Raw genomic sequence first — 144,179 nt, forward strand, 5'->3', positions numbered from 1 at the left:
TAGAATTTGTGATGGTGCTTGGGTTTTATCCTTACTTCTGCTACTGCTTTCCCATGTTGTTCTAGGTGACCCATTTGTATCACCATGTCATTGGCTGCTGACATCTTTGCTTTCTGATTGTCCTGCCCAGAAACTGATTTGAGCAACTATAACTATAAATTAGATCTAAGGTAGTTATAGTTTGAACATAGGAAGTGAAATGAAACGTTCTTTGTTGGGTTTTGTCTGTAAAACTACATACAACTTATGTAGGTGTGTGTCTTGCAAAGGAGTTGAAATCTGGATGCATTGGTCATTCATGCCTGTGTGGGCTATGTTTGAATCAGAAACTAGAAGAATTCCTGTTTCTTCACTTGAAACTCACACTATAATGCTCTGGTGACAAGGAGAGTCTTCCTTGATCTCAGGAAAACATGGAGGACTTAAAGATAACATCTTTGTTACCTAGGTCTCCCAGCATAGCTGTGTTGGGGATGGACAAGTTCTGCCAATATTCCCAGGACATCTCTTCATCAAAGCAAGCTAAACCAGCAAAACACTTTCTGTAGTGGTGGCCCCACCTGCAGTGTGGGATTAGAAGGAGTAGCAAGGTAAACCAGGGGCTATGATTCTACCCAGCTTCCATCCTCCTTAGTGGGCACAGCTTTTTCATCAGAGCTAATGTGATGACCAAGTCTGTGTGGCAGGTGCTGACAGTGCCATCAGTGACCTCCACTGCCTGTTGGAGACAAGGCTGTGCTTCAAAATCAGGTTGTCACTTGGTTTTCTGTACAGCTAAGTAACAGGAAGACTTTGAATCCCATGGGATTCATGTGTTTTAGCTGATTCTGGACTCTCTGCCAGTGACTGGCACAGTGATACTCATTACCCAGCTTTCTGTGAAATGAGTTTTGACATAGAATTTATTTGTTTCATGGAATGAACAGCCTTGTTTGGTGCTGATGCTTTCTTAATGAGCACTTTGCTCTCCTCTTTCTTCTTGCTGCACTGTAATGACAGCATGTTTTAGGGCAAAATCCAATGATGATATCAATATCTGCAACTGTGACCTTTACTGTTCCAGCTGAGTTTGGAGTATTTTCTCTGGTATGTACATTGCATCAGTGTTTCTTGATTCTGAAATGTTGTGTGCTAGCCATGAAAATTTTAAAACCTTCTCTTCATGAAAAAAGCCCTGTGCTACAGAGAAACAGCTCAGAAAGATGTTTGGTAAGTTTTGCTTCTGTGGAAATGGATTGAGATGTATGCATCATTTCTTGGGCTGGTAGGAAAAATAAAAGGCCTCTTGTAATCTTTTTCTGCATTTGTTTTGACTCTTCAATTGTAGAAGCTGGTAAATCTTGCAGTTCATTTGCAGCATACTGAAGTGTCCCATCAGCAGCAAAAAAACCAGTCCTCTGATGAAAGACATTGTACCTATGAGGCATCATCTTTCCCATCAAATACTAAATATGTGTCTGGAAGATTTAAAAGTTTTTGTTAACAATGGAGGTCTCCTTGGTTGTTATTTTGATACCTTGGATGCTTACTGGAATTGCTCTTTACTGCTTATGAACTTACTGTTTACTAATGAAGGCATCAGACTGATAACTCATTTTACACAATAAGGAAAATGTGGACATTGGATTAAATCCTTATCATGACTCAGGCATGATAGAGGAAAATAACATTTGAGTCTATAGTTATGTGTCTCTCTCTGTATAATTGCCACAGGGCTTAATAAAATTTTTACAGGCAAATTTAATTCTGGCATTTACTAGCTATGGAGTTCTTTAACATTTTAAAGTTTCTTCAGTGCAATCTGGTTGGTGTAATTTATAATCAGTATTGTAATGCTTGCTCTGTCCAACTGCCCTTGCCAAAAATTCAAACAATGATGCACTTTTGTAGGCATAAGCTCTGCTTCTTGCAGAAAGTGGGACAAGGATTTATTTCAACACATTTCTAATATTTACTTTCTAATATTTGCTTTTTTTTTGCTTTTTTTTTTTGTTTTTTTGTGGCTGCCTCTGTATGTGTTGGGCTAAGCATTTGACGGAAGCTGCTTTTTTATTTTCCCAGAACTAGTAGGCTGTGTGTATAACTGGAGTCCACATTTGATGAACTGCAATAAAAATATATATTTTTTTAAAGAACAGTATATAAAGAAGTAGGAGTAGCATTTGATTTTACATGAATAATCTAGCACATCCTCATCGTGTGTCTCTCATAGCAAGCATAAAAGCTTTTTTCTGCTTTTTGGAGACTAAACCCTGGAAACCCTCACACACGAACATAGATTTATGTGACTTTACTGCGCTTATAGTTGTCGAGCTAAACACTTTCCTAAATATTTGCAGTGTCATCACTGTAGTTTCTGAAATGGCGCTTGGCTTGTGTGGGTAGGGGTGGGGCAGCAGGAGCCATGGATGGTTTCTGGGTGAAAAGAAATGTTCTGGATCTAGGATCTTCACATGGAATTGAGAGCTCCACAGCCAGGACAGTATTTAGAATGAATGTGCCAAAGAAATCCTCAGAACCCCATCGTGAGCTGAAAGCTGTCTCTGTTTTGTCAGGCAGCCTGGGATTAAGAAGGACTGGATACTATTTTCAGGTTTACTACCAGCCTATGTGGTTGACCTTGACAAATTGTTTCACTCTGCGCCTTGGGCTGCGGTCCCGTGTTCGTTGGTGCCATTTTGTGCAGTGTGGAATCACCTGGTAAGGATATTGTCATCAAATCAGCCAGATCACATGAGAGGCTGTTTATCCTGGCCGTGCGCCGGTCGCGGAAGGACAGACGCTACCTGATGGAGCAGAAGTCTGTGCAAAATTAGAATTGGCAGAGTGGGTTGCATTTAATCAGTGCGTCATGCAGCTGTGGTGGTTTTGATCTTGTACTAGACATACTGAAACTGAATTTACTATCTAGTTCAACCACGATCTCAGTCATGTGGACAGCATCCCACGGCTCTCTCTGTAAAAACATTATTTATCTTTTTTACTTAAAGATTTCAAAGCAATTTGAATTCCTTTTTTTTTTTTTCCAATGACAATATTTTAATCCCAAGGACTGTAATTGGCATTCTGAACTGTTTTGGGGATTTCAGAAGGTCACAACGGAGGGCAATTGAGAATCCCTGTGGTTTGGATCCCTGTTTTTCTAGGCATTTCAGAGTAACATCAGTTCGCTCTGTCTGGCTTAGCTTAGCCTAGAGGGAGAAGATAAAATTATGAAGTGTAGTGAAATTGGTTGGTATTAAGGTAGATAGCCAGTGCAAATTAAAAGGCCATCTTCATCTCAAATCGTGGATTATTTTTTTGTTGTTGCTGAAACGTATTACTGGAAGTGCTGTAGTTGCAATTGATTAGTAGTGAAAATAGTCTTTTAAATTAAAAGCCTCCTCTGGAAGGCTCCTGCTGACAGTTCAAGGATTTAAATGCTGGTGCTGGGGGATGGGGAGCACTAAAGGCTGAATGATTCTCAGCAGCAGGGGTTTTGACTTGAAATTAATTTCTTCTGTTAATTCAACACACCCAAGTTGATCAGGCTCTTTGGGGAGGCAGTTCTGGATTGCCTACCATGAAATGTCTTTCCAAATGTTCTGTGTTGTTTTAATTACTGTAATTGTTTCCAGAAATTATATGTGTATGTTGGACATCTTAATATTCCTCCCCCCAGATTTTAAATGAGAGGTCATTCATTCAGAAACATTTACTCTTTCTCCTCATTTCTTATCAATAAATGTATTCAGTTACACAGATTTTCCCTCTGCAAAATTCTTAGCAGCTTTATAATGAATCACAGGCAAATGTTACTTACATCATTAACTAGGTCACACTTTTCTATGGCTGCTTCTACCATGTATTTGTTTTTGTTAAGGAATTTCATTTAAGAATAGTTAGTAGAAGTTGCTGCTCTCATACCAATCTTGCTCATAAATTACATTGCTTGGGACTTTTTCTTTGTGAGCTACTCAATATTGGGTGTAACCAGAACTATGCATATAGTTTAGAATGTACCAGATTCTTGTGACTCCATAATATAGATTGTTCTGAATATTTTATATTTTATCTTTTACAGAATTGCATACTTAGAGCTTTTGTTAAAGTAGAAAGAACAAGCTTAAATTATATAATGGGTTTCTTGCACTCAACCTGTTCTGCAAAACCAAATTGTCTTTCTTTCTTGCTGTTCAGATTGCTTCTGTTGATAAGAGATAGTGCTTTGACTTAAAAGCAGCATTTCTTTGAGGTTTTCTCTGATATGTAACTATGTGTATTTTAATGCCTGTTAAAAAAAATCTGCTTAATAGTATGTGTGCATCTTATTATCTTTCCACATTGAAGGACAAGTTTCAAAAAAGACCTAGATCCTTCCAGAAATCAATACCAGATGTCACAGTATCTCCCAGTGTGGCCCCATTGTTGATAACCTACTGTCAGTTACAAACACTGTGCTTGATAATAAGTGTTGACAATAATAAGCAGGACTAATTTCTGGGCTCCCATCTTATTTAACTGAGCTAAATGCATTGCCCGAGTAAGCTGATTTAACCAGCTGAAGTATTTTGCTTATTCTTAGATTGTGTGTTAACACGGACAATGAATGAAAAATGCTTTAAAAGACTTAAGAAAATAAGTGTTTACATAAAATACACTCAAAATGTTCTTGTGAAGTTTAAAGTTCCCACATTAACATGTGCTCACACACACTACTCCTGATAAATTGGGAAAAACAGAAATTCAAAGCTCAGTAATATTACTACTGTTAACTCTTCAGGCTTTTTGTCAAGTATTTGTGCCTTACTGCATTGTTGCTGCTTCTATGTGAACAATTCAGTGTTTTTTTTTTTTTCAAATAGATACTCCTCCTCTGCTCAAAGCTGTTCTAATGCTATTTTTTCCCCAGCAGTCTGTTGTGTGGGAAGAGGGTAGGATAGAAAGGACTTGGATGCACGGGTGAGTTTACAAGGGTTGCTGGAAAGATGGCATCTCTAGTAGGGAAAACTTACAGGGTGTGGTTTTGTGGTATGTGATAATTGTTGTAATGATGAAGTGTGGGCTGCAGATGAAATGTCTCTACATGGATATTTTTATGCTTAGTTGGAGGTGATCAAGGGATACAGGTAAAGGTTGGGCTGTACTAGAGGCAGTTTGGTCCAGTTCAGTAAAACTCCCTATTGAAACAGGGCGTTTCTGGACTTAGCCATTAACAAGCCCACTGGATGCTACTAGCTACACACAAGCCTGCCTTCCCTACTGCTGGCTGCTAGATGCCACTACCTGCTGCAGAGTCAAGTTGATTCTGTTCAGTTTGGTGAGCAACTCTTCTTCCTCTCCCCAGCCTGCCATCCTATTTAGACTCCCTTTCTGGTCTTCTTTTGCCCAAACTGGAGGTAGCACTTGTTAGGTGGTGGCTTGCACGTGGAGAAGATGTGGAGAGGCATGGGTTTTTCTCCTGTCCTGTTCACTGTGTCTCTTGGCAGACAAAATCTGACAAGACACTACAGACCCTATTGGACAGTGGCTTAATTGAATCTGGCCCATCAGTCAGATCTGCACAGCGCTGCCCCATCAATTATAATGACTTATGTCTCTGCTAACCCTCTGTGAGCTAATTAGGCCTGAACGTAGGTAGTCAGCCTCCTTAGTCTATCAGTTAAATTTGCATATGCCTGGCCTCCTTCATCAGCCAGGCTTATAAACAAATACACAGGTAAATCCCATCAGCCATATATGGCTATATGCAGCCTATATGCACAGCATAGGTAACTGTAGTTGTCGTGTGTATTACAGCTCCAATAGAGTTTACAGTCAAGCATTTCAAAACCCCACAAAACTCAACCCCAGACTCCTTATATTAGTCCCTTGTTATACTAGTTCTTTTCAGTAGTTATTTGTCTGTTAAGTTTTCAATAAAATGACAGTATTTTATGATAAGGAGAAAATCCAGCTAAAACAAAAAACATTTAGAGAAGACAGGTGTGGCTTTACTTCTGTTCAAGGAGAAACTGCCAGTTAATTCAGATAAGAGATGACTGTAATTGCAATGTGTGCAGTCATGGATGGAACAGAGGGGTTTGTTCACAATTAGCCACATAAAAACAAAGAGCCATTTAATAAAATTATCCAGCAGCAGGTTTTAAACCATCAAAAAGAAGTAACTTTTTGCATAGTGAATAATTAAATTATGGAATTAATTGCCACAGGATTATATGGAGACCAGAAGCACTAATGGGTTCAAAAAGCTGGCAGGCAAATTAATGAAAGAAAAACTCATGGGCAGCTATTAAAAATAAAGATAAAAATACAGTCACTGTCTTAGGGAAATATAAACTGCAAGCTGCTAGAAGTAGGGAAAGTGTATGGTGGAAAACAGGGGAAGATCTTTCTGTTTGAAGCTCTGGTTATACTCAAACTCTAGCTTTTTGCTTCTGCCACTGTAAAAGATAAGAATATAGTGGATGGATCTTTGGTCTGATGCAGCATTCACATCTTTATACAGCTGAAAACAAACTGCATAAAAAATAGAGGCCACAAGTACCACAGCAACCTGAAATTTATGTTGACTGGCTATATAGCTTTAGACAAATAACATCTACACTCTGTTTCAAACCTATTTTGGAGCATAATTCTAGCAAAAAAACCCACCTTTTGCCTCCATAATTTTAATATTTGGAAAGTCTTCAGGGTATCTAATAATATATCTCTGTGTTCTTACTCTTATATTTGATGATTTTAAAATAAGTAAATGAACAGCTCCTGCTCTGGGCATTGTTACATAATTGAAAAATTCTTAATCTCAAAGCTCACTTCAAATCTGTATCATATAAAACCACACAAACCATCTAATAATTAGGTACCAGCAGATAAAATCCTGCTTGAAGTTAGCAGAGCTACACCCACTTGTACTAAAGAAGGGAGGAATCTTCAGCTAGATCCTTGTCTTGCAGCCAGTTTTCTCCCTTAATACCCAAGGAAAATTTAGTAACTTGTTCAAAATAACAAATCTTGCTTGTAATATTGTCAGGAGAAGGTGAACTAGAGCTCTGGGTGAGTATCTGTTGGGACCCCTTCCTATAAAAGCAATGCCTTTATCTCAACCACACTACATGGGCTGAAATGGTTTCCCTAGATGGTTAGGTATGGTGTAGGTTTTTACTTACTTTAACAGATCAGAATCTGGAATTTTTAAGATCAGTCTTTGAGATTCCTGGTGACCATAAAAAAATGCCTTTTCTATCCCCATCAACAGTGTTATAAATTAAAACGGTGGTCTGACTGGGGTAATATATATGGTCAACTAAATAGTGACTATGGGCTGCTTATTACATGAGATACCAAATAAGAGAAAACAAATCATAGCTCATTTTTCTTTAATAGAAAGCACTAAGTTGACAGCACTGTCAAAAAAAACCCTTGGGTGTACATGTGCTTTCATTTACTTGAGGAAGGCTTGGTGCCACAATTTTTGTGACTCTTGTTGAAGTAGTTATTGCCTCTCTTAGTGTTCTGTTTATGAGACTAAAAAAAAACTATCTGCTTCAGCTTCCATCAGTCAGGAGCCCATGCCCCCTCAGCAGACTGCAGTTTCTCTTCGTACAGCCTGAACCTGAGGAGTGTGATGCTTGATGTGCTATTTCTGCTATTGCCTGATCAGTGCTTCACATAGGAGGCAAGTAACTTTTTTCATCCTGCTGGCCATGCTGCTCCTAATGTGGCCATTGTCCAGCTTACCTTATTAGTATTGAGAACTTTTCCTCACATTTTGCTTGGCATCTACAATAACCTCCCTGTCTTTTTCAGCAGAGCTACTACAAATCCAGTCAGTTCCTAACACACACTGATGCCTGGGGTTACTCTGCCCAGAAAAGCTGCAGAACTAAATTTTCTTCTTCTTGAATTTAACATTTCTATTGATCCAGTTCTGAATTTTCTTGGTTAAAGCTTTACTGCTTGCTGTGTCAAACACCACTGGGGTGGTATTGTCTAAAGGATTGCTAAGAGTGGATTATTTTTCATTATCCAGTTCATTGGTTGAGGATACTGAACATTTTCATCCCTGCTGTTCACCAGTAGAATATTCTGCTTGGTACTGGCTGCCAACTGGAGTCAAACTAATGTTTACTATTGAGTGTTACCCTCTGAGCTCAGCTGTCTTGCTAATTTTCAGTCTACCTACCAGAGCATTAGATTGCATCCACCACTCTCCCCACATATCCATTTCAGGTCATTTCATCACATAAAGCAATCAGTTTGATCAAGCATAATAATGTTGATTGTTGCTGATTACCTTTTTATTCTCAGCATGTTTGGAAGTGGATTCCAAAAGGATGTGGTGTGTAATCTTTCCAGGGGCTGAGGTGAGGCTTAACTGCCCTACAGTTGTCTGAGTTCTTTGTCTCATGCCTTTTTTAAGACTGGCATACATAACATTAGCCTTTTTCCAGTTTTCAGGAACCTGCCCCAGTGACCATGACTTTATTGAAGGTGACAGGTAGGACTCCTGGGGTCACATCAGCCAACTCTTTTCGCACTTTCAGATTAATCTTTTCTGTTCTCATGGATATGAATACATCCAGATGCTCTTACTCATTCCTAAATTGTCCCCAACGTGTTCCTTCCCAAACCATCCTGGTACACCTGGAAATCTAGGAGTAAACTTTGCCCATGTAGACTGAGGCAAAAATGTATTGAGTACTTCAGCCTTTGCCATCTGAACAGCCACGAGGTTGTCCCCCCCATTCAGTGACATCCGCACATATCCTCTGAATTCAGATGATTCCCTCTTGCTGCTCTTTATATCCCTCATTATTTCTTTTACTCCAAATGTGCTTTGTTTTGCCCAGTTTTGTTCTGAAGTGCCAAAGTAGTGCTTTTGTACTCTGTTTTTGTTGTCTGTTGTTCTTTTCTGTGTACTGGCTTTTTGCATTACCGTTCACTAAGCAGCTTCTTGATTAGTCAAGTGGCTCTTTTACTGAAAATTTAAGTCTTCCTGGAACAATGGGGTGATTTATTCCTGAACTCTCAGTAAGCTTTCTATAAACATTTATTAGCTATGGTAGGCATGTTTTCTGTCAACTTCTGGGGATATTCTGCTGAACTATTTCCTGAATAACCTAAAGTCCACTGGCATAAAATCCCGAGTCTAATTCTTCTGCTTACCCTCCCAATCTCTTTCTTGGTCCTGAATGCAATCAGCTTGTGGTCACTTCTCCCAAGTAACTAACTATCTGTGACCACATTTGCCACTTGTTCTTCCCTGGTTGTGTACAGAGGTTACATGGAGTATTACATTTGTTTGGTCTCTCTAGCATTTGCATTAAAAAGTTATCACCAATGCATTCTGGAAATATCCTGGATTGCTTGCACGATGCCATGGTGCCCACATGGTTGAAATCCCTAAAAAGAACCAATGCTGGGAATTGGGCTGCTTTTGGTAGATGTAGACAGCCTTATCCACTTCATTCCCTGGGACAGGCAATGTGTAACAGGCACCCACTGCTGTGTGGCCAGTGTTGCATTTGCCTTTGCTTTTGACCAAAAGATTCCTGTGAGATATGTCTCTGGTTTCACTTTGGCCCTTTGGATAGAGAAGGAGGTGCTTTGTAAGAAAGCACAACTTTCTTTTTTCTTCATTGCGTGTTCTTCTTTAACAGCCTCCACGTTGCAGTCATGGATATTATCCCATGTAATTTTTGCAGTCCTGAGCACATCAGAACTCTCTGACTGTGCATAGACTTCCAAATCTCCTTGTTTGTTGTCCATGCTCTGACTGCTAGTATCCAGACACCTAAGGTAACCTTCTGCATAACCTCCCTACACTTCAAAATGTGTAATTTTCCCTTGCAGCCTTTTTCCAAACACACTTTCTCCTCCATATGCACATTTCCCATACCTCTGAGCCTAAGTATTCATTCCCCAGTGAATTTAGTTGAAAGCCATCCTCACTAGTAGCAAGTATCCCCACAGAGGTGTCTTTCTTTTTGTCAGGGGGGTTCCATGTGTTTGTAGCAGCCCTTCTTCATCATATAAGGCATTGCAATCAAGGAAACCAAAGTCTTGCTGGTGACAACACCTGTACAACCAGGCATCAGTCTGCTGTTACATCTGCTAATGTGGTCTCTCCATTCCCTAGCAGGACTGAAGAGAGCACCACTGATATTTCTGCCCTCTGTTTGCTCTGAGCTCCATTTGAGCTGCAGCCCTTGGCTGAGTTACTTCTGTCCCACAAGAGTTGGCAGCAAGAGGTAGAATTTGAAAGGTAATAGCAGTGGTCTAGGTTCTGGGCAAGCAACAGACTCACCTGGATAATAGGGATGGATTCTTCAGTTTCACACTGGGGAGCATCATCAGCCACTAACACTGGTGTGTTCTTCAGTACTGATACTAATTCAGGGACTTGAAATACCCACTCAGAATTTTTGTCCAATACAGCCCCTACTATTTTTTGAAACTGTTAATCTAGACACAGATGGAGAATGAAGCAGAACTTTATTCCCATTACCTGAAGTCACAGGCTACCAGCTCCCACCCTCTGTGAGTTTGCATCCTCTTCCTGGTCCTTCAGTCATACTGTTCTTCTTACCCCAATGGGGCTTAAGCTTGTATCTTTGAGAAATTTCTTCAGAGATCCTACAGGTCTCCTATGCAGCACCCCTGATGCAGCAAAGCCCTGGGGCTCTCAGCAGCCACTCACTGAGCACAGCAGTGACTCAATCCCCTGCAGCCCCCTGGCTGCCTGCCCCAGGGACAAGCAGTGGGCATCTGAACAGTCCAACCTCGGATAGCAGAATGTTCCTTCAGCACTTCCTTAGAGGCTGAGGTTGCCAAAGGACCAGAAAGGCTGCACTAATGGCCTGTCCTGTCTAGTATCTTTAGGGAGCAGCTTTTCTTGGTGGCTTCTCTAGGTTTTCTTTGTGCTCCCTGCAGTCCAGCTGCCGTATTAAAACTGCTTTGCTTCTGGTTTTGTGTCCTGATGGCAGGGCTCCTTGTTCTGGTGTTCCCTAAGGAGCACCATGTCATCTGTACATGAGTGAGAAGCTGGTACAAGTTAACTCAGCCCCTATCGAGACTCCCCCCTGGCAGAGAACTCCTCATCCTGCCCTGTGGTTACTTCGTTCCCTGCCCTGGTTGCTTCTCCTCTGATCACACTTTGCTTCCTCTGGTGCTGCTGCTCAAAGCAAGAGCTGGAACCTGGATGTGAGGTAGCCATGCTGCTTTAGGACTAGGGCTAGCAGTTCTAGTTTTGAGGTAGGCGAATTAGGGTGATTTATGCAGGATTTGGTTTTATGTGTTTTCCACAACAACCATTTAGTAAAGTAAATACATGCTGTTATATTTTCTGTGAAGTATTTTTAGTAAATCCTCAGTGCCTTTTTTATTGAATGACTAATGCATTTTGGTACATCTGAATTACATCTATACTGAGTCATTTTGTTTTGTAATGACATATTTAAATGTTTAAATCTCTACAGAAATTAAATATTGTAAAAGACTTTAACCTTTTGTTCTGGGGGTTGGCTTGTGCCTGTATTATGTCACCACAAGCCTCTGCTGTGGGGATGAACTCCTGTAAGCTGAAGACCAACAGAATGCTGTATTGCAAAAACATTTCTGGAAGCCATAAATGAGCCAGCGTGGCTTTGCAGAGCCAAAATTTGGGGGGTTTGAAAAAGATATTCCCCTGCTTGCTGTGTGATGTTGTTGCATTTAAGATTTCACAATACTGTTGTTGGACTCTATTTTTGCTAAGCCACTGTTTACCCAACATTTCTGAAATTTTCCCTCATCTCTTCTAAGATTGCAGTTACTTCATATTTTGTAGCTAAGGCTTTGTTTATGGGGAAAGTTTTGTCAGTGACAGAACTGAAGTAGTTATATCAATGTTCTTTGCATTCTTGCTTTGGGATGAGTTGGGATTTTTTTTGCTTTTCTTGTGGGGTTCTTTTGGTGGGGTTTTCCTTTGTTTTATTTTATTTTGTTCCACTCTCATATAAGACATTTAAGCAGAAAGGAAATAAAAGCATCTGCTACTTTTATATTGGGATAACTGTAAAATAAATTTAAACATTTATGGCTTGTGTAGGCCAGTTGAACAGCCTTCCTTGAATTACTTTGTCATGTGTACTACCTTCTTGAACTACTTCTTTCCTAGTCTGCTATCTTCCTCTTATCAGCTCACAATGCCCTTATAGTCCTTGAACAAATGCTTGTTATGCTAGGCTGTCCTTATTTTGAAATACCATACAAGCTTTCACTTGTGCTTCATTATCCTGGATTTGTAATCTGTGTTTCTCCTGATGTGTGGTTTATATTGTGTCTTTGCTCTTGTGCCAGGTCTGTCATTTACATTGCAAACTCTTTAGGGCAGAGAGCTGTTCATCATAATATCATGTGCTTTCTGAAGCCCATGCCATATTTTTAGAATCCAAAGAGTTATCATCAATTATTGTGAGAGACCAATATCCCCTTATTCTTCTATATGTGAACACTGTTTGAGGCTTCTTGTTGCCTTCTGCAAGCAAGGAATCAAAACCAAGGAACAGAGAAAAAAGCTGGTCTTGTACTTCAGAAATGAACTGTATTGTGGCAAAGGCTTTGAAAAAAAACACCTCCCCCCCAACAAACAAACAAACCACTTGGCTTTCAGCATTGAGCCAGAGAGCTGGTACTATATTTGAGAAGAATAGGAGACATTTGTAGTAGTAATTCTTGAAATAATTGTGACTGGTTTTGTAAATCTTATGAAGAATGACTGTTTAGTTTGAGGGGGAAGAGGCTGAGACTTCATCACTCTCTATAACTACCTGAAAGGACATTGTGGAGGGGTTGGTGCTGGTCTCTTCTCACAGGTAATTAGAGATAGAACAAGAGGGAATGGATTCAAGCTGCAACAGAGTAGGTTTAGACTGGACATTAGGAAAAAATTTTTCACAGAAAGAGTGGTCAGACACTGGAATGGCTGCCCAGGGAGGTCGCTGAGTTACCATCCCTGGATGTGTTCTAGGGTCATTTAGATGTGGTGTTGGAAGATAGGGTTTAGGGGAGAACTTTGTAGAGTAGGGATGAGGATCCCAAGGGTCTTTTCCAACCTGAAAGATTCTATTATTTTATGATTCTGTGATTTTTGCTCTGTGAATATTTCTACATGAAATACAGGGAACAGGATTTTCAAAAGCACCTACATGATTTAAGAACCTTGCAGAAACAAAATGAGAGACTGAATCCACATCTGAATGGTTAGGCAATAACGTGGGATGTGGGAGAGTCAGGTTCAAGTACTTGCTCCAATTATCTTTTAATTAGTTATACAAAGTGGAACAACTTCAAACAAGAGAGATGGAGATGTCTTACCCCTGAATACCCAATAGCCTATGGGCTAGGACAGCTAATATGGGATGAACAGAGATTTGAAAACGGGTCACTCACCTTGCTGATGACTGTTTTAACCACTGAGATATTAAATCTGATAGTATGTGGATTTCTGTCATCATTGTTTATGAGGAAGGATTTGCCTGGCTTAAGCAACTAACTCAAGGACAGGGCTTGTGGTGGAGACACCCATTGCTATTAGAAGAATAGGGCTCTGTCACTTAGTCTTTGTTTAAATAGCTGGCTTTTGTGAGTCCTGTTTTTTGACACTTAGCTTTCTCTATCCATTTTATAAGAAGTCTAACTGTCTAATTTAGGGAGGCCATTGCATTCGGTAGCGGAATCTCTAAATCTTAAATATTACAGTTTCTATATTTATTAGAACTTAGTCTTTTTGTGCAGCTGGTTGTCTGCCACAAAGAGGGTCTTATAATGATGCTGACAGATCAAACAGAAGGGTTCAAAGGCCTTTTGACAGGGCTAATGCATCAAATAGCATATAGACATTAGATATTGTTCAAATGTATTTACTGCTAAAGGAAGAAACCATGCTAATATACTAATTACATCATCTTGGGAGACTCATAATTATCTTGACAGGATTTCATGAGTCTGCATCCATTTGATTTGTCCTAATTCAGAGCCTTGTCATCTTCAGCTGCAATCTCTTGCCTAGATGGAGCATGGAAATCAACATAAGCATTCCTAATATGCAAATAGAGATCTGCAGTTCTACTTCAAAGTGGTAGCTTCTGAAGTGGGAGTTTTAATTATTCAATTTTGAGTTAGTGACTCTGTGAGAAAAGGTTTTTTCTTCTGCCAATGAGCTGGGTGGTGCCTTTTTTTCCAGTTTTGTTACCCAGCTTTGCAGTGGGCATGTCTCATTCTCTGTCATGTGAACAATGAAATGGTTGACCAGTTAATGATCCGTCTGTTTACTGATTGTAATCCATAACTTCCTCAGGGTGTTGTTTGTCCTGTTCTTGGGTTCTTTTGCATGTAGTATTTTATGTAACAATATGATTCTTAATTGCTCATTGCAGGACTCTTTCATGAACTTGAGAAACAAGGGCAGATACCACCTGACCTATATTTGGTAGAGATACTGTCCAAAACGAAGTCCCTTGGACAAGAGAAAGTGCTGGTGAGATTGGTGGAGAGAAGAAGCTCATTAAGCAAGAAATATTGTCATATGACTGTATATTGCATGGCAGAAGTCAAAACCAAAGGGGAGCAGTCATGATGGAGATTAATAATTGTTAATCTACAGGAACTGACCAAAACAGCAAGTAACTGGCTGAGAAGCAGCTGAAATTTATCTGATCATGAAAAACAACAGAGTAGTGTCAAGTCAAATTTAAATAATTGTTGTGATGTGTTCTTATGGAGAAGATCCCTGTTGAAGCATGAGATGCAGTTATCATAGAATCATAGAATGATTTGAGTTGAAAGGGACAATGAAGATCAACTAGTTCCAACCCCCTGCATGGGCAGGGGCATCTCCCATTGTACCAGGTCACTCGAAGTCCCATCCAACCTGGCCTTGAACGCTTCCAGGGACGGGTCAAGGTTGAGTTACTTACAGTGAATTACATCCACTTTTGATGGTGTTTTTTCACTTTCTAGTGAGGTTACTCCACAGTGTCACTGATGGCTAAGGAAAGAGCTCAGCAGTAGCACTCTCAGGATGAAACATTCTTAGGTACCAGTGGGTGAGCAGATGCTACAATACCCCATGAAGAGGTCAGCAAAACTATTCCTGAGACTGGTGACCCATGCATGGAGGGGAGGCAGGCATTTGCTCCCTAAATCCTTTACCAGTGACTCAGGACCTGGTGTTTAATGAGAATGCAATATAAAAGGAATAATGGAAGCATCCCATAATTAGGGCTAGTAATAAGAGAGGAATCAGTTTAGCATGTGATATACAGTGAATGAGTCAGAGAAATGAAGGAAAAGCAAGTCTGATAGAATTGTAAGGAGGAAAGTGCAGTACTGAAAAATTGTGATGAATGGTGATGAGTTGGGCTTGAAAAGAAGATTAAAAAGAGAAAGCAAAGTAGAAAGAGGAAGGATGAGTTCAAACCCAATAATAAATATAGGAGTTAGGACTGTAAATTCAGGAAGATATAGGGAGAAGTTTGAATGTCAAGGGAGATGTGATCAAGAGAGTTGGCTGACACAGGGTTTGTGCTGGCAGCCTGAAAGAATTTGGGGAGGCAAATTTGACAGCATTGCAGAAATGACAAACAAGAATAAAATGTATCTATAGTTTTAAAATAACAGAAAGACAATACTTGTATGCATAGAAGGAGAAGTTTAAAGGACAATGACTTCTTTTTTTATTTACTTATGAATCTTACTGAAAGTGAAAGTTTTTAGTAATGGACAGCATCACATTTCTGGGATCTTCAACCACCATAATGTGAATGGTTTTGATAGTGAAAGACATACTGAAGTTTTTTTCTGTATTATGGCCAAACTCATATTAATTTGATTTCCTGTGTTAGTGAGTTGCTTTTGAGACAAAATTTCTACTCCATAACCTTTTCTTATCAGCTGAGGCAATACTAAATGAATTTCAATTTAAAGATAAGTTTTTAAATTTATTTTGCTTTTACAAACAATGTTTCCTCAGTATATTGACAAGTACCCCATTTAGGAATTCTTCTGCTGCATGCTTTATTTTCCTAATGCTGTGCAGACAAATTCTCAGGTAGAAGAGTCTCCTCCAGCCTTAGCTGCAGTTACGGACTGTTATTTTTACCAGGTTTCTTCTCACTCTGCAGTCACATTTTGCAGACATGAGTAAGTTACTGCTGCTGTCACACGCCAGTCTCATTTACAGAAACTATTAGTTTTACTATGAACTATTTAAAACCAGCTTTAAGTTAAAGTTGGATTTTAGTTAGTTCCAACAACATGTGAAAATCAAGGCTTATGTATATTTGAGGCATCTGTACTGACTGGAGAGTTAGAATTTGGGGCTTTTTTAGTCATAATTTAAAATCAGGAGCGATAATTTACATTTAGATTTTTTAAAAGGCATATAAATTGCAAGAAAGTTTCAAAAAAAATCTCTAAACTTTTAGAAAACATCATATTTGCTTTCTATTCCACAGTATCCACCTTTTTGTTTAACTATGGCTTATTATATTGTTCAGAATTTTTCATGTTTCCTTTATTGTAGAGAATATAAAGCAAGTTGACTTTGATCTAACATATGGAAGTTCATGTAATGACCTATAATAAATAAAGCTCAGTTTTTGTAAAATTCTCAGGACCCAGTTTTACAAGGCTCTGTTTAAAAAAGGATGCTCTGGAATCAGGAAGCTGAGCTCAGTTGTGCAGGGCACAAAGCTATCATAGCACAGAACGAGTCAGACAGATGTGAAGCAGTTTATGGCAACATAATCATAGAACTGTAGAATGGTTTGGGTTGGAAGGGACTGTGAATACCATTTAGGTCCAACCATCTTCCTAGACCAGGTTGACTCAACAGTCCCATCTCTGACCTGGTCTTGAACACTTCCAGGGATGGGGCATCCACAGCTTCCCTGGGCAACCTGTGCCAGTATCTCACCACCCTCACACTAAAGAATTTCTCCTTAATGCCTAACCTACATCTACCCTCTTCCAGCCATTCCCCCTCATCCTGTCACTACAAATCCTTGTAAAAAGTCCCTCCTCAGTTTTCTTGTAGGCCCCCTTCAGGTACTTGAGAACTACCATAAGGTCTCCGCAGAGTCTTCTCCAGGCTGAACAAACCCAACTCTCTCCGTCTGTCTTCATAGCAGAGGTGCTCCAGTCCTCTGATCATCTTTGTGGCTCTTCTCTGGACCCTCTCCAACAGGTCTGCATCTTTCCTGTGCTGGGGGCTCAAAAGCTCTTCACAGCACTCCAGGTGTGATCCCACAGGAACAGAGTAGAGTAGAGGGGCAGAATCACCTCCCTTGCCCTGCTGGCCACTCATTTTTTGATGCAGCCCAGGATGCAGTTGGCCTTCTGGGCTGCAAACACACACTAGCAGCTCAGGTCGAGCTTCTCAGCTACTACCACCCCTAACTCCTTTTCCTCAAGGCTGTTCTCTAACCATTCTCTGCCCAGCCTGTATTTGTGCCTGGGGTTGTGCCAATACATGTGCAGGAGTTTGCACTTTGCCATGTTGGACTTCATTAGGCTGGCATGGGCCCACCTCTGCAGCCTGTCAAGGTCCCTCTGTATGGTCTGCCTTCCCTCTAAGGTGCCAACCAAACCACACAGCTTGGTACCATCAGCAGAGTTGCTGAGGATATCCTCTATCCCGTTGTCCATGTGTCTGACAAAGATGTGAGCTTGGTTCACATGCTCCTTGTTGCCCCAAGGATCTGAATTTCACCACTTTGTGGTCACTGCAGCCAAGGCTGCCCTTAAGCTTCATACTGTGCACCAGTCCATCTTTGTTGGTGAGGACAAGGTGCAGCATAACATCTTTTCTTCTTGTTTCATATACCACTTGGAGGAAAAAATTGCTGTCAGTGCATTCCAGAAACTTCCTGGGTTGCTGATGCCTTGCTGTGTTGTCCTTCCTAATACAGGAAGATGCTTTTAAACAAAGATTTTGTTTGAAGAGAAGAGAAATTTAAAGCTTTATCCCCAGATTTTATAGGAGACTTTCCATAGCAGGAAATGTGTGGATAGACTCACAGGATTTTGGAAAGTGGATGGGAAGGATGTGTAGGGTGGTAATGTTGACAGCAGGCTGTAATCCAGGCTGTTAAACTGCACGTTGTCTTTGCAAAAATTGGTGACTTATAGAGGAACATATAAGCAGGTTAATTTGGCTTACTAGGAGCAAAGACCTTTTGAATGCTGATTTTCTGCAAGTAAACGGTGATTGCCAAGATGAGGGAAGAGGTGCAAGCTGTCAGCCTGAACTGGTAAATCAAGAAGAATAAGGATGGTACCAAGTCTTGGGGTTTAGTGGCTAATAATGCTACTGAGTGCTGTCCCAATAGGAAGCTGAGTAAGAACATCAGTAATAGTGATGTGAAGGATGTGGTATATGAAGAGTCTCAAAGCAGACACATCTCTAAGACATTTGCAGGAAAGTGCAAAGTAAAAAGCACCTCTGCCACAGAGCACAGATTGGGACTGTCACACAAGTGAGTGTTTTGCACCCACTGCAGTGTAAGGTAGGTCCCCTCTGCTTATAAGGAAGTTTGTGGGCATACTCCAATTGCACTTTTTTTTTTTTTTTTTTTCTTTTTAACTGGTTAGTGCAGCTCTGCACCATCACGGAATTCAGTGTTCATGTGTTAACAGCTGAGCTGACTCTGATGGAAATATTGCTGTCTTGACCCATCTGTTAATACAGATACATTAATTTGGTGAGTCTAGGCTGTAAGTGTCAGCCAGGATATAAGTTTCTCAACTCATGTCAGTTCAAATAAAGCATGATTTTGTACTTAGAAATCTTATTGCTGTTTCCTAAAAGTTTAAAGGTCACATTTAGTCTTAATGAAAAATGACAGCATGACTCACATTGCTGTTTTGGAGAGTATGAAGAAGAAATGCTGTCAGTGCCAGGAAACTTCTCAGAGACAAGAATTTAATCGGGTGAGTGAAAAAAAAATGAGTGTAAAATTGAAAAAGTCTTTTTCACTTTCAGTAGAGGTATACCCAAGGACTATGGAAAACATCCCTCTGTAAAATAAGCTGATTTTAACAATACATGCTGCATGCAGTTCTCCAAAGGATAAGTCACACTTTGTATTTAAACAGGGATCAGCCTCACAACTGGCATAAATCAACAGTGTTTTATAGCTGCTGGTGAAGATGAAACCAAATTGTACTTGTTTTAGGATTTAGCCCTTTATTTCTACACTATAGAAAACATGGGTTTTAGTGATCTCAGTCAACCAACAGAGCAATGCAAGAGTAAACAGGTTGTTAGCCTAAAATCACCTCAGGGTCTTCTTCTGCTCCCACTGAAATCAATGCCTAAATTCCCATCAGTTTGAGTGGGATATTAAAGAAAAAAAAAAAAGCCCTAATATCCATGTTAATATAATTTCTAAATATGTGAATTAATCAGCTTGGTAAACTAGTTCAACAGCCTAATGCATTTGCTGAATCAGCCTCACAAAAACAGATGCACCAGCTGCTTCACAGTGCCTAACACCCATTAAAACAAAGCAACATTTTCATAAGAATTGTTGGTTTTGCTGTTATTTTGCTTAATATTTGCTCAGGAAAAACTGCATACACAAGTTGCTGTGTATCTCTACTGCAATAAAAGTAACTTGCACATAAATTATGTTTGTGGCAGAACTTTAAAGTATGTAGAGAAGGAAGGGTGGGTGTACTTGTTCCTCCACTGTGTCTTGAACCATAATTTAGAAGTGTTTTCATAAATGTCTACTAACTACTGTAGAAGTTTTTGCTTTGTTGTATTAATACCTTATATATTGAACAACTACATAGAAACAAGATGAAGACAGGCTTCTGTCTGGTTGAAATCATTAAGAAAATTCAGTTCAGCCCTCACAGCAAACCACAGGCAAGCTGGGCTTTCAGAAATGCTGAAGGGATTGAGGTCCATTAACTTTCTTCACTTTGGGAAAAGCCTCACCTCTAATGCTCACATTTATTGCTGTAATTATGAGACAGTTTTACACGATTGCTAGCAAGTAGTTTCAATATTAGTATTTAAATAAGATCCCCTCTCACTGCTTCTTTTTTACCTCTTTGCTCTTTGCAAAGCAGTTCACAGGAGGTCTTGAGAAAACCAAAAAGATGTTCACATAATTTTCTCTACCATAGTGAGTAACTGGGATGTTTTTTTCTGTTAAAATGTATAAATAAAGAATATAAACGTAAAGAATAAAGCATAGATGGGGCCCTGAGCAACTTGGTCTAGTGGAAGGTGTCCTTGCCCGTGTAATGGGGTTGGAACTAGATGATCTTTAAGGTCCCTTCCAGCCCAAACCATTCCATGATTCTATGATTTTGCCTGAGATGAAATGTCTAACAGATGGGAACCCTAAAAAATACTGTTCAGGCTGTAAACTTCACATTTGCTTCTAGGCAGGTTTGTTTCTTCACCTGGTGCTCATTTACTTTTAATCCCATTCTGTATGTACAGTTCCTTTCTAAACAGGAGAGAGAAAGCAATTGGGGTGGGCCAAAGTCCATTTCTAGCTGTACTAAAATGACTCTAACATGCCACAACGTGGGAGAAGTTAGTTTTGGATATCCCCTAGTATATGTGGAAGCAGCGTGAGGCCCTCTGTGCTTGCTTTCTTTATAAAGGTTAAACATCTCCAGCTGTGTTCAAAGTAGGGGATAGGAATTGTGGAAGGTACTAACAGTTCTATTTTGGGGGTACCTTAGCTACAACCACCATACTGACATGTTGCTTATGAACCATGGCAACCCTGCAACACTTTCAGACTGTTACTCTGGCAGAGTTTTGGAATATTTAAAAGATTATGACAGTCATTTTCTGTAGTGCTGGCCCAGTTCAATAGGCAATATGTATCCTAAATATGGGTCAGCCCTCACAAATATGCCTCTCTTATAATTCTACAATTGTCTGTGTAGGCATTGCTCAACTGGAGTCCCAGCCCTGCAGCCATGATGTGTAGAGGTGTTGAATCTCCTGAATCAGATGTGGGCCCTTAGGCGATTCTGACTTCAGCAGGGCTGTGTTCAGACTAGTGTAGCTCCTGCTGCTGAATGGTGGTATCCTTTTTGACTGCCCTTGCAGATGTTTTCAAGAGCTGTGTTTTATTTGTGCATCAACAAATGATCTGATACTTGCTTAGGGTTTGAATCCAGCCACTGAAGAATAATATATGACTGTTTAGGTTGAGCTGAAATTTCGCAGCCTGATTCAGTTAGAGTGGTGACTCACTTAGAGTTGGTTCTCACATGATTCACAAAGTATATGGGTGACTCAACCCACAAATTTACTTAGCTCCCATGTTATTTTCCCTCTCAGTGAAAAAAAATTGGTTATAATAAATAATCACAGAAAACTTCGACTTGCCCTGAGGTAAAATAAATGTACGTGCTGAAAGGCTGCGTATTTGTAATAATAAATTATATAGTGAGGTAAGGATGAAATAATAGGACATATGAATTGGTAAACAAGGAGGAAATGTGACGTACATTTTTGGTTGATTTTGTTGCATAGCAGATGCAAACAAAGGGACAATAGTTATTTTTATCTGATGAAGATGCGAAGAGGCTGTACTGACCATGTCCATACCTACTGCTGTAGCCAGTCAATTCTTGTAATTTGTTCACTGAAATAAGTAGTTTTAGATAGGTCCATATGTGAGTCAGACATTTTAAAGTGATGGCAATTCAGGAAGTGTGAGATGCCGAGGTTCTGGAAACTGGGTCTTAGTAGGGTATCTTGGGCTAGTCACCCCAAGTCCTGAAATTGTCTGTCTGAGAAATCCTGACTGAGTTCCTTTACACTGTCAAATTCACAGAGATAAGAAATTATGTCCCTACAGGAGCTATAAGATACTAAGTTTTTCTTTAAAAGCTGTAGCTGCTGTCAGTCTTCCATAAGCATAGACACATGGTTGTAGTGTAAATATAGTAGAATTTACTGTGCTTTTAGAGTTAGATGGACATATCAGCATATCCTTTTTGGGTTGCCCAAAAGGATAGAAATATCCAGGTAACTACATATCTCTGAGCTTCCTAACACTAAGTGACTAATCACCCTCCCTTTCATAAACAAAACAGTAAAGAATCTGAAACACTAAGAAATTCTGCCATGTCAGCTGACTTGGTCATTAAAAAGGTCATTAGCAAGCAGGAATTTTTCATTACCTCGCAAATACTAAATGTCAATAAAATTGCACTTTTAAAAGTCCATATTTTGTCGGGATTAAATTACAGAGAACAAATAATGTGTGGCTTGAAAGACTACGGTGAGAATTCTGAATTCTTTGGAAAGATTGTTCTGCAGATTGCACCACTGGTTTGAGGAAACCTCAGTGTGGTTCAGGTGTGGTAAGAAATTTCTGAGAAATAAAATGAGTGTCACTGGCAAACTTCAAAAACCAAGGAACAAAAATTGTATTCCTGAGAAAGGAACAGCAACACCATTAAAACCATGCAACTAAGGGACTTCTGTGCTAGAGAGAGAAGACAGAAAAGGCTAAAAAATAACCACGTAGTGTCACATGCTGAGCCCCTCCAATGCAAAGTCCAGTGGAGTCCAGTGGCTGAACATGAGCCAGCAGTGTGCCCAGGTGGCCAAGAAAGCCAATGGCATCCTGGCCTGGATCAGGAACAGCGTCGCCAGCAGGTCCAAGGAAGTGATTCTGCCCCTGTACTCAGCACTGGTGAGGCCACACCTCGAGTACTGTGTCCAGTTCTGGGCCCCCCAGTTCAGGAAGGATATCGCGGTCCTGGAGCAGGTCCAAAGGAGGGCAACCAGGCTGGTGAAGGGATTCAAGCACAGCCCCTATGAGGAGAGGCTGAGAGAGCTGGGGCTGTTCAGCCTGGAGAAGAGGAGGCTCAGGGGAGACCTCATCGCTCTCTACAACTACCTGAAAGGAGGTTGTAACCAGGTGGGGGTTGGTCTCTTTTGCCAGACGACTTTCAACAAGACAAGAGGGCATGGTCTTAAGTTGTGCCAGGGGAGGTTTAGGTTAGATATTAGAAAGAATTTCTTTACGGAAAGAGTGATCCGTCATTGGAATGGGCTGCCCAGGGAAGTAGTGGATTCTCCGTCCCTGGAGCTATTTAAAAAGAGACTGGATGTGGCACTCAGTGCCATGGTCTAGCAACTGCAACGGTGGTAAAAGGGTTGGACTCGATGATCTCTGAGGTCCCTTCCAACCCAGCCAATTCTATGATTCAATGGAGCATTTCTGTGGTACACAGAATGCTGCTCTTTTATCACAAAGTTTGCCCAGCAGCCACAGGCTGTTTCAGGCCTCTTTGTAGAGAGTGAACCAAATGCATTTATTATTTTGAACTTTCCCTCAGCCGAAGGAGAAGGTAAAATGGCTTTGTGCTCAAAGCACAGAACCAGGATGTATTTATGTATTTATTTATTTATCTTGATTCTGCCACAATATCCATGTGCAACCATTGTTCAAGTTATTAATCTCTTCATGTCACTAGTCCTCTCATTTGTAAAATACAGTCGATTGCACAAACGTCACAACGGGTGTTTGAGGCTAAATTCTTTAATGTTTTTAAACTGTTTTGGGACATAATGCTGGGAAGGACAAATTACTAAACGCTGCAGTGCTACAATGCTACATGCAAAGTTATGCTAATTAGTGCATTTTTAGACACTGATCTCTTACTATATGCAGACTAAAGCCAAGCTGGTTTGATTTTAGTCAGTGGTATCTTTGAGCTTGCTGGTTCTGGGGTGGTCTGGAACAGATTAATTTATTTCCCTTTTGGTTGTTATGAAAATCAGTTGAAATAAAATTCCCCAGACTGCCCCTTAGGATACCCACAGTTTACAGTTTTCATAGGCTTGGCAAGCTGGCCTTTCAAAAACCTGAGTTTTGGAGGCACAGTGTAACTATTTATGCATGGCATACATACACTACAAGTGAAAGAATCTGCAAAAGGAAGGCTTCTTCATGCAGATAGATATTGGTGCATGTTGAAAACATGCCATGAAGTGGCTCATTTCGTAAGCATTGCCCGTCAAACACAGTAACCTCTTTGAACATGTCACCTGTGACCAGATGGTGTGGTGTGTTGTCATGAGTATATGTGTCCTTTGATAGGTCAGCCACACCTATGTTTTCCTAATTTATTTATTTATTTATTTATTTTTGCTGTTGTTGTTGTTTCTAAATGTGTTTCCTACCAGCAGTGCTGTTAGGTCATGTATAGACTATCATCAATTACCATGTGTAACATATCTCTTCTCCCTTTTATTTCTTGGTTCCCATGTAAACAGTCTTGTGGTTCTTTGCTGCTATGGGACTGTCAGAGCAGATGCTTTTGCTTTTCCTAGTGCTGTAAACAAGCTGTTGTGACTGATACTTCTTTTCACCATATGTCCTGAACACGCCCAGTTCATAGTAATATGTCATTTCCAGGATGCTTTGTAGGGTGTGTGTGCCTCCACCCCATTTCAAAATCAATGTAACTCTCAATGGATTGACTAATGACTGCAAGGTGTTACATAGCTTGCTGGTTTGGGCTGACAGTGCTACTAAAGGAACAGTTGCTTGCTTAATGTGTCTTTCATGGTTCCCATGTGAAGTAATTTTACTGACAAATTGAACGTGTCAATGGCTTCAGGTTTGCTAGTAAGCATTTCTCTGACATACTGGTGGGACCAAAAAAAAGGCACAACTCCAAATTGTTGCACTGAAAAGTCATAAATTTGCCCTGTCCTGTTGCCATATCCTGTGTTTGTGTTGTCCTCATACTTTTTGTTATGCTGATCTCATCATCATTATATCCATCATGAATCTGTAGAGTAGGAGTGCGTGGTGAGAACTAAAAAAAAACTGTGAGGTACCTGTTGTGCTGATGCAGTGTGTAACGTGTTGCAATTCTGCCTCACTGTGAGGAACTAAGACTGATGGCACATTTTCTTTTTTTGTTTGCTTTTTTTTCATTTATATTGTCAGGTTAGGCTGTTCTCTACTCTCTCATGAAATAGAACATTTGGCACTAAAGACAAATGGTTTGTTCACTGCGAAATTATTTGATAGTAATTATGGTGGATGGAAATGCCTTATTATTTATTCACCTGTGACATTGTGACATGTTGACCTGCAGGAAGGTCTACCTCGTATTTCAGTAATAACATACATGACATAGTATTGCATGTGGTCAGGAAAGGTGTCTCTGCGAATCATTTAAATGAAAGCAATAATATGGAGATGAACAGAAACTGAATTTAAATTGTAAATATGAAAGAAGCTAAACTGCAGGAAAAAGCATTCTTTGAGCATCTCTCATCTGACTCTTGAGGGTTTTATATTAGATGGCTGTTTGTTGTATGTGCTGCATTGCAGGGCTATTGTATATGCAGGACATAGCACATTGCTATTGGGAACATAGCTGGTGTGAAAGACTTGATGTTTTTCATGATAACTGATGGAATTATTCATATCGCCTGTAGCAAATAGCATGCTAGCTCTCCGTTATATGGCAGCAAATTGTGTTATTATTGTTAGGTAGCCAAAGGAGAGTTTTGTATTATTGTTCTTTTGAGGTTACTACAGATGTCTACTTGCAAATTTTGGTAGCTCTGGAGTGGCAGAGGCAAAGCTTATTTGTGTACATATAATGCACCTCCTCAAACTCCTGTATTTTTTTGCTAGCATTACAGCGTTAGTGACAGTTCCTACTAGAACTTTTTCTGGACATATATGTAAAGTCCTTTAATTCTAGAAGTTGGATTTGAGAGAACCAGTGTTTGAATAATACTGTCTGTGCTCTTCTCCTCACTGCTTTCTCTGAGGGCATGACTGAAGATGCTACGGGTGTACTCAAATCTTCTGTGAGTCAAGAAAAAGATGAAAAGAGCCTGATGTAACTATATCAATGTGTAACATAATCCCTGTGGAGAGGAAAGGATTATTGACATTGTCTTTGCTACAGGTGGATGTCTGTAATAAATGTCCACATAATTTCTTCTACTCTTTGTATATCAGCAACTTGGAAGCACTTAATTTTATTTGATTTTTTTAGTACATGCAGCTGAATCTTTTATGTGGTATCTGGCCATAGTGCTCTCAGGTCTTGATGACAGACAGGTTATTATTTGGGCTGTGCTTGTGAATGTGGTCATGTGTTTATATGTTATTTTTCTGGCAAAGAGAGAATGTCTGTAAAAACAGCCTGATGAAGTTGTTGCAGAAAGCTTTATTTTTGTCCAAATCAAATAATTATTTTATAATGTGTTGGATTTTAAATGTATTTTGATTTAGTAACTGGCCAAGTTTCTGCTCCAGCGGAGTACTGAGCAGTGTTGATTTTTGTTGTGACAGCCTTCTTCTGCATTTGTTTTCTCTGGTGCTGACACAGGCAAATCATCTGAGTGTGTATGATTGACCCCACTGCCCTGGGCACAGGATGTTCTCTTTTCCTTTGCTCCTTTTGTCAAATTTCATAGGATAAGGGCTGTACACTGCTGCTGTTGTTATGTCTGAACATCTGTGGTGATGAGCTGTTGGTCTTTATCGTACTCATGGTGTCCCTTGGGTACTAAGGTATTCTCAGCTCTTTCCCATTCATAGTTGGTGATGTGGTCTGTGATTTTTTTGTCTTCTGGTGCCTCTGAAAACTGCATGCTCTCAGCTATCAGTGCATGTGGGTTTTTTTCTTATTTTTCATCTTGCCACAGCTCTCATCAACTTAAAGTGAATGTACCAAACTGGCTTTACTCTTGGAAGAAATAATAGCCCTATGGATTCCTTTGCTTTGATAAAAGTAAAAGTAAAGTTTTCTTGGTTATGTAGCGTTTTATGTATCTTCAAAGTCCATTTTTGCATGAACATTTGTTATTTATTTGGCTCTTGAAATAAAATATATTCTGTAGGATTTTCAAGGTCTTTGTAAACTCTGGTAACTGTAGATGTGAATATCTTTTTTCTCAGTAGGCTCTTTTCCTGTCTTTCACAATGAACAGGACTGTGGTCTGGTGAGGGGCATCATCGAATGTGTGCAGTAGGGAAAGAGTAGAACAGCAAAAATGTTGCTTAGCTCCCTTTTTTTTTTTTTTTTTCCAGACTGTCATGTTTTTCTGTATGTTTGGGATAGAAATAGCCTTTATCTGGTTCAGAAAATGTTTAGCATTATGAATTTGACAACTGCCCACCTTCTCTCAGTGTTTGTGCTGTTGCTGATGCCATTGCATAGAATGGTCTCAACCACTGTAGCTCGTCCTTACAGAGGTTTGTCAAAGGTGCATTTCCATAGAATTTAATCTTGCCTTGAGAAACAGAAGAGAAAACTTTAATTATAGCGCTTTTTTTAATGGGCTTCCCAAAGTGCTTTTTTGCATTCTTGGGATCTCTTAATATTGCCTGTGTCATTGCTTCACTTCTACTTATTCTTCAAATCATTCCATGTGCAATTACTGTAAGCAAGTATTTTTTAAAAACCTGTGGTTTTGCCTGCCTGTGTGGCATAATGCTTCTTGTTCATACAGCACAAATAAATTGAGGTTGCTTCCCTTTATGTTGGTTATTTGTACTGCTTTTGCTGGTGTTATCACAGCAACCATGCTTGTAGGTTATAAGCTTCTGCAAAGCTGATAAAGAAATGGTGAGAGAGTGGAGGTTTTTAGAAAACTGTTAGAGAAGGTATTTCTGTTTTTCAGTCATCTTCTCATTTTTTGTACAGTCATATTCTTTGGTTTTGTTCACGTTCAGTGTTATGCTGGTTGTTTTTAACATCTTGACCTTTACCACGTCACAGAAATTTTCCCTGTCGGTGGTGTGATAAATACCTGATATGCAGCAACTGAGTTAAATGATGCTGAGAAGTTAATCACTGCATTTCGTAATGATTTTGCTGAAATAAATAATTACCTAGAGGTTATGGTTTCAGAACATGAAACCTATCTATAATCCAAAGAAACTGAGATTATGTTATTGAATTTTTGCTTGATGTCTTTTGCTTTGTGTTAAAATGTGTCATAATGAATAACATTCTGATTCTTGTTCCTTACAGATAAAAAGAGAAAAACCAGAAAACATACCAAATTTAAAAAATTTAGTAAAAGAAAAATTTACTGCACTGGAGAACAAGAACAGTGACTCAGACTTGCAAAAGAATGAAAAATATATGTATTTTAAGGATCAACTTAAAGAGATGAGAAAACAATGTAAGTGTTATTTAAAACAAAAACCATTCTTTGAATACTAAATGTAGGATGTGACTAACTGCCCTGAAATACAGAACTGACAGTTATGGCTTAAACTAAAGTGAGTGTTCTTATTTGAAAATTTGCTTAAATTGGTATCTGTATAGAAAAAAAAACCCAACTGTAATTACTATAGTAGTTTTATTTAGACTCCCACAGTTCCTGCCCTGTTTGAATACAAATATAAGGAAAGTGTTGCTTCATATCCTTTTCTTGTAAGGTGGACTTTTTCATTTGAAGACTTTGTCTTGTTTTGTTTTTTCTTAATTGATAGAATCTTCTAAAAGGATTAAGTAAGCTGTTTTCATTTTTCACTTAAACAAATTGCTCCTATTTCACAACCTAGGATGTGTTGCAACTCTAAGGAGACCTTTGCTTTAATCGTAGAACTGTATTGTTGGAAAATGCTTACTGTGTGTGTTCTCAGGTTTACAGCTTCTATGCACGCACCACACAACACTGCAGCTTACTGAAAACTGTTTTTCTTAATTGAATATATTTTTCAACTGTTAACATTTTTAATTATTTATGCTTGAATTGCCAGAAAAGTTGGAGAGTCAACAGTTTTGGTGTTTATACAACACAACAAAATTGTATATTTTATTGCCTGCACATATAGCAGCCATTAAAATATCAGTGTGATTACTGTTGCAGGGAAAGTTCATGGGCTCTCTTTGTGCTGTTCTTCCCCAGTCATAATTATGTTTTGAAATAATATTATTCTGCTCGCTGTTCCTTGACCCCTGCACCTATTCCCTCCCACCCTACATTTTGATTTCAACATAAACTGATATCTCAGGAACTTCAGGAGTCGTAGATTAATGATTTATACCATTGGAAAATGATATTCTGAATGCTCTCCTGTAGCTCTTCTTGAGTTTTGTTTTTTTGGAGCCTTATCCAAAACCCACTGGAACTAGCAGGAGTTTTCCTGCTGACTTCACTGGACTTTGGATTACTTCCCTATTGAGATTTATGAAGTGTGAGGATATGCTTGACAAGTTGAATTGTAGATCTGATATCCCAAGGCTCCTTAGGATTACATCTTGAGGGCTTAATGTATTTGTTTCTCATCTTTATGGTTTTTAAGACTGTGGATTAGTACTGATCTCTGAGTTTAATAGAGCTCTTGGCACTACTTTAAGAATTAATATACCAAGTTGCAGACCACAAAACAGTGTAATTTTCACTCCCTACATTACAATAAAATTTCAGCCCTCGTGAGGCCACACCTTGAGTACTGTGTCCAGTTCTGGGCCCCCCAGTTCAGGAAGGATATCGAGGTCCTGGAGCAGGTCCAAAGGAGGGCAACCAGGCTGGTGAAGGGACTCGAGCATAGACCCTACGAGGAGAGGCTGAGGGAGCTGGGGTTGTTCAGCCTAAAGAAGAGGCGGCTCAGGGGAGACCTCATCGCTCTCTACAACTACCTGAAAGGAGGTTGTAGCCAGGTGGGGGTTGGGCTCTTTTACCAAACGACTTTAAACAAGACAAGAGGGCATGGACTTAAGTTGTGCCAGGGGAAGTTTAGGTTAGATATTAGAAAGAATTTCTTTACGGAAAGAGTGATCCGTCATTGGAATGGGCTGCCCACTGAAGTGGTGGATTCTCCGTCCCTGGAGATATTTAAAAAAAGACTGGATGTGGCACTCAGTGCCATGGTCTAGCAACCGCAACGGTGGTTCAAGGGTTGGACTCGATGATCTCTGAGGTCCCTTCCAACCCAGCCAATTCTATGATTCTATGATTCTATGATTCTATTACTGCCCCACCGTTATGTTGTAATTCCTAATTTCCAGGTGTTTGTAACTGAGAAGATAAAATCTTGATAACTGAATTTGGGTTTACTTTCCATTCTGTAATTGCCTGAGGAAGGGTTGAATGCCTGAGTAATACATTCAGCTCTGGCTATGGGACTCAGTTCTAACTGGCAGACCTGTTAAGAAAAACCCAAAATAAAGCAGCACAGAGTAATACCTTGGGAAAAAAAAATTAAAAAGGACATAAGTCTGCTATTACTACAGCCTGAAATGCAGATTTGTCTTATTATCCACTTAGACTTCTGTTTTTGGCTGTGCACAGAGGTCAGATTGTGTGCAAAATGAAATGCGTGATGATGGATGGACTGCTGTATTCAGTATTCAGTACATGGAGTATTGACAGCTTGGGTTTTGTAGACTTCACGATGATTTTGTTCAGGTAAATCCATCACATTTACTCCTGCTGCAGCATCTAGTGCAATTTAAGATTGAATGGAAAGTTGTTAGCTTTCACGAACAGTCTTGGATGCAAAATAATGAACTTGTATTCAAGTAGACATCCTGGAGCAGCCCACCTTCCTTTGAACTGGGTAACTAAATGCTACCTCAGGTCTGCTGATACAAAACAAGTGGAAAATTCAGGGTTAAATTACCAAAACAAGCACAACTCTGCTGCTTGAAACTTGCATCAGTGTTGTGTCTTCTGCCTAAATAATCTGCTGATCCACCATAAAGTCACTTTCTTAGTTTACTTTCTTTTTCAAAGGGCTCTTTTATCAGGAAGGCTCCCAGAACTTCTTGAGTAGTGATGCATGGCTGAAGAGTCTGTTTATATTCATATATGTAGATTTGCTCCTATATGATGTAGTGACCTGGAACCAGTAAAACTGTCCAGTTCCTCTATTTATCATAGTTACGTGATATTGCCATTACCCTTATACTGCCTCTCTCTTTCTGTGTGTTTTTCTGACTCATAGCCAGCCTTTAAGAAGACCCATGGAATTGAATGTCACAAATTTATTCACTTAACAGTGACAGATATCCACATTCTTACAGGATCAGGGCCTCTGGTTTTAAAATCTTTGTGAGAGACTAAACCAACATGTGTGTTCCATCTGGTACAAAAAGCCTCTTCTTGTTGAGCTCTATGTAGTTAATGACTATGCTGAGATGTATAATTGAGCACTGTCAATATTATCTAAAATATCATATAGTGTTACTGTAAAGATAGAGTTGGCTCAGAGGCTGGAATTTCTGGGCTGCAATACTAGCTGAGATGAAGATTAATGAAGTGTTTAAAAGACATCTACTAGTTTTGATAAACTGGTGATTTACCCAATCACACACTGTATTTTTTTGTTTTTTGAAAGAACATTAGGGTCACCCTCTTACAGATCCAGCAGCCACGACTAACTCAAGTCATCTGTTTATTCTTTAGCTTCTTCTGTATGAGTTGTGACTTTGAAAGTATGAGTTATACAAATCAGGTCCCATGCTTTAGAACTGCTTGCAGTGAGTTACTTGTAGTGGTAACTTCATCAACAGCTATCTGGTTAATAATTTGTTTTTAATTACTAATCCTGCTTTGTTTGTCCACAACTTTTACTACATAATTCCTGGCCTGTTCCAAGCTCAAATATATAGGATGGTCTAATTGCTAGTTCTTTTCTGGGCTTATTGCTAAATTAGATAAAATCCAAAAACTCCAGACAGGTTTTCTCATAGGGGCTTTCCTAGGCTCTTCTTTTGTCCCAGCCTTTTCAACCTCAAAGGAGCAGATGGAGTAGATGCTAAAATCATTTGCCTTCCAGGATGAGTTACCATTAATCATTACATATCTTTTATGCAAGGTTTGACATTTTGTATTCTAGAATAACTGAACAAGGAAATGTTATATTCTCATGTTGTCTTGCTACTTAGAAATTAACTAGGATTTGAAAGGAAAAACCTTCTCAACACAGATTTAGAGTATGGTGTTCAGTGTGATGCAATTAAATATAAACATTTTTTAACAGCAAATTAACAAAGCTATGTTTTCTCTCGTGATATTTGCTGCCTCAGTGATGAAAGGAAGCTTCGTGGTTGTTCCCTGCCACCTGAGAAGTACCATGCAGCATGATAGCTGGCTCTAATATCTGGGGAGGAGACTGGTACCGTAGCACCTTCAGATTGTCCTCTAGTCAGCTCTGCAGGAAAGAGACTTCCTTAGCTTTGAGGTTTAGGAGCAGCAAAGGTGCAGAAGTGAAATAGGGAAAGTTCATCTCTCTTCATTAAGGATGATATCAGGCCTCAGAGCAGTTACTGTTCTGCTCATGTTTCAGTTTGCAGGATTTTTCTCTCAATCTGTGAGACTTTATTATGCAGCTACTTTCTCGGGAATTTGTGCAAAATGATGCAAAATCTCCACCTGTGGTGATACGTGTCAAAACAGTCAGACAGGTTTTATGTGAACAGCAAGTGATTCTTCTAAAGTCTGTCTTCAGAACTATCTTACATTCCTAAATTCTCAGTTCTTTTTTTTCATGGAAAACATTTTAATTTTTCCGCTCAAAGCTACTTAAAATGTAAGCAGTAAAAAACAAGTGTTGATTAATGTGTTAGGGGCTTAAAATTTTGTTAAACTCTTTCTTGAACCCCCAAGTTCCTACAATATATATATATTTTCTAAATAACTGTGCTCTTGGAGGGATATTCACTAAATCTGGTAGTATCTGGAAGTTCTAAATAATGTCATGCATGGCTTGTAAGGATAATTTTTTGTGACCTTAATCTTAAATGTCTGATGGTCTCTGTACCCATAACGGTCCTGGAGCTGTGGAATGCTTAGTGATCTCCTTTTGATTAAATGAAATGCTAAAGGAAGTTGATTAAATTAAATTGCATGAGTAGATTGGCATGTTTCTCTTCCTTCTTGAAACGTAATCATAGTACAGAACCTTGCAGGACTGAGCCCATAGGAACTAGTCATGATTACTGCAGGAATTGTAACTTTGCATTTTGTACCTTCTGTAAATTTTAAAACCCACCTTCTGTTTAAAGTTGTATTACCAAGTCTTTTTATTTTGTGCCAGAATATATATATCAAAGGCGTCTTCTGGCACAGAGTATGAGAATTTTGCTGTCATGAAATGAAAGTAAGATCTGGTTTTTATCTCTATCAGTTTAAATTTCTGATGCTCTGTGAAAAGAGCTAATCAGAAGATAGAATCTCAACTCCTGTGACCCTAGCTGCCACTGTGGTATGTGCTGAAGGTTATTTAGTTTCACATTCAGTGCACAAGGGATGACAGGTTTCATAGCCCTTTTATAGCAGCTGATAACATGCACTTTGGAATCCTTGATAACTACAGTCTGTAGGAACACCCAGCAGATGCAGACTTCAGTACTCATTTGTGAAGTGTTAGGATTTGAGTGAATGACAATATTGCTCATTATGTCAAACTATTTAAGGAGAGAATTTGACAAATGTAGGAAAGACTGCATTTTTTTGATAGGGAACAAATAATTTGGAGATGCAGTAGTAGTTTAGGAAACATTTTTGTCATAGGAAACTGGTTATTGTAATGGAGTTTGGAAAGTAGCAACACAACAGTTGTAAAGCTCTTCATTGCTGTCTCCACTGAAAAAATGTCAGTTTTGAAAGGAAAAAGTAGGTATCATGATTTAACATTTCAACAGGACAGATTTATAGCTGGTATCAATAAGAAAATATTTTGAAAGGAGATTTTAAATTTAATATTTAGCCTTCAAGTAGATGCTGTTATGCCCTGTTGATATATTTATTTTAAGCTATGCATTTACAGAGAAATAATGATGTACAAGAGTGTTATTTTAGACACAGTTTGGGATAGAAAAAAATGACACTATGAAAGGAATTATCTTTAAATTTTTAGAAGGTTCTACCTGGAGATTCCAGGAAAGACTAAGATCTTTGATTTGCTTTTAGTAGGATAAGAAAACAAGTTGCAACAAGACTATGTGTAGTATAATGCTTAACGAGTTAAGCCCCAATTACACCTCACAGAGATAAGAAAGTTAATTTTATTCCTAGACATATAAAAGAGGTGAAACTTAAGTAAATACTTGAAGTTACTTCTGTGGAGTCACATAACCTATTTACAGAACTGAGTTTCTTTTCAGTTGTATCTAACATTTCAGTCGTTCTATGTTCATCTTTATAGCTGGCTGTGTTGTCAGAGGATCAGTTGAAAAAAAAACCTTACTGTAATTGTCTTCATATTTTTAATATAAAATAATAATTTAAAAACCATTTAGTGACCAATTATGGAAAAGCAATGTCAGTACAAAAGTTGAAAATTCTAATTGAAAGTGGGATTGGTGTTATGACAGTTCAGTGTTGTGTGTGGGATATGCACTTTTCATTTATGTAAAATTCCTTATAGACAGCTCTTCGACTAGTAAAGGAATGTAAGATGATCTAGCACTTAGAAAGGTCTCTTAAAGTTTAGGAAACTTCAGATTATTTCTTTTCTTTGTTACAGTCTTCTTGTATTAGATGAAAGTATTTAGGTTCAGAACACATCACTGGGAGTTATGTCCCTAAACTCTTAGTGGGTCTGAGCCTTATACCCATGCCTGAAATTCAGCTGTGTATAACATGTTTGTGGACTGTGCAACTAATGAACACGGAGTGGCTCATATCCATGCTGCTCCAGGCTATGGAGCTAAGTAGCCATATCCACTCTGCACTGCAAAGTACTCAGTTGCCTTACTTCTCTTGTGGCACCAAAACATCATTAATGTTCTTTCTGATTTTTTTTTTCAGTTCATAGAGCTGAAAATAATAACATAACTGAGTTCTAGTCTGCCAGAGTAATGTTTTCATAGCATGATGCTGAGGGACCAAGTTGCAGCCCCTGAGGAGAGACATTAATATGTTTAGAAGCATTTGTGTGAATGAGATCTGACTTCTGGGTAGGGTTAAAGGACTACCCTGAGAGAGAAGCTTGGCATGGCTTTGTCCTTTTGGGACTGTTCTGTCTGGATATTTTCTGGAAAGAACTTGTACTTGCTCATGAGTGAGCTAGCCCACTTATAGTTTTGAAGGATTAGCAGATCAGGGTCTGGGAACAGGAATGGTTTAAAATTATGATTATTATTTCTGGCACACAAAACCTCTTTTTCACATAGTTATTGGAAAGAGAAACAAGCTAGAGAAACAAACTACATAAGGGGATGCTCCAGTACTCTAACAATGGAACCTATACAGTACCTAAGATTGTAGAATCATAGAATGGTTTCACTTGGAAGGAACCCTTAAGATGATCAAGTTCCAATGAAGATGAATATCCAAATCACAAAACTAACCTCACAACTAGTGTCTTTGCTAGTTTGCAAAGGACCAACTCTAGAATAAATGAAACTGTCTGAACTTTACTTTTGCAATCTGGGACAATTTTTCAAGGTCAAAAATGAACTATGTTGATTAGTTAACAAGCAGCATCTTGCATTCGTAGTAATTCTATTAGTGGATTAATGGAGCAGTCTATTGCTACTGGATCTGGTGAGGGTTTCTTCGACGAAGCAATTGCCTTCCTAATGTGAATGATCAAAACAAGAAGTTTCTTACTTTGGCATTTAGATGTCTGACATGCAATTAATAGTTAAAATGAAAGAGGAATCAACCCACCCCCTCAAACAGTGTTTCTCCATTGTGACTAATGTGCAGAGTAGGAGACCTGGGTTTCAGTCTCAGTGATTTAAAGTCAGAACTTGACTGACTCTGAGACTGCTAGGTGAAGGTGTTGAATCGGTCTCTGTTTCTTTGTTCTGTGCATTTATAACTATATTTAAAAATGGAAACAACTGCAGAAGAAAATACTGAGAGATACTGACCTTTTAGCCCTGTGGTAAAGCCACTCAGCTGGGTATCTAAATGAGAACGAGCATCAGATGTAGGTCTGTCCTGTTACAGGTATCTGCCCTTCTAATCAGTGAGTACTCGAGGGTAAACTCTTTTTATATCTTTGTGTCACTCATCTGATCTATACCTGCATTTTTAAAAGATCTACATTTTACTTCATTGCAAAAGTCTTTGAAAAATATATTTATTGCTTTTATATCATCCTCACTTTCAGATGTGAGTATATCAGCACAGAGTATATAAAAATAGAAAGGAAATGGAGCGTTGCAAGAAATAATTTTTTCCCATTATTTTACACATAGGGATGATACATGGGATAATTCTTTCCCAAGTGAGCACATTGATGGCCACCAGCATGGCATGTGTACTCTTTGTAAGAACATTTAGGTTTGAAGGGACCTTCTGGATGCTGATTCTGTTCTCTTGATGTTGCAGTCAATCACATTATCCAGAACTGGACACAGTACTCCAGATGGGGTCTCACAAGAGTGGTGTAGAGGGGGAGAATCAGTTCCTAAATCACCAAATCACCTCCCATTGCAGCCTAGCTTATATAGATGTTCCTCCTTAATGGTGTTAAGTTCAATAGTTACTTCCTCTATTTCTTGAGTCCACATTAATGCATTTGTGCAACATGGAAACTTATAAAGTTTCATGTCTTGACTATATTTAAACTCAGCAGAAATGTCTTATAAATTTCAGATGTGTAAGAAGCATAGATTCTAAAGCTTGCCTTTAATGAAATTCTGAACACTTCAATAGTTGGATTAAGCCATATAGAAAATTTGCTTTTTGGTAACAGAACATGACCAGTATCACTAAGACTTAATTTACTACTTTCATGGTGTAATAATAAAGACTATTTTTGTGTAAAAATCTGAGAGTGAAAATGGAAGGACTGCTGCTGCCAGCTGAGTACAGTTTTACTTGCCATTATGTCCTTTGCATTCTATTCAGACAAATTTAAAGACAAAAGATGGAGAAATTATATTAAATTAAGCTTATTGCTTAAATTTCAAATGTGATCACAGGAAAACAGGTAAAGAACAGTCTTGGGAGAAAAAAGCAAAAAAAGAGGGAAGGGAAAGCTTCTTGGTCTTACATCTTTTCAGTTGAGATGTTCTCGTTATGAACTTAGAGTACTGAGGAGAAGGGAGGAAAATAAAGTTCAATGGAACTTTAAACTTCTGAAACTTTGTTTTATAAAATAATTTTTTCTGTTACTGGAGTACTTTTTTTGCTCTTGGAGGTACTGTGGGTGTTTTTTTACACTTCCTATATGTTCATTTTGATCATTTGTATGTGTGGCTTTGTGCCAGCAGTGTTCACAAGGATCAAAGCAAATGCTACTTCAGGTAGGACTCTACTCCAAGTAATGCATTTGGATCGAGTGCCAGCACAAAAAGCGCTAAAAGGAAAGACAGGGAAGTAGATCTGAGGTAATACTGACTAAATTATTATCCATCAGTGTGTATTATACTGCATGATAACTTCAGAGTACTCCAGTTCAGAGAAAGGAAAACATTGGTGTTTTTATGGTCCTGAAAGTATTTGCCTTGTAGCTTCTTGATGTGTCTAGATCAAGCTAGATCCTGGTTTGTGAAACATCAGCATAGCTTCTGAAATCAGTGGAATTTCCCTGATTTATACCTGCAATGTACAGTAACATTCAAACTCATAATGTGCATAAAAAAAAATATCCTCTCATTTCTTTTCAGAAGTTCAAGTGCATTGGCTGCTTACCATGAATGTTTTTACATCCACGTTGTTTCAATTCCCTCTCAAAAGCTGTAGACATCAACAACCTCACAGTAAAGGTGGTTTCTTTCCAACTTGAATTTATGGCATTAAATTTACTGGAGATTTTCACAGTATCCTAAAGCTGATAAATAAGTTGAGCTGAAATGGAGGAAGAATGCTAGAGAAATGCTAGAGGATTACAAACCCCATCTTCTAGGTTTGTGGACCTTACACTGGATGCCACAATCCAGTTAAGTGTCTTGGCTCCTACAAGGAATGTTGAAGCACATAGACTTGAACAGCTTTGTTCAGTGATGCATCTATTGGGTCAGCATGGCACACTGTACAGCTGTACTTCAGCTGTAATGTATATGATGACTAAAAACGTGCCAACTGTAAAGTAACATAAAGGGAATGAATCAGGGCTTTTTCTGTAATACTGAAGACACATGCTCTTATTATGTAGCTGGAGAGGAACCAGACCATGGCTCTACTCTGTGGCTTTGGGAATTTCAGGTGCTCAAACAATTACTGATGTTATTATGGAGATGAAGTAGTAATTGTATGTACTAGCTCTGAGGGGTAACCTGAGATACATTGCTTTCAGTCAGCATTAGCACAAAGTCAAGATAACACCTTCGGTGGCATTTACACTTACTCTAAAAGAAGCTTGAATCATGAAGGTGTTCTGTCACAACTGAGGAGTCATTTAAGTTGTCATCTTTCAGCTGTTGTTAGCTCTCATTTGAGACACAACATCTGACTTTACAAGTGTGGAGAGGTTTATCCTGTCTTACCATCTCAAATATGGATCTAGATTTGTTTTGTTACCAGACTTGCTGTGAATGGTCTTGGGATTAAATTAGAGTTGCTTAACAGGTGTTCCAGCAGGCACCAAAAATACCTGACGGGGGAGAGAAGCAGTTAGAGGGGTGATGGTGAGAATGTTTATGTTTCATATCATAGCATTGTGTCTACACCAGTTGTCCAGGAAGTGTTGAAAATAAACTTACAAATAAGCATGTAAGAAAAATCCGTTACAGGGAAGAAGTTCCCTTTTGGCTCCTTTCTGGATCCTCCAAATGCCCCTGCACATATTACTGGAGGCTTGACAAGCATACCAGGAAAACATTGCTGTAGGCTCTCCTAGGAGCCTTGTGCCCTCTATAGGGATTTGCTACTTTTCCTTATCAGAGCAAGGCTGCTGGGTGGGGTGGACCTCACCTCTGATGTCAGGGAGTTGCTCAGAGGCTTTTAAGCAACCCCTTGGCTGAAGGGTGATCTGCAGAGGGCACCCGTGGGGTGTGCAGCTGGAGATGGAAGGGGCTGGGGAGGAGGCAAAGAGGGTGCATGTCTGTGTACTCCAGTAGTTAGCTTTCTTAGCAAGGAGTAACTGGGTTATATAACTGGGTTCTCTACATCCCCATCACCACTCTCCCTTCCACTTGGATTAAACTGTGCCTGCTTTCAGGATCCAGTGAGGGCAAAGGACAAACAATATATTCCTTGTTACTCAGGCTGGGGCAGTTCTGGGCAAGTAAAGAAGTCAGAATTTCAGATCCTTGGAGAAGCTGGAAGGGACTTACCAGAGTTAGAGGCCACTGAACAGGATTTTTCATCATTTTGGAGCTTGCTTCAGTTCTTTGGACCTGATCCAGACTTAAGTCACTTACTCCCTCTTTGAAAGTTTATGGGTTGATCTTAGACTTAATGAAATCAAAATAAGTCTTTCCAGGAAGGCTGTTCATCAGGATCTATCTATAAACTTCCATCATAAAATGAGTGGCTAGTTTATAATCAGACAGGAAGAGGGGGAAAAAAGCCCTTCTTATCACATCATGGAAGACTTAATGCAGGAAAGCTAGAAAGCTTTCTTTGAGGGGGAAAAATATAAAAGCTCCCTGATCGCTTTTATCAGCCTCTTAAGTAAAAATAGTAATTACTGCAATTCAAGACTAATGAATAAATCACTGTGCTAAAATGTGAACAAAAAAGTGTAACAAGCCATGATATGTAATCATTTGGCAACTGTTGCTGATGTGGGCAAAGTGAGCTATTCACCCAGCCTTTTCTGCAGCATCCATTGCTTTGGGTTTTGTATAGTATAGAAAAGTCAGATTAAATTCTCCTCTCCTGTTCTCCAGCAGAGTTTTGTTATGCCATGTCAGAGGTCTACATAGTTGGGCTCATGTTCCTCAGTTTCATAAATACCTGCTCACCTAAGCAAACACGAGTGTGCAGATAGCTCTGCTGAAATCATGCCTGTGTATAGGTTTTGTCACAGCACAGCTATGTCATGGGCAGATATTTTCCAGCTCTGTTTTACTCACTCCACCACTTTTCTCATTTTACCCAACTGTTCCCCAGCCTGAATCAGCATTGTTCCTTCTTTTTCTGCAGCAGCTTTCCCTTTTCACATCATGCCACAACCTCCTTCTTCCCTCCAGTGCTTCTCTTCAACTTGCCTTCCTGCTAGCTCCTGCTTAGAAGTGTCACAGAAGATGTTACCCATGACTGATGTCACTAGTGGGGCCTTCATGTCACTTTTGTTTTGTCCTGAGAAAAATAACTTCTATTATCTTGATAAACTGTATGGTCCACTTAAACATGCTTCTGACTGCACAGTTACTGCAATGCCAGTGTGCTTCCAGCTCTGTTGTATACACAGCAAAAGCCATAATTTAGAGGAAAGTGCTGGCTATTGACCACTAACAGTACAGTTGGTGGTGTGCTAGCTATAGCTTTACATTCCTGTTAGAGGTGGAAAATCTAGTAGCTGAGTGAGTCATCAAACCCAATGTAGCAAAATTCAGTTGTAAATGAAAGAGGAACATTTCCATATTCTTCATTTGGCTTAATTCTTGTGCCTAATGGCTGTGTATATACCATAAACATTGTGAAGGAGCAACCATGGAAACACTTGTTTTCTTGCATTGCTAAATTTACTCTGGGTTGAATATTAACACAGTGCCTGGCATTACTTTAAAAGCAAAAATAGCTGAAGTGTGACTCACTATGAGTCATTTGCTGCTAGTCCTGCTATACTGCCTAGAGCTTGACATTGAACAAGTTGGCAGCCTGCATTGCTACATTTTTTTCTAGGAACTTTGAACACATTTCATTCTTGTGAATTCTCTTGTGCAATAATATTAAACACAGCAATGTGTTTATTTTGCTTCCAAAGTCGAATGAATCAGAAAATGGTGAAACAAAGAATATTTTTCTTGGAGATTCTGGAAGGGCTGTATTCTGAGAATTATTTTTTAGCTGCAATAACAGAATGATTGCCTGGATATTAAAAGTTAATTACATATTATCTAGATTATGCGAGATATCCTGTAAACATTCTAAAATAACTTTTTTAAAATTTTATTTGCATTTTTGGCAAAGCCACACATGGAATCAAAAAGTTAAGCCTGTAGGTTGAGAACGTTTTCTCTTTGGTTGGCAAAGTTTTTCTGATGGGAAGGCAGTCAGCTCTTAAGGGGCAGACAAAATGAGGCAACAGTATTCCTATTGGCTTCTGTATTTAAAAGGCACACCCTAAATATGGTGCTTGGTATCTGACAGCGAGTAGCTTGCTGGCTCACTGTGGGAATGCCTGTAAAAGATCAGCTGATTTCAGTCAGACTGGAAGGGGTAATGAGAGAGGGCTGAAACCAAAAGCAGCTTGCTGAGGCAACCATGTGATGATATCCTGAAATACACTGGCAGGGCCGAATGTCACTCTTCAGTATGCTAAAATTTTTGTCCCAGCCAAATGTCATTTCTGACTAATAGCCACTTCTTAGAACAATGGGTAACAAAATAGTTTCATCTTTTCATAATTTTTCTCCACTTAAAAAAAATACAATTGTGACAAATGAAGAAAAATCTTATGCTATCAGCATACAACCTTCTGCATGTGTTTAAAGGAAGTACGAAAAATCAAATTAAAATACTGATAATATAAGTTCAAAACATCTACAAAAATCAATCCCACATACCTGGGTACAGTTAAAAAGCTTGCTATGTATCTCTTCCTTTCACTACAGAAGATAGAAATATAGGGTAGGGTAATAGAAATGTAGATAGAAATGTAGGGTGCATTCATCGATACATTTAAAAATACATGCTGTTGCAGGATTTTTATAAGCTAAAGTCTTTTCTCTATCTAATCTGTTAGAACACCAACCTCAAAAATGTCTTATTTGAATTAGTTTTCCTATTAAAAAATCTCATTATGATGACTCAAGAAAAAATAGGAGTGATTAATTAAAGTTGTTCAGCTGACTAAAATAAGGTTAAAATAATTTTTCCTTTAGGTTTCCCTGAGTAACAACCATACTAAGAAATGATAACGTATTATTTTCCTAAACCTAGAAGAAAAAAGATTGTGTGACATCAAACAGTGTAAAGTGGGCCAGGGTTTTGATTTTTTTCTTTGTTACCTCTCTGACAGAGACCCCCTAAATCACTGTTATTAAGATGGTTTCAGTAGTTACTCATGGTTTATGCTCTTTAGCAATCTGTTCATAGCTACTGAATAGGCAGTACCTCAGCCACACCTTCAGACATGTTATGCACAATACAGCCATGAGAATTTGTGTTAGGAGTAAGACTGTGTCTTTTAAAAGACAGCTCTGTGTAGGAGGTTTTTCTGCTCTGAGGATCATCAGAAAGATTGGAGCTGCCTAAGGCATGATATCTCTTGGGCATCTCTATACACATCGTGTAAGTAGTGCCTCGATTAAGCTATAGCAAATTATTTCCCTTACGTGTGCTGTGTTTCTGTGTACCCATTCACACATATTGACACAGAGAGGATGGGCAGGGCAGTGACGTGGAGGCTTTTTCTTAAGGACATAATAAAAGACCATGTGCTGAGCTCTAGGTTAAACACACAGGGGCATGACAGTCCAGCACTGGATGTGAACTTCATTGCAAAGTACTAACTGGTTTCATAAATACATAGGAAACACTCTGTTGAACTGAACCCAACATCCTGTTACATGTGCATCCTAAGATGACAGATGAAAACTCTCGGTTCTCAAATAACTTTCTGTTCCATCTATGAGTCTAAGATGATTTTCTTTATCTTTCATATGATAGAACAAACAGAAGACAATATGCAAAGCTGTAAATCCACTTCACCACAGGCTGTGAGGATGTCCATCTTGTTGCTTCTGGGTCTTTAATGTGCTGGAGGTACAGTATAGGAACCAATATGTCTGTGAGTTATCAATAGAAAGGTGATAGGTATTTTTGACTAACAAATTGTGTTCTGTGATTATATTCAGTTTCAGCACTGCTTTCAACAGCAGAATGGAGGCTTTTTTCCCTTACCCTTCAAATTAATTTTATCAGTTACATACAACGTGAGGAACTCTTTTTGACATATAATGGATGGAATGCTTAGTATGTAATTCTTTTCTCCCCATGAGTTGTGAATAATAGTTATTACTAAGAAAATTTCCCATTAAATACTTGCATAGCATGACCTACTACAGATGTTCAGAAAAAGACTCTTTAATGTGACTGTGCCCTTAAAGAACCAACCTTATGACTAAGGTTGTCCCGTGAGACTTGCATCTTAAAAATAACCCTTTTTGCTGCAGTTTGTCCAAGGTTGATTCACAAATATAGTCACACAAGATCCAGTAGCGTCATTGGACTGACTGTTAATCATTGTCACCTTTTGAGAAGAAGAGGCTGAATGTTAAATTGCTCATTTCTAAACAGCTGCCAAGTTCTTTTCTTTTCAAAAGCCGTTAGTCTAGCAGATTTCACTGCTTCTGTTTTTTTGTTTTCTCCATACTTCAAATCTATGGGAAGCCTTTTATACTTACACTGGCAGGTGTTTTTGTGAATTATTAGTGGACCTATTTGCTCTGAGATTAACTACAGACAAGGACTGCAATCAGGTGCTTGCAATTCAAAAGGTCTTCCAAGTCATGAGAATCCTTAGACCTGGAGGAGTCAAGTCAGCAAAGACTATGGGAGTGAAGACCTGCTTTTCTCTAGGCAAGTTAGAAACTCCTACTTTAAAGCATAGCTGGCTTGTGTATTTCAGATCAGCTGCCAGCTGAGAAAGTGAAAGATACTGAAAGTTGACTTTCTGCATCAACACTGGACATTAAAAAAATATTTTCCTAAATCCACATTTAGGAATCTAAATCTGGAGCTATAGTTTTAGTTTGTATATAAACTTGGAGTATCTTTTTATCTCCCTGATTGAGAAATTTGATTGCCATCTTTATTATGTTGCCTTGTGTATATTGGAGAAAGTTTGTAACTCAGGATGAGTGTCTGCAGGCATGTACAGGCACACTGAGTTCCTCTGCCTTTGCCTTCATTGTCTCCACATCTAGCATGTCAAATGCCATGCAAATGTGGCTGTACAAATTCTGATTCAGCACTAGTTTACATCAGTTCACCTTAGGGAATGGGTGAATGAGCTCTGTTTATACCTACCTGTGTAGATGTTCCCTCAGATTCTCCAGAATTCCAGAGAATGAAGATTGTAATTAGAACAATGTGCTCATAATTCTGCTTATATAGATGTCTCCACTTGTGGGTTAATTTGCTTTTACTGCTTGTTCCTCCTGAGCAGAGGTCAAGCCTCAGCTTGAGACATCAGCATGATTAATATTGCACTGGATAATCTAGCACAGCATCACTGTTGTATTTTTTTAAGCAGGTAAAAATAGGTAGTAGAAACTGAGAATTCTTTAATAGGCTGTGAACCTGTTGACATACTTTCTTTTTAAAGAGGAACACACACACACACAAACTATTCTGTGTCTAGCATGTATGAAGCTTATTCCAAAATTGCTTGAATAGAATTCTTTAAGGAAAAGCTCATGTTTGCAGTTCAAATATTGTCTTTAGACCTTAGTAAAATACTACAGACTGTGAATCAGTTGATGGTTATCTGTGATGAGCAGGTAAACAAAAGATTTATTTCCCAATGGGTTTTTCATATGATGGTGACAAATTCCATTGCACAACAATGGTCACATTCCAAAGCTGCAACCAGGTTCTGGAGGGCTTAATTTCACAACTGCTTACTGTGTCCTATTGCATTACAGTGACCTTTCAATAAAGAAGGGAGATTGCTGGTTTGTTTTTTTGTTTTTTAGCTTAAAAACTGAATGAGGATATAGTGCATTGCCCTACTTCTACATAGCAAATTTTGTCCTTGACATTTTTAAGCTGTGTCCTCTAATGAAATATTCAGAATCTTTTATGTTTTATACTTTTTAATTAATCTTATAAGATGTAGATCTACTTAAGGTCTGCATTTACATTGGCAACACAGCTAACTGTAAAAAACCATAATTTTTTATATTGAGAGACTGACATTACAAGTATGTTTTCCGGGTGTAGAAATTTACAGAATATCCTAACATATCGACACAACAAAATTATTTACAGCTCAGTTTATATGTGGGATTTTTTTTTCAGGGTGAGCTCATGAAATCATGATTTATAATAATTATTTTGTTGAAAAAATAGCTACAAAGTAAATCTAAAATCATGTTAAAATGATGTGATATAAGAAGGATATAAAAAGTCATCTAAATATTATTTAGCTCTTTAGAGTAACAATTTATTTTGTAATCATTACTTTCCCTACATAGTGACTTATTTTGGAGTTTGGATTTTAATCACATGAAACACTCTGCTTTAAGTACACTCTTACTTCATAGTGTGAAACAGTTCAGTAATCTTCAAAATATGTTCAGTTAAAAAATACTCTGAAGCTGACAGTATCCAGCAGCCTGAGAGAACAAGCTGAAAAGGCCAGAGCTGCTATGGAAAATATTTTACTATTGGCCCTGAAAAGGCAAGGTAGAGAGAAGCCCAACAGATACTATCCATAACTAAGAAACTAGTTTCTTACAACACATGGGTCTTAGGACATCTGTGTTTGTGATGTCTGAACATCACAGTAAGGGAATAGCATGCAGATTCTAAAGTTTGAGTAAATGTATATTCAAGGTGACTGAATAGTAACTAATAAGCCCACTCTCTGTCACAGACTTGCCCATCATTGTTTATGTTGGGTGTGTGCTCGGGTGCAGACTTCGGTATGACTCTAGGAGATGCTCTCAATGAGGAAAGCTTGAGGCTTCCAGCCTGACCCCAAGCTGTCAATCATGTGGTCTGATCTGACTGGGTGCAACTAGCACTTAACAACCACAACTCACCAGCAGATCACATAACCTCTGCTGTTTGCAGTAATAATTTAGATGCTCTGAGTATGAGCTATGGCTGTGCTGGCAGCTGGCAGCGTTGTACTGGTCATGACACCTGGAATACTTCACTTTCAATCAGCAAGATCTTGACTTTACAGTATGGACAGAGGCCATGAAATACCCCTGAAATTAAGTGAGAATCAAATTGAATGTATAACATTCAAGTAGCTTGAAAGTGGCCTTAATTGCTGGTACCAGAAGAATCCATAGCTGTAATGAGATTCCAAGCAGAGAGAAAAGGTCACTTCCATAGCAAGTCTCCCCCCACCCTGATTTCCACACCAGAAAGAGGCTTTCCATGGTGCCAGCGAGTCTGAAAGCAGTGTAAGCAATTAGCAAGAAGGAGCTTGAAAATTCCATGCAAGAAGCAGGACTGCTCAGGAGTGGAGTCGCTTGGGATTGTTCAGCCTGATTAGCTCCACTGACAGTGAGGTGATGTATGCTAATTACAGCTCCTTAACCTCCTTAGAAGCAGTTGCATAAAAGCACAGAGCATCTCCATGTTGAAACTTAAGGCACTGCAGTATTCCCTGGCTTCTCCACATTGGTATGCTCAAACCATCCGTACAATCCATTGACCTGCCTGGATGATGCATAGGAAGGTGTGTCTGTGAGCCAAACTGTCAGTGGCTGCAGGTTCAGGAATGGGAAAGTTTCTCATTAGGATGTGTGGCTGAGTAATATAACCCCTGATTCTATCTCTTTGGGTCAGTCAACCTTTGTGAGTGGATCGTGAAACTGTGGTTAAATATTTAGGCAGTGCTCAGTAGACTGTGGGTATGACCCAAGTATAAAGAATAGAAGTGTTTTTAATGTAAAACGTCATTGCAGCTTTACCAGGTTATATTTTCTGTTGTGGTTTTTATGCTATCTGCTTTATAACAAGAAGAAATAATGACATTAGATCTATTATAGGCAATGTAATGAATTCTGGTTTTTCAGTATTGTTTGGAGGGAGAAGGTGAGATCAACATATTTAAATTAACTTTTCATAAATAGAAAGGTCTCATCACAGATAATGACTGTTACATTTTTTCCAGGAATTATGATAAAAGGATGTTTTTCAACACATTTTTCCAGGTGGTTCATGGAACAGATTGTTTAAGACTTAAAATAGAAAAGCAGTCTTTACAAAAAAAAAAGTTTTAAAATACAGTCTTTAAAATAAACAACCAAAGACCAAAAAATCTGAATTGAAGTGATGCATTCTGTTCTGCTCTTTTTCAAAACAGTTCTCTTTAACTTGATGGTAGTGTTGTAACACCAAAATGTAATTCCCTTATAGAAATAATTCATAACTAAGTAAGAAGGGATGTTTCATATATGTAGCACTAGATTTTACTCTGGAAAACCTTGCATGTTGCATGGTCTAAGGCTTATGAGGCACTACAGGAAATATGTGCCAAAGCAATCACTTCAGACCATAACAAAATATACCTAGATTTATGCTGGTTACCATTATTGAGACAAATGTCCCCCTTTCTGTCTCGTGAGCTGTCAGGGTTTGGGCCCAGATGGTACCAGCCAGGGCCCATCACTCCATCTCTCCCTCACTGTGGGACGGGGAGGAGAAAATCCACCCAAATGCTCAATAATCAAGACAAGGACAGAGAGATTTTAATTCCTCAGTTATAGTAGTAGTCAAAACCAGACATACACAATTTAGGAAAGAAAAAATTAATCTGTCAGGATAAACAAGACACAGAACCCCACCTCAATACCTTCCCCCCCACCCCTCCTCTCTTCCCAGGCCCAAGGACTCCTCACATTCTTCCCCTGCTCCAACACGGGGTCCCTCTCACAGGAAAGAGACCTTCAGGAACCCCTGGGACATGAGTCCCTTCCAGGAGGTGCAGTCCCTCAGGAACTGCTCCAGCCTGGGCTGCCCACAGAGTCACAGCTGCCGCGGGAACAGTCACCTCCTCTGGCACAGGGTCCTCCATGGCTGCAGAGCCACATCTGCCCCTCTCTGTCATCCTGCACAGGCTGCAGCTCCTCATCTGCCCATCTGTGATGCTTCAGGGGCTGCAAATCCATATTTGCCCCATTGTGGTTCTTCAACGATCATTCCACCATGCTTCCTTCCTCAGGGGCTGCTCCACCGTGATCCTCCATGGGCTGCAGGGGCACAGCTGCCATCTCACCATGGGCTGCGAGGAAATCTCTACTCAGGCACCTTTCCCCCTCCTTCTTCCCTGACCTTGGTGTCTTTTCTCTGGCATTTCTCTCTCACTTCATCCTCTACTCTGCTCTGTGGGTTCTTTTCTTGTATTTTTGCAGTTTCATTTTCCCTTTCTTGAAAAACGTTACTCACAGATGAGCTCCCAGCTTCCCATACCTGCTCAGCCTTCGGCAGAGTGGGGCAGGGATTGGAACCAAAGACCCTTGACATCTTCTCACAGGAGCCACCCCTGTGGACCCCCCTGCTTCCAAAACACCACTGCACTAACTCAAAACTTTAACTTTTTCCAAAAGTTCCATACACATTTGGCTTAATGATTTTCAACATTATTTAAAGTGAAAATGAATATTTAAATGAAGCCTGATGACTGTAAATATAGGAAAGAGATATTTGTTCAGTTTGGTTTTTGTTTTGTTTTTTTTTTTTTTTGAGAAATCACAACTGGTTAGGCATTGCATGCAGGAATCCTTTTGTAACCTATGACAATGCCATTTCCCCAGATCCTGTTGTAACCATTAACATTGACAGTCTCTTCTCCCAAGTAAAAAATGATGGGACTATAGGAAATAGCCTGAAATTGCAACAGGGGAGATTTAGACTAGATATTAGGAAGAATTTCTTTACTGAAAGAGTAGTCGGGCACTGGAATGGGCTTCCCAGGGAGCTGGTTGAATCACTGTGAGAGCGGAATCACCATCCCTGAAGGTATTAAAAAAACATGTAGGTGAGGCACTTCAGGACATCATGTAGTGGGATGGTGATTTTTTTCTTTTTTTTTCTTTCTGGCTTAACCATTTTACTTGATAATCTCAGACGTCTTTTCCAGCCATGACAGTTCTGTGATTCTTTTTAACTATTTAGTTAACTTTTCCTCAATAGCTAAACTGGAAGCTATTTGGCTGTTCTTCCTCCAAAATACAGCAAAATATGGTATTCTGTGAGGATTGAGAGTGAATATACAAATGGCTTGCTGTTCGTGGATGAGATGTATGAGTTTTACATTCAGAAACATGGCTTTTAAGCACACATTGAAGGGAATACCTTGTACTTGAAGTGCTGGTAGAAGCACATATTGAGTCAGAACATACTATCAGCTAATTCAAAGTTTTTCAATAAACAGTGAAGACTGCAAAACATATGAGCTCAGTCTGCACTCATGGTCACTGCAGGGCTTCACCCAGCACCAGTATTCTTGTAGTCTTGTAGTTATTGCTGTGGTAAATTTAAGCAGGAATTTCCCCCTTCTACTGAATTTTTAAAGATGCCCTGTATATGTTACATCCTATGTATGTATTTACTTCTCTAACTGCCAGTACCTACTCGTCAGCATGCCAGCCATGGGGATTTCACACTCCTTCCTTGCAGTGCCTGTGTCTAACTTTCACTTACAACCCTGCCCTCTTTCCTTTTCTGTCCAGTGGCTGATGGATGTGTTCTGAAGTTTTGCTCTCACAGTGGCAGTGCCATGTACCCAGGTCCCTTGCTTATGCAGCTCTCCCTAGAAATTGCGTTGCTTGAGGAGCAGCCTGGGACAAGAGCCTTTTCCAGGTATCCAGTCTGGCTTGTCCTCATTGAGGATTTAGATATCCACTGGCCTTTTGGTGTGTCACCAGGTACATGGAGGGCCATGCATCAGGATTGAGTTACATTGAGAGATCTATACTGACTAGTCCTGTGACCTTGCTCTTAAATCCTGCCTGCTGTTAAAGGAAGAGCAGCAGGAGGAGTGCTCCAGGTGATTTCTACTAAATCAGTTGGTAATCCAGTAAGGCTTTTAAGCTATTCAGTATCAAAAGTACAGTAAAAACTGGTTATTGTGCAGTCTAGCCAGTGTAATAATGAATAAATCAGTCTGCTTTGATAGTATATTGTAACTGCATTGGTTTAGGAAAAGAAAACCATAGTGGATTCAAAAATACCTGCTTTAAAATTCAGGAAAATAAAGCACAAAAAAAAAAGCCTTTGCTGATGTTTTTATTAATCTTACATTCTTTGTGATTTAGTTCTGTGAACAAATTTTCTGGAAGTAGATTTTGTGTGAAATCCTTTTGCTCACCTCCACTTACAATTTTTTATAAATTGCTTTGGCTAAGCCGTAAGCTGATGAGTATTAGCTGTTCAGACACTGCATGGTGAGGCTGCCCAGTGCAAGACTCCTGTACCAGCATAGTTCCTTTTATTTCTCAAGTTCTTAGACGTCCTTGCCAGTGCTGTAACGAAGTTTTCTTCAATTTCCTTCGTTTTTGTTACTTTCAAGACTAGTCTTATTTTCTCTGCTTTCAGTTTACTCAATTTTTTTTCATCCCTGATGAGTATTTTTATTTTGGGATGCCACAAATGCAGATACACAGCTGTGACAGCTGGGAATTTCCACCGGATTTTGTGTTAAATACAGCATATCTGCTGCTGTCAGTACCTATTGTAAAGCTGTGGTTATCTCTTGCCTGCTACAGGGTAATGGTTGTGGTCACATTTTGCAGCCACCCAGGGTATCCACCCATAATGTGAGCAAGTAGCCTGACTTTCTTTTTAAGAGTGGGCCTGTCCCTACAGAATTTTGCAATACTAAGACCTCAAGTTCAGTGAGCTGTTTTTCCTGTCCTAGTAGAAACTGAAAATTACTTACATTTCCAGAAAGAAGGGACCATGTAATTGTGTAAAAGACTGTATTTACAGAAAATGTCATGGAATGTAGAAAGTACTATTTTTTGCATCTTTATTCAGTAGTTATGTTGCAAGGCTATAGTAAATGTTTTTTTCTAAATCTGAATTTCAGTACAATTTAATCGTTCTCACATATGCTTTCTCACATAATGGAGTGATTTATCAGATTGAACTGAAAATGAAACCTGAAGTTCTTCACTTCAGGAATGAAAGGCACTAATTTAAATACATTGAATTAGTTCTGAATCTACAGATTTAGAAGGTTTGAAGATGAATTATGTATAACCATTCTATTTCAATATTTAAAACAGCAATTCTGAGAGTAGTTGAAACCAGCAGTACTTGTATTCTAGTTTCCTGTCCTGAGAGAGAGAGATACTGTTTTGGAAGAAAGGATAGAAACCCAAGCAGGGTTTATGTCTGAAACATTATGTCTGAAACAAATGAAAACTCATTCTTGACTTCCTCATTTGCAAAGTTTCATGTGTAACCTTGAAGAAATAGGTTTCCAATTCTTTTAAATCACTCTCTGGGTGATTTATAGGTTCACACTTCCTATAAAGGCATCTTCATTTCTCTGCACATGATCTTAGTGAGTTCTAAGAAGTACAAAGCAACTGTTCAATACCGACAAGCCGAGGTTATACCTTTTCAAGTAAGGTGGTGTAACTGGAAGTAGGAGTTCCCCACTCGTTATAAATGAGAATTAAAACCAATTAGCTTAGACCAGCACGAAGGTGACTTTTAAAAAATGTTCTGACTCTGTGAGCAGAACCTAAACAAGCAGAACAAACCTTTCTGATGATTTAGCCATGTCTGTGACCTGTTCATCTCACTACACTCTTGACAGCTGCTTTTGTTACTGATCTCAATCTTCCACTTCTTGGGCATCCACTTCTTCATCCTTTCTCTCATGACACCGTACTAAGCATAGGAAAAGCTCCAAGACAAAGTCCTGTCCTCTTCCATGTGTTTCTTTAAAGCTGCAGTGCCATATTGTGCAGAGAGAAGTCTGAACTCATTCTGGGTGGGCAGATGTCATGTTGTGATTGCTCTTCCTCATTGCAATTGCTGTGCATCCTATTACTTGTTACCCCACCTTTGCAGCCACCCCCAGACCAACCCACTTGTCTTCTTCACCTTGTTTGTCTTGACTTTTAGGTTGCATGCTTTGGAGCATGATTTTTATTTTACCAAATAATAATTGCTGTTCTGACCAGGCTGGCATTCAGGTGCTACTGCAATATAGATACTACAGTTGCATATAGTTGTAATACTTCTGAAGAAATGGAACAAGTGTTTTATATAAAAAGAGCCACATTCTCTTCCAAGATGCACCACATGCAAATGTTTTTTGGATTTAACTGTGAGCAGAAGCTTATATCATATACATTTAAATAGAGCTACTTTGGCAAACACCCTGTGATAAGAGCCAGCATTCTATGAATGTAATTTAATCAATGAACTGTATTTAAACCACTGAAATTTATTCCGTCTAAACAAATCCAGACTCTTTCATGGCAAATGTTTAATCCTTCAAGATTGCGTAACTGGGGGATTTAGGGATTAGTTAGCTTTGAAAATAGGTCATGGAAAACATCTACATTTGGTCAAAAGCTAATCAGGCAAGGAAATAAGTAAAATAGTATAAAGCTTTCAAAAAAGCCTTTTGCAAAATGAGTTTTATGTAATGGTACAAAGAATGTTTATTGTTTATGTAAGAGATGTAGAGCTTTATCTCCCCCTTTGTTTACACTTCTAGAATTCAAGGGAGACTCCACTAAACAAATGATGCACATGTGTGCAGAGTTAGGAGTTGTGTATTTTGTTTCTCATGTGTCCAATGCTTTAAAATAACTTTGTATAGTTTTGTAAAACTTTCAAAATTACCATAAAGAGCAATGATTTGGAAATATGGACACTATCAAAAGATGGCATGAAAATAGGGTTGTAATCCTACAACTGGGGTTATGAAAGAAAATCTTAGGAATCACTGCAGTGGGGATGTTGACCTAAATCTAACAATCTCTGCAACTACTGAGGTCTGAATTCCGTCTTTCAACTACTGTTCAGCTTTTCTTCCTCACTTCACCTCTTTTGCTCTCTGAAGCTGCCTGTCTGCTTTTTAGGGCTGTCTGGCATCATGCAATGGCTTGTATAGTCAGAGGTTATACAGTTTTATCATCTGCATTAATAAGGGGTTTGTTCAGTAATTTATTGGAGAAATAAGTTCCAAAATGCCCTACAAACTGGTGCACAGAGTTTAATGAAGGTCTTTTCGTGCATAATGAAAGAGACGCTGTCTCTCTGTGTAACTCTGCATAACTTCATGCTTTTGGGTGTTGTAAGAAGCAAAAAGCACAGAAATATCTTCAAAACTGCAGCATGGCTCACAATGCAAGATGTGCTCTTGTGAGCAGGGATTGCAGTCTAAATTTTTTCACCTTATGAAATTTCTGTGTAATACACTGAATAGTTAGCAGCTTAACATAGGCAAAGCTAAAATCCATCACAGCACTAGATCTGCACAGTGTTGTACTCAAATGAACAACTTGAGAATATTTAAAATAATAATAAAAAAAATTTGCTACATTAAGTATCTCCATCTCCAACGTACCCAGCATTAAAAAAAATGAACATTCTCAGCCACTACAGAATTGCTGTAAAATTAGCTGGCATTGTAATTCCTATGACTACAATTCTTTCAACCTTATCCTTTCACTGACAAAACACTTTTGCCTTGAATAAGGACTGTTGTTATTTAGGGTACTGACAGGGTGTATTATTGTTTATTTGTTCAAGGACTTTTAGCTTTCTAAAATCTCCTGTTTCAAGATGACATGAATATAGCTAACCAATTTGCCTGCAAAACAGTTTATATTGCAGGCATGTTATATCAAGAAGCAGCTTTGTTACAGAAATACTGAAAAGCATGCTAAAGGTTGGCTTAAATTGAGCATTCAAACTTAGGTAAATTAATAATGAAACTTTTTACTAGTCTGGGAAAATGAGAAAGGAGGAAAAAATATCCAGCAATGCATTAATCATCGGCTTATGATCCAAAATTCTGCATCAGAGTCCCTTGTAGCACTATGAAAATCTTCCATTTTTTGCTGTTTTCACATATTAATTTAGAAGTTAGTATTTTCTATGCTATTCCTTCTCAGTGACCTGATGACTCTGTTAGGCATCTGACCAGATGGGTTTTTATCCATCTATTTTCTCATCTTGTTTAACACAATAAATTAGATTCTGATTCAGCTGAGCTGCAGGAAAAAAAATGGTACAGGGTTTTGATTCCCAGTTTTTGGCTCAGTTTTGAACTGCTCAGATGCAGTAAGGCTGTTGAGAGGCCATAGGTGCAGAAAAAAATCAGTGGACTGGAAAGATGGCCCATGCTACTCATCTGCTCTGTGAGTCATACAAGTGCCTCAGAGAGGAATGGTGATGTTTTGATCTTATTTAGTTGAGCTGCAAAATTTAAAAAACAATGTGGAGTCTGCATAGATCTGAGCTTGATTAGAACCCCATGCAACTTCTTTGTTAAGAGCTTAATTTAGAACTGGAATTTATTTGCGTTGTAAATTCCAGTCATTTCTTTTGTCTTTGTGCTTGACAGGCATGGAAAAAGTAGCCAAAAATAGGATTTTTGTTTGCTGAATTGATTAAAATAGAAATTTTCCTCTGTATTGAAATTTGTGAAAATACTTGTTGGGAAAGAGTGGACAAGTTGTTGCTCTGAAATGATACACAATGTCCCAGTGTTTGACTTGAACGGTGGTGGTGTTATTTGTGCAACTGCTATCCAAGTGGCAGGAATGGCACTTGCAGCTTCAAGAGCCCTGAGACTGATCTAATGCTACTTCTTGCAAGAGCTGCTTCTGCTTCTCTAGTCTGCCATATCCCAACTCTTGAACACCGACAGTCCCTTGTTAGGGCAGTCAGAGAAACTGTGATGGCAACAGGACCTCTCCCATGCAACCGGGCTTGTATTTAGACCTTGGCTTCCTTGCCTCTTAGTGCCATGACGTCTGGCACAAACAGGATCTTGTGTGCCTTTCAATGACCAGATTTCCTGCATCTGCAGCAGGAAATTTGGGACATCTGGTACAATGAGACTGTGTTGCATTTGGAGAATTTCCTTTTCACCCAGGAACTCATGAGAAAATCAGAACCGTGCTGGTGATTAGAAAAAAGGTGTATAAATCCACAACATTTTCTTGAAGCATATTAAATTGGTTAATTACATATTTTTCATTGTAGAATTTGGGGCTGGCTTTAGTTGATAATCAGTTGCTCATGAACTTAAGAGAGCCACATCTCGTTTGAGGGACTTTCTGCAACATCCAGTGTAAACTGGTATGAGTTACATGGAACTGCAGAATATTGGAGAAGTAGAGAACTGTCATTTAACATGGATGTCTAGAAGACATTTAATTTCTGCTGTTGGAGATTTCGTTTCAACTTTTATACTCAAATGTTGAACTTAAAAAATTCTACTGAAAGGCTGAGATGGCCTATTCTCCAGTATGCATCTTTGTCTGAAGTTCACCAGTGCATTTCTTTTGCTGAAGTTCATTAGACAAACCCAGTATTTGCTCAAGTCCTTTCAAATTTAGATTAATTCCAAGCATTAGATTTAGTCATTAATCTCATGGTGTAACTGTACATAAAAATGTAGATAATGTTCAGGATAATTTTTGCAGAAGCCAGCTGTTGAGTCGCTGACATGATACAGTCTAAACTCCCTTACAGGGACACACAATCAGAGCAGCAAGGTTTCTTTCTTTATGCTGTAGTATGTGCTTTTTGGTGTTGACTTTCATACTCATTTGTTAGTGACCCAAATTCTGTTTTTAGCTTTTTTTTAGCTTTTTTTCCCCAGCATTCACTGCATCATCTAATATGAACTAACACAAAAGAGAACAATACAGTAGTAGGGGAAAAAGAGACAACAAGCTGGCTTTCTTGATACTTTACAGTCTAAAGACAAAACAAATCAACACAAATGTGTTTGATACACAAAAGAAAATGGCTCATGCTGAAGTCAACAACCTGAACTGTAGTCCTCAAGCCAAGCTATAGCTGTAACTGTTTTCTGTTAACTTGAGCAGATACTTGTCTTTTATTATCCTCTGACAAACAAAGGAACACAAGCACAATGACAGGTCGGTCATAAGTGAATGGTATTCAAAACATAATAGTCATTTTACAGTCAACTTTTTCTATTTGTTGCATCACAAAGATTTATTGAAGAGATAAAAGTGATTATGGAAAACACTGTCCAGTAACTATGGCAACAGTTATTTGATCTCACAATAATTAGCTTAGCATTTGGTTGCACAATACTTTCACAATCCCTCCTTGGTTAGTTAGTTCATTAAACAAAATTAGCTTTTGTTTGAACTTTCATCATTTGTTGTTTTAAGATTAGTCTAAGTTCAAAAGAATTGAAATACATATTTTCAAACTGTTACTGTACATGAATAATTTATAAGTGAACTTCTTAATGCCATTATGCAGTAACACTGGGTATATTAGTCTTAGGTGTATTTTGTTGGTTTAGCTGAAAATTACTCAATATAGAGATATAAGTGTACACACAGTGCCAACGTGGAAGATTTGTGAGTGCCTACATGAACATCAATACGTGCACACACATAATGTGGCATTACAAGGAAATTGTGAAGGCTGCAAAGGCAACCTAACAAACTGAATGAATTAAAATTACTATTTTATTCCCTCCTCCTCTCCCCTGGAAGCCATCAGTTGCACAGTCACAGTTTCCATTTCCCTCTTAATTCTTATTCATTATTATTTATTCTCTACCTTGTTGGCTAGATGGTCAGTGCCTTTTTCTCACTTCTGTTACAGGTATTGTTTACAGTTTAAAAGTTATTAAATACCAGGACTTCATTCTGTTAAGATGTAAACATAGAGAACAAAAGGCCCATTCACTGTTTACTGCAGATTAATCCAACCCTGTTCTTAATGTAGAATTAATACTTCTGTTGTGCTTTTTAATGATACTCATTACTACAGTATCTGCAAGCATTAATGAATTTGTTTTTACATTACCCATATGAGAGGATTATTAGTGTTCCCACTTGACAGATGGGAAACTGAAATTCAGAGAGATTAGCATAATTTTTTGGGTAGGTTTTGAAAAGCCTAACAGTTTATCAGAGGTGTTTTATGGCATGTAGTTTCCAGTTACTTCAGCATTTGTGCAAAGCAGACTGCAATCTTACACCAGGTTTCATAGGTCATCTATAATCACTCCTTTTCTAAATTTGAAATAAGGAAACTCCCTTACTAACTTTTCTTTTCCCTACTGGTTCTCTAAACCCCCTCAGGTTGCTTTTCCTGATCTTCCTCTGTCTTCCCCAAGGTTTGCATCTTACCCAGTTTTGATCAGAAAGCCTCTTACTCCACATCATCTTCTTTCTTCTTTCTGGACTCATGCCCAGTCTAGATGAAATCTCAGGATTACTAAGCCCAGAAGCCTAGAAGAGAGTGTGCAGATTTCAGCTTGTCAGAAAGTTATTGTTGGGTAAAACGGACAGATTCTTACAGGAAATATAAAACTTCTTTTTACAACACCAGAGATTACTTGAGCTTAATTTCAGGTCCCTGCTTCATCAATGAGGGACATTGGAGCTGCTATTTCTTTTAAAACTGCTGAATCTGATCTGTTTGTGTATATGTGTGAGAACAAAGTATAATTAATTTAACCCTGATAATAGCTTTGTCAAATGGCTTAACAGTGGAACATGAAATAAATGCATAGATCTCATTTTCTTTAGTAATTAGTCTTCTTTGGTTAAATTGCTACTATACTATTGCACTATATACAATAGTGTGGTTTAGGTTCTTAGATGCAGCAAAAAACTGGCAGAAAAACCTGAGTATCCACAGGAGAGGCAAAGTCATGGGGCTGACACGGAATGTAATTATCCACTGTGATGACATTTTCTGGGGTAGATCCACTTGTAGCATTTACAAGAGTTTAGCAGCAAAGTAATGAAAGACTACAGGTCAGAGTTTATACATATTTTAACTGTAAACAATGTTATATTTAGTACTGTCTCAGACACTTTACTAATCTCTGCTGCTCTTCCATCCAGATATTAGCACTGTCAGTATTGTCAGTACAGCAGAAATAGTGGAGAATTCTGCTTGATGCCTTTATAGAATATATTCTAAGTGGCAGAAGTTGTACACTCCTTGGGTATTCTATCTGGTGAGGCCAGAAAGAGAAACATGGAGCTTATTTATCTGAAAGTACTGTAAACAAAAATCTTATTCATAGAGCAATTCATGCTTTCTGAGTTGGTGGGCTGAATTGTTTTCATGGGTTTGTTTGTTCTGTATGAGAAACCTAATGAGATTAACAGGGTTTACTAGAAAAATGGTTTTCAGCTTTTCTAGCTGAAGCCAGACTGAAAAGAGATGCACATGTAGATTTAAGGCAAATTCAGAGTACTGACTGGTAGCTGTAAGAATAGAAATATTTTCCCAGTTTTGGAAGCAGAAAAAGAGAAGGTAGTGAAATTTTTTGACAAGAAGAAGTCTAAACCCATCTCCAAAGACAGCTCGATGAGCTAGTATATCCAGTAGTGCGTGTGGAGGAAATAGTGAAGAGAGAACTGAGGGGAATACAGGACACTTGGAATCTGATAAACATTTTCTTGTTTGTAGGAGAGCTGGACTATGTATCATGGTCCTACTAATATCAGTGTGTTTTGCCTATTGCTGATGCAGTAGTTACCCATTTCAAATGCAGGCTTCATCCAATGAAAGTGTTGGCCCCATGAAAATTAATTTGCTTCTCTGAAAAACTACAGTCTTGCAGACTGTAAACCATTGACCTACAGCCTATGAATGAATAGGGCCTTAGTAACTGTAGGAATTGTGAATGTAAGATACAGTTCAGGACATGTCCTGAACATGTTTCTCTAGAAGTTCTTCCATGTATTACAAAGGTAGACTAACTGAAGGAGACCAGGGATTTTTTTATGGGAACACCTGTTTAAAAATTAAAACCTTACACAAACAACTACTGTCCTTTGTTACATTATTGTAAATAGTAAATAAATAAATAAATAACATAGTCAGAATAAACCCCAAGTAATCAGTTCAATTCTTTAAAATGTGATTTTGCATTCTGTTGCTTAGTGTTGAATTCACAGGAATACTGTAAAATTAAATCTGTCTTTTGGAACTTTGAAAAGAAGGAAAAGTCTTAAATGCACTCTTTAACATACATAGTTCTTACGGACTAATTCACAGTGACAGGTCCCTGCTCCAAGCAGCTTGCAACACAAATTCTTGATGGAATGTGATGTGCAAGAGAAAATGCACATGGTTTGTTAATTCTGGAATATTTGTTTTGGTGCATTTATGTAGGATTAGCTATGGAGTCGATGTCCACACAGTGTCGAGTGCATTTTCAGTCTCTTACAGCACTGTGAATAAGCCTCTTATTTGAACCAAACGTGCTTAATTGAATTTTCTACAAGCTGGATCTTTTTTCTATTGCATTTCCTTTGACTGGGAACTCTTCTGCAAGAACATGAGTTAAAATTTCAGGTAAAACACCTTTCACAGTTTGGGTGCTTTTTAAATAAAAATAAACCCAGGAAGTAAAAAAATAATAAACTCACAGAATGATCAGAAAACATTTCAGCTCATAAAACATCCTTGTAGGAAACGTTGCCTGTCTGTAATCAAACTTAACCTGTAGTGTAGACTGCGGTGGGCAAGGCAGTAGATGGCTCATCAATTTCTCCTATCCTCCACTTAGTAAGCTTGTGAGTCTCATACTTGTTAACAGAACAGAAACCAGAGGATAAGGATATTTATGACATAAGTAGCAAAGCTAAATGTCCAGCTATGTGTAAACAAGGAAATATTTTTATTGCCCTATAAAATACGGAGTTGATAGGTGAAATGAGACACGAAACTTAAATACTTTCCTGTGCCACTTGCCTAAGTTGTTGATACTCTATACATAAGTCCCTGCCTTGGTCTGTTAAGTCTCCTTTTTCCTCTGTGCTTGATGCCTCCTAGAAACCTACTTCTAGGGCTAAAGAGAGGTGAGATAAGCACTGAGAACTGGAAGAGCATGCTAAACATCAAAAACAGTTCAGCAGTGCATGCTGCTTACTCTTGGTTTCATCGTCGCTTTTCCCTAAGCTTGCTTTTTTTCTGTGGTGGAATTACATGTTTATTTAAGCTATTGCCAGCTCAAAATGGCTTCGTTTGATGCCAAGTGCATCTGTGAAATAACCTCTTGACAGATGACTTCTCTGTTCCTAGAATCATGTTTCTTAGGCAGAAAGTGGTAGTACACGCAAATGATCCAAAGCATGTTCTCAGTTACCAACAGCTGCAGATGAGGAAACATGAAGAGCTCAGACTGGAAAAAGGCCATCCTGATAGGGGATGTAGAAAGATCATTATTCTGTTTACTCAAAATGTAGATGGACATGGAATCTGCTGCAGTCTTTATCTACCAAGAGGAAAACTAAACAGAGATGCTGGGATCCTGCTGCACAGTTCATGAATGTTTCAAGTATTACCCAAGAGGAAAAATGCTTGAAAGCCTGACAGCTTCCTGCAGATAAATTGCAGGCACTGTAGAGTTTTACTTTTGACTTCAGAAACACCAAGCTTTCGTCCATTTGGAAAACAAAAAATGTAGAGAATAGTTTGGATATTCCTGTATATTGTATTTGGAAAGGTTCTGGGCCAAGTTTGGCTTTCCTCTGTGTTTTGTAGTACGTGCATTGGTTGAGTATTAATTTCTTCACTCTCAGATCTAGGTTGCTTCATCATCACATTTCTGCTGAATGTGTAAAAGAACGTTTGATTGTGGTTTATTGCTTTGGTGAATGAGGGACACTGCTGATATGTTAGAGGCTATTCTTGCTCTTCACTGCACATTTGAGAAGGCTTAGCAGGTACTGGCAGACAACTGTACATCATCATCCACTGTTTTGAAATGCAGCAGCCCTTAAGGCCATATTCTGCCTCTCAGGTAGTTTAATATGATGCCATGTATAGCCACCACTTCAGAATTCAGAAAGGAGACTCATCAGTATGCTGGTGAAATACAGACGTGTCTTTCTTTACTCAGAAGAACCTGAAAGTTCAGCATCTCCCGTGAAGTAATGCTTGGATGATACTGCCAGCTGGCTGTGTTAAAGCTGCCTTATTTTCAATCCTGGGAAACTAAAGTGCTGCTGCTGAGTGAAGGTCATTGATATAAGGAGGTTTATTCTGCTTTTGTCTCCCTGCTTATCCCAGCTCTGTATTCACAAGTAACAAAACCAAGCTAAAGATTTCAGGATCTCTTAGGGCTGTATCCTTCCCATAGAAAATCTTTTGTGTTGTATTTTTAGCATGTAACTTTTCTCACTACCTGTTTTGTGCTGTCTGTGGTTTATTTTGCTTGTAATTGTATCAGAATAGCAGCATATGCTGTATTATGCATCAGAGCTCACAGATGGGCTTTTCTGTTGCCTGTAATTCACTGATTCACCAGCACAGCTGCTCACCAGTTTGTGTGCACCCTTACATATATATTGCTTTTTTTGGATTCTTTATATTGTTACCAGGCTATGAGATTAACCATAGATTTGCGCCATTTCTTTTTAATGAAGGGGATCCTGTCAGTGTATCTGTTTCTTTTGAGCTCTTCTTACTGATATCCATTACCCTGACATTGGTTTATGAAACTGGAGGCATGTGCACTTATGCTGCTGCCACTTAGGGAGTCTGTTGTGATGCCTTCTTAAATCATCAGCTTGATCACTATTCTAATGCATTGAGACAGTTAGCATGAAATACACTCAGCTGACAATTTAATAATGAAATGGAAGGCATAAGTCATGAAAAACCCTGAAATACGAGGCTTTGGCACTGTCACAAGCTTGCTGTATTAATGTGTTTCTTTGAAGAAGTGCTTGGGTGCTTTTTGATTTACAATCTTGCAGCCTTAAAATTCCAGTATTTGTAACTGAACTTTTGAATTACACACACATTTTCTCTTCTAGCAGGATGGGGAATTTCCAAATTCTAAAGTATGATTTTTCAAAAGCTTCTGCTGTCATGAAACCTAAGACCTATTACATTAGATTGTAAATAAGTTTAGCATATGACAACTGCTCACACCAGTGTGAGAGTTCATATACAGAAAACTTCTTTCATACCTGATGAGATAACTCTATGCAGCAAAAATACCTCTCTTAGCTTAACATCTCTGTGACATGCTGGGATGCAACAGCACTGAGATGATAAAAAATAGGTCCTAAAAATAAGCAAAGTGTGACTCAATTCTACCTTAAGCTGCAGATCCCGTACTGAAGTGTTGATCGAAAAGAATTTGGTCAGTATTTTCCAAATAATTGTCATGTGTAGGACTTTATTTTTTCCTTAAAGAATCATCAGTAAATATTTACTATAAATAGGCATGACAAGCAAGCTGTTGGAATGCTTCATATGATTTTGATTACATGCCTGCTGGAAAGGAGAGTTTAAATAGGAACAGCAGGAAGTGGCAATAAATCAAATGCATGAAACTTAATGACAACACTATTTTGGCAGAAAATCTTTGAGTCTGTTTCAAATGTAGAAATGTTTCATCTTTCTATTAATTTTTGAAAGAACATGTAGATTTCTATACCCTTGCTGGTTGTCTTTCTTTTTCCCATGCTAGTAGAGCCACTAAGATTTTTTGCTATTCTGGAATCTTCCTAGCGTAGCAGTCTGTGTCAGAGGAACCATGACTGCTGAGACACTGGGACTGTTTATTTTAAAGACAAGTACATCTTTGGAATAAGTGTATTTTTCTAGGTCTCCTTTTTCTCCTGTCTGTTTGTGTAATATTCCACACACTAAAGTCTTTCAGTTCTTTTGTATTGTGGATACTAATAGGGAATATTCGAGCTGCTTTGGAAGAAATGCTGTTTTGTAGTAACAGTTTTGGGTGGATACTGGGGACCCAGAAAAACAAGATTTAGTTTCACAAAAATATTTCTGGGGACTTAACTCTCAGGGATTTCAGTGGCAATTTGTCATATCATTCTCTTTGTATGTCTGGGCTAAAGTGATTTGTACAGGAGTTTTCAGAAAGTCTGCTGGAACAGAGTATTGAATCCACTTCTCTTCTGTCACAGGCTTGTATTTTTTCTTTCATATCATCCTTTCTCAACCATCTCTTTCTTTATTTCCCCTGTTGGTCTGTCTGTATACACACCTTAAAGCAGAATGTATACCTGGAGAGTACTTGCTACATGGTATATTTGGCCATAAGGAGCCCTGATAAAATGTGCACTCACCAGGAGTAAAGCTGTACAAATGAAACTAATCCCTAACAAACAGAGACATAATTTTCAGAATTAGAATGCCAATCAGTAAAGCTTTCAGAAAGCCTTTAAAGTATTTATGTTCAGGTTGTGAACAAGTTAACATTGTTGAATTTTCTAAGCATGAGGATATTTTTAATGGAGTACTATTGAGCTACGGAATTAGTCTGGTCTCCTGACCCATGGCACAAAATCTTAAATTGTTGTGGGTAATAAATTCTTTATCAGATTTGGAAAAATTAAGCCCCTTTCTATGGCACATGAGAAGCCCTTTATTTCAAAAAGCAATTAAATATGGACCAGGAGTGGGTAAAAGAGAGAACAGGAATAAGTAGCACATTTGTGAAGGAAGGTAATTTTGAGGAGACTTAGGAGTCCATTCAGAAAAGTGATCATAAAACAATAACTTATTTTATTGAGTAAATAAATAAAAAAACCCCAACAAACCAAATTATTCTGTAATTCTATGATCCTATGAACAGCAGGATAAAAACTGTGTTAACCATGGAAAGTATTACCTTAGATAAGTAAAGCTAGAACAGATAAATTTAGGGGTAATGCCTACAGAAAAGTGAACTTCAAATATAAATGTTGCTAGAATCAAAACCTCTGCCCAAAGGACAGCTGCTAAGGATCAGGGCCACAGCCTTGTGCACAAGGGGTAGTACAAGATGTGTTACAGTAAGATGGCTTTGTTGTTCTCTTGTGTTGTTTAGAATAACTGGAAGAGAGATCTGACTTTCCCCAAGAACTGATTGCAGCAAAGCATTAGCTTCCTTATATAAAGACTTGGTTGGAGGCTTGTCCTCCCAAACTCTAGAAGCAGAAATAATTTCAGCCTAAATGTCTCCTGATAGATTTTGCCTTGGTTTTGTTACTCACCAGTGGGCAAGACGTGTCCAAAACAGTGAGTGTTTTCTTTTTTGAGTCCCCAAATCAGGCTCAGTACAACAAGAGGAAAAGGATCTTATTAAAAATAGAATAGGGAGAGTCAAGAGATTATATACAAACCATGTATTTTTGTTGTGAATGATGTATTCATCTGCAGGGATCTTATCTTCAAAGAGAAGGCAGTTAGAGTTCAGAGAGAGGCAGGAAAAAATATTAAAGGCACAAAAAACCCCATCTTGTATGAAGAAATCTAGAGTGTAACTGAAATAAATGAAGAGAGGCCTGTAAAGTGATGAATCATGCCAAGAAAGCAAATTAGAGAGTACAATTTGCTTCTTATTTCAGATAGAGATATGCTCTACAGTACTGAAGTAGATAGTGTTTTAAACTTGTGAAGCGCTCTCTTAATTTTAAATGCAGGAGCTTAGAGCAATTCAATATTAAACACAAAAATTAAAGCATCTCCTTTGAATACCTCCTCAAATAAACCCAAAAAACTTCACAAGGAGCTTCCAGAAACCAGTGTAGTTACATTATGAAACAAAAGATGTTCTGGAAACCCAGAAGCCAGACCTTTACAGAAATTCATAGAGCAATGAGGAAGAAGTCATGTGAAAAGGGTTTTTTTTTAAAGGCTCAGTGATTTTAGTCCTAAATCTGTGATGCTAAATAGCATATAGATGGATGTAGCCTCAAATGGAAAGAGTTCCATAAATATGTATAAATATGTGGAGAGACTTACCAGTGTTTCTAGTAAATACTCAGCCATTAACATATGAATGATTCTGGGTTGTAGTTGAAATGAAAGCTGCATTATTAAAGGCAGATCTCATTCAGAAAGAATCACTGTAGGGCAGTGATGCAAGGGAATTACTCACAATTGCAGTTAACATCAAAATTATTGATAGAAAAAAAAAAGCATTCTTCTGTAGTGAGTGGAGAAAAAGTATTTTCATCTGTAGTGAATAAAGATGACACAGTTAGCAAGGTGCATGTACATGCATTGATGCATGCAATGCAGTAACAGGGTAATGATTACCCCCAATTCTGTGATGAATTCTACATTGCTCACAGAAAAGGAAATATTCAGTGTGCAGCTGCAGAACAGTTGCAAAAGAGTTTGATGTCCTCGGTACACAGGTTCAGATGGCATGCTGAGTCACAAGTTTTATAGGAAACTAGCAAAGAAATAAATGAACCTTTAACTGACATTTGTAGATTTTTGCTGCAATAATAGAACTGTTGGAGGGTTACAAAGAGAGAAGCAACATTGTACTTTTTAAAAATCGGATGCAATTTAGAAACAAGGGAATATAATTCAGTCTCTTGATTTCTACTGTGAAATCTATAAATGCTACATAAGTTTGTGCTGTTGAAATCCTGTGAGCAGTGTCACAAGTGCTGCGTACTTCGTGTTTCATGTGCGTATTTGTTTTTCCACTTTGTAGAAACTAAGGCCACCTACCTGTATTTTGCAGCCTGCATAGTTATTGGGCAACTCTTCAGTATTGTTTGGAAGGTTTTCTTGAGTGATTTCTTTGTTGTTCCTATTGCCTTTATTTTCAAGTTCCTCCCCACCCACCAATCTGTTCCCATAGCTGTACTATTCATTTTTATGTATGCATTCATGATTTCCACAGGAATAAATTCTATTCATCTCAATTAAGATGCATATCCCATCAGACTGAGTGCTACTCATATGCATAATAAGAGATAATCCCTGCTGAGAATAGGATATAGTCTAGATTTAGAATAGGCAATGAGAAATTCAGTACTATTCCTAATTTCTGTGAAGCAAAATCTCAAAGATTACATGTGATAATGCCCACATCTTCTGAGTCCCAAAAGATTCCTTTGCAAAAAGACTGATGATGGCTTCTTTGGAACATGCCTTGGGAGAGAGATTGATGGCCTCTTTTTTTTTTTTTTTTTTAATTTGCTTTTATTTTGTTTTTTATTACTTTTTAGGGTTTGGAGGAGAAGAGGGCAATGAAAAGAGTTTTGTTTGGTTTTATAAGCAATTAGCATTACATGCTTTGAGTCCAGTTTTGAAGTATTATTCTCAAAACAAGATGGAAAAGGCAGAATGCTAAGGGTCACAGAAGTAATTTATCAATTGAAGTCAACTCATTATATTGAGGAGCTTATATTAAAATAGAGAAGCAAAGCATAATCATGTGCTATTTACTCATTTTCAGTAGGTTTCATTGAGCAGTTAATTTCATAAGTACTTGGAAGTAAGGTTTCAAATCCTTTCTGAGTCTTCTGTAATATGAGCTCTTTGATATGTTTGAATATCTATCAGTCCCTTTTTCTAGCAGCATTTTTTTCATTTTGCTGTACACAGTTATCTCTACAGAATATATTTAAATGCTTGAAGGTCTTCATCTGCAGGGCTGTAAGGGAAGGCACCTGTATAACCTTCAGGGCAAGTTCCTGTCATTCAGCTCCTGTCATTCTATTCCCTCTCGCACTTTTGTCCATCACTATTGCCACTATGAGATCCCACACACTGCTGGGCTTTTTGGGATGACAACCAGCAATTAACCCTATTACGTGGTTATTTTCTTTCACTGCTACTGTTTGCATTTTTTCCTTTTGATTGTACATACAAGTCCATAAAATATATTGAATATATTTTGGAGTTTCTTTAAAAGACTGGAAACAGGAGGAAAACTAGTAAAATTAGTTCTTTTTAAGCAGATTCACTGGGAGCCCAAAACAGATGATGAATGAGCTTGCAGAATCCCATTGCTTTTAGTATCCTGCTTTACCTGATGTTTGTCAGCATCTATACAGAAAATAGCCTCTTCCACTCATTCATATGGTAACAATAGCCAGAGTCATTAGCATGGGTACCATTGTGTCAATGCTGATGGGTGTGCTGATGACTTTACAGGCCTGTGCACCTGAAGTACAAGATAACTGGCTTTTAATTAATTAATTACTGCAGCATATATACCGTGCTTTTACTGACTAGGTCTTCATGTGATGTACCAACAAAGGCCTCTCAAATGAGGAAATTCAGTGACTGAAAAGGAAAGTGATTTTCTGAAGGTCACCCCAGCAGTGAGTGCAGTGTGGGGAATACAGGGCAGTGGAATGGAAAAGCCAGGGAGGAAATGGGTCCCTCTGTAACTGTAGTTTTGATGGCTCTAGTGAATGAGACATTGAACCACACACTGAGTCATGATGATAGAATGAAAAGTTTCAGACTGATCTTTTTTGTTGCTCTGCAGCAATCTTGTGCTGTCAATAGCACAGACCTTATGTGTTGGGTTTTTTTTTTTAAATACGAAATGGTATAATTAAAGGACTCTTTGATAATGTAGACTTGACAGCTTGTCTTCAGCGAAGACCTGATGCTTTTAAAATAATTTTAAAAGTGGGTGGGTTTTATGTATTTCTTTGTGCGTTCCAACGTGCTTCTTAGGAAGATGCAAGCAAACCAGTTCAAAATTAGCAAAACAAATACAAAAAATGAATTTAGCCCCAGTTCAAAGGTCGAATGCACTTGGGTTTTAAGAGCAGAAACATGAATTATGTGTATTAGAGATTTGTTAGCTTTCCCTCTTTCTGTAACTTCCTTGAGGATTTGTAGACAATAAATTTAGATTCAACAAATAAAATGGTAGAATAAGTGAGTTTCCTTTTTATCATATTAAAGTAGCCTAATTTGAGCTGTGTTTAAAAAAAATCTTGGTGTAGAAAATAGAGAAACAAAAAATACGCATTAAAAAATATAATTTTTTTTTCTGAAAGGATAAATAAGATATGTAAAATAAGACTAAAATAAGGTAAAATAAGGGAGAAAATAAGGCTAAGAATTAAATTAATTACTCAATTTTTTTTAAAAGCCTGCGTAAAAGGTTTTAATATGAAAAAGCCAAAACAAAACAAAACTCAAGAGTGAAACAACTGATGCATGAAGTTATGTCTAACACATTTGAACATCAAAACTTTTTTTATTAAAGAGATCTTAAGCTCTCCTGGTAGGAGCTGATAACCTTGTCAAAGTTAGATAGCTCTTCCCATTCATCTATTCAAGATGATTGTGAAATACTTGGCCAGTAATGGGAACAGAGGATTGGGGAACTCTCATGTAGTGAATACAGTGCAGCTATTATTAAGATTTATTTGATGTTTTACATTACTGAATTTTAGATAAGTACCCATTAAAATCAAAGGAAGAATAAGTTAATAGAGTTTATCGTTCTCTTTGTAGCAACAGAATAGATTTCTTTTGCTGCCTGGGAATTTGATGATATGCAGGAATACTATTACCCAAAAAAATGACAGGCTGTTACCCTGTTAACAAATACTCTTGATATGATCTCTCCTACTCTCTTCTCCGGATTTCAAGACTTACCAAAATGTAGCACAAAATATGTAAATAGTCAGTGTAATGAATCATAATTTGGGAAGAACTATGTACAGAAAGAAGTCTGTGTTGGCTGCTTGACATGAATAATGTCTTTCTAAGTGAACATGCGGGAGAATTAAGGCTGGAAGAGGAAGATTTATATGAATATTTTCTCAATTGCTTGTTTTTAAAATGAAGGACAAGACACAAGTAGTGTCTAGGAGTATTCTAGCAGGATGTTTCAGAAGGATATTCAGCACTTCAAGGTGGAAGCATTTTGTCACACTCACTGTTAGGAAATATTTCACTATTCATGTCAAAACTATAGATATGAATAAATATGAATGGAATTATATTTGGATGTGGCTAATCAACTTAGGAGATTTTTAGTCTGATATTATCATAAATAAGGACATTTATTTACTTAGACATGAAGTCAAAAGGGTAAATTCTAAACTGCAGAGAAACTTTTTTTATTTTTTTTTTACTTTTTTGATTTTGCCTTCAGTAAAATTCACAACCATTTATGTTACAGTAAAATTGTTATTTTTTATTTAGGAATTTTTTTATTAAAGAGTACACAATGAGCTTGGGTTTTTTAGTTACATTTTTCAGTAAAACTATCTTCTGTTTTTCTGATAAGAAAAAATGATAGATTCTGTAATGTTATGCCTGGTGGCTTGTATTTGATATGTAAAAATGTTCCTTTTCTTTTTCGATACCCATCTCTTTTCATGCCAGTGCTGAAAATATCTGTGTGTCTGTCTCAGGTGGCTATAGTGAGTCTGTTGCCTCTTGACACAGGTTACTTCTGTGGAGTGCAACCTGCTGAAGTTTTACCTTTGCAGTTCATCTGGCCCACAGAAACCAAAATAAAAATGTATCCTTGTGTCCTAACGTTATATCTTGTAATTGCTACATCTTGTGCAATTCCTTCAGTGGGGATTTCCCTTTCTTTTCTGTAGACTGAAATCCTTAATGTCAGCAGTGTTTAGACATTCTCTTTTGTAAAACTGATCTTATCAGACCTTATACAGAGCTTCCCACTTTTCTACAGGAGTCGAGGAGTACTTTCCACAGATGGAAAAATGAGATATTTCCAAAGAGCAGTTTTCTTCTAAAAGTCCTGTTATTTGATTTTCTTAAAACTGAGCAAAAGCTGTTGTGTTTTCATGAAGACAGTATACAGAGTATACTCCATATGTGGAGTCAGACAACTCCCTCTTAGGGATGTAAGGAATCCCATGTTAGTTTATTATCCATTATTGCAACAGTTTCTAAACAGGCTTGAGTATTTTGTAACTTTTATTGATGTTGGAAAATGATTCATTTAAATGTCACAGAAATAACCTTATAAAACTTTAGAAATACGTGTTATTGTTATGCCTTACTCCTCCCTTCTTTGCCACCTACCAAGCTTCTGCTAGCCCACTACCCCACTTCACATGTTTTGTCATGCCAGAACATGACAAAACTCTCACAAGACTTGCAGGATGAAAATCCTGAGTCAGAATGAATACTAGAAAATTCAACTTGTTTTCAGGATGGGTGGGGGTGAGAAGAAATGCCAGAAATGCTTTAATAATTGTATTGTGTTTTAAGAAATAAGGCAGAGGGGTGCAGCTGTCTTGTCTTAACTAGAATCAAGAACTGTCAAAGAAATTGCCTTTCAGTGTGTTACTACAATTTAATTGACGTGGAACCATACAGAAAAGATCGAAAAGTTAAAATTATACTAAGCCTGCATATTATCAGCTTATGTGGAACATCTGAGTTTATGGTGTCCCCTACCACTAAGGCAAAAACATGCCAGCAGAAGCAACAGTTCATGGTTCTGTTTTCTGTCCATCTACTAGTGAGGAATTTTCCCAGTGTTGAGGTTTTGTAATTGCAAGTTTAATTTCAGACTCAAGGAGAAAATGTAATTGTAGAAACTGTCCTATTGAAGCCTTAAATATTTCTCCCTACTACTCTTTCCAGATGTGCCTGACATTCTTCAGCCCAGCTCCTGCTTCTGCCTGTCACTCCCACTCTAGTCCTTCAATCCAACTGTTAATATATTTTTCATCTTACCATCCTAATTATTACCCAGTTCATCCACTGTGTGCATTCCTGCCAGTCACCTTACTTGTTAACCCGAATCTGCCTCCCTTTCCCTTCTTTCTCTACTCCTAGTTTCCTGTTTCCATTCACTCATAGACTCTGCAGGCTCAGATTCTAGGCTAGAGAAGAGCTTCAGCATTTTTTGACTCTCCATGTAATGCACTTTGTTCTTCTTGATCATTCCAGTGATCGTTTTCTGTGTCTGTTTGTAATTCCACTGTGTCCTTGAGTCACAAAACCCAGAACTGCACACAGTACCCTAAATGTGAGGGCACAGTATTTCATGTACAGGCAGGAAGGCACCCAGTGTCATGTTCTTAATGTCATTCCTGGTGATGCCCAGGAGCTTCGTGGCTTCCTTGACTTGTCCTGCACATTGAGCTGCTTCAGGACTGGTGGTGGCAATTCCCAGACCCCTCTCCTACCAAGAGCTTGTAGTTATGAATTCAACATCATGCAGGCAGTGGTTTAGATTATTTTCCTTAGATCAATCACTTTACACTTTTTTTGTCTATGCTAAAGCTCTTCTGTCACCTTTTTGTCCCCTCCTGTAAAGTCGCAGGCATCTAATTCTTGGCCAGATATCTAATACTGGAGATTATTGCAATAATAATTTACAACACAATTTTGCAAATTGTATTTCTTACTGACTGTCTTGGCCTTATTTTAATCTCAGAACAGACATGTACCATGTTGGCTGGGTTTCTTATCAAGGCATACCTGTCAGCCAAAGTCAGGCAGCTGGCTCAGAACATTTCTGTCTGAACACTTACAATTTAACAGTATTATATTCGCTGAAAATTGCTATAATTCTGCTCATAATTTCTCTTAGGAAGTTCACATTATGAGTCTTCTGAGAAAGTTATGGAAAAGATGAAAGGTGTGAAATTTTGAAAATGTAACTTGGGAAGAAATGTACCAAATTTCAGGTGGTAGCGTGAGGTTTAAATAATTCAGATCATTCTCGAAAAATTATTCTCATCTAAGGGAGGTCCAAGAATCCTTGTAAAGTCATATATTAGTAGTTTCAGAATGGTCTAGAAGTTTCAGAGTTAAGAGGGACAGAGACTTTTAGAAGGTCTTTGCTGGGACTGTAGAAAAGTGGCCTTTCACAATCTGAGTAGGACAAATTAATTTAACTTTTAGTCCTGCCCTTAAAATACTTCTTCACATATCTACCAGGAATAAGACAGTGAACCTTTCCCCCCTCCCAACCTCTTACTTTGCCCACCCCAGAGCATAATTCTCTGATATAACTGATGGTGGTATCTAGCCAAAAGAATTAATCAGGGAGCTGGATGGAAACTGAGACTTGTCTAAATCAAGTCTTAACTCCTGTTTGGCCTCTTCTGGCAGACCTCCTCAAATGGCAAAGAAAGATTTCTTTATGGCCTTGCTGAGCTTTGCCAGAAACAATTGGCAGGATGCAGAGAGCAGATCCTCTGAGAGAAGCTCATTAAAAGCAAACCATGTTAACTTGTGTTGTGAACAAAAATATTTAAAAGCTAGGAAGAAGTTCAAACATTTTAACTGTGCTTTTAGAAATGTGGCAGGAATACTTAACTTTCTTTGCAGTATTTCCTTGAACTTTGGGATGGGTCTTGAACTGTCTGAGATCAGTAGTGTCTGTTAATCTGCTTTTGCACTGCAAAAATACTTAGGTAACTGTAACTGTTTCATTAAAAGATTTTATTTTTTTCAGTAACAAATCTGTAGAAGAAGGCGGTGTAAATAATTGCATTCATATGTGGATAAAAAATCACTGTTGTTGGAACATTTTGTGTGAAGACAGAAAAACAATGTATGGATAGATACTTTTGAGCATGTACATAACTAATGTTCTAATCTGCCTGCCAGTTTTAACATAAGATTTCATTCAGTGCATGAGTTAACTAGCAATACCATTTCTTTGAAGAGATGCTGATTCACTGTTGTGGAATTTACTGGCATAAAGGGACTCAGTGTTTAGGCGTGTGAGTAGGTGTCCTGAGTTCTTAGAAACACTGAGGCCCAAGTGAAAGGAATTATGCATAACGAGCACCTCAAGAATCAGAACATTTTTGTTCAGGTGCCTAAAAATCAGCTTGCAAATAACATGTTAGACAAATTTCAAAGTATTGGCCTTTCTAATTTAGGATTTCTGTTTATAAAGATATTTTTCTTCTCTCATCTTTATTTCTCTTTCCCTGTCAGTTTTGTCATCATTTGAAAGAAAAAGTTGAAAGAGACAGATGTTTGCATTGTCAAAGTGAGTATGGGTATTCTGTGATCACAAAAAGAGCAGAAGCAGTTTGTTAAACTGGGTAGTGCAGACACTGAAAACACTGAAAACTGGTACAGCTCAGGATAATTTGTCCACAGATAAATATATTGTCAAAGGCAGTGCTGATGTAGATATGACTAGAGGAAGGTAGTAGCAGCATAGAAGCAGTATACATAAAAGTAAAGGGGTTTGAGAGGAAATGTAAGGGGCTCTCTCTCTCCAGTGGCATGAAACCATTGTGCACTCACTCAGTTCTTAGTTCTAAGAAGCATCAGAGATGCTGCTGTCACTTTCTTAGAAGTAAGGGACCACCAGTGGAAAGGTGTATCTTGTAGTCTTGTCATCACAAGGCTCCAGAATAGCCCCTTAGTATCACTGGTGGCCCTCTTCAAGATCAGGCAGACAATGTGGTTTCTCTAATTCATGTGTTGGACTTGTGAGAACTTAAATATTTTTTCTTTCTTATTCCTCATTTTGTAGGCTATTATGCAAATCTGTCTGAGCAGTAGATTCTGGCCTAAAAATTGTATTTCAGCCCTTTCTATATTGATCTCAGTCTTGAGATATGTGATAGGGAGAAAGAAAGGTTGAAATACAGACCAAATGAAAAGAAGGTTGAAAAAGGAAAGACATAGGTATGAACTATGTAGATAGTAGTTGGAGCTATGTGAGTGGTTGAGGTCACTTGCTGATAAAATTGTAGTAAAAAATTAAAAGATATGAATTGACACTATGGCACAGAAATATTAAATTAGCAGAGATCTGCAATTACAGTCTGTGAAAGGTTTGGGTTTTTTTCATGCTACTTCTAAAGGAACTATCATTGTTTGCATACTGATGAAGCAGCTTAAAAGGAGACAATTTTACATTAAGTGGCTTAATGTATTTTGAATATATAAAACACAGATAACCTGAAAAAGGAAAACAGTAATCTTTTTTAACTAGTATGTTCCAATATTTGTAGTTGTAGATGGGGAAAAAAAGATAATTGAATCAGTCAGTCAGCATGGTAAAAAATGTTCACTGACGCTCAGCTGCCAGATATTTTCTACCATTAGCTTCTAAGCAAGTATAGTTCTGGATGGTAAGCTTTTTTCATAATTATTTTGCCCCTTATTCTTTTTTGTTGTTGTTGTTGTAGTGAGCAAAGAAAATCTGCAAAATCTCAATTGCCATAAAATATACAAATCTATGCTAAAAGACAGATATGCCATAGATTCCATGAAGTTCTTTAAGGATTCAGATCCAGAAAGAGTCAGACTAGAAAGAAAGAGTGCTTGGGGAGACATTTGCAGATTTAGATAAAAGTTTCTTAAAAACATCAGAAGACTAAATAATCTAGTAGAATGCCTGAAGCTGAGTTAGGTGAGGTGCTTATACCTTCTGTAAAGTGAATGAAAAGACCTTTAGTGATAGGATTTACATGTAACGAGCTTAGGCAGCAGAATACTTAAAACACCTGAGTGACCTGGACTGCACATGGACATGAAACAGTTTATCCTATAGACACAGGTACCTTGTTCAGTGATGCAGGTGGTGTGCTGTGCCATGTACTGTTCTGTGAGAAACATTTCCATGTCTCTGTGGGCAATCCAAAAGCTTGAACTGAGACACATGCATTTGTTTATATAGGTGTAGACCCCTGTCTTCCTCTTCTCCTCAAGAAGAGCAGGGGTGTCAGACCAAACAAAAGGTAATGGTTTTACTTTTTAATGCTTGGGGGATGCAGGTAGGTGTTGGCACTGGTACTGTTCTCAAGATACCCAGGATTGCTTTTTACTTCAGGCAGCATGTGAGTACATATTAGAAATAACCCAGAGAGCTAAGGGAGAAGCTCAAAACTTTCTCCCTCCCTGCTGAATGCCCTGCTCTTGGAGGTGCAAAGTTATCTTTTGGATTTTTGGCTCTTGTTTTCAACTTACTGCTCCAGCTGTACAGTGGTCCAACTATAGCAGAAGATATCAGCATGGCCCCCTACTTTTCAGTACTTGAGCTGCAAGCTGCTCAAGAATAACTGAACTTTTTTTCTGTCTTAGTTACTGACAGAAAGGGAAAGAGAGGTGTTATTGCTTTATCTTCCTGATATATTTTGAAAAAACCAATATTGTCTCCTATTTTGAAAGAAAGATCTTTTAACTTCAAAAAAGCCTGAGAATTCTAAATCTCTGGTGGTAGGAGGTTTTTTGCAGAATAAAGCACGAAACTCCCAAATATGGGAGATCTGAAGTGTTGTCATCATCAGGTACTGTGTGATATATTTAGCAGATTTAAGGTTGGTGGTAGTTGTAGATTCCTTTGCTGGTTAGCTGACCTTCCTGGAGCACTTAAGTTGGTGCTCTCTCTGCCAGTTCAGTGGCTGGGCATCTTTGGTGGAATGACCCATAAAAGAATCACTTTTAATTTTACAAAGCAGGTACCCAAGCAAGGCATTAATTGAAAGTTATATAAAACATTAAGACTGACAAAGACAGATCATAAGTTGAATAGGTTTGTGTGTCCTTGTGGTAACAGCTTCTGAGGCAAAGCTAACTTTGACCAAAGGATTTAGATAGTTATCTCGCCCTACACTGATGATTACTGTACAACTTCAATTAGCAGTGTGGACTTCTATAACATAGAATCTTCCTGATCATCATATACTGAAATTTCTTTATCAGCTCTCCTAGCCAACTGTACACACTGAGGAAGAGACCTACATTTCAATTTGTGTCCCTCCCAAAAATTCTCACTCTTGGAAAATTAGCAAATTCTTGTAAACTGTAGGCATAGTAGACCGGTGCTCCATTGCAACCAATCATAATTATAGGCATGATTAAAGGCAGACTTTCATAATGAAATGAAACTGAATGAAAAGTATTGAGTCACTTCACAGGAAGACCCAACCACCCACTCACTCAGCCATTGACATGACTCTTGTCTTCATTTGTTTCTTTCTTTTTTTAAGTTTCAAAGGGAAATAGAACGTCTGAAATATAAGACCTGCCTGAACATATTCCTCTTCTGTATTTAAATCACTCTGTAAAACAGTGTTTTGATTATATGGTTTCCTAGTTTCTCAAATGTTAGTAACTGCATTTCCACCCATCTATTTGTTTACTAATCACAAGTATTGCTCAATGCATTAAATCTGATGTTGACCTCTGATAAGGAAGTTTTTATCATTTCAAATCATATTTAAGTATAAATTGTTGATATTGATTAAGTGCTCTTTGACAAGAAATTTTAGATACAGCATTAGAGTTGTGCATTATTTCAACACAGTGAATTCCTTTTTGAAAGAAACGTGTGATGTTGCGCTGCTAAGCTTTCAGTTAGAAACTTGTTTTTACAATATTATAATGTTCAACCCACTTTGAATGTTCAAGTATCCAATAACTAGATCTTTATGATGCTGCATATTAGAAAAGGTGCCTGTGGCTGCCTGTGCCAGACAAGTTTTCAGGATTAAAGCAAGAATACAGTGGGGTGGTGCTGATGCGACTGGTTTATACCAGTTTTAGTATGCTAGTGCTGCATGATGTCTATATGTTTTTCAGGGTTTTACATCTGTATGTGGAGAATTCTAATGATATTCTTCTAAATAATATTTCCCCTGCTTCTTCAAAAGCAGTTTTGTATTATTTGATATTGTAATTTTCTTTTATTTTTTAATGCATGGTATATGTCTTGTCAAAGGGTTACTTAAATTCTAAAATTTGTGCGGTCAAGAGACTAGACAAAATTCTTTTCAGGTTGTTAGCCACGACAGCAGCATAAAAGAGAGATTTACATTCTTCAGTGAGCTTAGGTACAGCAAGATGACTGCTCAACACAACTGACAAGACTGCTTGTACTGCCCTTGAGGAGCTCATCTCGTGGTCAGGATCATAGTACAGAGTTAAATTCCCTAGGTAAAAAAAAACAAAAAAACCAAATAACAAGCAAAAAAAAAAAAAGAATCACTGTTATTTTAGTGGAAAATGAGAAAGTATGTGAATCCTTAGAAGTTCAGTCTTGTCAAAAATGAAAAGAAATAAAGCAGTGTGCATTGTAAGATCTGTTGCTGGGTCAGTATGCAGACAGCAGGATGCATAACTTATATGGCAGCATGTAATATTGGTCAATATATGGTCAATACTGATATCTTAAATGCAGCCTCAGTTTACCAAATCCATCTGATCAAAACACCCAAGTAGTCAAAAATATATTCTTGGCTCTGGAGTGAACTTTACTCTTGTGGAGGCCTGATTAATGTGCTTTGGAGACCTGTAATGAGTGAGACCTTAATGATTCACATTCATCAGCTTCCAAAGGTTTTGGATGATCCCACATAAGCCTGCTCAATCAGCATTCCAGAACATCTGCAACCTGTGTGTTTAACAGTGATCGTGGTTTGCTTTAAGCAGACACTTTAAGGTTAACCCCAAGATTTTCAGTAAAGTTTTTCATTACCTGAAGAGAGCCCCTCTTCTAAGCAACTGATTTTTAATGCTTATTTGAGAAGTTTCACTTTATATACTTAGCAAATGAATGTTAATTATGCATACAGAGCCATAAAAGCACCGCCTCTTTACTACATAAAGATTCATTCCCTGCCTCAGAATCCTTGTGATCCAAGATAAGGGAGACAAGACAATAAGAAAGCCATACAAGAAAAAGAGGGCGTGGAGTGAAACAAGAGACAGATAAGATGGAAAAAAAGAACCTGACAGATAGGGCTCTTGCAAGAGTGGGCTCTGGGAATGTTTTAGCTGTGAGGACCTGATGGAGCCACCCACTTCCCCTCTGCTTGGCCGGTGCTGCCGAGCTCGATTGTCAGCATCCCTTGTTGTCCTCTTAGTGGCCCTTTGCTTTTTCTTGTGCCATCCCTTACATGAGGAACACTCTCCAGAAAGAGGGCAGCCCTGTAAAATAAGATTTTCTTCCCTCAAGCCCTTCCTTTAATGACTTCCATTGAAGAAACACTAGAAACACCTCCCTGAACTAGTGCTAAACTGATATCTTTTTATTGATTAAAAGAAACTAAAAATGCTCTGAAGTAGAAACCGTATGCCCAGCTAATGTGTAGAAACAAACATGCTGCTCGTACATTATGTCTCTCACTCCGCCATCTGTTTGCCTCAAATACCTGTTTCATGTTATCTTTAGTGAAGTTTTTCTTCATTTTTCTAGGTAAAGTTGTTTTAAATCAACACAGGTTTAGAGCTGGACACAGAAAATTGTAGCTGTGAAAAATTATGAAGAAAAGTGGAAAGTGCTTTTGACAGGAAAGTAAGATACTTCTGTGAGCCCAAGAGAAACATATCCCAAAGTAGGCAGCCTATTTGAAAATAGGATTAAAGAGGTGCAAGAAGACTGAAAGTTGGAAAAAAAAAAGCAAGCCATTTTTCTGCTTTCGTCAGAAATCTGAGAATAATGAACCCAGCAGCTCCTCTTTATGAAATATTCAGCTGTCAGCATGAGCCAAAATTTCCATTTCTATCCACCAAGTAACCTTCTGTCTGAGGAAAAGTGGGCAAAATTCTCATTGGCTTTTATCAATGAGATTCCCAGTGTACAACAAAGAGAATTTGGCCATCACTTTTGGTCACAGACTGTGTATTAGCTCCAGAGAGCTGAGGAAATGACCTGCTTCTCCTTTTGAAGAGATCTTCTGACATATCAACCTGCATAGTCTTTTACAGGAAAGTAGGTTAAATCTTTTGATGGCAAAAACAGGAATAGAAGTACTAACCTATAATTCTGTCTTTGACAAAATAATGCCACATCTGTGTTCTAGCAAAGTGTGTTAGGCTAAAAGAAGCTGCTAGGGACACATACTCTAGCTTTGGCTTGTTTTCTACCTTTGATCTAATTGTCTATATTCTTTTGCACTAGATCTGGCTGCAGTAGTTCTCCAGCAAGGACTTCTCAGGCAAGGTTCTTAAGAGTCCCATGGGTGCTGCCAAACCTGGGGAAAATATGGAGAACATGGATGTTCCAGAGAGAACTGGGGGATTGCTGAGAGCAGTGCATCTTAGGTGTTCCACAGGAACAGCAAGAGAGGCACTGAAGCAACCACATATACATGCAAAGTAAATAGTTTGCTCTGCCACTGCATTAGCAAGGAAACCACTTCAAACAACTCTCTCTACCTAGGGAAAAATGTAGTAATAATAAGCAATAGCATAAGTCTCCACTCCTTGCCCCAGAGGTTGTCTACTAATCCTCAGGAGCCTTTGCACTCTGCAGGCTTCCTTTTTCTATCCTCATTTGTCACTGGAAAAATATTTGTATGGTTCAGAGACAACGAGCAAGTAAAAAGGAATATTATTAGAGAAAAAATGAACAGTTCTCCAAGGAATCCCTTTGTATATGAGAAGCAAACAACAAACACTTTATGTTCTCCAAGGAAAACAGAAGCTTGTGTAAAGAAGCGAGAAATCCCTACTTCTTGTGGGTTGCTGATAGCCCATTGTGCTGATGCTTCTGAAAGGAAACTGAATGCACTTGCAAGGGTTTTCTTTTCTTTCATTTCAAAAGCATTTTCTGGTTTGAGATCTCCCCATAGCTAATTAAGCAGAACACAAACCAACATTAGTTATGCATGAGAGTGGGAGTCAGAAGATGTAAGTTCAGTTCCCAGCCTTGCCACCGACTTCCTGGGTGACCTTGGGTAAGCCTCTTGATGTAGATTTTCAAAAGACCTCTGGGCCAGATTTTCATATTGAAGTTTGATTTTCAAAGGAGCTCAATATCTAGCGATTTCCATGATGTTGATTATGGCCAGAATTTCAAGAGAGCTCAGCAACAAATATGCTGAGCTCATTTGAAAATCAGGCTCTTAATCTTTTTCTGCCTCAGTTTCCCATCTCTGACAGTGCTGGTAAGATATTTTCCTTGTCTATCCTGATTGTTTAGACTGTAGCTCTGCGATGCCAGAAATTGTCTTTTTATGAATGTGTATAATGTCTTGTACAGTCTTGCTTGATCTCTTTTATGGTTTTTAGGCATTACTGTAATGATTGTTACACCAGTGATCTGTTTTAGAAAAAAAGAAAATGCAATCAGAAGGAAGTTTAATTACTATGTTGGTTTTTGGATCTAGGTGAAGATCTATACTAGTTACTTAAGTTTGCTTGGTAGAATGTGATCTGGACAACATCAAAAGCTGTATTTAAAATTGACATATATGTGTTAGCTGACTTCTCTTGTCCAGCAGTATGGACAGCTAATGTATCAGAGGAGCAGGTTAGATCAATTTGGCACGATTTGTTCTGGCAGGAAACATACTGACTACCTCTTAATACCTTGTTATCCTTGAGCTCCTTACAGTCAAATTGTTTAATAATTTGCTGAATAATATTTTCAGGAACTGAGTAGGGTGGAATTCCATACTTCCTCCTGCCCTGCATGGTAAATAGTGTGATGCCATTTGTAGTTCCTACTGCACCAGCTCTGTTTGCACTTTTCCCACACTGCTTGCATGCTCTTGCAACATCTCAGAGCAACATGACATTCTCTGTTGGCAAATGTATAGAGTGCTTCTGCACTTCATAAATGCTCTTTGCTTCCCGGGACCCACTACAACACATTCTTGAAATTCCAGATCAGCATTGTCAGTGATAATCGAGCTCCTGGTTTCAAGCTCTGTGCTGTACAAGCCAGAGGCCAAGTGTAGTAACCCAGGAATGTGTGATTGCAAGGACTGTCACTTCCCAAGGAACTCTGCTTACTGCTAAATGAGTGCCCTTTCCACATACCTATGGGTGTCACTAACACGGTGACTCTTCCCTGTTAGGTTTGTCACATATGGGTGGGCAGCACCTCAAGCAGCTGAAAGTTTTGAAGTGATCATTTTCTTTGTTTACAAATTTGGCATCCAACTTGCTGCTGTTTTCCAAATTCCCCTGTACAGCCTGTCTAGGATTATTTATTAGTCAAGTGTGTGCCCACTGAAGAGCCCTTTTTATACTTTATGTCTTTTCCTTTATATGACATGAGGTGCTGTACCATGATCATCAGCTTTGCAGGAAAGCTCTAGTAAGTGTCTGTCACAGCAGTTTTTTAGTTATGGCTGAGTGTGTTTTGCCATGAGCAGAGCTTAACTGGCATTTGTCCCTGATTAGCATTTTCTGTTGTTTCATTTTTTAAGACTGCAGTACCTTTATGTTACATCTTCCACTAGATAAGGTCTAACAGTTCCAGGGAGGATGCATCCACAGCTTCTCTGTTCCAGTAGTTTCACCACCCTCATAGTTATGAAAGAATGTCTTCCTCACACCCAACCTAAGTCTACCTTCCTACAGTTTAAAACTACTTCACCTTGTCCTGTCACTCTAGGCCCTGGTAAAAAGCCTTTCTTCATCTATGATCCCCCTTTATAGATAGATTCTATCTTAAATTTTACCATTCTTTCCAGTCACTGAACCCAGTTCCCAGATATTTTTACTATCTGTAGTCAAATGTGTAGAAAAGGAGTAATCTTAAGTGCCTGTACAAACCAGAGAGTCTCAGTAACACTGGCCTAAACTAAATTCTGGGTTGCAGGAGCACTTGACAAAACCAGGCTGTTCCTCATCTTCATTGTTCTGAAAAGGTGATTCCTCAGTGTAGCTCTATTATATTCGGTTTTGTTTTCCTTCCTTAATTAGTGCAGTTTGATTGTTTCACTTACAGGAAGCTGTTTATTTTGAGATAGAAAATACTGATTTTTCTCCACATACATGTAGGGATTTTACATGTTTCTGCAAGAGCTGATATGCCAGCCAGAGAGTTCAAGGGAAGTTAGTAGTCCTTAGAGGACAACTAAAATGTTACTTCATCCTGGTAATAACTATAAGGTTGAAATAGCAAGCATTAGCATTAACTCCTTTACTAGAAAGATGAAGACTACAGAATGCCATATGATTTAGCTATGTGCTTGTTAGCCTTATTATGAAGCACAAGTGACACTGCAACTGCTGGCCCATCAATTCAACAAGCTGGCTCTGCTTGTCCTCCTTAGACATTCCTTTTTCTGCTACTGTGCACGTCTGTCCTGCTGTGTGCATCTGTGCTAAGGGTATTCAAGTCCTTCCTCTGTCCTACTTCCCTACCCTATTAAACCTGATCTGGAGAGAAAAGTGTAGACATGGAGAGACCTTGAGGGTTTAAAAGACTTTGCCTTGTACTTGACCTTAGTTAAACCCCTCTCATTTTATCCACATTTGCCATAAAGCACAGTCATCTTCCAGATTGTCTATTACCTGCACCATGCTGAAATTTCAAGGAGAAGGCAGAAATGCATAGGTTGCTATATAAATGACACCCATAGAATATTAATAAATTTTGGATGTGTATAGAATAAATTAAGATTCACCCTGCCAGTTACACTCCTGGCAAATGAGAATCTGCAGGAAGAGATTTAAATAAATATCGATCAGATTTAAAATTAACTACTAATTACCATCAAGCACTACCAGGCTGCTGCAGTTTTAATCCATGAGTATTTATAGCTCAGGGCTTTAGCACTGGAATTTTTTCTACTGAAAGCCATTCAAGAAGCCTAATTTTACATCACAGGACAGGTTGAGAAAAATAACTGTTCAGCTCTTCCTAATTGATGATACTGTAATGTTTAGCTGCACAATCCTCCCTCCCCCCATGACATTGTTTTGGAGGATGCTATAGAAATTTGGGTTAGCAAGCTTTTTATTTCTTTTAGGAAACAGCTTACTGAGGATTATTATAGTGGAGATCTGCTCAATGTGCACAGCATGATCTTTGCAGAATATCTTAGTACACACACACACATACAATATGTCATTCTGCCTTAATCTAAATGAAAACCTTGCAGTTTTACAATTGAGTAATGACAGATCTGGAAATTCCTCTTTAAAAAAGCAAAACGAAACAATACAAAACCCCCCAAACAACTGACATTTTTATTTCTTAATGTATTTTGATATGATATTAAATGTTTGGTGTTTTTTTCATTTCCCATGTAGTTTAGCAAATAAACATTATTTTGTAAGTATGAATTAGCAAAAAATGATCATGTGTTCTTCAATGTGTTGGTTTTCTCAAAGTAAACAGCCAAATATTGTCCAGTTATGGGAAGGTACTGGTTTGTCTGTTGTATTTTTTGCTTTTAGCATGGAACTGATGCATTCACTAAGAATATATGTGCGTAAACTTTAGTTACTCAGGGGGAAGGCAGTGTATTCTAATGGGAAAGACAGAGATGTAGTACACAATGTGGGGTAGTGTCATAGACATATTCCTGCCCTGTGCCTCAATTTTCAACCCTGAAATGGTCAGGGAAGTAAAAGTGACCTTCTTTGTTGTGCTTTGTGTTCAAGAGAACAAACTGGGAGTTATTACTTCCACAAAACAATTCATTGCTTTAGGAAAATGCAATTTCTGGGAAGGTTGTTGGGGCTCTAGGCTGGTGACCAAAGGCCAGGGAAGAGCAGGAGATGCAGCAGAGTGGGTACCCAGCCAGTGCCTGGAGCAGTGACAGCAGTGGGGACAAACTCTGAGATGGTGCTTGAGCAATGACCATAACTTCTTGCCCATCCCAGAGGCCATTTCAGCAGGGGCTCTTCAGAGAGTGCAAAGCTGCAGGATTCAGAAAAACTGGAGTAGTAAAATACATGAGGAATCAATTTCTGTAGAAAATTATTGGGAAATAAACACACTTTATTTATGCACATAACTCAAATAAGTCATGTGGATATATAATGCTTCAATGCACAATGAATTGTAATCACTTGATGTTACGTTTCTAAATGAAGCAAGGTTTTTTTGAAGTAGAAAATATCTCACCCAGAAGTTTCTCTCATGTATTTGAGCACTGGGGTTTAGTGGGTGGAGAAAAGAATGTTTTGTCCCCACCATCTAAGTTTCACTTTTTCTTATTTGTACTCACCTGTTCGGTCATGAGTGATACGTCTGTCTTTTCCTGAGAAAGAGAGGCAGATCTGTCTTTTAGGTGAAGAGGGTAGTGGAGCTGGTTTCTAGTACTACAAACCTGATGATTCCCACAGGCAAGAGACTCCTTTTCTTGTGCTCTCTCTGCAGTTTCAGACAGCTGCTGAGTTGGTGCCATCCTCACCAATCACAAATCAACAGGTTAATGTTCAAGGATTTTAGCTTCATGCCCTCTCACCATATAAATGATAAATATTCCTACCTATGGCCCAATACATGAAAAACTGCATGCATCTGTATTCACCACTTCCTGAAACCAGGTTACTGGCCATTATTTCTGGTGATGTTTTAAAAGTGGTTTTCAACAGAGCAGTTTAGGAAAGAAATACAGTGCCAAGGCAGATTGAAATGATAATCAGAATGATAATCTTCTAGAGGTATGATAATTTGGGATAGCTAGGGGCTTTTCTGTTCACTGATTCCATACCAGCCTGTTGGATAGACTCCTAGGAATATACCCAACCTGGTCTGCTTTCCTGATCACGGCTCTTCTGCTTTCTGCCCCTCTGTTACAGTTCTGTCCAGGAGCATTTTCTGTCAGAAGCTTGTTCCACATGAAAATCTGTCACAAGTCCAGCTTTCAGAAATGAATGACTACAAGAATGCACAAATAATATTCTGAAATGGGCAAAGTGACCTCCTAATTATATAGGTTACAAGATCCATGTTACTTACTTTTTGTTTAGAGATGTCATAGACAGTTTCTGCTGGTGATGCAGTAAGCAGAGAATACTTGGCATGGGTTTATCTGAGAAAAATTTGAATTAAATTTACAGAATGGATCATCCAAGGACTGCTAAGGACTCATGCATAAACACGCATGGCTCCAAATTGCTGACAGTACTGACAGCTTTCCTCTCACTATTCCTGTCTAGCATTAACAGTGCCTTTCTCAAGTCCACTGTGAAACTGGATTAGGCTAAACAGCCAAGAGGCACTCCTAGTGCAGAACAAGAGCATCCACACTGTGAGTTAATGGTAAGGAGCTAATCCATTCTACATTCACACCCCGACTTATTTTGCAACAGCTTCCCTGTGTAGGCAAGCACTACATGTCCATGTCATTTGATGGTTAGCATTGCATCAGTGACATTCCAGATTCTGACCACAATGTTAGTAATGGAAAGTGGTTCATCTTCTAATGAAACGGTAGGCCTTTTTTTTTTTTTTTTTTTTTCCTGGTTGCATATTTTGCAACTTTTTCTTTCATGTGTCTGGAGTGAATTTCTTAGTTTTTTTAATGTGTGATATTCTAAGCTCTGATATATGCTCTCTAAGCATGGAAATTGACATTATGCAGTATGCTGTATAAAGCAACGCTTGTTCAGTCTTCTTTCTTCTGAAGACCAGGAGAAAACCCAAGTAATGAAAGCATTCTTTACATATATTTGCAATTTAGTAGCTTGTGTCTGATATATTTTTTCTTTGTAAGATAGTCTAGTTTTTTTCTTGCTTTGCTCCTACTGTTGCATCGCTAACATTTCGGCTCTGTTGTCACATGCCTGGCATGCTTACATGTAGACTGAGAGTTTCCTGGTCATTTAGGTAGTCTGTTTACCAGGTTTATTTTCAGCAAGTCTTTGGTGTTAACTTGCTTATTAAGTTTACATGTTGTTGTGGGTGATGACAGTTAAGTTAAGATGCAAGAATATGGCCGCCTTGGATTTTCCAGAAATAGTGGTTCCTCTGAGCTTACTGATGAACCTTCATGAGATCTTTTTAGGTAATCTTTATCTCCCCCAGGAGCTTCTTCAGATCCAGTCCAGACTGCAGTGATGAAGAAACTGCTGTTTGAAATGTCATCCACGGACTTTGAAGTGTGGATTTCTTATGTTTGTTTGCAATAACAGAGGGTGCAAGAAAACTGCTTCTGTGTGTTTGCTGCTAAACTGTTTGAGTCGCGTGGTTTGGAATCAAAGATACCCTTTCTGTTCAGCATGGCTAGGGACACAGCTCCCACTGCACAATAATCTGTATTTCCCAAAATCTAAAGGCAAAGATGATGTCTTGCTTCTCACTTCAAATAGTGTGTGTGTTAGAGGTTTCACAGGGCAGAGTCTGTCTTCATTTTTAGGTCATTCTGGAAAACTGTCATCAACCAGCTCAACCCAGTGGTGAAAGCATACAACGAGAACAGTATTTCCATTTGAAATTGTGTATTTTAAAAGACCTGTAGCTAATTGAGAAAAATGCTGCAAAATACGTAAGTGCTCTGAATTTGATGGCATTAAAGTAGTTTTCAAAGGATTGCAGCTTAGTGTGTAACACTGTTCTTTACTTCCCCACTCTTACTATGTAAAGGGACTAACAGTTTACTAATTTATTCATCTAATTTGTCCTTCACACTGCAGAAAAAAATCAGAATGGCCTATATTCACAGGATTCTCTCTCTCTCTCTTTTTTTTTTTTTTTTTTTTTTTTTGCAATTGCAATCTGGAGGAACATGTTAGAAGCCACTTTCCTTAGATCAGCTTGTGTATTGCAACACCAGCAAGTAATCAAATTGTAATGCACTTTAATGCAAAGCCTGGTTTGGCTTGGTTGGCAAATTAAACTATCACATGCCTCTGGCAAAAGCAGAAAGCCTTTGAACTGTTTGCAGATGTAGCTTGCACACCTTATTTTCCCTCTTAAAAATCAAATTAAACTGTAACCTGCAGCCTCTGTGGTAAGTTTCAAGGAAAATTAAACTGTTGCTAACCTTTCTAGCAAAGATAACTGTCTCTAATCAAGCTGAAAAGTCCAGGCTGAAATTCCCCTCTCCAAGTTTAGACAAATTCATATTGGAGGAGAACTCCAGGGCTTATTAAGTACAAAGATATTACCTCTGACTCAGGAAGTTCTTGGCCACAAATTGCTAGAGACTGTGAAAGTTTGCCAGGAGGGTATTACTCTGTGCTTCCCCTCTTCTTTTGCTCAAACTACAGGATTTACTGTGGATCTGTCCTGGAGGCAGGGCACTGGACAGTTATTCTGGTCTGCTTCTCCACATCTAAAGTCTAGCCCAAATTTAGAGCACTAATGGGTCTGCTGACTTGCTCTTAAGCATTGCCTGTCGTGGTCTCATCACTGTATTTCTTGAAAAACAGTGTTTGGGTTCATTCCCTTCATTAGGCTTGTCTTTGGACCTTCCTCACCCCATGCTAGCAGTGTCTCAAACTCCTTCTAACTCTTGGAACACAACTCTCAGATGCGAGGATGTCCTCTACCTCCCCCACCTTTCTTTATTTTTGTGTCCTGCTGGCAGGAACACTTGGCATTTGACTTGCCCTCATAATTTCATGTTTTTCTTGGAGCCCTCAGAAATAGGATTTTTCCCAGCCTGGATGAGTTGCTGTTATTTCTATAGAGTCAGCAGTACAATGGACCCTCTTGGAAGCCAAGACCTTGTCTGTTTAGTGGCTCAGGCTTACAAAGACTCAATCCTGCATGCTTAACATTACCCTTTGATTTCTGGGATTAGTGTTGGACGGCTGGCAGGTGAGAAGGCAGAACAGAGCAGCACAAAAGGAAAAAAATCAATTAAGTTTAGATTGCAACATGGACTTGCTCAGGGCTGGGTTAGAGAAACAAGAATTGGGTAGAGGACATTGTTGGCATGGCAAGCAGTGAGCAGGCAGCAGTCTGTCTGTCATAGAAGTGACAATGACAATGGGGATCATCTTTCCTTTAATGCTTTTTTAGTGTGCATGCTATCCATGCTTAATACAATTCACCATATAGCAGTTAATTTCTCTGTGCTGTGGTTTTCTTATTTTTAAAACTTATCTTGAAAGTTCTCAGTCTCTCTCAATAGAGTAGCTAAAAACTGAGCTGAGGCATATTAGTCACTTTTTTATCAAGAGATGAAAGTGATAGAGATATAAAGTACTACCAGCTTTTAATTAAAATTTGAACAAGTAAAAAACAGTTGGCAGTTGCAAAATTCATTATGATGTGTAACCAAAAATAGATACCTTTATGAGAATGAAGCTTTATTACAACAGTGGGCACTAATTAGCTGTAAACATCATTACTGAGGTAGCCAGATAGAAAATGTGTTAATAATACTTTTAACAGGTTTCAATTGGCTGGAATGGAAAAGTAGAAACTCTTAAGGCTCTTAAAATGTAATCTCTCAGACTACCAAAATAGATGTGCATACTTCTGTTACTTAAAGCAACATTTGATTTTTAGGAACAATAATGTAGTGTTTTCTGTATCTGGTTTTAATTTGCAAGAAAAACTCAACTGTACAAAAATGTAACCTGATTTAGCTGAAATATGTGTGACCCAATGTTTTTATTTCTTCTTTCTATAGAATAGTCTTCTACAGAATAGTCAGACTTGGCAAGTTATAGCCTCCAAGCTTTTATACATTCTATTTGGTAAAAAAATCACTTCAACCTTAATAAAAACATCTTCCAATAGGTGTTTATAGGTACAGTTCTATCGTTTAGAGCACCTTACTGACCAGCTTGAGATGTATGTCCTGTGTCATTTCTGCAGAATTTACTGGTATTGAAAAAAGTTATTTTCTTCTCTCCTCCTGTAATCTAGAACATCAAGCAATAACAACAAATCTGTGGGTGGTTTATCTGATATATGCTAATCTGCTATTGACATGCTTGAGGTATCACTTGCATCATCCCAGTTTTGCATATTTATTATTAAAAATATGAGCTGCTTATGAAAAGGAAATATTTTAAATAATACTTCATTTGTGCTGTGATAACCTCTTCAGACCAGGGCCTCACTCGGATAAGCTGTGTACAAAATCATTGCAAATGAAGTAAAACCTGAAGTGTTTAAGATAAGCTTGCAGCATATGGATAATTTGAATCCAGGAAGATTAATATATCCCACCTACAAAGAGTGGGTCTCAACTCATGGAATTTTAACCATTAAACATGAGGCATCTAAATCACCTCCAAAGCCAGTATGTGAAAGAGGTAAACCCATCCTATGACTGAGTTCACATAATTTAGAGACCTGAGGCCTTCAGGGGAGACTAAGGCACCAGTCCCCAAGCGTGAGCCTCTGATTTCAAACTCAAATGCTACAACAAAGTCTTCTAATTTTTGTGTCAGTACATAAGTAAACACACACAGAAGGGATGAGTGAAGTGGTGACTCCTTAACAAAGTCAGAATGTGCTGCTTAAGATGAACAGTCTCAGAAGAGGCCTCTTACCTGCCTTCACCTGAACTATAAAAGTAAAATCACAGGCACAAGCCCCCCATTTTAAAATTTAAGCCACCTTCCTTGGCATCTACATATTGATTTAAAAAAACCCACCATCATCCTTTGTAAACAAACCCCTGTCCTAGATCTTGCCAGCACTGCTGTGTTTTAACTTCATTGATTGCTGTGATATGTGGGTATACTGGAACAACGTGCCAAGTGCATGAGTTGAAACAAAAAACTACACAGAAAAATGTAAGTTTCCAGATGTTTTCATCAGGAAGGATTAGAGCTGCAGTATGTCAAAATTTACAGATGTGACAATTTAAGAAAATTCCAAACCTCTCCTCTGTTTGCATTACTTATAAGAAAAAAGTTTCTGTGGTGTTTAAATACAGCAGCCCATGCCAAAGCTGGCACCTATCAATATTTGCAATATTGTTTAACCTTTCTGACACAGTGGGACTTCAACCATTCCTTTGTACTCCAAAGGCTCCACTTAAAAAACCCCACTTTTTTTCCCTAAAAAAGGTGTATTTTCTTTAGAATCCTGTGTGGTTTTGATAGAACAAACCTTACACATAAGCAGTCTCAGAATAGGCTGAAAACTGTTAACTGATGCAAATCTTTTTCTGATGCTGATATCACAGTTTCAGTACTTACAGTTAAATTGAGCCTACTTTTTCCTTCTAATATGCAAGTCCTTACTTCTGCTGGGAGGTCAGTATCTGGTAAAGGTGCATTAATATTGCTGGAGATGAAAGTCTTCAAGTTAATTTTAACACTGGACATTAGAGTTCCTTTTTCCCCTCAATCCAAACCCTAGTGGCGGAATGAGGCCTTAGTAACAGAAACAGCCTTTGATGCTTGCCTGAGTGCTGCCTATGTATTTTCAGTAGTACCTGGGTCAGAAACATTCCAGAACCCTTGGAAAACTCTTAGTATATTGGAATGAAGGGCAGGCTTTGTTAAGGAGGAAGGAAAAATATGCAAATAAAACCAGCATACCAAGAGGTGCTGTGGTAGAATGATGGCTGCAATCCTGATGCCAGGAGTACCTCAACCAGAGATGTGCTGGCTCACATGGCAGTGTGCTCAGTCTAGACTGGGTGTGAGAGGTTGTGATTGCTCCAAGAGTGATGCCTGCTGTTATCATCCGGAAGGTGATGGTAGTGTACAGGCATGCAGGACTGACCATAGGTTAGGAAACACTGCTCCTTAACAGGTGTGGAAGACTGAGCTCCAACTAGGGGTGAAAAGATGCTGAGATTGGCTAATAGTGTGCAATGGCAGCAAAGGGATCCAGGGCTGAGACTTTTTAAAAGGCAAATCATGAAGTAACTCTAAACCTTCCATGTTCACTTTTGTTTCTCACTGCCCCTAAAGGATTTCATCCTTTCCAAACCCTGTGATGCTGCGTTGCAAACTAGCTGGAGCTAGAGAGGAAAATGTTCTGTTCATCTTGGGACAACTTGAGGACTACACCCCAGGGCACTCCTGCAAAAAACATTGCGGAACAGCCCCAAAGGAATGGAAAGTTATGGCAGGTGTTAAGCTTGCTGTTATTACCAGATAAGATTTGAAGATAAGCTGATGCATTCAACTAAAAGCCTAGATTCACAATAATTGAGCAAAGTTAGGAAAAGATAAAACTACATGGATACATTTATTAAGGTTGTATTTAGCAATATATATCCTCTTTAGATGCTCCTGTGTCTCATCTTTTGACACTGGCTGATGAGTTTCTGCAGAGAACCTGGGCTGACGTGTCCCCGGGTACAAAGAGTTGCTTGCTCCTTGCCTTTCTTTTCTGGTAAAGACAGAGACCTCCATCTTCTTTCAGACTGAGGTGGATTTCTTTTTGTCTGATCTTTATTCCCTGGCATTGGGCCATGAGGTGTTTTCTGGGAGACTGGAGTTTTTCATTCTGCACCTCCTCTTCAAGGTCTCTTCAGTAATGTTTCTACTGTCCATCTCAAATTAAACTTTCTTGGGTTTTGTTTTTCACTAATTACAGTCTTGTTAGAATACATTGTTATCACTTTACAAAAAATGCATTATGATAAATAGTACAAATTCCTTTTAAAGTATATACTCTGTATACCAACTATACAGCAAGCCCATTCATGGCATTCAAAGACAAACTTATCTTGAAAGTAGGACTGCCAAATCTGCAAAAGCTCCACCTTGTCCTCTGTTAGATTCTGGGGACTCAACTGCATGCTACTGCTTTTTGGTTAACTTAAAAAGAGAATCCTAAAGGCTTTGCATAGATTCAGACAAACTTGCTTTCCTTCCCAGCCCTCCTTTATAGCATTGGTTATACATAGCCACACACAAAGTGATTACTATTTAAAAATACACATTTTCTAACAGATAGTTGTAGTGCAGTATTTTTTGCAGTATCTTGTTCAAGGAGTGAACCTTACAGAAATATTTTGTGGCCCCTTAAATATCACTGTGAGATAATGCATGGCAAATGCTGGATTTTATTTCCTTATTTTAAGTATTGGCTATCAACACTAACTTTGAATTGTCTTGTTTCCTAATATAGTTTGTTATCCATCAGATAATGATAATGAGGCCATTGAACAAATCGATGAAGATATAGCTGTGACTCAGAGTCAGATGAACTTTATTTGTCCCATTACACAGGTATGCTATCACTGCTACGATAATTGATTGAGAAATAGCTATTTCGTGTTCTTCACTATGTTGTTTTTTATTACACATCTGCAATACTTGTTTAAAATCATGCATGATACATTACAAGCATTACCAGAGAAGAGCAACATTACCTGGGGAAAAAGAACCCACGGAAGTAGGAATGAAGTTTACCATGCAGGACCTGACCCTGTAATTTGGAATGCTGTGTGTGAATGGCAAACACACTTCCTGCTGCTTTACATAATGTCTCATGGGATGCATTTTTATGGGTATTATCAGGTCTTTTAAATCACACCTTATTGATTACAGATGGAAATGCAGAAGCCAGTTCGAAACAAAGTCTGTGGACATACTTATGAAGAAGATGCCATTCTAAAAATTATCCAGACTCGAAAGCAACAAAAGAAAGAAGTCCGGTAAGCTGACAAGGACGTGTGGAAAAGCTGTTTGCTTTGCTGTGTCAGCGGAATTTCACTCCACTTGTTCTAGGAAATGTATTTGGATTGGCAACGCTGCAGGAAGTAATACCTCAGTGACTGCCCAAGTCACAGGCTCCTTGTTAGTGTTGTACACATGAGGGAGTTTTTCTTTTTAATGAAAACAGTGTGTAAGGAAATACTCAGGAAGTGTGTGAGGAAGTTACAGCTACTCGTGCTACTTCCACAACAGGAGCAGAGATTCTGTACAGCCATGAACAGCAACTGCTTTGTAAAATGTAGTTGCTCATTTTGTTCCCACTGCTTATTTAGCAAGCTCTGAAGTTAGTGAAAAAATGTAAATATCTCTTCCGTGCACCCTCTTTTCCAGTTAAAATCCCAATACCACTGAGAGATATGAAAGCATGTAAATGAGTGTTAAAGTGAGAAATATGAAAGCTCAACTTTTTAGGTAGTACAGAGTTTAGGAATGATCAGAGCGAGCTTTCCAGAGAGAAAAAAAAAAAAAAAAAAAGATTTAACAGTTGGATTTTTAGATCTGAAATTCTCCTCAGTAAGTTTCAAATTTAGGATGTTTTTTATTCAAGGGCTGAAGGAAAAAAAGAAAAAGAGAGAGAAGTTAAAAAGAACTCAACATATTTTAGAGCATGTTGAGAGGACATATAATTTCCCCATTAACTTCACATTTGTTTTTACACCGTATATGTATAGAGAGGCACTTTGGAGTTGATGACCTCATGGAAACTTAGCAGTTGTGGATTTTTTAATAAGTGTTGAGTTTGCACATGCTCAGAAGGTCTGTCAAAGACTAGCAACCTGATTTCCCCGAATATAATGCCACAGGCCACTTACTTCCTCCATCTCTTGCTCTTGCATTTCTGTGAGGCTACATATTGCATCATGGGGACACAAAGGTAGAGAGGAACTTTTCCTTCTACACTCCTCTCTGGGTAAAAAAAAGCACTGCTATGAAATCAAGCATCAGCTGGGAGGTCCAGCTGCTACCGTAGTTTTTAGACAGCTTGAAGGACAAGACCTTGCCTGTGTTACGAGGTCTAGGGAGAAAAATACAGTAGGTACAATGTACTGGAAATAGCAACAAAACCAGCAATAGGGATGGATGGGAACTTGGCTGGAAAAATTAACATGAGCTGGGAAATATTTTACAATTTGGAGAGAAGAAGGTGCATTCTGAAGGACAGGGGCCCAGCTAGGAAGTATGTGCTCAACAGCACAAAACCATGACAAAAATTCTCTCTGCAACACAGAACTGAATTTAGGATGCTCATACCAAAATAATTCTGTGTTGTTAAATCCATCAGGAAAATGTCATGGTAGCAGAGATTGTCATTGTGGAGAGCCAAAAGTTCCAGCACTGCTGAAAAACTAGTAGGGCCATGTGACTGACTGAACGAATGAAATCTTTTTATTTTAGCTTTTAAGAAATTACAGACTCAAAGAAGATCTGGATTTTTAAAAAAATCATGAGATATGTAAAGCATTTAGCTTCAAAAGCTACCTTATACCCAAACTGAAGTTATTTGTGCAGTCTGAAACTTGGCAGTTCTTAATTTTGAGATTTTTAGCTAGCAACTTTACCACTTTTACAGCAGTTATTCCAGTATGCTAGAAAAGCACAAGCACAGGAGTAACTCAGCTTCTCTGAAACTAAAGAAAGACTGCTTGGTTTTCTCTGCCCAGTCTCACTTACTGTTGTAAATCCAACCTTTCACATGAAAATGCAGTCAGTTTTGGAAAACCATAGTGTCTGCTGTGCTGGGAAGGCAGGGCAGTCGATGCAGGAAGTTTGTACCCTGTTCTGGGGGTGTTGCTGCTTGACTGCCAGCACCACTCTCTATCCTGACTCTGAATTCAAAACTGTTGCTTGCTCTGGAGTTACAGAAGTGGCTGTTTCCTAACACATTCTTTCCAGTTGGAATCCAGAGCACTTGGCAGGGCACTGGCTGAATGTCAGCTCCGGCGCTGACGTGCGCACGGCCACCGCTGCTGTGCTGATAAAGTCGCTGTAGACTCCTTTAGGCAACTCTTACGTGTCTTGGTTTGCTCACTATTTTCCATTGCCTGGAAGGACATACTAATACTTCATGCTTACAGGAAACACGGGGAGCTTTCTGAGCACTTGTTATTCATTAATCTGGCAAGCAATTGCTCTAATAAGGTGATAAATGGGAAAACTGAGGCACAGAGCAATTAAGTGACTTGTCCGTGACAAACAAAGTAAGCTGTGGACAAATCTGAAGTAAAAGCATCGAGTACTGAGTGTAAATAAGTTCAGTGCCTCAGACAAAAGTCCTAATAGAGGGAAAATTCAGGAAAAATGTATTTTCTCACTATAGGTGCCATCTGTGCGTGTTTGGGCCACTGCCAAAGGAAATTGACCTTTGGTCCCTAAATATTTTTCAGTCTGCTGTTTTTATCTAGCTGTTTCAAGTACTTGTAAGACATTTTGTATTTGATTAACATTTAGAGGGTATTAATTGACCTCATCTCTCCTTTTTGTGCTTTCTCAGTTCATGAAAGGCCAGGAAATTTTTTACACCATCTACATAGTAAACTGATTCACCAGTCAGCCTTTGCAAGTCTCATTTTCTTTTCCCTGTTTTCCTGGAAATTAATTTACTTATTTATCAGTGAAGGTTATACTTGTGCACTGAAGATTAATAAGGTAAGAAGTAGTTACCTGCAGTTTGCAGAGGGCTACAAAGATAAAACAACACAGAAAGATGACCATGCAATGCTGATACCATTACTGATGCAAGCAGCTTGTGTACATAAAGCATGAGAGCGGTCTACAGGTGAAAGGCTTGGTCTCTTGCTGTCTTCCTCCATTTCTTCAGCTGTTGACTCCCACCAGTTTAGATAAATTAATTTATTTTTCCCCACAGGGAGTAGTGAAGGGGAGAAGTGGTAACAAGGAACTGACAGAGTGAATCCCAGATAAACAGAATAAAACATCAGATGTTTTGTAAAAGCCCATATCTGACAAATACAATTCCTTGGATTTCATGGAGTCCGTCTTTCCTTTTTAACAGATGCCCTAAAATTGGCTGTAGCCATGCTAAAGTAAAAGAATCAGATCTTGTGCCAGACGAAGCACTTAAAAGAGCGATTGACAGTCAGAAAAAACAAAGCTGGTCAACGCTGGAGAAGTCAGCTGGATACGCTCCTGCCACAAAGAAAATTTGTTATTAGAGGTCTTGTGAGATAAGCTGCTGATTGTAAGTAGGTTGTGTAACTGATTGTTATTTGAAGTGTTTCATTTATAGGCAAAGTTGAAGGCCTCAGCTGTAACTGAAAGCATTTTTTAAACAGCTGAATACGAGGAATTCCAGTTTAACTTGTTTTGGTTTTTTTAACCTCTGTGAAATTCTAAAAGCTCGTGTTTGATAAATAAAACATGTTTTGCAACATTTAACCTTCCTTCTCAGTGTGCTAATTTTTTCCAGTATTTTAGAGATGCAGATTCTACAGGCAAGTAAAAGTGAGTGCTGTGCTCAGCGTTGCAGGTAGTTCTGTTACTGTCACTATAACTGCTAAAAATTCTCCAGGCAGGACACTCTGACCTGGGGCTTCCCCAAGTCATACACCTGCTTGGGAGCATGTTCGTGTTTAATACCAACTTCAACAAAATTTAAGAGGGTTTAATTTGCAGGAAGGGTACATCTGTACCATGTGTGTGAACACACAAAATTACGACTCACCTTTGAGGATCTTGGCCTTATAATTACTGAACTGTAAGCTCTTTTCTTTTGAGAAAGAAGCTTTTATCTTAGGTTTTTTGCATTTGGAAGTCCAATCAGGCTTTACCTTAATTCCATATGTTAGGAGACTATAATTATTTACAAATTTATTCCAATAACTCATTTGTAAATAATACAAATAAATTTTAACCATATGCCTTGAACTGAAAAGCAGTTAATGTCATTTTACATAAGCTTTAGGTACCTATGCATTTGGGCACAAATCCAAAAAAGGACTTAAACTTTGGGAGACTCTGTTGCCTGAACTGATCTTAACACAGCAGATGAGGCATTACATATATGAATTAGAAATAGCCATGGGTAAAAGAAGCTGCCTGGGTGGTCAGATGGCAATTATCTCTTTACATATGTAAAGCAGAAAATACAGGTTTCTTTGAGCTTTGGGATCCTTAGCAGGTTAGACTGTATTTTCCTATGTAATTTTTCTGAATTTGCAATCTGATATTTAGTGTAAAATGAAGCTAAGGTACCTAAGTGCTAAGCTTTTCATTCTGGGTTACTGTTAGTTAACAGCTTTCCTTTTGCAGACCATTATTAACCCCAATTGCACTTAAGAGTGCAAACCACTTCAACTGAAATTGTTATTTTGTAATTGAAGAATATTAATCTGCAAGATGATTTCACAGCTAAAAAGGGGAACTGAACCATTATTACTTTCACTGAGTTTTTGTGTTGATGGGAATTAGCTGGATAATTTTCATAATGTGGTCCAACCTCAAAGGTCCATCTTTCCAAAACTGAGCAGTGATCCATGAGTGCTTCTGTCTGTGGAAGCCCAGCTGAAAATAGCTGGAAGAGACTGGCAAAGCAATATATATACTTGTTTGTGGTTTTGTGTGTAAAAAACAGGTCCCTTTTAAGTCAGCTCAGGTCTCAAGCCTGTAGTTTTTAGGCCAGGTCACTGATTTTCAGTTAAATACCAGGAGAGAGTTAACTAGATGTTAACTAGAGCATCTTAAAAAAAAAAAAAAAAAGGGGGGGGGGGGGAGGGGAGGGTTGGGGAAATAACATCCTAAACTGAAACAAAAGTAGCTTTTTGTTTCATCTTTAACTTTGTGGTTATGTTTACTCCAGTACCCTTTATAAGCAGAATACTTAGAAACTTGCCTTTGTTTAACAATCTGCAGTTTCTGACAGATGCATTAACATTTTCCTCATGGATCTCATTCAGTCCGTAGTGGTAATGAGTCTCCCAGGTTTTCAGGTGCAAAAACATACTTAACAAATTTAGTTTGTGTAGGTGTCTGGATGCTTCCAATCACACATAACATTATAAATGCTAAATGATACCCAGATTAATTCCTATCGACAAACTGGTGGCAGCAGGTTTGGTTTGCTACGTGTGATGTTTGTACCAGTCTGCCCTTAGATAGCTACAGTTCCTGATACAGTCAGTGCCCTAGTGTTCCAGTGAGTAATGCTGTAAGGAAGATTGCTGTCTTGGTTACACCTTGTCATATGTTACAGAGAGAGGCTTGAGCCAGAGCAGTGCTGTTGGCCCTAGTGGAAGCTGCACTCACGCTGCCCGTGTTAGCTAATCCCCAGGTGAGCTGTGAACTGCCTGCTGAAGGTGATGCAGCTGGGAGGAAAAAAAAAACAACCAAACAAATCTGAAGCAACACTTTGAATGAGAAGAGAACAAATAGTCAAGCACTCACTTACTGCTACTCTAAGTAGAAAGGTGGTTTTGAATGTTCACATTCCTGCCTTAAAATACATGATCTTCCTTCCCTCCTTTGCTAGCCTGAGCTAGACTGCACCAGTGAATCAGATACCCTGAACAGCAAGTGCAGGAGCAGCTTAAAAATCCTTCTCAGGCTTCAGCTGAAAAGAGCAGACTGATTTTTGGCAGTACTCATTTGCTTAGGTTTAATATCACCTGCATGTGCATTTAAATAGAGGTATGTTTTTTTCTTTTATTATCAGGTACCTCCTTGATACATCATTTCAAGTATGGCTACACCCATATTATCCAGGAAAAGACAAATACTTCATGCACTTATGCTAGGATTGTTGACAAGATTACTTAAATGAGTCTCATCAAAATCAGTGAATCAGTGGTGCACTGCATAGATTCAACTGCTGGAGAAAACTGCCTGTATTTAGTGCAATCAGTGCAGTACTCCCTAAAATGTTTGGCATTTCTGAGTTTAAACTATGTAATAACATCCAAGGAATCCTAGTATGATGAGTGATTTTTTTTTTTCCTCTCTGAACCTTTGAGCCACCCTGTTGACTTTTTTATGGCTGGTTCTCTCTTGTTGGTTCTTACAAGTAATTTTTCTTCTGAAATTGAAATATTTCAGGCTTGGCCATCAGCATGAGTTGCAGCTGGCACTTTCCTAGGTGGAAGGACAGACCAGCCTTGACAGCTGGGCAAGGCTGCTGTAGCTGATCTGATGGGAGTTATGAACTGCTACTGATACTCTGGGGTGGCTGTAGGTACTCACAGCTCTTTGCTCTTTCATTTGCAAAGTTTGGGGTTTGCTATGCAGTTGTGACCTCTCTGTGTCCCATGTTCCCCATGAATCCTGTTCTGGATAGAAGTAACTTGAGTGAGTTAAAGAATAAAAAGAAATGCCTGTGATGAATAAGCTCATCCATATGATTCACAGAAGTGGAAACTCAGCAGCAGTTAAACCTTCAAATCTTAATCTGTTTTGGCTATAAGTTATCATATGTAAACAGGCATATGTTAACAGTTCACAGGGTAATTTGTGTCTCATTGTTTGACGTCAGAAATTTTGCAACAATTTTAAGGAAAGAAACTGAGAGGTGAGGTGGTGTTTTTTTTCCATTAGGGGTACTGTACAAATGCAGCAAACCTCAACCCAGTGAAGAAGGGTCTGCCACTGAAACCTGGTGAAAATCTGTCTCTGCCAGAGAACAGAAGTTCCACATAGTATTTTGAGTGATTAAAGAAATGTCTAATCAAACATTAAAATAAAGTCAAGAGAGATCCATATGCAACAGCTTTCAGTGGTACCCTGAGGCATGAGCCATTGACACAGCTCTCTCACTTGAACCACTTCTCCCTGGGAATTCTCTAATTGACAACTAGAGACTGTGAAGTTTTCAAATCAGTGGAGCCATGACATGTAAAGATAAAAACTGATCAGGCAGGCATCTCATGGAAGATTTAACACACTTCTGCTAAAAGGAGCGCACATCCTTCTGAATCAGGGACATATTCATCGTTACTACTCCGGACTGTGATCTTATTCATTGTAGAAGAATCAAAAAGATGAGGGTAAGTCAGTGTTCCCTTGAGAAATACCCGAAGCAAAAGCAGGGGCTGCAGGAAGTGATACTGATGACTCAATAGCCAAGGCCAACACACTGCCTTATTTTAGACAATGTCCTCTTGGATATACTCATGTTTCCTCATGAGTGGCTGATGACAAAGGTCTTACCTACCTGTGGTCACAAGTACCTCACGATGTTTTTCCAAAGAATAACTCTAGTAGTCTGGCTAAAGCTAGCTTGGAATTCAGTGTACAACTTCATTAACTTCCATGGCCATTTAAAGTGAATGTTTATTTCCAGCTTCCCTAAATATTGCTACATATGGATCCAGGGATACTGTGTGGTCCATTAACAGAACATTTGTATCATGGATAGTACTTTGTTCTAAAGTGAAGCATATGCACCTAGGAAAGGGGTTTCCTGGAGTGGAAAATGTTAGAATATCCCAAAGATAGATCTTCCTTTCTCTTGCTACAGGCAAAGCCTTAAGGTGATGGCTCCTCACTACAAGTACAGACTAGCAGTGGCTGCAAATTACAGGTCTTCCATAAATAAATAAAATACTTACACATATTATTTCAAACACATGACATGGTCACAGCAATGCTCAGAAAGAGAATCCTACGTGTAGGTGCCAGCAGATTCTAGGCTTCCAGCCAGTAACTATCAGAAGTGAAAACATTAGATTGATTGTTAAGCAAGAACAATTCTGGGCTGCATGTCCATCATACAGTAAATACCCATGTTTGTACATAGCCTCTTGATGCATGGGCAATCTCAAAGATTTTACAAGACTGCAGCAACATGCAGAAAACACAGTGTGTTTCATCATTTCAAAATGCTGCAGAAAGTGCAGTGGTGGGCTGAGGAGAGAGCCTGCCTCATTTGCTTATTCTGATGTTAGCTCAGACCCAAAGGGAGCTCGAAAGCATGCACATCAATTGAATTGCATGGGAAGCTTACCAAAGGAAGTGTTTGCTTGTAAACTCAGTATGAATAGGATCTTCTCTGACCGCAAGGGAAATGGAGAGACACTCATTCACTGTCTGCTTGTGCAATCAGCTTCTGAAGTAAAAACAGGATTTGAGGTTTAAAACCTGAAGCTTCACATGTCTTTCAAGCAACAGAGGAAGCCTTCATGCTCTTCAGTTTGCACAGGAACAAAGTCAGGAGGTGCTGCTCATGTGACTCCTTGGATTTGATAACAACTGGTTTATCAGAAGGGAATTATTTAGAGTTCCTAGCAAAAGCAACCCTCAGAGCAGCTGCTGTGCCCTCTTGAGAGGAGACATCTGAATATCATTACATTGCACTTCTTTTGATGTCACTGCATGCTTGTCATGTGTTTTGTATCTTAACAGTAAATCTGCCACTAAGTTCCACAGTGTCTAAGGATGGTTACGGGTTTATACAGATGCTATAGGAATCATTTTTTTAAAGTTCTTTATCACCTGGCCATACAAGTACTCTTTGAGCCCTCTCTATACAAGGTGATTCTGTACATACGTAGATTATGGAAAACCTCTTGGTTTAAAAATTTTGGCCTTTAATCTAGCAGTAGTTTTCAGTTTCCTTACATGGCTTGAGGTAACCTATAAAATAAAGACAGTTATTGTTCATCTTTTGCCTGATAGTTCAGTATTAGCTGAAGTATTTGTATGTCATGTCTCTCTCATACAATAACTAGAATAACGACTTTTTAATTTCTTCCCGTAGCAAACAGACAGTTTATTTATAAGTGCCCTAATCCAATAGAGATTTACCCTGTGTATCCCATTATCAAAGTTACCAGACTTGTCCCAAGCACTTGGGAAGTGGGGAGATGGTTACACAATCCTCATTGCTTCTGGCTGTTCCAGTTACAAAGATAAAGGGTCAGAGAATTGGAGCAGCAGAGATAATTTTGTGAGCATCTATGAAAAAAACATCTGATCAGGTGAGTGTAGGGACTGGCTGAGGTTGAGTTAGGCTTAAATACGATGTAACCAAAATCCCCTTAAATAGAATGACATGATAGAAAAAGCAACTGTTGAAACCAGACTGCTGGGAATTCTGGATTCTTCATCCGGCACATGCAATAGCACTGTTTGTCTTCTTTAAAAAAATCTGTGCTGGGCAAGAGACTTCCCTTTGCTGGCATATGCCAGGTATGTGATGCACATCCCACGGGATCTTGTCTCTGATCCAGTCCCAGCTCCTTGCCTGGCAGCCTGGACTCCAGGAAGAGAGGGGACAGTGAGTTGGACCATCCAACAGCTGGATCTGCAGGTTGTAATGGTTTTGTAATATCTTTTGACTGGGAGCTCCTCAGATTTCCTGAGCCTTTCGAAGGTGCCTGTTGCACACTGTTGTGCTTTGCCAAACACGACAACTTGTGATCAGTACTCCCAAAGGCCACCCTGCCCTGCCTCACTGGTACTGGGAGACTCCAAAGCTGGATCTTTGGTTTCTTGTAGTCTGCTGGCTCATAGTGGTTAATTTTTCCATCACATGAATAGCAAGACTTACCCACAGAGTCAATGTTTTATCCTGATGTTAGGACTACAACTGTAATTCTGCACAGATTTGTGCTCCACAGTGATTTGCAGTGCTATCTGTTGGAGGTGCCAAACACTCCCTTGGTTTGTTTGGAAGGGCTGTAAAGCCATAGGCCATTTAGATCCAAATTCACTGCAGGCACAGCTGAGAATTGCCATCCTAGTATTCATCTCGTGTATGCTAAGCTTGCATCCCCCAAAAATCTTTTCTGGTGTGGGGGAGGAGGAATGGTGAAGGTTTATGCAGTAAATAAAAGAATACCCCAAACAACTTTTAATTTCAGGAAGCTAATGTAAGAGATAGGCCTGGATGCTTGAAAGTCTATAGTCTGACTTACAATGAACGAGTGACAACTATGGCAAATGTGGTAGCCCCACATTCTCAAAAAAAATCTAATGCTGGAGTGCTGCAAGAGTTCTGTTCTACACAAGCCTCACCCTTGAGTTCCTCCTGTTTTCTGCAGTGGTTCATAACCAAACCAGACTTGCATGCAAGGACTGGTGAAGATGGGTAAGAAGAACAAATTTTAACCTTCTGAGAAGCACCATGCCATGCAAGTCATCAGACATCATCCTTGGCATCCTTTTTTAATTTTTTTTTTTTTGCATTTTGGGGCTCAGCCAAAAGTTAAAACAAAGCAAAACAAAAAAACCCAAACCAACTAAAATCAGAAAACACAAAATGAGAATCACTGTTCTGCTCTGCCTGTCGGAATGAATCTAGTAGGAATGGAGGAGTCTGGATGTGGACTTTTTCTTATGATCCATAACACAAGACTAAGTTAGTGAGCATTTATTAATTTGGTTAATAATTGCTACTGTATGTTTATTCATGACATTAATGCTTTGAGTACCAGAAAGCATACCAGGCATTTTAATGAAGCAATGAAGGTTTCTTGCAGTGAAGAACTGCCTCCATTTTGCAAAGACCCAACACCTGGAAGGTGTAAGTTTGGGTTCATCTTAGTCACATGTAAACAATTGAAGCTTGGTCTGTACAGTCAGAGAGAAGGCACCCACCTTCACTTCTGGGGTGCATTGCCCAGGGGTTCTCTCTTTCCTGGTCTTTGGAGATTGTGTGCCCAGCTTCTGTGCTTCAGCTAGCAGGGACAGTCCCACAGAGCAGAGAATCAGGGAAATCCCTGTGAGAAGAGAGTACCCAGACATCAGGAGCCTGTGGCAGGACTGTAGGGTGCAGTGCTGTGCCCTGCTCAGCCCTCACACCCTAGATGCTTTCTTGGGGGGACAAGATGATGAGGAGGGCTTTTTCGCCTCGAGGACCAAGCTCTGGTCCTGGTAGCATGGGGCAGGGATGAGGTGACCAGCCAGGGCTTTAAATGGGTTGGAGTCTGGGAAGGCAAGGGATGGTTTCCAACAATCTGTGCTAATGGATCCTCAGCATGGGCCTTCTCAGTGGGGACAGTGAGCAGCCACAGGAGCTGAGAGGGGAATCTTCAGGAGGCATCAGAGGCACGTATTTACCCCAGGTGCACTGTCTTGTCCTGAGGGAGCTACAGGAGATGCTCTTGAACACCAGTAACGCCCATGAGTATGTTTATGTAGGTCTATTACTAATATGATGATGTCTACACCCTTCCCCTCTTCTCCAAATCTCTGACACCCTCTCCCCCCACCTTGTGTTATCTCAGCAGTAGGAAGAAGCCCACGCATGCAGGATTCACCTAAATTCACACAGGAGTGGCATCCTGATCATAAAACTTTCAGGAAGGAAAAAGTAAAACAAAGGTCTGATGGATACTCCTGCATGTTTTACCTGTGAGAAGAATGAAATAAAATACATTGCTTTCAGAGTCGTGGTGAGTCGCTGAGAAACAATCTGCAGACATTAATGGAATTGTATTTCAGGGTAGAGGGAGGAAAAAAAAAAAAAGGGGGGGAAATGCAGGCCCTGGGATATCCCTTTATGGCATATGTATTTTATGTTTAAATGCATTAATGGGACTGCTATGCTATGAGTCATCAACCCGCACAAGAGTTTCATATGTTTCTTAAAATACACTAGAAGTAGCTGAAGGCGTGCACGGGTTTGTTGTGCAGTTAACCACCAGGGATCTGAGCAAATACCTGCACTTGTGGCACCAGAGATGGCGGGGGGGACAATGACACACACATCCCGGTCCTTTTCTGCTTTTAAAACAAGGTCAGGGAAACCCTGACCAAAACTCGGTAGGAGACTCCTACGGAATAACAAAACTTAAGCTTCCTGTGTTATTGGGGAAGCTTCAGCACTGAATTACAGAAAAATTTGCGTATTTGTAAAAAGAAAAGCTGAGGAGTTTCCTTCTGAAGCACACTTGTCAAAACTACAGCTGTCTGCATTTTTTTCCAGGGATGACTTGTTGTCTGGTTTTCTCTCATTTTTCTTCCATTTACTAACAGTCCTGGCAGCAAATCTATTTACTATTCCTTTAAACTCACACTTCTGAGCCCGATAGTGGCTGCTTGAGCTCGATTCTCTGCTCCTCACAGGTCACTTCAGCTGCTGCTTGCTCTCCATGCTATGCCTTTTTCGGGGAGCAGATAGCTCTAACATGGGAAATACCCAACAGAAAATATTTCTGATGGTGCAGTCCGTGCTTATAAACGAACAGTGATAAAAACACAACAGCTTCGAGATGCAAAGCGTGGGATGGATGATGGTTAATTAGTGAAAAGCAAGAACTGAGGCTAGGGGGAAGCCGTGGCAAATGTACAAAGGAGAAGCTCCTGGGAATGGAGCTGGGCTCGCTTTCTCTCCACAATTAGCCTGGCTTAACTTCTTGTATTTACACATCGCACAAGGCGATGCTGTCTCGAAAGCGCTACGGCGGCATTTGAAATTCCTGGCAGCGTTTCCCAGCGGCACACGCTGGTGGTGGATAAACCCGCTGCTGCCATTTCCAGGGTTGCCTTTCCAGAAGAGACGCCCATCCTTCAGCACCGGTGACTTTCTTCTTCCTTAACTTTGCTAAAAAGCGTTCCCTGCCTCTACCTTTGTGCTTACAAGGGAGCAGTGGAGGCTTAGGGAGGGGGAAGGATTGCGAGCACGCTGAGCTTGCGAGGAGCGAACCCCAAAAGCAAAGGGTGACCCCCAAGGGGTTACCTTACTCTAGAAAGGTTGGAGGAGCACGGTACCGAGGTCTCCTCCGCGCCCCCGGAGGCTCACACAGCCGGGCGGGGCAGCCCACCGCGTGTGGCTGCGTGACCCGCCGGGGGTCCGGGTGCGCGGACGCCAGCGGGAGGAGCGGAGCAGGCGTGTCCGAGCCTCCCTCCTCCCATTTCCCCGTGCGTCAGGGACAGTAGGAGGAGACTCACTTTTTTTTTTTCCTCACTTTTTTTTTTTTTTTTTTTTTTTAAAAGCCTCCAACTACTTTAGCGCGGAGTCGGCAGCAGATGGTGGACACGGCCCGAGGTTTCGGCGGCGAGAACGAAGGGATGCGCCAAGCCCACACCGGCCGCCTTTAGCTCCGCGCCCGCTGCCGCTCCCCTCCATGAGCCGCCCCGCGTCCCTGCTGCCGGCCGCCCGCTGCCGCAGCGCTCCGGCCAAGCGGCTCCACACCCTCCACGACGGACCCGCCGAAGAAACTCCGGCCGCTAAATCCCCTCGCCTGGCTGACTGCGGACCCCCGGATTGCCTCAGCGCTCCCGGGTCGCCTTGTGCTCCCCCGGTTTCTCCCGCCGGTGGGGGAGCGGCGGGTCCCAGCTTGATCGCCTCGTACCTGCTGCTGCCGCTGGCCGAGCGGGAGCAGGTGTCCAGGGCGCTGAGCGTCAGCTCCGGGCGGGAGTTGCGCTGCAAGGTGAGCGCGGAGTTCCTCGGCTGCGGATGGGGGGGTGGTGTGGGGCTGCTGGGGACGGGAAGGAAACCTGCTTGTGGTTCTCAGAGCCTTAAAAAAACATTCCCCGGCCCGCAGCCGGTGGGGATTTACGTGTGCTGGAAGTAAGCTGGAACTCCGGGTGACCTCAGAGCACCATGTCCAAAAGGCTTTTTGTATTGAAAGCTGGAAGGGAAGATGAAATTTATTTTAACACACACACACACTCCGCTTTCAATATAAAATGACCGGGAAGGGTCGCGGTAACCGCTTTGAACGGTGCTCCCGCCGAGCCCTGGCTCCCTTCCAGCTCCCTCGTCATTGTTTGGGGAGAGTTGCTACGCGAGCGGCTGCTTTCAACGCCCTTGAGACTGAATTTTGGTTTAATTTCCTCTTTACAGGTGTTCCCCCTCAAACACTACCAAGACAAGATCCGGCCTTACATTCAGCTGCCATCGCACAGAAACATCACCGGGGTTGTCGAAGTCATCCTCGGGGACACCAAAGCCTATGTGTTCTTTGAAAAGGACTTTGGGGATATGCACTCCTACGTGAGGAGCTGCAAGAGGCTGAGGGAAGAGGAGGCTGCCCGGCTGTTCAAGCAGATCGTCTCCGCTGTAGCTCACTGCCACCAGTCGGCCATTGTACTTGGTGACCTCAAGCTCAGGAAATTTGTCTTCTCTAATGAAGAAAGGTAAGCAGGTGTCAGCAGCCAGCCCTGGGCGTGAGTAGGGAGGGAGGAATGCTACATCCAGAGAGGCAAAAAGTGTCCCGAGGAGTGGAAATGGCAGTGTCATTTGGGCATCACCTGTGAGCGATCTGAGTAGGTCCTCATCACGTGGATGTAGTAGGTCAGGGATTTAACTGGTATGCACTTACTCTTAGTTAGATCTTGACTGATGAAAGGCAGGAAGCTCTCAGGGAGTTTCCTCTCATTCAGCAGAATTTCAATGAAACCCACTGGTTAGACAAAGGGACAGTAGTTCTGATGCTCCCTAGCACCAGGAGATGTCATGTGTGCCGCTGCTTCAGTGTAGAATGAAGAAGAGGCAGAGAGAAAGAGTGGAGGGAGGCTGAGATGTTGGGCTGGGGAACAGCCCGGCTGGGGGAGCAGATGTGAGGAGCTGGAGCTCTGGTCCCTCCTTGTACCCGGGAGAGTTGTCTGGTAGCAGAGCAAGGGCTAGGAGAGGGGTGCTGGAGAGGCGTCTCCTCCTGAAATCCCCTGCTGATCAGGGTTGTGCTGCTAATAAAAGACCGTCTGTGTCCTTCAAGCCTTTCATCCCTCCTCTTCTTCTGCTCCTTGCCTCCTGTTGTCCACGGATGAGGGCATGCACAAGAGGGAAGCTGGGACACAGCTAACTATTGCTTTGGGAATACTGCATGGAAGAAAAGCACTTTAGTAAAACTTAGCCTAAAGCCTAGGTTTACAGAAAGGAGATTCAGAATCAAGTTGTTAAATTTAGATTGGGTAAATAATTCAATATTTCCCTAGAGTGTTTGCTGCTCCTGTAGTTCCTCACTGCATGTAGCAGAGCCAGAAATGCATTTTAATCAGAAAAAAAATATTCTTATCTCTTTGTCCAGTGGAAAACTAAAAAAAATTAGAAGTAGTAGAGTTGTGCTTATTCTGATAAAACTGGAGGTGCTACTACTGAAGCAGAAGAAAACACTTTTTTTTTCTTTTTTTTTTTTTTTTTTTTAAACTGAGATAGAGCTTCCTCAGGATATCGGTTATAAAACACGATAAGAAAATTATCCAGCACTGCCCCTCTTAAACAGAAACAACCATATGTTGACATGCAAAGAAAGTAATTCCTTTGAAGGAAACTATTGCATCTTTTCCCGCCCATAAGGAGATGAAACATTTGTTGAAATGTTACATTGCACACAGTCTCGCTCATTTGGAAATAACGCGTTGCACACAGGCCGGTGTCATGTGCATCCCATTTGGCAACAAGAGGGTTAAGCAATGGCAGGCGGACTCGGGCTCTCAGGCACAGGTGCAGTTTCAGGGCTCCCGCAGCCAATCCTGGGCCCCTGGTTCTCGTTGAGTCATATTTTCCGTTTGCAGAACCAATGGGTATTTGCGAGGTCACAGTGAGGACAGGCTGCAGCCAACGCATCTACACCCCAGCGGGCTGCAGGCAGTGCTGAGCCCTTCCAGGGCCAGCTGATGCCTTCCTCCCTGATGCTAACCTCAGCTTTCCCCTAAAAGTGGGTGGTCAGGGTGGACTCGTCGCCACTTGGGAGGTGGTGGGTGTGGTGGTACCCTCCAGAAAGGAAAAAAAAAAAAACAAACCAACCCAAAACTTAAAAAATAAAAATACAAAACTCGGGAAAGCTGATGATTCCTGCAAGCACCGAAGGGAGCTGGACTTTGCAGTTTGCAAAATCACTCAGCTGGATGCTGTTTGCTCAAAGCCTGAAATGCAAACAGCAGCGTGTATGATGCATTGTAGCTGATTAACCCCCTGCAGTCGCAGTGCAACCTACACGGAGAGAAGGCAAATAGCTGGTGCTCCTTAAGAGCCCTCTGTGTTGTTAAAGTCCCGTTTAAATAAGACAAGCAGGTGTTTCTGAGGGCCAACCCGGTGCACAAAACTGCACTTCCATTACAGGAGGGCAAGAGCCCAGGCAGCTTCTCAGCTGCAAATTAAAAAGTGTTTTCTCTCCTTTTCTTTAAGCTGGTGCAAGAAGGAGAGTGGGGATTGCCATAGCAGGGGGCTCACCATGCTGGTTTGTGTCTGGGTGTTGCTGATTCTGACCTGTGGCTTCCTCTCCTGCCCTCCCTAGGACTCAGCTGCGGCTGGAGAGCCTGGAGGACACTCACATCATCAAGGGTGAAGATGATGCTCTCTCAGACAAGCACGGCTGCCCAGCCTATGTCAGCCCCGAGATCCTAAACACAACAGGGACTTACTCGGGAAAATCAGCAGATGTGTGGAGTTTGGGAGTGATGCTCTATACCCTGCTAGTGGGACGCTATCCCTTCCATGACTCGGACCCTAGCACTCTGTTTTCCAAGATCCGGCGTGGACAATTCTGTATTCCTGACCACGTGTCCCCTAAAGCCCGATGCCTCATCCGCAGCCTCCTGCGGCGGGAGCCCTCTGAAAGACTCACTGCTCCAGAGATCTTGCTTCACCCTTGGTTTGAGGCAGTCTTGGAGCCTGGATATACAGACCAGGAGACGGGAACTTCGGATCAAATTGTTCCAGAATATCATGGAGACAGTGATGATATTAGTTCCTTCTTCTGCTAACCCCAAAATCTCAATAACTTCAGCAGCTCTCACCTCCAGCATCTTTGCAGAGTATCATTCTTCTACCTTTGCAAACTCAACAGCATCTTAAAGTGCCAGTATGGTCAGAAAAATGACCTTGTTTTAAAAAAACAACACGTAGAGCTCAGCTCCCTAAGCATGCTCAGAGTTTCATCCTCTTGCCCTGCAGGTAGGTCTGTGCTGCTGGCCCTGGAGGACCTGTGCAGCTTTGCAAGATCTGCCTGGCTTTTTTCCTGCCTCTGGCATCCCCCACTGGTGTAACTGGCCACATCTGGGCTGCAGAGTCTGACAGCTGCTGAGGTGTGAGACAAATAGCCCCCCCCATCTGTGGTGGGGGACATGAGGTGTGCCTCTAACTGAGCAAATCTGACAGAAATGGGCAAAAAGAGGAATCAACTTGGCGTGACACAGCAGCTGGCTTGTGAAGTTTCTGACTGTGAGCACACTTTAATGAGAGGAGGTCTTCATCCACCACGGGCAGCTGCCTGCTTGCTGCTGCTCCTCCAGCTGATCTTGCTTCCAGAGGCATGAAGCTTCTACATCCACCCATAAGACAAATCACTGCTGTGGCTCTTTCTGAAGCAGATAACTGTGGATCTCCCAGTTGGATCCCCTGCAATTCCATTCACTGATTGAGAAAGCATTTAAAATAGACTTACGCCTCACGTTACCATGGTATAGCCTATATAACTTTATGCCCTCAGAGAGCTTGTCAAGTAGGAGGTCTCTTAGCTCTGAGTGCCAAAACAGATCCGTTTACTAAACCGTAACACTATCGGCTGGGGCGCCTTCTCCTGGAAGATGATAAGGGGTATCTTGTACAGTACTTGTAAACACAATCGTGTTTTCCTGCAGGCTCAATTCTTAAAACCATCACATCCCCTCTCCTCTTTGCCCGTACACCCCCGTCCTCCCCCCACAAAAGTTAGTCTTAAGAGTGAAATCTCCATATGCCCTTAGTTGATTATTCAGGTATGTTGTTTGCCTCTGGCTATGGTTACTCTCCACTTCCCCCCCACCTCCCAGTTTTTTTGTTTTTGGTTTTTTTTTTTGTTTTTTTTTTTTTTTTTTTTTTTTTTTTGCATGAATATTCATAGTCTTTCCATTGTTTGTGGAAAATGAATATAAATCATTAGCTTCATGGGTTGGGGGTAAGTAAAGCTTAGTCCTGCCTAAACTTTCTGCTTCGTTTCACAATTGTGTCCAGTGGCTTATGCAAAGAGATGTCCATTCACCTCTGGCAAGAGTGCAGCTTCTGAAATGGCGGTGGGCTGGGTAAGTGTGTCTCCAACATGGCACAGTTCAAATGAAGTAATTTTATGGGTTAACCCCCGACAAACTGCAGTCCCACCATGCGTTTCGAGAATACCATGTATACCTCATGGACTGTGTACTTTGTACATACCTTACTGTTTGGGGTTTTGTTTTCTTGTTTTCTTGTTTTGTTGTACTTCGTTTGTCCTAATAAGAGGTGTCGAAGAGCAATTTAATGTGAATTATTGTTGGCAATACTAACTTGACAGAATCATGAGCATTAAGAGCAGGGCACTACAGCTCTCCGTTGCACTAAACCTCTCATGATTGCTTGACATTTGTATCTGTGATACAGTTTAACCCTTCTATGAAAAACAGTACATTTGTATATATTGGTAGAAAACTCTGCCAGAAAAGCTAAAAACACTATGTCCAACTTGTAAATATGTATATGTATGTGGAAACCTGGATGATAAAGTCTGAGTTGTAGAAAGTTTTAATAAACTTGGTTTCATAACGTTTGTCCCCATTGCTTGAGGTATCTCAAGAGGAATGCAGCTTGAGTAGGTTTGGCTTAATCTGAAAAAATGGGGGTTGGTTTCAGAGAAGATCAGCTCATCTATGGTCCCTTTACGTGCCCCTTCCTGCCTGAGCTGCTGGGTTCTGAGCCATGACTCCCCCAGCTCCTCCTGGGCTTGAAACCCCACGGAGATGAGTGGGGACAGCAGATGGCTCCTGCCTCTTGTGGGGTAAGGGGAGAGCTACATGAAATGAGGTATCCTGTTCATCTGATGAGCAAGGGGGAGGGAAGTTAGAGCTCTGCCCCTGAACTTTGAAAACCCTATTGCCTTTCAGCACGTGCATACATTTCCATCTCTGCCCCGTGAGCAGAAAAAGCTGAGGCGCCACAAGGCTGTCACCCAGCACCTGTGTGCTCGGTGATGTGATGCCCCAGCCAGTGGAAAATTGCATCTCAGGTGTCCAAAAGTGAGCAGCCAGGAGGAGAGGTAGTGGTGGAGAGCATTGGCTTCAATGGAGAGACAGAGATTGTGGGCAGGAGCTTGACCCCGCTGTCGGGAGGCAGGGCACAGACCATGTAGTGCTCCCATTTAAAAAAGGAAGGAAAAAATTATTAGAGCTGCTTTTCTTTGTGGTGAGAAAAGAGGAGTATAAATAGCAGCAGTATCAAGGTTAGAGAATGTGCTTTCCTGAAAGAGATCAAGCCACCCTTGTAATCCACCCGGAGAGGTGAGATCATTGCTTACAAGTAGAGAGAGGAGGAAGAGAGTCTTGATTTTTATTTATACTTTGCCTCATGTTTAACTTTGTCCTTTTGCTTGAAATCTGTTCACCAGAGCAACTGCTTCCAGGCAGCTCTTTGAGCAAGAGCAACGTTTAAATAGGCTCTGCTTTTTGAAGGTGGGTGGAAAGAGAAAAGGAGGAAATAGGGACCTGGTCCATGATAAAGCAAAGTGCACTGGCTTTAATTAGGCACCTTGACTCCCACTCTGAGAAACCAACAATCTGTGATGTAAGCATATTTTCTTAGCACTTGCTGAGTGAATGTCAGGCACCAAAATATCTCCGGTTACTTTACTGATGTTATTCTTGCAAGACTTGTAAAAATACATGTGCCACTTAGCCTGGCTGATTGAATTAGCCCCTGCCCTGCCATGCTTTCAGGCTTGGATAGAAGCCCTGATGCACTCTTTTAAATCAACTGCAGGAGGCTTGTGCTTCAGTGAAACCTTGAAAACTTTCAAAACACCTTCCTCCCCCTCCCGCTGCTGTTGTTAAGTCACCCTGAGTAGGTGAATGTGTAGGTCATCCCATGGCTTTATTTCACATGCACTACACTGCAGAGCAATTAAAATAAACGCCAAATTGTAGAAACATCTGCAAACAGCCTCTGTATTGCTTTAGGGATTATAATGCAACATCCGTTTGTACAGCAGAATAAATTGCTATTGCTTCGTAACACCATCGTTTGTATTGTTGTATACAAAGTTTCAGAGCATGTTGAAAGAACCAGCATATTAAGTGATTAAACTTTGATGGTGGGTGTGAGAACTTTGATTTATGCAATGCATACATTTCTTTTTGAGAGAGTCATAATTTGTCTATTTTTAAATGGACCTTTTGAATGAGGACTGACCAAATCTCTCACGTATTTCTGAGCTGGTGGCCATCTTCATCTTCAAGCTGCAAGATACTGTTATGACTTCTCTGAAAAGTGCTGGGAGCCTTCAGTCCTCCTCTGCTGCTGAAAACACAACAAAAAAATGAAGTTTTTCACAACATCCTGAGCTCCGTCCCAAACTGACATCAAACCACCACACAGAGGTAGATCTTACCTCCTAAATATATATTTTTATATTTTTATCTTGACACTTTGGTTGTATATTAGGCATCAGTTCAATAATGTTCTGTTAAAGTAGTGCAGCAGAATTTATAACCCATCTTCCTCTTAGAGCGCCAGGTAAAACAGCCAGATCAGCAAGCTTGGGCTTAAGGTCAACATCTCTTTGCCAAGCAGGTGATACTGCAGAGGTTATTTGCAGTTAATTAAGCAGCACTGGTAGAGGTTCAGTCCTATCTATGCTAAAAAGTGCCCTAATTTTAAGAGAACACCTTCAAGTCAGTGAAAGGCAGTTTTGCATCACTGTATTATTTATGAAATCAAAAGGGAGAAAAGAAGGTTTTTTTAACATGAAGATGTGCAAGATGAAGATTCATTGCACTTGGCTGCATGGCAAAGCTGGTGCAATGCTCTTCCCAGCTCTGCTTTACTGCATTGAGGGTAGGCCTGAGAAATAACTTGAAAAGCACATTTTATTCAATCAGCACTGAGTGCATTCTGTCAAGCAAATCTTTTCAGATTATCTCTTCATACAAAAGCTGACTTTTCCCCCACTTTTTTCATGCTGATGCATTCTGTGCATTCTGTCAAAGTCTCAACTTACAGCATTATGGCATTGCACAGATTTAGCAGCACGAAGAAATATCCTATTCAATGCTTCTCTCAAATATAATGTTTTCCTAGTGAACACTGAGAAGAAGAATAGCTTGACGTATAACCACAGTCTGAATTAATCCATTGCAAAAAATGGCTTTGTTAAATGCAACATCTCTCAGAACTATTGTTGGTAAAAGGACCATGAAATTTGCAACAGTTCTTACCATGATTCCTCCATAACTTGCAAAATCCTGGTTTCCAAGTGAAATCCAGAGTTCAGATTTCAGCCAGGATCAATTTTTGTTGCATCAAAATGACAAATCCTTCAGGATATGAGTTAACAGCAAGAGCTTTTTTTTTTTAATGAAGCCAGCTATTTAGAAAATGCCTTGAAGAAAACTCATTAGTTTTCATTGCTCTGTATGTATTTATTTACAGTATTTAACCAGCTAAACAAGCTAATGTGCAGCACTTCATTTCCTAATTTGGCTTTGAAGCCGGAGCAGCAGAAGTATCAATTACATTCTGTCAAATGCAAACATTAACATAACTGTATGAAGCAATCATGTTTCTAACAACAGCAAGCACTGCCCAGAGGACCAAAATAAATAAAATTCATAGAGCAAGAGGTAACACTTTTCTTTACAGCAGGATTAGGGCTGGCGAGTGCCCGTGTGCTTTCCTCTTAAGGGACATTTGTCTGGCAGGGCTGGGGAGGCAGCTCCGGCGCTGAAATGCAGGTGATTAATCAGCCACTTGCTCACCCAGGGCACGGTCTCATCACAGCGGGTGTGGATTTCTGCATGCAGCTCCCACTGTTATTAATGGTTAATTAATGTGTAATTTGCAGAAAGAGATGAAACTGGGACCTCGGTGGTGTGTTGTGAGCACGCAGGCAGGCTTATCATTCGAAGAAATATCAGGGTGACACGAAGGGTGGGTGACAGAAAATAAGTGTGGCATGAATCAGCTGCCCCGTGTTTATCCTAGGGTGCTGTTGTGGGAAAACATTCACCTCCACCGACTGCCCTCTCCTGCCAACAACAAAAGTCGGGTTTGATAAATTATTAGTGGAGATGTTCTCAGTGGCTTTGCTTAGATTTTACTCCTCTTGCGCAAATGCAGATTAGGAAAGGATTAAGTAACAACAGTGTGGCTAAAGTATTACACATCGTGCTGGCGATTTGCCAGAGAATGTAGCATGCAAAAACTGACATTGCCTAAGAAATCAAATATAGCTCTGGTCACCACAGAAAATGACTCTTCCCAACCACCCAAGGTAGTTGCTCAGTTTCTCCTATGTCACCCAGAGTCTTGCACCAGGAAATTGTTTATTCCAGGGCTTATTTTTTTGCCTTTTCAAGCTCTCTCTCTTTTTTTTTCGTTTCTTTTTCTTTTTTTTTTTCTTTTTTTTTCATTTCTTAACTTCCAGGTAGTCACTAAGCCATAAACATTTAGGTGAATCACAGAAACCATAAATGTAATTGAGTGTAAAGCCATTGTTGGGCCTTGTGATAACATCCCTGTCAGGTCTCGACTTGTCAGGTTCATCGTCTCGCCGAGGTTCAAATACTGTGAGTTTTCTGTGCTGTGCTAGAAACTGGGGGCAAAGTATCAATATTATTTGGGGCAAGAGGCTGTGCAAGACTCTCACGCCCAATGACTCTGCAGATGGGCTGGGGGACACCTGGTGTAAGTGTTTCCCATGGTGAGTAAAGGCAGCAGAGTAAGGCCCACAAAGGCCAGCCAGCTGCCTTCACTGCAAAGCAGGGGCACACAGGCCCTCAAACCCCAGGTGGGGCGGTAAAATCCCCCCTTTCATTGGTGTGAAATCATTGGCTGACAAGCATGGTGGTGAAAGCTGCTCCTCCCCACCCTTATGCCTATGCCCATCTGGGTCTGGGAGGGAAGGCAGGATGCTGTCAGGCCAACAGATCCACCTAGTCCCCAGGAGAAGCTCCAGCAGATGCCTACAGATGTGCATGGGATCAGGGCAGGTGCCTGTTGGACTCTCTCTGCACTGTGACCCCTGCAGCCCAGGGATGCTATGGCCCACGATGCACACTGCAGTGTTAAACCATCCTCCCAGAACCTTCCATCCAAGGCTGCCTTTGGCCCTGTCTGACTTTGGGGTCTCAAAATCCTTAGAGAAATCACAAAATTCCAGAGCAGAGCTTGGCATTGCTCAGTTAAATTACCTTGCTGGGCAAGAGGATATGTTCCAAAACACAAGGAGAGGACTGGAACTGAAGAGGAGCTGAAGAGGACCAAGTGTCTCAGTTTTTGAGGGACTTTGTGCTGCTCTCACTGCCCCTGGGGACTGCAGGTGACCCAGAGCAGCCATGCTCTGCGTGGGGCAGCAGCCTCAGCACCCGGGGACTTGAGCCCAGCAGACAGAAAGGCTTAATCAGCAAACTCATGGGATATTTTATCATGGGTCTTGTGATCCTTAATATGTAAGAGCCCTGCCTTCTGAAGTTAATGATCTCCAGGAGATTTCAAACTTCTTGAGGGAGAACAAGTAAGTGTCCAGTCTCACGGCTCCAAAGGATGGTTTGAAAGGATGTGTCCTGTGAACACTTTGGACTATTCCATGCTCATCACCAGTGTCCTGGCCAGTTGCTCCATGCTGCAAGGGTGAGCCTGACTGGCTGCCTGGTTACAGCAGGCACAGCTTTGTCCTTTTATCTGAGCAGCTGGCAAAACAATAAATTAAAAAACAAGGCAAAGTCAGCAAATAGTTTTCTTTCCCCATATGTGAGGTTAGAGGAACTACTCCCCCTCCTCCAGAATGATTTCCTGACTTAGTAGCATTTTTCTCAATCTCTTCTTCTTTTTCTCCAGGCATGTGGGGAAAGACAGGATTTCTGGTTTGGATGGAGGGTCAGCACCTTTCCATGCCATGAGGTGGCCCAGACACTTCATGTGCATATGGCAACCACAGCAAAAGCCCTCAAAAATCTCTCTCCAGCATGGATAAAGGGTGGTTTTGCAGGAAGAGTGCTTTCGACACATCAGGATGAGTCCTGGTCTCCAACCATGAGGGACCTCCCCTGCCTGTGGGCTCATTGGGCAAGCCATGCTGGTGGAAGGCAGCACTGCTTTTAATAGGCACTTGGTCCATCCTGGGATATCTTCTGTGATGAAGGGATGCTGGAGTTGTACCTTGCTTCAGTGTCCAGCTCTGGGTATGGCTCAGTGTTTCAAGGCAGAGCTTTGGATGCCAGACACAGGCAGGGCTGCTCCTGTGGGGCTCTGGGGCTGAGCTGGGTCCTGGGGCTGGCCCGTGATGCACATCCTGCTCACGCATGTGGGCATGAGTCAGGCCCAAAAAGGAAGAGGCCTCACCCAGCACAGGCAGCACGGGGCTGCGTGCTGGTGGAGGAGGTTGCTTGTTGCTGCTCAAAGCTTCCCTCAGCAAAAACCTGACACCTGTGGCATGGGAAAGGAAGGGGGTTTGGAGATCAGCAGATCTCCCACTCCCATCCCAGAGGTTCAAGGCAAAAGGTATGGGAGGGGTTTGTAGAGGAAGCTCAGAGCCTTTCAGCATCTGCCTACCTTCCAGCTGGAGGAGTTGTTGGGGGCTCTCAGCACGCACATCCCAAGCTGCTGCCCATCTCCTGCAGTGGGAAGGCACAGAAAGTCCAAGAAGATCCATGTCTATCATCCTCTATTCTGTTCTTGTGAGATCCCACCTGGTTCACTGTGTCCAGCTCTGGGGGCCCAACAGAAGAAAGGTACAGAGCTGTTGGATTGAGTGCAGAGGAGGGCCACAAAGATGATCAGAGAGCTGGAGCATCTCTCCTATGAAGACAGGCTGAGAGAATTGGGGTTGTTCAGCCTGGAGCACAGAAGGCTCCAGAGAGACCCTATAGCCTTCCAGAAAGATGAAGAGGGGCTCTTTATCAGGGAGTGTAGTGATAGGATGAGGGGTAAATGTTTTAAAATGAAAGAGAGTAGATTTAGATTAGATGTTAGGAAGAAATTATTTACTGTGAGATGGTGAGACATTGGATCAGGTTGCCCAGACCTGTTGTGGATGTCCCATCCCTGGAGGTGTTCAAGGCCAGGTTGGATGGGGCCTTGAGCAAACTGGTCTACTGGGAGGTGGCCTTCCCAAGGCAGGGGTTGGAACTAGCTGATCTACAACCTAAGCCATTCCACAATTCTATGCTGGGCAGAGGCCTCTGGAAAAGCAGTGCAGTCCTTACTTCTTTCTATCAGCTTGATCTTTATCTTGATATCTTCAGCACCCAGTCATCTGCTCTTTACCCAGGTGCTAATCTCACTAGGGCACTGGGACAGCTGAATGGTGCTCCCACCTTGCCAGGAAACAGGTGTCCAGAGCTTTTGATCCCTACAAATGGTTGCATTTAAATACTTTTGGAAAATTTCCACTACAGTCTTAGCAGGATTCTTCCAGAAACTGGGTTCATCTTTGTTAGGAAGCTGTCATCCATCTCAAGCAAAGGTCAGGATGAATCATTTTGCAAAGCACTCCAGCTGCAGTGGACTCCCAGCACCAGATGAGTGGAACCATGTCCATGGTTTGGCACTGAAATACAAAGTCCTGAGCATCCCCAGTGCTCCTCGGAGTCAATGGGATGACTTGCATGGAGTAACAAGTGCCAGGTCTGACTGCAGGCAGTTCAAAAGCCAGTGGTAGATGGGTCATGGTCTCGCAGCTGTGGCTTCAAAAGGGTTATTGATTCATTTGGAAACAACTAGCAGGAGTGACTTTGTAACAGACAGGATTATTTAGTCTCACCACACAGCAAACATAGAAAAAGTACGGTTCAGCACTGAGATTTTTCCAGTGACCATCAGATAAAAAACACCCAATGGGATAATGTATCCCATATTCTGGATAATGTGCTTTCCTTAGATATGTTTGCAGCCCCTAAATGACATGTGTAGCCCTCAAAAGCAAAGGGAGAAATTCTTCAGTTTAAGACATAATAGAGAGGAATTAAGCCAGGAAGCAATCAAAAAAAAAAAAAAAAAAAAAAAAAAAAAAAAAAAAAAAATTCAGTCAGTGATGCAGCCATGATCCAGGCTGCTGCAGCAGTTCAAAGTAAGGGAAAATAAATCCCTTTGCATGCATATACAAAATGCACACAAACATCTCATCTTGTATGTACTTGCTATGCTGTGCAGCCTGAGGGATCTGGAGTTTTCCTTTATGGGTCAGCTGAGGATGCTCCTGGTGACAAGGACACACAACGTGATACCAGTGGAACCATCTCATTGTCCAGTTGCTTCTTCTTTGCTAGCAAAGTGACAAAACAATGCCAGGGAGTCACAGAGGCAAATCCAAGTGGGGATGGGAAGGACCAGCACGCTCGCTGAGCTGTCTGCTGTGAGCCCCTGTGGGTCCTACCCCTTTGGTGCAAGTTAGAAAAGCTTCACTCGAACCAGATGCCTCTGAGAAAGCAGAGAGCTGCAATTATGTGGCAGCCCCACTGTGCCTTCTGCAGGGCTGAGCCAGTTTCCCTGCTTGGAGTATCTGGTCCCACAGATCCCACATGCAGAAAATCCCCAGCTGGATCATACGGGCATATCCAGACATTTTTCTTTGACACAAGCTATAATGCAGCTATGTCCAAGATATACTCAACAGTTTTGTCCTGCCATAAATTATAATGCAACCACTCTAATCAGGAGCAAAGTCAGGCTTGGCTTGCCCAGCAGCCCACTACTTTACTGCCCTGCTTGCTGCCTGCTGGGTCAAACCTAGAGATCCTAATTCAGTTTTCACCCAACAGAGCCTGAGGAGCAACCCAGGGAGAAACTCTCCAGTGCATGCAACATTCCTGTGTAAATCAATGGGATCTGTAGAGTCTGGCCTGAAGTCAGGATTTCAGGAGCTGACCCAATTTAACCTTGGCATAAATAGTTGCCCAACTCTTTTTTTTTTTTTTTTTTTTTTGTAAGGCTCAACAATTAACTTTCAAAACAGCTTTTTTTTTTTTCTTTTTTTTTTTTTTTCCCCCCCTCCAAAGAAAAAAAAAAAAAAGGCAGCTGAGGTTCAGAAGTGCTGTGTTAGCCAGCAGCAGTGTTTTGTTAAAGTTACTTCCACTATTATGGTATTTGTTGGTGTCAGCACTTTGTGCAAGCTAAAGTGCTGTTTGGGGGTCTCCATTCAGGGCAGAGCTGTGCCAGCCTGAGGCAGAAGCTGTGACTCTTCCCCATCCTCAGGCACTCAGGCACAGTCGTTCCTTTTCCCAAATTCAACTGTCAGGTTTTTCTTTCATTCACCAGAGTGAAATTCAGCCATGTGCAAAATGCAAGGACTGCTCATTACTCAGAGCTGATGAGTCCCAGCGACAAAGTTTTATCGGAGAGGCTTTGGGGGGAACAAATGATTGGAAAAGGGAAATGGGAAGAAGGAGGTGTTTACATCCTTGCAGGGGGCTGGGCTTTACCTTGGGGACTCACACTCTCTGTCTCGTTTTGTTTCTGTGCAGGGAAAGGTTGCCACATCCCAGGCTGTTTTCAGGAATCTCTTTCAAAAAAAAGCTCTTTTTTTTTTTTTTTTTTTTTTTTTTACCTGCTCACCCACAATAAAAGGCATCCTTTCAACCTTCAAGATTTCATTCTTTTAATTACTCCACTGCATCTCAGAGTTTACTCTGCCATTATCCCATAATATATTCCATAGAGCATAAGGGTTGCCAGCGGCATTGGAGCCCACTGACATTTTGTTTCACCTCAGATCCTGACTTGTAACCCTGCACTGGGCAGTCCCATGGCTCTGGATCCCACCCGGGCAGCAGCTGCCAGGAACAATTGTCCCACTGTGGTGGCAGCTGCTGCAATGGTCACGATAAGCCCAGCACTGAAAAGTCACTTGCAACCCCGTTGTGCCTTTCAGGAAAAAACAAGTATATTTTCAGGGAAAACAGGTTTTTTTCCCCCTGGGGCAAACATATGCATAATTTCTTTTGGCTTCAGAATGAAGTCGTTAGGATGGCCAGTTGCAGGGTGTTAACTAAGAGTGGGGTCTAATATGTATTTTAGTGCTTTGCTTAGTTTTGTTTCAGAATTCCCTTCCCTTCTATTGCACGTGGATCTAGATTCAAAGCAGTTTTGGAGATTCAGACTGAGGGACTGAATTTCTTCTTGCCTCCCTAAAGTACCTTCAAAGTTTGTCTCCATTTTTTTTAACACTTCCAGCTAAAAGATATCCCTCTGTGCTCTTCAGTTGTGGCTTCACTTGCAAAGGAACATGAAAATAAGGGAAAACCAGCAATTTTGGAAGTAGAACTATCCTACAGAGGATTAAGAGGCATGTGGACACCCTCCATCAGCTCCCAGAGAGGTTTTGGTGCTGGAAGTCCCCTGTGCTGTGTTGGTGTGATGGCATGAGCGATACTAAGGAACTCACCAGTGCTTCAAGTGGGAATTGTGGTGCCTGCCAGGTAGGGTCATGGGTTGTGCATTTGTCACAGGCCTGGGCATCTTTTGGCCGATGAAACAATTGGCCCCTCATGGAGCTGGACCCTGGGCTGCTGAGGGATACAGAGGAGGAAGAGAGTGAGACTGGGAGTTGTGGTGGCAGCGGGAGGAGTAGTTTGGATGTGGAGGGGAAATCCAGGACTGAAGAAATTGAGGATGGGAATTTTATGAGTGATGCCAGGGCTGCCCAGGCTGCTGGTTGTGTGGGTGATGCCAGGACACTGGCCACTTTGCTCCAGCTGCCCCTTGCCACTATAAGTGGCTGTGGCTTATTCAGACCAGGGAGGGAGGAGCAGGGGGTGGCAAGGCACATGTTTGGATGACTCTGAGGTTGCACCCAGCCTACTCAGAGCCAAGAAGTGCTCTCCAACTCACTCCCTTGGCTTCCAAGCATCAACAGAGAATGGGAGGGTTTCAGCAATAATGAAAACCTCAGATTTGGATAGGAACTTCTTACATTTAGTGTTTTACTTTCCCCCCACCACCCTGCCTGTGACTCAACGCTGTGGCTGCACTGCAGGGCACGCAGTCGTCCTCCAGATATTACAACAGTCAGGCAAACAGATTGCTCACTCCATCCCATGCTTGGCTGAAAGGATTACAATATAGATTAGGATCAGGATTGCCTTCCTAACGTACTCAGCCTCAAAACAGGTGTAAGGGGAAAACACGTGAGGGAAATTATTCGCTAGTGGAGAATCTCTCCTGGAGGAATCGTTGGATAAATACTAACTGGAGATTGGGATCAGGCAGCTGCTGAGCTGGGCTTTTCCCACTCAGAGGTAGGCTGAGAGCAGCTCTATGGCTGCAGGCCTGTGCAAAGCAAAAATGCCATTGCATGCAAGCATGACGGTAATTGCCTTTGCACTCACACACTGCTTCCTGAGGGACTCTGGCAAAGTGGTAATAAAACAATGGACAAAAGAACCGAACACACTCCTTTACCAGGGATGTGGACAATGTGTGATACCTGCTATTGGAAATGAGTTTAAGAGTGAAAAGCATGACTGTAGAGCAAAATCCTGAGGATTCATGCATATATGCAACTTTTGTTCAGGTAATCTTGCATACGATGAGGTTGTTTGAGAATTGCAAAAGCAAAGAAAGAGACAGGGGGTCAGAGAGTCTGGCATCTTCGTTACAGAGTATTACCTCTAGCTTGCATGTGTGGTATATCAATTTAGATTCTTTCCTGTAAATACATCTGTGCTGGAAAGCTCAGATTGGATTCAGCATGTATTTCTTGCCTGCTTTTTTCAGCTGGATAGACTTAAGCAAACTGAGATCATGTGACTTGCCAAAACCACCCAGTGAGTCATTGGCTCAGCCCAGATTAGATCTCAGGAGCTTTCTAGCTTTGATCTAGCCACAAGACCACATGGCCTCTTTCTATAGTCTTTGATGAAAGGCTACATAAACACATAAGGGAGTTTACTAAAATTTTTCGGAGGTTCTGAAAAAAGTTTTGTCCCTGCGGCAAGAAAAATTGGAATGGGCTATAAACGGGTGCCATGCACATATCTGCTGGAGTGAAAAGAAAAAACAGTAACAAGGAGAAAAATATAAGTTTGAACAGCCAAAAGAAAGACTCTGTGCAAACAGCAACAAGATGCTCTGGATAATGGTGCTGTACCTGCCATATGGGTCTTTCCACAAGAGCTGGTTACCTTATAAAGAGACATTGTTGCGTCATCTTTCAGAAAGTATAAACACATTAAGCAATGTTATTCTCTAAAACATCAACACATGAGCTACTTACAATGGACTAAAAAGTCATTGTTGCTTTGAGGATATATTTGTCCCAAGTGATTCATAACAATCTGTGGCACTGAGGCTACTAAGACTTCTAAAGGATGCCTCCACTTCCAGGCAAGTATCCACGGAAACAAGCCCACAAGTTTGCTTTGTTTGCCTTCTTTTACCTAGGATAACCTTGTAAGCTGCTTTGTAGACAGCCAGGCTTCCTGGCTGAAGCAGAAGTCTACCCCCTCGGGATGACAAGACTTCACTTTCTGTACCTGCTGCACTGCCGACCACTGCAACCCCTCCTGGAGAAAGGGCAGAGGTGCCCTTTGGCGGGGACGGATGAAGATGAGGACATCTTGGTGGCAGCAGCTCCTCTAGTACAGTACTAATGTGATTCCAGAGGTGGCTGCCAAGAATTGCTTGCCCATGCCTGCCTGCGCCAGGAGATGTGTGGAATGAAGCTAGCAGAGTGCAGGGGCCATGTCACCGCGACCTGGGGATTTGGAGCAGGACCTGAGAAAAGCTCAGATACCCTCATGGCTCTCAGGATGTGCAACTCAATTAGGCAAAGCCCATCCTCTGGCAAGGGAAAGCTTGACCAGGGCCACCATTGCCAGAAGACTGTTTAGGCCTGTAAACATTTTTTCTTTTTTTTCTTTTTTTTTTTTCTCTCCCCACCTCCCCTCTCTGGTTTCCATTTCCCTCCAGAATAATTTCTGAAAGGTAGGGAGACATCACGCAACATTCTGGACCCTCTGTAGCCCCCAAAGGCTGCCTGGAATTTAGGTCTCAGTTTTCAGAGGGACCCACGTCAATAGGGTAAAGCAGTGTGTGTGTGTCTGTGTCAACACATAACAAAACACATTGTACGCACCCTCAGCTCAGGAACTAATGCGTGCTCTGGCGGGAAGACAGCTGTACCAGCAAGAGCACAGGGTCAAAAGAAAAGGCAATATTGTCTCCTGTGGGACTAATAAAGACAAAAGACAAAGCAGCTGCTTACTGTACTATTGAGGGGGCTGTTTGCGACACTGTACTGGGGATTACAGCAGCTACTGTCGCATGGTCATTAAGGACAGGTAAATGCTTAGCTGGAAAAGCACACAGAAACACAACCCCAAACTGTACCTAGATGCTCTGGACTTGATAGCTGAGCTATGTTGTGGAACTTGCATGCTGGACTCCTCTCAAATTGGTATTAATTCATCCTACCTTCTTCATTTGAATCAATGGAACAGCATCAATGGACTCCTGGTTTCTATTGACACCGCTTGTAGAGGTGCAGAATCAGACACTCTCCAGTGTCCTGGGAAATGCAGGACCTCTGTGCTTCTGCTCCAGGACTGGGCTCTGTACAGCTGCCAAGCTCTAAAAGCCTGCTCAGCATTTGTGCCCAGAACCAGCAGGAAATGTCTTCCTTCTGGTACAGTAAGTAACGAGATATGATTTATGGAGTGAAGTTCTACTTAACAAAACTGGAAATGAGATACTAATGGGTGGCTGTAGAAAGACCACCTCACCGAGCAAGAGAACAGGGCCTTGAGTTGTCCTCCAGTTACCTCTTCACAGCTCAAAGAGGAGGAAACACCAAAGGATTTTAATTCACTGTTAGCTGGATCACTTCACCTAGCCAACAACAGTGCTCCAGAATGTAAAAAAATAGAGGTTCTTTTCTTAAACTTCAGATAGCATTGGATAACTCAAAAGAGAGCCTCCTTCTAAAGGAAATGGAAGAATTAATCACTCAATCTGAAAATTATAAGTTGCTCTAGTACCACAGATCATAATCTAATTAGATTTATCTCATGCAAGTAGATTATAGCACTAATTGTCATCAGATGTATGCAGTGTACACACACGTTTGTGAACACAAACACCCCTATATTTCTATATATGTATATTCAGAATACATATGTATATATGTATATTCAAAAACACACATAAGTTTTAACCCAAAACTCAAGTGGAGGCTACTGCTGCCCTGGGTGTGGAGGAGGATCACTACAGCTATAGTGCTGGACAATCTCCTCTTCATCAATGGCTTTTGATGTTTTAGACAACTGGGCTTGTCCAGATGGTATCTTGGAGGTGGAGGATTTGGCAAAGCTCATGATGGTGGTGGAACAACATTTAAGCCATAGACAAGTGTATGGCCTGGTAGAACTGGAAGAGATTGCGTTGAAGATTGGGTTTCTGCCAATGAAACATTAGTAGCCACAGGGCAAGTTAAGCCCTTATGACCTTATGGTCAAATTTCTAGCTGTAGCCTCTTCAGGAGAAAATCAAGTGATGCTGGTGCCCTTACTGATGTCAGCAGACCTGAAGAAAATGTATCATTGTCAGAAGACCAGGCACACACTGACAAACTTTGTCACTTCATGGAGGCACAGACTGATACATCACATTACTTCACTATGACTGATGGAACTGAGACCTCTATGGAGCAGCAGAGAGCACCATCCTGGAGACAAAGATCACTGCCTTTTTTTAGTAATGACATCACTGAAGGTCTGCTCACCAGATCGAGGGTGGTTTAAGTGTGCTCTCTCACTTTGGTGTCTTTACAACACATTGCCAAGCCTGCTCTTTGGTGTTACCACTTCATAGAAATTACTGTTAACACAACCATTTTTTTTTGTGGGCCACTTGTGTCTGAGTCTTCTAGGTTGTGCTGTGTTTATGTGTATGTGTGTGCCCATATTTAGAGTAGTTTCTGGCATAGTTGACCAGGAACATAAATGTGAAATGTAAAGTGTTAATGAACACTGGAAACTACCCAGGAATATTCTACTTGATATTTAAAAATCCATGATGTCTTGGAGATGGAAAATAGATATGTGGGGTAAGAAACAGATGATTTAAAAAGAGATGTAGAAAGATGAATATAATATGAAGAAATGATGTATAAAGCAGGAAAAATCCCCCAGGAAACAGAATGATGGTAATTACAAATTAGAAGTTAAAACAATGTAAGCAACTGATAAAAGGAAACCAAAGGATTAATAGACTATCAACAGAGCCAGTGGAGTGAAAGAAACGCAGAAAACATTCATGTCAGGAACAGCGTTGCCTCCTCTCCCAAACCCATCCCAATGGCAGTGTAGATTAATTGCTAAATGCAGAAATCATAAACAGTGGTAAAAAAAAAAAAAAAAGAAGGTTGCAGATGGTGTACAGCAATTGCCATCTGTAACAAAGGAGGATGTGAGGCAGCATCTGCTAAAATTAAATGTTTTTCACATCATCTGGCCTGGCTATCTGTGTGTCTTAAAGTAGCCAGGTAAAGTGCTTGGTGAAGTTTTATATTTCCAAATCTGGGGAAATTCCAAAGACATGAGCTACTGCTACAAAGCTACTGCCAGGGTAGCTCCAGGATTTAATAGGTGTAAAAGGGACACTCCAGGGAGTAATAAGCTGGTTAGCAGGACAGCATCCCTTGACACAATCACCAGAAGTTAATTCAGGTCTCCTAGCAGGAAAGCATTAGAGGCTAAAAATAAAACCAATGCTAATCAGTAGGGTTTTATGGAAGGTAAGTCTTGTCAAAGAAACCTGTTGTCTTTTTCTTCAGATGAGATTAGAGATCTAGTTGACATAGTATTCTTGGCTTTCTCCACCACATGATGGTTTGATTAATGAGCTCGCATTATATGGGATGAATAGGGCACATACTACCTGGATTAAAAATTGGCTGAGTGACAGATGTAAAAAGTAGTTATTAATGGGGAAATAGCAGTAGGCCAGGGATGTTTGTGGAAGTAAAATCAGCCACTTAGAGCTCAGTGTTCCTATAGCTTTGGTCTGGGTACATCTCTATCCCATAGGAAAGGGTCAGAGAGCCTAGCATTGCACATTTGACTTGGCAAAGTCTTGTCTGTTTGCACAGCATTGGGATACATTTGAGAAATTACCTTCATTATCCAGGTAGAAGTGCAAGGGAGTCACAGAGACGGGCTGGAGTTTAGGAAGCTGTGAGAAACAGGGAATGCTGAGAAACCAGCTGCATTCTTGAGGGGCAGTTCCAGCAGGCGGTATCAAATTTCTGGCCTGACAAACCCACCAAAGCTATCAAGCAAATCAGTAGCAGGGCTGGGGAGAGAGCTCAGCAGTTGCTGGCTCTGGGCCTGACCCAGAGTGACTCACTTATCTTACACATGTTGCATCTTTTCCATGCAGGGAGCGCTCATTGACATCAGCAGAGCCTCGAAGAGATTCTCCCTCTTGCCAGCTCTGGCTGCTTGCTCTCATCAGCTTCCACCAGCAAATAACTGGAGCAGCACTTCGTTAAAAAAAAAACAACAAACCCTCCTCCACTACTAAATGTTTGATAGAAAAGTAAAGAAAAAAGTTCCTGTATGCTAATGTGCTCATCAAGTGGGTGCTCCTAATTTATCACTTCACTTCCTTTGCTGTCTCTCCTGACAACTTGACTGTTCACAAGAAATTTGTCTGCTAGACATGGTTGCAGAGAGAAGCCAGGTAAGGTAAAAATTTATTATGTGCATTAATTTTTGTTTCCATAGCTGGCACAGAAAAACGCTGGTGTCTCAAAGTTTGCCAGAGTCCTTTAGTAGCAGTACCTGGTTTAATGCAGGGGGCTGGCTCTGAGGCTGCAATTAGAGCCCTGTTCTGTCCTGCTAAGGGTAAAAGCCCTTTGGGGGATGCAGTGCCTATGGTAACACTGCCCTGCACCCTCCCAGCAGGTGCTACTCCCTGCCAGGCTTGTGCACACAAAAAGAGAGAAGCAGCAGCTGTTCTCAAGGCAGGTGAAACAGTCTTAAAAAAAAAAAAAAAAAAAAAAAAGAGGCAAATGAGGTAAAATAAATGGTTTTCATATATTTTATTATCTGTTGGAAATCAGAAAGATTAATTTTATTTCCTTTGCAGTGCCTCTGCTTGATGTGGGAGGGCTGCCAGATATTACATCTCCTCTAGGATCAACCACCCAGAGAGCATGAACAACTGACAGCTGGACTCGTATGGGCCTTTCATTAAAAAATTATACTATGATTAATAAACAAAAACACAAAGCAGAAAGTGTTATACTGGAGGTGCTCTGGGAAGGGCAGGCAGGGTGCAGTGCTGGGCTCCTACGCCTGCTCCCTGAACAGGACATTTCTCCCCCTGAGGTGTGCAACTCCCCCCAGGCTGGGGTGGTTACCTGGGGATGGCGTTGGGGACATCAACGGGAGCAGCAGCAGTGAAGATGTGGATAGAAACCCTTCCTGGGTGCAGGGGAACCAAAACTCAGCACCTGCCTGCACAGCAACAGAGGGGAAGCCCTGCCCGGCTGCAACCCTGTAACACTATGTCCTGGCATTTGTTTTTATCACTAACAGCACTCTCAACGCTGTAATTACAGCCAATCGCTCAGGAAAATCAGCAGAAACTCCAGCCCCTCCAGCTCTATGACTGCAACAAAACCCTGGGAGGCAGCCAGCAGGCCCTGCTGCAGCCTCCTGAGGTCCCAGCACAGGACTGAGCTCCAGCCACCTCATTAAAGTGGCAATGAACAGCTTCTTCTGGACACTTTGGCATGCACCCACCCAGCTCAGTCAGGAAGTGCTGAGAGCACGGTCAGAGTAATAACCAAGAGATGTGGGGGGCAGGGAGAGCCTCTTGGGGACCCTCAGGCTTGGGACACAACTGCAGCATCATGGAATTTCTCCCGTGGTCATTGGAGACACCTCCATGGAGGTGGGGTGTTGGATGAGGAGGCCTTGCTGGCAGCATGTTGAGGAGCAGGGCACTTGCTGAGGTGTCCCAATACCCCTGTTTGTTCATTCACCACACCCTTGGGTGAGGAAAGCCTTATTGTTAACAATTATCTCAAAATTGCCCACAACGCCAGCCAGCATGACATGAGGCACAGACAAAAGAACAGATGCACAATGGAAAAAAACAGCCAGGACTCAGTTCTAAGGGACAGAGGTAGAGATCCCCCTTCCTTATCTGTTCACACTGGTATGAAGCTGCAGAATGGATGCTGTCAACATCCCCTGGCTCTCCCCATGTGGCTGTGTGGGGGGCTGCCAACCTAACATGGCTTGGGGCATCCTGGAAAAACCATCTGCCTTCCCAATGGATTGTGGAAGTTTCAGAGCATGTCTGCCCCTAGATATCCACTAAGAAGGCCTGGCAGCATTTCCCCATTTTCCCAGAAACTACTTGATTTCTTCCTTTTTCAGAAGATGGGTTGATAACTCTTGGTTGAATTAAACCCCTCTTCACCTCCTTGGGGCACAGTTCTGTCACAGTCTGATGAACACTCAGAGACTGTTCTTCACAAACCATTGAACAATTGTCCTCTCTTCCCTCAGCACCTGTTTGAATGGGAATATCCCTTTCCTGGAAATAGCCCCACAGCCCATTACTGTACCTGAAATTAAATTTAAATGCAACCAATGTGTGTCTCAGTGCTGGATCCTGGTGGAGATTATTCACTGTGAGACTGGGTAGGGGATACTGACTCCAATATTTTCCTTCTAGGCAGAGCTTAACACAACTTGGAAGAGCATAGGATCCATGGGAGAGTCCCAGACCAGCAGCATTTCTGTCTCCATCTGGTGCACAGACACCTCAGTATGCTGAGTGCTAAGACAGTTCCTGCCATATTTGCAAATAGTGCTAATTATTCTGAGCTACTTCAGAAGCACTGGAATTAGAAGGAATAATGAGCAGACTGCAAAGCTGTGCTTCTGAGGTGCTGCAAGCCTGGGTTAGCACAGAAAATTCAGCAACTGCAGTGGTGCTGCAAAGCCCCCAGCAGGAAACAGCCACATGGGCAGGGCAGAGCTGGCAGTCCTCATTTGGCCTCAGACCCCCTTAAAGCTCCTCAGCAGTAGAGGAGGACATCAAAAAACTCAGCTCTGAGCTCAGCTGAGGAGTTAGGATGAAAAGAATTTTCCTGGTAAGAAGCAGGAGGAAGTGGTGGCTCCTGGGCAGGCTGTAGGATGAGCTGCCCTGGACCTGACAGCAGCCCCAACCTTGGGGCCATAGGAGGTGGCTCACATGGAAGTGGGGTCCACAGAGGAGCTATAAGATCAGGAGATTCATGGGAGAACATCAATGAAACCCAGGAATCAGTATGAAGGCTGTTATCAGCCCAATGTGAGTCTGTGAATAGGCCAGCAGCAGCTAAGGCTGAGCTGCTGCATGCAGGAGCTGTAGCTCTGCTACAACCAGGCTGTGTAATTTTTCCAGATTGCTGGGTGCTGATTTTTTTTTTGTTTATCACAGAAGGAAAAAAAAAAAGTGAATAATTTTCAAAAGTTATGAAAGAGGACAAAGAGCCTCCTATTTTGTTGGTATGAAATACGTATTTTGCAATATTAGAAGAAATCTAATGCTTAGGGCAAAATATCATTCTCATCCATTCATGGGTGAGGCACAATTCAACCTCATTTCTGCCTCAGCTTCAAGATTAATTTAGCTTTGTTGCAGCTGCAAACTTGTCACTCACTGCCTTAGCCACATGCATTAACCACGGGCTCTCCCTGACACTGAAACACATCTTAATGCTGTGCTCAGCCCTGGGGTGCTGCCCAGAGCACAGAACAAGCTGGGGGAGCTCCAGGGGCAAGTTTTGCAACTTGGGCTGAAGGCAGGCAGTATCCTACTGACCCCGTTGCTCTAAGGTGGATGTGTCCAGGCTGTGGTGGCCAGGTTCAGCACCAGGAGATGGGTAGGGAGCAAGAACACATCTGTGTCATGGAACAGAATTCAGCCTGGGGATGCCCAATGTAGCCCAGACCCATCTGGCACAGCCACAGGGCACAGCAAGGCTCTGGAGAAGCCAGGCTGTATTCACATGGCTCTGCCTATGAGGTCCCAAGCCCTTGGCAGCTCTAGCCTGATTTGTCTAGACTACATCTGGACTCCCCCTGGCTCCTGGCCAGCTTGAATGAATCTCTCAACACCGTGCTTCCCACATGTCCAGCCCTGGGATTAGCATGGACAGAGGAAACTCCCATCTATCTGCAACAGGCAATGCAGTCAGTTCCGTAGGTGTTGATAATATATCCTGGATTTGGTAGAACTCTTATCTCCCCAAACCTTTGAAGTAGACACATCTTGTTTTGTGTTTGCAGCTCGTGCAAGGGTCCCTGTCCTTGACAGGCATTCCTTGGCAATAGTGCAATACAAATACTAACACTATGCACTATAAATATGGATTTTCTAGCAGCTGAGCCAAAATTGAATGAAGACCATAGAGAGGCATAGACAGCCTCCACTGGTTTTATAGTGGGACATTTATTTTTGTTCTGAATCAAAAAAGTAATTGCCATCTAACAAGTTCTCAGGTCATAGTTGACTCTCAGGCTATGTCCATATTAGTATATTAAGCAGCACACATTCCTGGGCCCTGATCATCCATGTTACTGAATAGTTAAAAAGTTCCACTGTGCAGTGCTGGCTGCTGGTAAACAGCAGGCTTCCAAAAAATTCCCAGGCACCACTGTTTGGGATTCAACACAGACTACCCAGCTCTCAGTGGGCAGATTGGATATGGATACCCTGTTTTGATGGGTAAGGGAATTTAGCTGTATGGACATGTTGTTCCATGCCAGTTGGCCTCAGGGCCAGAAATGGTCCCAAGCACATTTATTTTACCAGTAGAGGTATAGACATAGCCTTTGGTGTATAGCCTTATTTCAGTGTGTGTAAACAGGTAATTAGGATTGCACAGTTGTTGCTTGGTTTAATTGTGTATGCCAGGTATTCAAGATGGTGGGTGTGCAGCACTCAATATACACTTTTTTTTTTTTTTTTTTAATTAAAAGCCAAAACAAAACAGTAATTGCACATAGTAGAAGCTTGGAAACCTGGTCCCAGGAGTCCATGTGAGGCTGGCAGAATTCAACAGGAGTGAGTAGCTGACTTGCTGACTTCACTATTTCCAGGGTGGTTTGGGTTGCATTTTTTGTTTGCTTGTTTTAGCTTTATTGTAGTTTCTGAAATTTATGGCTTATTGTAACTGGCAAGATGGATATGAGAATAAAGAAAGTTGGCTACTCAATATGTTCTGGAGAAAATTGCCAAGCTAGAAAGTGGAATCCTTCAGAATCCAAGAGAAACAAAGAACAGGAATGGTTAAAAATTGAAGGCTGGGGTTATTGGAGGATCATGAGTGATGGCTGCTGGAGGCCTAGTCCATAGCACTAGAATCATAGTAGCAGTTGATTTAAAGTGATTATTTAAATTGTGTTGATTAGTGCTATAACATTTTTTTTTTCGTTGAAGATCATAATAGGATTTTTTTCTCTACTAGCAAAATATGTCTTTTTCATATTTCTTCAGCTCTTTCTTTTGCTCTTTAACTACCAATAGATTAATAACAGGGAAGATTCCAGATGATGTGACATAGCACCTTATCTCTTGGTCTGCCTAGTTACTTGAGGACTGCATTTGGAAACTCCTTCCTGATGTGCTGGTCATTCAGCACAACCATGGGACCAGGAGTAATCCTGGATTACAGTGAGTTTCTGTCAGATTTTTGACCCCCCTTGTGTCTGCAGGCACTCCAGTTGGGCTTTAATTCCCTTTTATTGTGTCAAATTTTGGAAGTGTTCTTTATATAGAACAGAACAGAATAGAATAGAATAGAATAGTATATTTCATTTGGAAGGGACTTCCAGAGTTCATTAGTGCAATAATAATCTAGTTCCATCATGCAAAAAATCTTATTCTCTATTTAGGCACTTTTTACCCCTCCTTGTAGGATTTTGGAATCTCTTGAAAATATCACAAACAATTCCCAGAGGTCACCCTATCTCCTGCTGAAGCAAAGCCAGGTTTGGAGTGACTTGTTGCAAATATTTAACATTCCAGAGCAACAATTTAGGCTAGGAAGTGGAAAGGAAAGACTCGTTCAATTGAAACTAGATGAAGATTTCAGATAGGCAGGATATAAGTAACTCAATTGTGCTTTGATTAATTGTGGCTACCTCTCTGAGGTAGTCATAAGCTTGGTCACCTTTTATAAACAGTCATAAGAGGAAAGGAACTACAGAAAGGGAATTTCAGAATCATCCTTACCAAACATGAGTGAGTTAAACACTATCTGATAAGAAAGCAATGTTTTGGGTTTTATTTTCAAAACATCCCATGTGTAAATGAGTAATGCAACGTTCAACCTCTTGAGCAAGTGGCCATGTACATAACAAGTTGTTTACTCAAGATACTTCCATCAAACACAATCAGGTTGCCTAACTAAGTTTGCAAGCAAATGTTACAAGACCCCCATTGCAACAGGTACTGACTGCAAAGGCTTTTCACAAAAGTCTAAGAAAGGATTAAAGCTAAATGTGACATGGATAGATAGTGACCACTGACGTACAGAAATGTTATCTCTGGGGAACCAGGGCCACTGACAGGAGGGCTGCTGGAAAATAGAGCCTTACAGGAAGCCAGCAAGTGTAATACTGGAGGGCAAACCTGCCAGTCAAGGGAAAGGTGAGAGAGGGGAAAGGTTTAGTGGGAGATTTTGCCCTCTTCTACAACTGATTAGATCCTTCAGAGCACAGAGCCTGGAGCAGTTTGATTTGATTTGACTACTCAGGGTAGTCTGGTCTCGAAGGACACATGTTCTGCAAGAGCATGCACAATTTACTTTTAAAACTACATCTGATAAATGAAACTCATGATGCAATGTACCAGTTTATCTCTAGAAAGCCATAAAGCAGAGCAATAATCAGGAAAAGATTAGTAGCAAAATGCCAGGGAATAGATATATCTATTCTGAAACCAATTACTCTCCAGTACTGGCAGCCTAAGATACCTGCATGGTAACATTCTTGGTATTTCCAGACCTTGGCACAGGAACCATCAATTTCTGCTAGTCAGACATTATTTTCCATGTGCTGACATTTAGGGGTGTGAAATTTGAAGGTGTTATTGAAATTTACCCATACAACAGCAGGTCAATGTCCTCTTCCTTATGTCAGACTGGACAGCCAACTTGTGGATTGGAGACTTGGAGCTGGGACAACAGCCACAGGCTTGGCTAGTCCTGATGTTCTGGTTTGAAGTTCTGACACATTTTCCTGCATCATTTCCCTCTAGACACTTCCATGAAGTAGGCATCCCTTGGGCAGTATCAAGCTCGGCTGTATATTTGATGTAGAGAACAAAAGAGAGGAGAAAGAAGTGCTGGAAGAATGGCCACTTTCCAAACCCTAAAAAGTCTGGGAAAAGTATCAAACAAACTGTGCAAGTCCAGGAGATGGACAGCAGTCAACATCAATTTGTTAAAAGCAAGTAATGTAAAACAGATCTGCCCTTTCATGGTAGGCTAAAAGGGATGGAGAGAAGGTAAGGGTCTTCCATCTTGATTTTTGTCTTGACATAGTTGCACATGATAGGCAAATATGCTCTAGAACAAAACATTATGTAGTAGCTAGCAAAATGGCTGGTACTTGGAAAGTACACTGAAGTGTTTAGTGTATGTTTAGTTTAACCATGAGTTTGTCACCATCAGTATGGAAAACTTCACCTACTGGAGTTCTGTCAGGGTCTGCTCTGGGTCATCCTTTTCTGTAACAACTTGGGCGATGACAAAACTGCATGTATGCTAGAAACCATGTCAGAATTCAGAATATTTGGGACATGTTGCAGAAGTGGGCTGAAAAGGAAGAGTTCTGTGGTGCAGGTGCAAAATGCTACATGTGAGCAGGAACAGAGCAGTAATTGGGACAGGGAACAATTGTTTAGCTGGCAGTTCTCTTTTGAGAAGACTCTAGGGTTATAGTAGATCACATGCTGGACATGAATTAGCTGTGTCATGAGATTGCAAAAAAGGCAGACATTGTATTGGGGTCTGGTAAGAGGAATGCAGCTCATGAGACAGATGAAGTCATCCTGCTCTGCTCATCACTGGTGGGGCCTTGGCTGGGCTACTGTGTTGGGTCTGGGGCACTTCAGTAAAGATGCGGGTCAGCTGGGGAGAGCCTAGAAGGGGGAAATAGGAATGATCAGATACCTGAAAAGAATTACTTTGTCATGGTGAGACTGAAGATATTGTAGACAGCTAAGAGAAAACTGAAGGGGAGCACAACAGCACTCTCCAAATACAAAAAGAGTACTTAATATTTTTGAAGTGCATAGTGCACTATTAGAATATTTAGAAAAGATTCAGTAGGAAAAAAACCCCAGATAATCAAACATAATGAAAGTTAAAGGACAAGTTAGATAAACATGACAGGAATCACTTAGGTACAATTAATTATTTTTAAAGGATCTCCTTTTGAAAGAAGAAGGATCATCTTTGGAGATCCTTCCTCTTCAGTTTAACTAGGGTGTCAGACAGAATAATTTAGGTAACTTAGTATCACAGCATCAGGACTTGGCTGAGGTAGGAAAAAGCTCTAGAGATGGCCTAGCCCAACTTGTTGGTCAAAGTGGGGGCAATAGACATAATGGCTCAGCACCATATCCAGTCTAAATCAATGTTGCTGTGAAACCTACTGCAGTGTTTCACTACCCCCATATTATAATTTTCTTTTCCTTTTTAAAATTTAATGGAATTTTCTGCATTTCCATTTCTTCCCATTTCCTCTTGTGTTGTCAGTGGGTGACACTGAAAGGAGTTTGGCTCCATCTTTTTAACTTCCTCACCAGGTCTTTTCTCACATGGATAAGATGCTCCTGAGCCTTCTCTTCTCCAGGCTGCAGTTCCAGTTCTCTCAGCTTCTACTCACATGATGGATGTTCCAGTCCCTTAATCAGTCTCATGACTTTTCTCTGGATTCAGTTCAGTATGGCCAGTGCACTCAGCACTTGACACAACACTGCATATGTGTCTAATCAGGGTCAAGCAAAGGATTAGGAGCAGTTCCAGATGACACTCCTCATTCAGGTCACCAGTGAAGATCTTGGAGTATTGGGACTAGTATTGACCCCTGACTAGTTTTTACACTAATGACTGTCCCCCTGTATTTTATGGGAGAGCCAAGACCCTAGCTAAAGTCAAGATAAACAACATCCAATGCTCTCCCTTCATCTTATTGTAGATCTCTATTCAATTGGTTAAGCCAGATTTCCCCTTCATAAATCCACACCAAATACTTTTAGTCATCTCCTTGTCTTTAATTTTTGGCAGTGGTTTCAAGGACCATTTGCACCTTCACCTACCCAGGGGCTGAAATGACTCTCACAAGGTTGTAGTTCCCCAGTTCCTCTTCCTTGTGCCTGCTGAAGACAGCAGTGACATTTGCTTTCTTCCAGTCTGCAGGAACCTCCCCAAATGCCATGACCTTTCAAACTGAAAGTGTCCCCACGGTGACATTGACCAGCTCCCTCAACAGTCATGAGTGCATCCTACCATAGACTTCTCTTTGTATGTTTTAAATTCCTCAACTTGGTCCTCACGCACCAAGGGTAATTGTTCCATGCTTCAGTCCTTTCCTCTGGGTTCTGGGAACTCTGAAGGTAATTCTTACTGGTAAAAAGTGAGATGAAGAGGGTATTGAGTACATGGGCCATTTCCATGCTCTCTTCACCCGGTGCCCTGCCCTGTTCAGCACCAGTACTAAATTTTCCCTAGTCTTCCTTTTGATGCCTGTATACCTGTAGAACTGAAGTCCATGTTGTGATGCTGCTTTTTGCCCTTCTCTCTCCTATCATGATCCACCACTTTATGGTCTCTGCAGTCAAAACTGCCCCTGACATTCCTATCCCAACTCAGCCTTTGTTGTTTGTGGGCATGAAGTCTGTCACTAAGTGAAGATGTGTCAGTGTGTTGGGAATGGGGATATTGCCATGTGAGGAAGATGAGGAATCAGATTAATTTCCTGACTGTGGTCTGAAAGAATAGAGAATTAGAATCCAGAAATCATAGAATCAGAGAATGGTTTGGGTTGGAAAGGACCTAAAAGGTCATCTAGTTCCAAACCTCCTGCATAGTCAGGGATACTTCCCCACTCCACCAGGTTGCTCAAGGCCCCATCCAACTTGGCCCTTGAACACTTCTAAGGATGGGGCAGCCACAGCCTCTTTGTGTTCCAGCATCTCACCACCCTAACAGTAAATAATTTCTTCCTAGTGTCTAACCTAAATTTACCATTTTCCAGTTTAAAGCCATCACCTCTTGTCTTGTCACCACACCACTTATAGAAAGTCCCTTGCCAGCTTCCCTGTAGCCCCTTCAGGTACTGAAAGGCTGCAGTGAGGTTTTCTTGGAGCCTTCTTTTCTCCATGCTGAACAACCCCAACTCTCTTATCCTGTCGTCACAGGAGGGCTGCTCCAGCCCACCACTCCATACCGCATCAGGGTATGGATATTCTTCTTTTCAGCCCATCTGTCTATTTCACACATCTCCTAGTACATCTGGACAGAAGCGACTTGTGAGTTAATTTTTCTGTCTGACAGGAGAGCAGGCAGGGTTAGTCAGGTGTGAGACTGAACTTTTGAGTTCAGTCTGCTGTAGTCAATCTGACTCACCTTTCCTAAAATCCTCTATCTGGACTAAGCAAAGAGAATTTCCAAAAACTTCTGCTGGAGCTGTGAGTGGAGGTGAAATGTCTGCAGAAATGATGAGGATGGAGATTGTTGAGGGCGTGAGTGAGAAAAGGCCAAAATAGGATAGAAAGGAAAAAAGCAAGCCAAAAATCCTTCCAGTGTTTAGCCTTCTGGGATTCAGAAAGCTGATTCAAGTCATACCTCCACCACTGACCTAGAATGTACCTTTAGTTAAGTCCTGTCATTTCTGTGGGTTATTCTACTCCCTTCATCCAGCCGCAGAAGTCCTGAGAGTAAGAGAGGGAAGAGGAAAATGCTGGCCAAGGAAGATCTATCTTTGCCTCCATGGAGCTAAGGCTGCACCTGGTAGGCACAAGACTCCCATCATGTGAGCTGAGCAGTTGTGTGGCTGTGTAGCACCCTTCCCTCTCTGCCTCAGCCAGGTATGTGAGCTTGTCAGCTGCAGGAGATTTTCCTAATTTTTATAGGAAGGTTGTGACTTCAGGCTCCAGTGATCTTCTGGCTGTGTATTGGATTTCCACTGCAGAAGCACAGGTTGGGTCCATCTTCTGCACACTTAGGGATGGCCTAGGTTCAGCAGTGCTGGGGTGACTATTCTTTTTCCTGAGTTAGCAGAGAGGGAGGATGTTTAGGAGGCTGGAAATGAATTAGATGAGTTGGAGGATATAGAGGTGACTTCATTAGGGAAATACAATAGGTCAGAGAATTTTTCTTGTTTCCTTTCTTTTCTCCTAGGGCAGATAGGAGAAGTTATTCCTCTTTGACGATAGCTGCACTTTATTTGAACTTCTCCAGGGTCTGACGTGGCTGCTCTGCGATGCAGTCACAGAAAAAGAAAAAAAATTCCCCTGCTCTGCAAATAAATGGTGCAAAATGAAACCTGAATGAGATGCAGGGGAGAGGAGAATGGGTAAAATCATCACCCTCCATAGTCAATTGGCACAGGCCCAAGAGGAGATCTGGTTTACTCTTGCACAAACTGGCGTCACCTTTTGCCCTTGCTGGAAGTGACTCAGCTGCAAATATCATCTGCAATTGATTGTTACCCCAAAAAACCAAATGATTCAAACTTTCTTGAAGGGCATGTGCAAGGCACTGAGTCCAGCATCAGGACACAGGAGAGATCAGCAGTCTGCTTGCAAAAGAGGTCTTTGTAAAGGCCTCGACAGCCTTTGAAGCACACTTCAATGCACAGAGCAGCACTGAAGGCAGGCAAATACAACCTCCCTCTCCCCAAAGTTAATGAAAGCATTGCCACTGGCTGACTTCCTGGGGAACAGGCTGGGAATTGTACTGCAGCCTCTACACTGGGATTACATACACTGCAGCAGTACTTATTGGCTTTGGCATGTGAATAAACAGCTGGAACAAGCTTCTATGCAATGAGCAATGGAGAAATATTAACCTCCCTGAAAAGTCAATATTTTAGCACAAACACCATTGGGAGTTTATGAAGGTATTTTGTTTGTAAGCAAACTTCAAAGCTTTTTATGGGTTAGTTTTTTAGCTACTATTATTTACATTTTTTAATGGCAAAACAGTTCCCAGAAGACTGAATGGTGTGAGTTTATGGCTCCAGCAAACTGAGGGAGTGACACACAGCACTTCAGTGCTGGCTTTGCAGTGGGAACGAGCATGCTAGGATGCTAGGTCAAGCTATTTCCCAAGGAGGTGTTCAAAGTGATGTTCTCAGCCTGGGCTTCTGCTAATTGATACGATGTGCAAATACCCTGCAGATTAAAGAAAGCTTTCCAGTGGTTCCCACTTCTGAAAAGTGTAGATTGACTCAAAGTTTAGCTGGTTGATTTTTAATCCTGTTCAATTCAGCCTTTCAGTGTGTTCCTCTAAGAGAATACTTCTTGGTATCTCAAGAGCTATTTTAAGGTTCCCAGTCCTCCTGTCAAACAAATGGAGGGATTTGAGAGGGGTGACCTTGGACACAGAAGAAATGAGGCCAGCCCACCCAACTTTAGTAATGAGTGTTCCTACAGCTGGTGGAGACATTATCCTGAGTTCCCCATAGCTCCTGAGTTTGGGCAGTAATTCAGCATTATTACCTCTTTCCACTGACAGTACAGGGAGCTGAAGGTAACATTTTCCCAGCTTAGCCAAGTACCAAAATCTGAAGTGATGAAGTGGCTAACCTGCTGCTGCTTGGCAAGCCAAAGACTAGAGTCTTATCCCCCAGCCTCCTTTGTGCCTTACTGAGCAGACTCCCTGTTCAGCTCTATAAAACTGCTTAGTGACAAACCTTAAGAGCTTTTCCCTCTGGTTTCCTTACCAAAACTCTCACTTTAACCTTGAAATGCTGTAAGATTATGGATCCAGACATGTTCTTTGTACAAAGCCCTGTAGCTCTAAATATACAGTTTAAATAAAAGATGAGGTGCAAAACTGAAAGGTCATGGAAAGATCATTAACCATGCAGAACTGTAGAGTCTGCAGTTTTTCTTCTACCTCACAAATTTTTCTTTTCCTACTTTGACAACTTTAAGCATAAATGTGATGTTAGTATGGTCTTCCTGAGCACCTCTGTCCCACAGACTCCAGAGCAACAATATGATGTGATTCGCATCACTGCTGCATATAAAAAGGAGATCTATTTCTCACATGTAGTGCTTCAGAGCTGCACCACTTAAAATTGTCCTGATAACTCTGTCTAAGCAAAACCCAGCTGTATAGCTGTTGTTGCTGCTGTTGCTATACCCTGCCCTGTGGATAGCTAACATGACAAAGAAGCCAGAGTTTCCTGGAGTATCTCAGTGGTTAGGATGCTGGCAAATGACTCAGGCACAGAGGGGTTTAATTTTGCTTCTATTCAGTGACCTTGCATAAATCATATCCCACCCTCTGAAACTACTTTGAAAATGATGACTGACAAGTGGTATATAAGACCTTGGTGTTTTAGCAGAGCCTGGTAGTCATTTCAACACAACCATTTTGTAATCGGAGAGACAATGGTTTATACTGGTGCCAATGTATTTCATTAGGGCCCTCCAGTACTCTGTGGTTCCCAGTGGTTCAGCTCACTGCTGTGCCATGAACACCTCAGCTCTCTTTCCCACTGCCCTGAGCTCCCTGTGGCTGTGTTGCTTGGTAAGAATGATAACTACAGCTTTAAAAGGAAAGGTAATATGGTTGGTGGGCAGAAACAGTTTTTGATTCTGCTGACCAGAGGAATATCTGCAGTGTGAGAGGATGGCAGACAGAGAAGGGGAACATGGAGCTTTCAGACAATGAGATTTGAGGCAAGAAGCTGATGCAACAAGGACCCAGACCACATGGAAATTTCATGCTTGCTTCTGAGTGTTGAATCAGTGGGAATCCTTCTTGGGAGCAGAGTGGCAAGGAGGCATTTGACACTCAGAGGACTCTCTGTATCTGGGGCAATGAATGGGTGTCTCAGTGAATGTGTGCTCCTTACCTAAGCTTTCCAGTGTGAAGAGAAAACCCAGTTTCTTGTGCTTCTTCAGCTGCTTCATGTGTTGATTACATCTGGATACTTTTTGACTGACATGATCTAAGCAGCCATGACTGTATTATGGAAAAGGGAGCGCAGCCAGGCTGTTGCACTGAGAATCAGGTGGGGCACAAGCAAGATTTATACCTTCCTTTCTGTCATTTTGTCTCACATGTGGGAGTATTTTCACATTAGGCTATCCAGATATTTCTTAATCTGTTATCCCTCCCTCTCATCCTTCCTGTTCTTCTTGGTATCCTCTTTTTTCTTCTGTAATCCTGAGGCTTTTTTTTTTTTTTTTAAGATTTCCTAGATGAAGGCACTTGCTTGAAGAAGTACAGCTGTGAGAAAGCAAAATATGACTGTTGAATGGTTGTGCTTGTTTAGCACCATTGCATTGAGTGCTGACTGGCTGCAGAAAACACGGATCATTAATTACCAACTGAAGGTGGCTCTCTAATCTAGAGGAAAAGGCAGTTTTCCAGTAGAAAGCTGTCTGTACGCAAACACTTGCCTCTGTTAGCATTAGAGACCAGAGTGAATGGGTACAGAGGCCATGTCTCTGAAGGACATCTCTGTTTCAGTATCAGGAGACAGAGTGCTGAGTGAGAAGAATGCTGACCTGCTACATCTCTTGTCTCTGTTCCATGGAGAGTGAAGTGATATTACACCAATATCCTTAACTAACATCACATTGCTAGAAAGGACAGAGAACACTAGAAAAGAGCATTTACACACCCACACCCCCCTTTGTCCTCCTCTTTCACACCTGAATGGTCTCTGCTGTTGCTCATTGTTTCAGGCAGGTTCCTGATATCCAGGGGCTAAGCTTTTTGCTCTACTGCCTGGTCATGCACACTGGGAGACTGTGATCTAATCTTGCAAATTGTTCTGAAACACTGTGTGTGTAAAAGGTGCCCAGCCTGACATGATGGCCCTAAGAATCTCATTTCACTGTTTGCATTTCATTTCTATGCTTTGCCCTGACTGCATCCCTCTGAGCGTTCCTTTTCATAACACCTGGAGGCCTGACAGTTGTTCCTGGGTTACAGGTGAAGGATCTTTCATTGTGTTAAGTATTTGTGCATGATTGCTATGTTCTTGTTTTTCTACAAAACCTCTGTGTCTCTTTGCATTCTCTACCATGTAACCCTGAAGAGGCACACTGTTGGCCCAGTGAGGTATAATCTATTTTTAACCTTCAGGGAAGCCAGAACTACTTTTGCTTGTGTTGACAACCTTGAGCTTTGAAATCCCCTTTCCATGCCAGGTGGGAGAGTTAGGAAGAATCCCAGAATGAGAAAGGAAAGAAATGATCTGGCAGCCTCAGCTGGACTGTAGTGAGTTTCAAGCAGATGTTAGATCATTGTCACCTACTATGATAACAGACACAAATTTGGATTATGTACCACAAAATATTGTACAAGTATTGTACATCATCTGTGTTTCCAGTTACATTTGGCATGCTGGCCTTGCTGCAAATGTGAAGCTGAGCAGTACTTCTTCAGGCTTGATTTCTATAAAGCAGTTTGTTGTTTGGGTTTCTCTCACTGTGCATGACAAACTTTATGGCTAGAAAATTCTGAAGGCCTTCATCTAGCACTCCTGAACACTTAGATGATATTCCAGCAAATTCCCAGAAAATGGGCATTTTGAGAGGTTGCAGTCCAAGAGCCTTGTTTTCCAGTGTGCCAAATGCACAGAGATCTAACAATTTCAGCTGGATTTCAGATGACTTGAAATAGGAAAAAATTACTTTGCCAGGAATGATCCGGTCCAATCTGCAGTGCTGGGACCAACTTTCACACCAGCCTAACTCCAGGAGTATGTAACAGTACAAGTGTGAGTTGATATGGGAGTGAACAGGAATCCACAGAGTTCCTGTGAAGAAGATGCCCTTGTTCTGGTGTCCTGGGCCTGTGGGTTACTCTGTGTGTTTCTCTGTGTGTTACTCCCATTAGGGAGCAGCTCCTTCACCAAACAACACCAATGGGTTGTATTGATCTAACAGCATTTTTAGTTTCTTTGCCCATATAGGAAATTGGATCATCATTTGTCCCTCCAGGTTCTACTCTGAAACTTTTTAAAAGGTAGTGAACAGATACAAGGCTGTGAACAGATACAAGAAGCCCTTGTCCCTATCCAGACCACCCAGCTGCCTTCTCTGTCTGCATTTGTGGTTGTGTGGTGGAAGCACATGGCCTCAGCCAGGAAAACCCCCAAAGTATGGGGGCAAAGGGAACAGTAGATGAGGTCTGGCAGGTTGCTTACACATGAAAGGGCTAAGCCCCATGTGCCTGTGTGTGCTTTAAGCCATCCTTCAAGTGGTCCTCAACAGGGTACTGCTGAGCTGACTTGTGCTAAGCTGCAAACGCAGAAAGAAGCTGTGAGCTGGGCCCAGATAGAGATGGAGAAAAGTTTGGACAGTACTGATGGAAAATGGGTAGAAGAACATATGTTCCCTCATACCTTGCACTCGTGAATTAGCTTTTTATTTTAAAAGGAAAGAAAAACATCAGCTAGGCAAAATACAGAAAAAAACCCCATAAGAGCTACACAGATTTGTCTCCTTTTTTTTGTGTTGAGTTTGCACATTTCACTTCTACAGAAGGAATAACAGCTGCAATCTTTCCTCATCACAATTGCAAAGAAATGATCATCCCCTTTTTGCTGCATTTCCTAACTCTTCCAGTTCCTCTTTCAGGTTTATGCCTTTTCTGTATGAAGTTCTCTTGGCAGCATGGAAATTAATTGAAATGAGAGTGACTAAGAGGGGAAGACCCAATAATGTCAGGATTTCAGTAGTAGCTCCTGAGTTGCGTAAGTACTATTTTTACAGTGATTGCAGACGATCTCATGAATCATTGCAAATGTACACAGCTAAACACAGGCTGTTTCTTCCCAAAGGCTGGGCCTGAGTGGTTAAAGTGTGTACATCCACAGTGCATGGATGCTAATAATAACCACTGCATTTAGACAGACCCATGAGCTGGTGTCACTCACAAACATGATGGGTCCTGATCTACAGATGAGTGGTGAAACCACAGCACCCATTGAAAAGAATCTACTGCAAGCAGTTACCAGTTCCTGTAGCCTCCTTGGAATTCCTGCAAAATACCTCACTCCCACAGATCATTAAATATGTCCCTGCCAGGAGTCAGGCCAAAACATGTCCAAATCCTCACCTGCTGTATTACTCCTTTCCTTCCTTTGTCTGTACATTATTTGTCTTCCCCTTGCTTTCAAAGCCAACTGTAATCTTTAGAGGCCTCTATTTGAGGCAACTTCTGTACCCTACATACCATTTGTCCAGTTTTCCTGTGGAGGCATTTGAACTTTCTTCCACCTGTGTGTCTTGCTGTCTGTAATGTTAACTTCTTCCTGAACTGAATCAGCTCATTGTTCAGTGTCCATCTGCAGAACTACCAGCCTAGGCTCTTTCTTTAGAAAGATATAAGGAAAAGGGACAGGAAAGGCTACCTTCTTTCTTACATGACAGGCAGTAATCCTTATTAAGTTCCTCTAGAATCCTTATTGCTCTTACTGCTTGCTTCCTTCTGCTCTGCATTCCTTTTTTTCATTCTCTCAGTCTGAGGAAGATGGGAGTTTTACCCTGATGTGCCTTCTCAGCCACACTGACATTGAGATGGCATATTTCATTTTGGGAGAGGCAATATTAATCAGTGTGGCTGCATGAGTATCTCTAATGCCTCATGGAGAAGGCTTCCTGTGCTTCCAGTCTCGGCTCCTCGTGGCCCTGTGACCGCATTACATTACCCTTACTTACCACACTGTAGTCTCCGTGCTGTCTACACTGTCAGGATGCATCATGGCAATTTGATGACTGTGGTGCACTACGGGGACAGACTCCAGCCAGGGAGTCTAACTCCAGCAGCAAGAAGCAGGCATGAGGCTAGTAAATGATGGGGACTGGGAAGCAGGGATGACATTAGCTGGGACAGACAGGATGAGAGACTCACTTTCCTGCAAAGGCTTCGCCCCTTCCATATTACTGTGAGGGTTGTGCAGGCATTAATGGGGTCAGGGAACCATAAAATACAGGGTCAGAAGAAACTTTGTGTCCATTCCCCAGCTAAAAGGTGGGAATCAGTGACTCAGTGGTGAGGGACGAAGGAATGTCATTCTTGCTCCATTTATATGGCTGCCAGGCCATAGCTCAGAAGGTGAGATTGCTCGGAGTCAGTTTTACAACACCACTGTCCTCCTCCAGGCATTGTGAGAAGCATAAGGGTGTATGCTCAGAGCATTGCAGATGGAGAACGTG

General features: G+C 40.6%; 2 protein-coding genes across 2 annotated transcripts; both read left to right on the plus strand.

Moving 5' to 3' along the window:
* Positions 1 to 18,870: 18,870 nt before the first annotated feature.
* NSMCE2 (NSE2 (MMS21) homolog, SMC5-SMC6 complex SUMO ligase) lies at positions 18,871 to 95,317 on the plus strand. The gene is made up of 5 exons (XM_030444709.1): positions 18,871 to 18,954; positions 28,033 to 28,186; positions 91,332 to 91,432; positions 91,754 to 91,860; positions 94,935 to 95,317. Exons 1-5 carry the CDS (start codon positions 18,871 to 18,873, stop codon positions 95,092 to 95,094), a joined length of 606 nt encoding a protein of 201 aa, XP_030300569.1. The 3' UTR covers positions 95,095 to 95,317.
* Positions 95,318 to 104,377: 9,060 nt separating this feature from the next.
* Positions 104,378 to 110,316, plus strand: TRIB1 (tribbles pseudokinase 1). Its single transcript, XM_030446461.1, has 4 exons — positions 104,378 to 104,389; positions 104,807 to 105,243; positions 105,660 to 105,952; positions 108,052 to 110,316. The coding sequence occupies exons 2-4, from the start codon at positions 104,938 to 104,940 to the stop codon at positions 108,518 to 108,520; spliced, it is 1,068 nt and encodes a 355-aa protein (XP_030302321.1). The 5' UTR covers positions 104,378 to 104,389; positions 104,807 to 104,937; the 3' UTR covers positions 108,521 to 110,316.
* The last annotated feature ends 33,863 nt before the right edge of the window (positions 110,317 to 144,179 follow it).

Source organism: Calypte anna, chromosome 2 (assembly GCF_003957555.1).
Source record: "Calypte anna isolate BGI_N300 chromosome 2, bCalAnn1_v1.p, whole genome shotgun sequence".
In the NCBI taxonomy this organism is placed as follows: Eukaryota; Metazoa; Chordata; class Aves; order Apodiformes; family Trochilidae; genus Calypte; species Calypte anna.

What these genes read in the sequence shown, in the direction of transcription:
- NSMCE2 (XM_030444709.1), top strand. Translation starts at nt 18,871, where the DNA reads ATGACTCACATTGCTGTTTTGGAGAGTATGAAGAAGAAATGCTGTCAG. An exon ending in TAAAGAGATGAGAAAACAAT is followed by an intron (nt 28,187 to 91,331) that starts GTAAGTGTTATT and finishes TTCCTAATATAG; the next exon opens with TTTGTTATCCATCAGATAAT. An exon ending in CAACAAAAGAAAGAAGTCCG is followed by an intron (nt 91,861 to 94,934) that starts GTAAGCTGACAA and finishes CCTTTTTAACAG; the next exon opens with ATGCCCTAAAATTGGCTGTA.
- TRIB1 (XM_030446461.1), top strand. Translation starts at nt 104,938, where the DNA reads ATGAGCCGCCCCGCGTCCCTGCTGCCGGCCGCCCGCTGCCGCAGCGCT. An exon ending in GGCGGGAGTTGCGCTGCAAG is followed by an intron (nt 105,244 to 105,659) that starts GTGAGCGCGGAG and finishes TCCTCTTTACAG; the next exon opens with GTGTTCCCCCTCAAACACTA. An exon ending in GTCTTCTCTAATGAAGAAAG is followed by an intron (nt 105,953 to 108,051) that starts GTAAGCAGGTGT and finishes TGCCCTCCCTAG; the next exon opens with GACTCAGCTGCGGCTGGAGA.